We start from the raw sequence: 121,844 nt of genomic DNA, 5'->3' as shown, positions 1-121,844 counted from the left end.
GTGGTGGGAGGTGCCTGTAATCCCAGCTGCTTGGGAGGTTGAGGCAGGAGAATCGCTTGAACTTGGGAGGTGGAGGTTGCAGTGAGCTGAGATCACACTCATTTGCACTCCAGCCTGGGCAACAAGAGCAAGACTCCATCTCAAAATAAATAAATAAATACAATTCCAATTCCAATTGTTCATTTCATGGCTGGTGTAAGAGAAAGAAATTGACTTTTTAAAACTTTCCTTTTTCATTTTTTTGGTCTTTTTTCAAGCCCGAAGAGACACGAGTATGACTTTTGTTTATTAGCCTTGTACCCTGCAACCTTGCTATAATCACTTACTACTTTCAGGAGCTTTTTAGTTGACATTTTGGGATTTCCGTTACAGACATTCATGCATTTCCGTTACAGAAATAAAAAACAGTTTTATTTCTTCTTTCCCAATTTGCATATTTTTCATGTCATTTCTTTTCTCATTGCATTTACTGGGACTCTCCGATGGATATTTAATAGGAATGGTGAGAGTGGACCTCTTTGACTTATTTCTGATCTTAGTGGGAAAGCTTCTAGTTTGTCACCATTAAGTATGATGTTTGCTGTAGGTCTTTTAAAAAAATAGATGTTCCAGCCGGGCGCGGTGGCTCACGCCTGTAATCCCAGCACTTTGGGAGGCCGAGGTGGGCGGATCACGAGGTCAAGAGATCGAGGCCATCCTGGCCATGGTGAAACCCCATCTCTACTAAAAATACAAAAATTAGCCGGGCGTGGTGGCACGCGCCTGTGGTCCCAGCTACTCGGGAGGCTGAGGCGGAAGAATCGCTTGAACCCAGGCAGAGGTTGCAGTGAGCCAAGATTGCACCACTGCACTCCAGCCTGGCGACAGAGTAAGACTCCGTCTCAAAAAAAAAAAAAAAGAAAAAGAAAAAGAAAAGAAGATGTTCCTTATCAAATTGAGGACCTCTTCTGTTTCCAGCTTTATGAGAGATTTTTAAAATCATGAATGAATATTGGATTTTATCACATGACTTTCTTACATCTAGTGATACAATCATAAGATTTTTCTTCTTTAGCCTGTTGATATGATGGATTACATTAATTGATCTTCTAGACCTCGTGATCCACCCACCTTGGCCTCCCAAAGTGCTGGGATTACAGGTGTGAGCCACCGCACCTAGCCTCATTAATTGATTTTCTAATTTTCATTTCTGGGATAAATCCGACTTAGTCATGGTGTATAATCTTTGTCCTCATTATTATATCAGTTTTGCTAATATCTGTTGATTAGTTTTTGCATCTATGTTCATGAGAGATATTGGTCTGTAGTTTTCCTTTCTTATAATGTCTTGGATTTGGATATTAGGGTAATGCTGGCCTCATAGAATGAGTTAGGGAGTATTCCGCCTGTTCCATCTGTTTCTATTTTCTGGGAGAGATTACACCAATTACAGCTGGTATAATTTCTTTCTTAAATATTTGGTAAAATTTTCTTATTAACCCATCTGGGCCTGATGGTATTCTGGAAGTTTGTTACTTTAAAAAAATTTTATTTAATTGAGCTATGGTTAAAATATGATTTGTTCTCACCAAAACTCATGTTGAAGCTTGGTTGAAGCTGCCCAATGTGGCAGTTGGGAGGGTGCGCCACCATGTCTGGCTCCCCTAATTTGTTGGGAGGGTGCTTTTTCAAATCATGAAAAGATGTTCAATTTTGTCAAATACTTTTGCTGCATCTATTGAAATGATCATATAATTTTTATCCTTAATTCTGTTGATATGGTGGATCACATTTATTGTTTTACATATGTTAGACCATCTTTGTATCCTAGGACTAAATCTTACTTGATCATGGTAACTGATTCTTTTTAATGTGCTATAGAATTTGGCTTGCTGGTATTTTACAGAGGGTTTTTTGCAACTATGGTCAGCAAACATACTGACTTGTAATTTTTTTTTCTGTAGTGTCTTTATCTGGCTTTGGTCTGAGGTGATTCTGGCCTCATAAAATGAGTTTGAGAGTATTCCCTCCTCTCCAGGTTTTTTATTTTTTTCTGAGAGTTTGAGAAATATTGGCATTAACTCTTCTTTAAATACTTGGTAGAATTCACCTGTGAAGCTGGTCCTAGGCTGTTTCTTTTTGGAGAATTTTACTGATGGATTCTATTTCTCTACTCATTCTTAATCTGTTCAGATTTTCTTTCTTTTTTTTTTTTTTTTTTTTTTTGAGACGGAGTTTCGCTCTTGTTACCCAGGCTGGAGTGCAATGGCGCGATCTCGGCTCACCACAACCTCCGCCTCCTGGGTTCAGGCAATTCTCCTGGCTCAGCCTCCTGAGTAGCTGGGATTACAGGCACGCGCCACCGTGCCCAGCTAATTTTTTGTATTTTTAGTAGAGACGGGGTTTCACCATGTTGACCAGGATGGTCTCGATCTCTTGACCTCGTGATCCACTCGCCTCGGCCTTCCAAAGTGCTGGGATTACAGGCGTGAGCCACCGCGCCCGGCCTCAGATTTTCTATTTCTTCATAATTCAGTCTTGTTTGGTTGCATGTTTCTAGGAATTTATCCATCTTTTCTAGGTTACCCAATTTATTGGCATATAATTGTTCAATGTCTCTTACAGTCTTTAGTATTTCTGTGGTATCAGTTGTAGTGACTCTTATTTATAATATTATGTATTTGAGTCCTTTCAGTGTTTTCTTGGTTATTTTATTAATAGCTAAAGGTTGTCAGTTTTGTTTATCTTTACAAAGAATCAACTCTTAGTTTTGTTGATCTTTTTATTATCTTTCTAGTCTCTGTTTCATTCATTTCTCTGCTCCAGTCTTATTGTTTCCTTCTTTCTGCTGATTTGGGGCATAGTTTGTTCTTTTTCTACTTTTTTTAAACTGTAAAGTTAGATTGTTTATTTGAGTTTTTTCCCCCTAATGTAGACATTTATTGCTGCAAACTTTCCTCTTAGAACTACTTTTGCTGCACTCCACATGTTTTTGTATGTTGTGTTTCCATTTTTGTTTGTCTCACTTTTTGATTTCCCTTTTGATTTATTCTTTTATCTATTGGCTATGTTGAATCCACATATTTCTGAATTTTCTAAAATTTCTCTTGTTAATGATATTTATTTGTTTATTTTGAGATGGGGTCTCGCTCTGTCACCCCGGCTGGAGTGCAGTAGCCTGATCTTGGCTTAATGCAACCTCTGCTCCCCGGGTTCAAACAATTCTCCTGCCTCAGCCTCCCCAGTAGCTGGGATTGCAGGCATTTGCTGTCATGCCTGGCTAATTTTTATGTTTTTAGTAGAGATGGGGTTTCACCTTGATGTTGAACTTCTCAGCCTCTAGAACTGTGGGAAATAAATTTCTTTTCTTTATAAATTACCCAGTCTGTGGTATTCTGTTACAGCAACACAAATGGACTAAGATGCTTTGTGATCAATCTCTTTTCTCTTATGCTTTCATGATTTTTGTCTTAGACTTTTGATAATTTGACTATACAATCAAGCCTTCAAATTTGTGATTTCTGCATCCATGGATTCAACCAACCACAGATTGAAAATATTTAAAAAAATACAAAATATAACAACTATTTACATAGCATTTACATTGTATTAGTTATCATAAGTTATCATAAGTAATCTTGAGATAATTTAAGGTATATAGAAAGTTGTGCATAGGTTCATGTGACTACTATGCATTTTATATAAGGGACTTGAGCATCCATGGATTCTGGTATCTGTGGATGGTTTGTAACCAATCTTCCATGGAGACAGAGGGACCACTGTAATGTGTCTCAGGATACTCTTCTTTTGGTTGATCTGGCTTGGGATCCTTTAGGCATCAGGAATTATTAATTAAACTACATTTAATTAAACATTCTGCCCCTTTCTTCTTTTCTTCTTCTTTTAGAATTATAATTCATAAATACATTACCTTGATGGTGCCCCATAGCCTTTTTAAAATTATTTTATTTTTTGAGATAGAGTCTCACTCTGTAACCCAGGTTGGAGTACAGTGGTGCAATCTTGGCTCACTGCAACCTCTACCTCCTGGGTTCAAGTGATTCCCCGACCTCAGCCTCCTGAGCAGCTGGGACTACAGGTGTGTGCCACCATGCCCAGCTAATATTTATAATGTTAGTAGAGACTGGGTTTCACTATGTTGGTCAGGCTGGTCTTGAACTCCTGACCTCAAGTGATCCACCTGTTTCCACCTCCAAAAGTACTGGAATTACAGGCGTGAGCTTCTGCACCAAGCCCCTTCGTTCTTTTTTCTTCTCCTTTGTTTTTCTCTAGTGGCTAATTTCAAATGGCCTATCATTGAGTTCACTGATTCTTTCTTCTGCACAATCTCATCTGCTGTTGAAACTTTTATTGACTTTTCAGCTCTGTCATTGTGTTCTTCAGCTCCTGGACATTTTATTGTTTTAATTTCTCTATTAAATGTCTAATTTTGTTTATCCATTGTTTCCACGATTTTGTTTAGTTGTTCTCTTTTATTTTTTCCTTTCTGTACCTCAGACTCAATAATTTTTTTTTTTTCTTGAGACAGGGTCTGGCTCCATTACCCAGTCTGGAGTTCAGTGGCACAATCTCAGCTCACTGCAACCTCTACCTCTTGGGCTCAAGTCATCTTCCTACCTCAGTCTCCTAAGTAACTGGGACTACAGATGCATTCCACCACACCTGGCTAATTTTTGTAGAGTATGGGTTTCATCATGTTGCCCAGGCTGGTCTTAAACTCCTGGGCTCAAGTGATCCTCCTGCCTTGGCCTCCCAAAGTGCTGGGATTACAGGTGTGAACCACCATGCCAAGTCCATAGTTGCTTTAAAATGTCTGGATCCTTAAATGTCTGGCTCCCCAATTATGGGGAAAAAAGGGAAAAAGAAAATACAAACAAATAAACAGGTGCTGTTCCTTTGAAGACCCTAGAAGCTGTGTCAGCCAGTGGCAGTGGAATCAATGGTGGCTAGCCTGTGTGCCTACACCTCAGTGATCAAAAGCAACAAGCTACAGAAGACTGACTCCTGTTACTTGGAGGAGAAGGTTATTATTGCCCATTCTGGCTCTAGTAAGCTTTACCAGGAACATGGGCATAAGCTTTACCAGGAACTCCTGCTGTGAGGCTAGGAGTAAGTGGTGTTTAGCTGTTACCATATTTAAAGCTTAAATTGGTAGAAATTAACTAATTTACTAGCCAAGTTTTCTCCTGGCAGCTGTAAAGGTTCAAACAGACTCCGGACTCTAGTTACTTCAAACAGTTCCTGCCAATACAATTGTCATCTAGGTAAGGAACTATATTCTTGGAATTTCCTACTCTGCCGTCTTTCCTAACATAACTCCCACATTTTTTTATTTGTAAAGGATACTTGAGTTGCTTATGGAAGTCTTGGTTGACAGTCTTTTTCTTTCAGTACTTTAATTATGTCACCCAACTGCCTTCAGACTCCATATTTTTTGACGGGAAATCAGTTTATAATCTTATTGGGGATTCCTTGTATGTGATGAATTGCTTCCCTGTTGCTGCTTTAGAGAGTCTCTCTTTGTCATTGTCTTGCAACTCTTTGCTTATAAATTTCTAAATGTGTATATCATCAAGTTTATCTCATTTGAAACTCATTAATTTATAGATTAATGTTTTTCATCAAATTTGAGACATTTTTTAGGCGATTATTTCTTAAATATATTTTCTTCCCCTTTTCTCTTCTCTTCTTAAAGAACTTCCATTATATATATGTTGACATGCTTAATGGTGTCCCACAGGTTTCTGAGGCTCTGTTAATTTTTAAACATTTTTTTACTTTTCTGCTCTGCAGAGTAGATACTCTGAAGTGACCTATCTTTAAGTTGACTGATTCTTCTGCCAGTTCATGTTTGCTTTTGAGCTCCTGTTGTGAATTTTCATTTCATTGTTTGTAATTTCCAACTCTAGATTTTCTATTTAAAAAAAATCATTTGAACACATTTAAAATACCTTACTTAAATTGTTTGTCTAGTAAGTTCAACTTCTGGGCTTCCTAGTGGAAGTTCCTTTTGACTTCTTTCCCTATTCTTCTATCCTCAGTACAGGCCATATTTTTTATTTCTTTGCATGCCACATAATTTTTTTAACTGAACATTTTAGATATTACATGTTGTAACTATGGAAATGACATTCTCACCTTCCTCAGGTTTTGTTATTGTTGCTGCTGTTTGTTCAGTTAGTGACTTTTCTAAACTAACTCTGTAAGCCTTTTCTTTGTCATATGTGGCCATGAAATCTCTGCTTGTTAGCTTTAGTGCTTAGCTAATAATTAGAGAGAGATTTTCCTAAATGCCCTGAATCAACAAATTTTCCAGCCTGTGCTGCGGAGCTCTGTTTGCTGGGGCATGTCCACAACACTTCAGTTTGCCCTAGTATTCTTAGCTTTCATTTCTGACTTGCTAAGACTCTCAAGGCTTGCTGGAGGTGAGAGATTAGAGTTTTCTCAGGTCTTTCCTAGATATACACACGTTTCCAACATCTGTGTCATATCCGAGTCTAGTACTGATTATTGCTTTTTCTTATATTGGTTTTTTTTTTTGCCTTCTGACTTGTCTTGTAATTTTTGTTGAAAGTTAGACATTCTTCATTTCTATTACTATATCAGGAGATAACGAATATAAATATTTTCTATACTTGGAGAAGAACACAGACTTCCTTCTGCTTGGTGGTTATTATGGAGATTTGTGATACTCTAATCAGGAGTGGGCTGTGCTTTAATTTGTTGTTGTGGTTACCAGAGTTGAATTTTTTTGTGGCTATGGGCACCAGAGATTTACAATTCTGTCAGTGACACCTTGTTTTTGCCTTCTCCACTTGGCTTTTGGTCTTCTCTTTGTGCTATTATCCTGGAGAGCTTTGCCATTCTCGCGGCTGCATACGATATTATACCAATTCACATTTAGGATAAAAATCTTATAACAACATATATCCTTTTTCTTTATTTTTCTTCTTTTTTATTTTCTATTAGCTTTCTCAGGTTGAAAGCAACATATTTGTTGGGTGCAGTGGCTCACACCAGTAATCCCAGCACATTGGGAGACTGAGGCAGTGGATCACCTGAGGTCAGGAGTTTGAGACCAGCCTGGCCAACATGGTGAAACCCTGTCTCTACTAAAATATAAATATTAGCCGGGTGTAATGGTGGGCGCCTGTAATCCCAGCTACTCAGGAGCCTGAGGCAGGAGAATCGTTTGAACCTCGGAGGTGAAGGTTGCAGTGTGCCAAGATCACATTATTGCACTCCAGCCTGGGCAACAAGAGTGAAACTCCGTCTCAAAATAAAACAAAACAATGTATTTCTATTTCTCTCTCTCCTGATCTTTGTGCTACTGTCATACATCTTCTTGCATACATGTTGCAAACCTCACTGTGCATTGTTATTTTTTTTTAAATGGTCAAGTCAATTATCTTTTAAAGAGATTTACGTAAAAAAATATCTTACATATTTGTGCATGTAGTTATCTTTCCCAGCACATCTTCTTTGTGTAAATCCAGATTTGCATCTGGTATAGTGTTCCTTCTGTCTGAATGACTTTAACTTTTTACAGTGCAGGTCTGATGGTGATACAGTGTTTCATCTTATGCATACCTGAAAAAAAAATCTGTATTTTGTCTTCATTTTTGAAATAAAATTCTAGAAGTTCTTTTCTTCCAGCACTTAAACAATGGTGCTCAACTGTCTTAACGCTTGTATGGCTTCTGATGAAAACTTGACGGTCATCTTTATCTTTGTTCTTCTGTACTCTACTGGTTTTAAGCAAGTTGATTAAGTTGTGCATTGGTTTAGTTTTATATTTTATATATATAAAGTTTATATATACACAAATTTTTTTTTCTTCGTGATGGAGTCCCACTCTGTCATCCAAGCTGGGATGCAGTGGCATGATTTTGGCTCACTGCAACATCTGCCTCCTGGGCTTCAGAGATTCTCCTGCACCAGCCTCCCAAGTAGCTGGAACTGCAGGTGCTAACCACACCCAGCTAGTTTTCGTATTTTTAATAGAGACAGGCTTTCACTATGTAGACCAGGTTGGTCTCAAACTCCTGACCTCAGGTGATCTACGGCCTAGGCCTCCCAAAGTGCTGGGATTACAGGTGTGAGCCATGGTGCCCAGCCTGGTTTCGTTTTCTTCATGTTTCTTTCTTTGGTATTCATTGAGCTTACTAGATTTGTGGGGTTATAGTTTTTATCCAATTTTTAAAAGTTTGACCATTATTTCTTTAAATATTTTTGTCCTCCCACCCTGCAAGTCTCCTTTGAAGACTCCAGTTGCTCATACATTAGGACACAGCTCACTGATGGTCTCTGTTTTGTTTTTTTTTTCACACTCTCTTTACTTTCTGTTTCATTCTGAAATTTTTTTAACTGTTAGGTTTTCAAGTTTACTTATCTTTTCTTTCACAAAGTTTAATATGTTACTAATCCCATCAGTGTATTTCTAACATACAAGGCAGTTTTGGTTTTACAAGTTTGATTTGGGTCTTTTTTCATGTTAAATAGCTCTCCTGAACTTTCTGAATATGTATGTATGTGTATAACTTAAAGTTGTTTTAATGCCCTTGCCTGTTCATTGAACATCTGTGTCAGTTCTGAGAGGATAAGATTAATTGATTACCCCCTCATTGTCAGTTGTGCTTTCATGCTCTTTGCATGCTGGGTATTCTTTGATTGGATACTGGACATTGTGACTTTTACCTTGTTGGCTGTTTGATATTTTCACATTCTCATAAATATTCTTGAGCTTTGCTTTGGGGATGCATTTAAATTACTTAGAAACTGTTTGTTCTTTTCAGATCTTGCTTTTAAGACTTTTTAAGCAGGACAATTCTCAGTCTTGGCCTAATTGTTCTGCATTGCTGGGGCAAGACCTTCCTGCCTTCCTGGATACTCTACCTGGTGTTCTGTGAATCTTGAGGTTTTTTTTTTTTTTTTTTTTGTCTGACTAATGGAAGCAGGCTCTCTTCTTGGCCCTGTAGGAGCAGCAGGCATTTTTGTTTCTGATTCTTTGCGGCAGTTATTTCTCTAGCTTCAGGCAGTTTCCTCACAGACATGCACTGATAAATACTCAGTTTAATACTCAAGGGGGAGTATTTGCCTTGCTATAAAGGAATACCTGAGGCTGGGTAATTTATAAAGAAAAGAGGTTTATTTGGCTCATGGTTCTCTAGGCTATAAAGAAGCATGGTGCCAGCATCTGCTTCTGATGAGAGCCTCAGGCATCTTCCTCTCATGGCAGAAGGCAAGGTGGAGCTGGTATGTAGAGATCACATGGCAAGAGAGGAAGCAAGAGAGGAGACCTGGGTGTGCCAGGCTCTTTTAACAACAGGCTCTCTTGGCAACTAATATAGTAAGAACTCACTCCTCTTCTTCCAGGAATGGCATTAATTATTTATGAGTGATCCACCCCTATGACCCTACACATCCCATTAGGCCCTGCTTCCCCAACACTGGGGATCAAATTTCAATGTGAGCTGTGGAGGGGACAAACATCCGAACCACAGCAGGGAGCCTCTGCAGATTTTTACCTTCTTTCTTTGTGCAACTCTCTCCTCCACAGTATTCTATCAACATAAGCTGCCTCTGTGTTCCTGGCCTTGCAGCGAAACCTGCTCACCTCCTGGGGGCTTGCTGGGTTCTCCTTCTCTGTACCGTGGCCTGGAAATTCTCTCAAGTCATAAACCTGAGGCAATCATAGGGCTTACTCTATTTGTTCCCCATCTACAGGGATTCTATTTTTTTTTTTTTTTGGTTAGTGTTCAATATTTTAAAAATGATTGTTTTAGATTTTTGTCCATTTTTGGTTGTTTCCGGTGGGAAGGTCAATCTTTTTATATTCCATGGCCAGAAGGAGAGGTCAGCATTTAATAACATTTTTTCCTTATTATTATTTGAAACAAGGTCTTGCTCTGTCACCCATGCTAGAGGGCAGTGGTGCAGGCATAGCTTACTGTAACCTCAACTTCTTAGGCTCAAGTGACCCTCTTGCCTCAGCTTCTTGAGTAGCTAGGACTACAGGCATGCACTACCATGCTCAGCTAATTGATTTGATTTGATTCAGAGACAGGGTCTCACCATGTTGCCTAGGCTGGTTCTCAAACTCCTGGGCTCAAGCAATCCTCCTGCCTTAGCCTCTCAAAGTGTTGGGATTACAGGCATGAGCCATAGTGCCCAGCCAATATTTATAGTGAAAAATTTCTATCATAGATAATTTAAAAATATCTCTTTAAGTTGCTTTCCCTTTTTGATTTTGTATTTTGCTTTTTTTGTTTATCTTAGTCTTACTAGAGTGTTGTCTATTTTATTAGCCTTTTCAAAGAGCAAAATTCTGATTGTGCTAGTCCTCTCCATAATTTTTTCTCTATTTTATCGATTTCCTTTTTTTCCCTTTTTTTAGAGAGAGGGTGTCACTCTATCACCCAGGCTGAAGTGCAGCGGCCTGATCATGGCTCACTGTACCCTTGAATTCCTGGGCCCAAATGATTCTCCTGCCTCATCCTCTCAAATAGCTGGGACTATAGGTGCACACACCACACCTGCTAGTTTTTGTATTTTTAGTAGACACAGGGTATCACTATGTTGCCAGACTCGTCTTGAACTCCTGGGCTCAAGTGATTCTCCCACCTCAGCCTCCCAAATTGTTGGGATTACAGGCCTGAGACCTGTGCCTGGCTACTTTATTGATTTCTGTCTCCTTTTTCCATTGTTTTCTCCCTTGTCACAAATTCTTTTTTTGAGTTTACTCCACTGATACTTTTCAGTTTCTGAGTTGAATGTTTAGCTCATTTGGTATCAGTCTTTCTCTTCTGATCTGGTCAAAGCTGTAAATTACTTCCGGGGACTGGATGCTTTGATATGCAGTGTGTTCATTGGCAGTCACCTCTAAATGTTCATTGTTTCCTGCATGATTTTCTTTTTATAGGAGAACCACTTAGAAAGGTTTTGTTTTTGTTTCAGAAAGAGGGGATTTTTTTGATATGTTAAAAATTGATTTTAATATTACTGACTTGTGACTCAAGAACAGAGTCCGTATACCAGTGACTCCCTGGAGTTTATTGTTCTCTGTGGCATTGTTTCCGAATGTTCCCTCTGCGGTCATTGAGCAAGTGTTCTCTGTTGGGAGTTGTAAAATTTATATAGCTGAGGTGGAGATTATTACTTGTGATAGTTCAATCTTCTATGTCTTTGCCTAATTTTGTCTGTGTAATCCAGCAGTTTCTTAAGGGGAACATATCAAAAACTCCAGTCTCCCATTAATTGGTCACCTGTTTCTTTGTGTATTACAGGCTTTTCACTGCATCTTCTTGATCATTTCTTATTTTTACTTTATATAATAAGATTCCTCTTTGTCCCTTTATCATGATCTTGCCTTAAATACTATGATCTAAAAAGAAAATTTGCTATACCACTTACTTTGTGTTTCAGATTTGCTTGATATTTCTATCCCCCCCTTTTCAATCCCCTTTTTCCAACTTATGTGGATCTTTTTTTCTATCCCCCCTTTCCAATTTATCTGTATCTTTTTGTTTTAAATTTGTCTCTTCACATAGTATATTTCTGGATATCTTTTTTTCTCTAATTATAAATTCTTTCGCTGGGCATGGTGGCTCACGCCTGTAATCCTAGCACTTTGGGAGGCCAAGGTGGGTGGATCACCTGAGGTCAGGAGTTCAAGACCAGCCTGGCCAACATGGTGAAACCCCATCTTTATTAAAAAAGAAAAAAAAGATAAATTCTTTTGTTTGTTTTTTTCAACCCATTTGCTATTGTATTAGGACTGATTATAGCCATTTTTTTTCTATTATCACACTTTTTTGTTTTGTTTTAAAGAGATGGCATTTCAACATATTGTCCAGGCTGGAGGATCCATCCGCTGCAGCCTTCGGAGTAGCTGGGACTCCTGCAGGCCAGCAGGCTCTTTCTGTTTCCGCTGGGTAGACTGTATTTCCTGCTGCTTTGAAGAGTATGCAGTGATTAGATTTCACTCAACTTGGGCCAGGCGCAGTGGCTAACACCTAAACTCCCAGCACTTTGGGAGGCCGAGGTGGGAGGATCATGTGAGGTCAGGAGTTTGAGACCAGCCTGGCCAACATGGTGAAACCCCATCTCTACTAAAAATACAAAAATTAGCCGGGCGTGGTGATACATGCCTGTGATCCCAGCTACTCGGGAGGCTGAGGCAGGAAAATCGCCTGAACCCAGGAGGTGGAGGTTGCAGTGAGCAGAGATCGCGCCACCGCACTCCAGCCCGTGTGACAAGAGCGAGACTCCATCTCAAAAAAAAAAAAAAAAAAAAAGATTACACTCAATCAGATAATCCAGGAAAACCTCTATCTTAAGGTCCACAGGACGAATTACACATTGAAAGCCGCTTCCTTCACAGCACTACCCGGATTAGTTTTTGCTGAGTGACCAGTGCTCGCGAGAGCCGCCCGAGATCCGCGGGCACACCGGGCTCCCGCCAACACCAGGACCAGGGCGGGAGCAGCCGCGAGGGGGCGCCACGAGGCGTGCTGACTTTGCTCATGGCGTCCCAAGGCGGCCTCCGCAGGGGCCGTGGAGGCACCCGACTGAGCCTCCACCTCCTGGTCTGGCTTCAGCTCCTTCAGCACCTGCTCAGTGAGGCCGGGAGTGGGCACTGGGCTGCGCCCACGCTGGCTGTGGGGTGGCAGTGGGGGTGCTGTGGGAACAGGCAGATGAGGAGGAGGCACCGCCGGGCCAGCTCCTGTTGTCGTGGGTCCCCGTCTTCACCAGGTGAGCCATACCAACCCGAGGAGGCTTCCAGAGTGACCCCGGCAAGCCCAGAGGCCCGGACGCCTCCCATGCACCTGAAATTCCCGAAGATTCCGGAAACCTCTTTAGCTCCAGGGTCTCCAGAGGCCGCAGGGCCTCCAGGTTCCCGGGTGACTTCGGCATCTGCAGTGGGAGACGCCTCGGAATCCGACGGGATCTCTGACCTTGGAAGGCGGCTTCCTCAGAATATTGTTTCTGGTGCGGGATCTGCCCTGTCCTGCTGGGGAGGGCGGGGCCGGGGGGCCGGTGGTGTCAAACGGGACGCAGCCTGGCTCGGAGTGGGGGCGCGCGGTGAGGGTCAGACCCTGACCTAGAGGACTTGAGGGAGACGGATAACTCACCTCCGCCCTGGGCCGCGGAATGGGGTTGATGGGGAGGCAGTGGCTTCACTTCCAGTCCGGTCTCTTTACTGAGCCCACCAGCCTGCGGCCATCGGATTTCAAGAATAGTTGGAGGATTACCGGCCCCAGACAAGAAGTGGCCCTGGCAGGTGAGCCTACAGACCAGCGACGGACACGGACACGGACACGTCTGCGGAGGCTCCCTGATCGGCAGGCGCTGGGTGCTCACTGCCACCCACTGCATCCGTGGGTGAGTGTTTGGGGCTCAGAGTTTGGGCCCTGATAAGGCTGTGGGACCTGGAGCCAGTCTGCCCCCCCCGCCCCCCCCCCCCCCCCCCCCGCGAGCTTCTGTAAAAGAGGGTGAGACCTGAGGATTTGCATTTCTAACAAGTTTGCAGGTGCCACTGCAGCCGCTGGTCTGGGGGACCACAGGCTAAAGTGGTCAGGGGTCCCGGGGGGATGTGGTTTGAGGGAGGGAGGTGGCTGCTGGCTGTCATAGGAAGATGGGACCAGGCTGGGAAGCACCTGGAAGGCGCGGAAGGAGAGAGCACAGACCCCTTGGGATCTCTGTGAAGTCGGTCTTTTCTCTCAGCACCGGTGAGGAATACAAGGTGAAGCTGGGAGACGCTCACTTGCTTGCTGATTCCAAAACGGCACCGGTGATCCCGGTTCAAGACATCATTTTTCCCAGCAATTTTGATGCTACCACTTTGATAAACGACATTGCCCTCGTTCTGCTCGTCTACTCTGTGAATTATTCCTCACACATCCAGCCTGTGTGCCTCCCCAAAAAGCTTTTCAAAGTGGCAGCTGGGACAGAGTGCTGGGTGATCGGATGGGGGCGAACAGCAGAGAATGGTGAGATCCTCAAGCAGGATGTTGAGGCGGGGCTGGGGTTGGCCTGCAAGCTACTGGGAGAGGCAGGGAGGCTACTTTCTAGCAGGTGGATAAGAGAGGAGGGTGAAGATGCTGCCAGGAAGTAATTTAACAACTGTGTTATGAATTTCTGTTGGTATTTCGGGAGCTGGGGGCTTGGAGGCCAGGTGTAGTAGGTTCTCTTCAGGGTGAATTTCAGCTCAGGGTGATGAGCTGTCTGCCAATAGGAGCAGTCTGTCACTAGAAGTACCTGCCTTGATGGGTTGAACTTCTTCACCCTAGCAGTGTAGGCCAAGCCAGACAACCCTACCAGTGAGGCTGTGGGGGCTCCTATCCTTAGGGAGAGGCACTACCTGTCCAAGGTCTGCGATCCTGCTCTAGAAAGTAAAGATGCTTTACAGATGCACAGGACAGCTTGTCATTTCTGCTGATCCTCATGACAGATATTTGGTTGGCATTTTTCAGGCTGGCAAGGCCTTACCTCCTCCTCCCTTGATTTGTTTTTTCTTTTACTGTCTTGGTTTTGCTTCTTGTCCTTTTCTTTGTCCATGTCAACATTAGGCTCAAGGTTCCTTCTATGTCAAGTGGGGACAATATCCACTGTCCTGACTTCCTTTAACTTGGCAGTTGTGTTGGCACTGATCAGGACTCAGAGTGGGCACTGGGGGCTCCTGTCCTATCCCTTTGTGAAGATTTGCTCTCTTGTAAATTGTCTCTTTGCAACTTCAGGATCAGGGACACCTGTTCTTCAGGAGGCTGAGCTAAGCATCATTCGTCATGAAAAATGCAGAGAGGTGCTCAAGAAGATGGGACACGAGAGTGAAGCGGTCAAGGAGGGGACCGTCTGTGGCTACAGCGCCCAAGGGAAGGATGCCTGTCAGGTCAGTTCATGGGCTCAGCATTGCAGTTGTCTCCTCAAAACTTCCTCATCCGCAGCCAGTAGGGCCTGGGTTATCTCCTAGCCCCTCGGTTTAACCTTGTTCATGGTAATGGGACGTGAGGACAAGCCACCAAGGCAGCCTACCTGATCCTTCAGGAGAGAGCAGCTAACACAGCCTGGAGTGGGAGGAGGGGTGAATCAGGCAGGTCCCACCAACAAGGCGTGCTCCATGTTTTGGGCTCCTTCTGTCTGACAGGCAGTATTATTACTCAGGTAAGCACTAGACTCATTATTGGCTCAGAGTAGGCACGATTTCATCACGTGTATTAAGTTTTTTGGAACACGCCTTTTCAGTAGGTGCATGATTTCGCTTTATTGGAAACCGTCAATTCTCAGCTCTCATATTGACAGATACCTAAGGCTGGGAGTGTCGTGGGGGTTCCCGGGGAAGCCCCCGAGTGCCTAGCTCTACAGCGCATTGCAGTGCAGTCAGCCTGCTCTGACGTGGAGCCTATTTGTTCCCTGCAGTGATTGTCTTTCTTTTTCCAGGGAGATTCTGGGGGACCCCTGGTCTGTGAATTAAATGGCGTATGGGTCCAGGTGGGGATTGTGAGCTGGGGCATTGGCTGCGGTCGCAAAGGATATCCTGGAGTTTACACGGAAGTTAGTTTCTACAAGCAATGGATTGTTGATCACCTGAAACAAGCTTCCTGTCTGGATTCAGCAAACTTTCTCACTCTATTCCTGTGTCTGGTGATGCCCCTGGGCGTTCTGGTGACCCCATGATCAGACTCCATTCCACTCTCCTGCTGTTTCTGAGTCTCACACTTAGGTGTCTCCTCTGACCAACCTCCCACTCCTTCTCAGTGCCTTTTCCACAAATCCTAGTTGGAATTCATGGGCCCTCTGGAGAGCCACAAAATAGAGCATGGCGGGGAGACTGGGGCCTGGAAAGTGTCCCTGACTGGTGCTCTGGTTCCTTGCCTCCACCGTGCCTGCACCAGGGCTGTGCTCTGCCTGGTGGGAAGGAGGGATGAACCGATTCCAGCTAGAGGACCAGCCACCCTGCCAGGGGGCCACAGTGACTCATTGATATCTGCGGGAACATCTATCAAGGAAGAGACATCATCAACCGTGAAGCAAGCGTAGATGTGGTTCTGGTTTCAGGACTCCCACCTGAGACTTTGTGAAACCAGCCAGCTGGGCGATTGCTCAGAGAGTGAAGGGGGCGTTACCAGGTCCCTGCAGAGGTGTGAGGCCTGGGACTTCCACTCTGGCTCAGTTGTCTGGGACTGGGAGAAGTTCCCCTGTAGCCCAGTGTGGTTCCATCTGTGAGTGGACAGCCTCTGCCACACCAGCTCTTTTGGGGCAACCCATTCTTGGCACGCCCTTCCTCAGTGCCTAGTGGTCGCTTTCAGGGACACCACAAGTTGTGTTGAGGCAGTTATGGAGTGTGGAGTTTTCAGAAATCAACTGAATAAATGTTTGGAGAGTCTCCTGTTACTGAAGCTCTGCTCAATGGGGAGTTTGTTGGCATATAACATACTCTGTAGAGCACTGGTTTCCCATTTAACTAAGGAAGCTATTAAAACGTAGAAGGACAGGTGAGGCAGGCCCTGCTTCCTCAGACATGAGCTCTAGGGATGGTTTTAGCCAGTGGGTCTTGTTCCCTGTATACCTGTTATAGTCATCAGCATCACTGCAGGGAGCTCTGTAGTTGAGTTTAACAGCGTTTACAGCTAGGGATAGGGGATCAAGAGACCCTGGAACTGGGCCCAAGAGTGAAGCTGGGGTGTGAGAAATATTGCTCTTTCTCTACTGCTTCTCCTTGCGGTTCCCTCCCACTTGGTTACCAAAGACGTGCGTTCCTACCAGGAGAAGGGCAAGAGAGATTCACTGTACTGTACATAGGTTCTCTTCCCTCATTACAATGTCCGCTGTCCTGGAGTCTGTCTCGCTGCTGATCAACTCCCTCCCAACCTCTTGCCCTTTGACCTTCTAGGGTTGAATGTTTAACCCCCAGGTATGGGTGGGCTTCAGTCTGAATCAGTCCCTTCTATTGTCTGAGGAAGGCTGAGGCTGAGAGACTGAGAGCTTAAATCAAACCCAGTCTCTCAATGAATATAGTACTACTTGCTTTAAGAAAATGCTGATTTATTTATAAATAAACCAAATTTAACTTTTTTTCCTAGAACGTCCAATTCTGGTGTTCTTGATCAGCAGGTAGCTTTCTCCATCTCATGGCTTGCTCTTGGTCCTGTAGTTCATGCTTTACCTGCATCAGAATCTCCTAAGGCTTGTGAAAATACAGATTACTGGCCTGCACAGTGTGGCTCATGCCTATAATCCTGGCTACCTGGAAGACTGAGGCAGGAGGATTCCTTGAGGCCAGGAGCTTGAGCTCTTAAAAAAAAAATAGCTGGGTGTGGTGGCCTGTTGGCCTGTGCCTGTAATCCCAGCTACTCTGCAGGCTGAGGCAGGAGGATGTCTTGAGCCCAGGAGTTTGAGGCTGCAGTGATGTATGACCATTCCACTGCACTCCAGCCTGGGGGACAGGAGGAGACCTCACCTCTTAAACAAAACTTACAGACTACTGGTTCCTAGTTCCACCCCTGGAGTTTGCTTTATTTTTATTTTCATTCATTTGTTGAGACGGAGTCTCACTCTGTCGCCCAGGCTGGTGTGCAGTGGCACAATCTCAGCTCACTGCAGCCTCCACCTCCCAGGTTCAAGCAATTCTCCTGCCTCAGCCTCCTGAGTAGCTGGGACTACAGGCGTGTGCCACCATGCCCAGCTAATTCTTGTATTTTTATTAGAGACAGGGTTTCACCATGTTGGCCAGGATAGTCTTGATCTCTTGACATTGTGATCCGCCCACCTTGGCCTCCCAAAGTGCTAGGATTACAAGTGTGAGCCACTGTGCCCAGACACCCCTGGAGTTTTCAATTCTATAGGTCTGAGACGGGGCCTACATTCTCTGTCTTTCAGGTAGAAAGACCTAAAAGAATGTACATTTCTAACAAGAATGTACATTTACCTGAAGGACCTAAAGACCTTTAATTTCTAAGTTCCTAGCTTGTCTGAAGACCTCACTTTGAGAAGCAATGCTCTGGATTAACCTTCTGTTGACTGCCTTGGCATGGAAGTGGCACACATCACTCTATTCATGTGGACCCACTTAGATGCCAGGCTGGGGAGGGAATGTGGCTCCAAGTCCACCTGATTACCTCCCAATCTCTGCCATGCCTAGCAGATCCAAAGACAACATCCTTCTGCAAAAAACAAAACAAAACAAAAAAAACCCTATGGAAGTGCAAGGCCTGGCAGAAGCCACCATTCCCTTTAGCTGCCACGATCTTACTGGTTGTCTGTGGAAGAGGACACATGCCTTTCCTTTCTCTGGTCTCCTCCAAGAGTCCTTGTTTTATAGTAGTCGTGGGTCCAGCTCAAATATCACTTTCTCAAAGACGTCTTCTCTGATTGCCTAGCCTTACCGTTCTATTCCTTTTTTGTGCTTTCTCCAGCTTTCCAGATTCTCAAACTAAGTAATTGTGAAACTCTCCGATGCACCGGGCCCAGGGGACCAAGGGTGTAGTCAGAGGCTGGGCAACAAGGTGCCATCAGTAGCCCAGGGATTTGGTGCACCTTCACCCGGACACCAACTTAAAACCCTTGGAGTTGCTTTAATGGGGCCCGCCACCCTGGGAGCAATCCCAGACCCAGGACTCCCAGGTCGTCCTCAAGAACAGGCAGGAGGTGGAGGTGCGGGAATTGGGCCAGTCTTGCAGGGGAGCTGTCAGGAATTCCCGGAGTGTCACGTGCTAGAGTGCGGTCACGTGCGCGGACGCCAGACACGTGCTGGGCTCTCAGAAAACGGTCTCCTCAGTCGCCAGGTGACGCCTCCCCAGCCTCATGGCCGTCTCTTGGTCGAACCTCGGTGCGGGGCCGGGAGCCTCCAGGCCCTCGGTCCTGAGCCATCGCGTCCTACTGCCGCTGCTTCTCCTGCTGCCGCTGAGCTCGGGTGAGGTGGGCGCTCCTCCTAGCTCTACCTTCCCTCTTCCCGCCCCCAGCGCTGCTCTGCCTCAGGCTCCGTGCCTGGCCTTGGAGGCTCGGGACTGGCAAAGGGCTGTGGCTGCCTACTCCTCAGTCGAGGACTTTTGCGACCAACCCACCCCTCGGTCAGCTCTTCTCTACTACTCGCTCGCCAGGGCGATTCCAGGACCTTAAACTTCTGCCCGCTCTGGCCTCCTCCGTCAGGCCACGCCTGTCCTACAACCCTCTGGACTGGCGGTGTGGGGAACCCCTGCCTTCTCTCCTCCACTGGCAGCCGCTTCCTTCGCTGCCAGTCCGGACAGCGTGGCTAATGTCCCCACCATCCAAGCCGCCCTCTCCAGAGCATCCTCAGGCCTCTCACTCCCCCTTCACCCTCGGGTCTGATCTTCCCAGGGAGCTGAGTCCCCCTGGAGACACCACTTGGACATGCTCTTTGGCCCAGGAAAATTCTTGGTCCCCTTCCATTTACAGGAACATTCTAATATTCACCTTTTTCCCATATCCTCTGTTCCAACCCAGCTTTCCCTCCTTAGCAGCCCATCATTCCCTCAGACAACACAGGCTTCGGGTGCTTTCTTCCTGAACTGAATCCCCAACCCACAGGGGCCCCTCCAAACTGGACTGCTCAACACCACCTTCACCTACTTTTTTAGGAGTCAGAGAGACCTGCTCCAGTGCAGTGCGGGCTCCCTGTGCGACGCTGCGTCCATCATCCTCGCATAGGTATCCTCTCGTTTCTGCCTTGCTGATTTTCCTCCTTCATCTCTTGCCCCTTCAAGGCCAGACTCCCCAGATGTCTTCACTCCATGCTTCCTGCCAGTGCCTCCTTGCTCCCCACTTAACCCTTAGCTCCTCCCAGGGATGTCTCCACCCTGGTGGTCCCTGGCCTTGTTACCACTCCCTCCTCTTTCATTTTCTGTGGGTCCTGAGTCTCCTGTACCTCAAGGGTCACTCTCTCTCTCCTCTGTCTGCCCCAGGCCACCATGATGTATTGCTCATCCCTGATGCATTGGTGTCCCCTAAGCTGCTCTCTGTGTTTCCTGCTCCTTGTCTGTTAACTGCTCCCTGGGTGAACTCACTTGAGCTGCCGTTCATGTGATGGTGCCTCATAAAACATGTCTGGATGTGCAGCTGCCTCTTGAATATCTCTACCTGAAAGACCTAGAAACGTCTCAACCCCTTGGAGTCAAAGCTGAGGCCTTCATCTTCCTACCAACTGACTTATCTCATTGTTTCCTAACTCAGTGGATGGCAGCTACTCTTCTCCAAAGCCAGAAACTGGGGTGTGATTCTAAGTCCCACACACAGCTTGCCGTATCTGTTCTCACCGTCGCTGCCTCATTCAGACCTCCTCATTTCTTGTGTTGGTTCTGCAGAGCCTCTGGAGGGATCCCCGTGCCCTCCGTCTTGTCATCTTCCTGTCTAATATCTTTGCTGCCTTCACGATACACGCCTGGCTCAGTCTTACTTCTGTTGATCTCCCTTTACCCAGAAGGTCTCACCCCGGCTTCTTGGCTCAGCTTTCGAGGCCTTCGTGACTGATGCCTGACTCTCCTCCCCTGGCTGATCTCTTGCCCTCACAGGCCTTGCCCCTCATCCTCTGGAGTCTCTGGCATACACCACAATGATTCTTCTGCCAGGAATGTGATGATCACTTTTCATTTCTGTTTTACCCTCTCGTCTTTAACACCTGGCACAGTAAGCCCTCCTCCCACTGAGGTGGTTCTTTTCTGTCCACCACTTCTTCTGGGCTCCCCTGATGCCTGCGGCTCTGTCCCTGCACTGATCGCATGCAGGCAGTTGTGTATTTCCCTCTGTCTGCCCTGCTGGACACTGTATTCCTTGAGAGTAGGCTCTGTTTGACACACCTCTGTCTCCCCAGCCTCTGGCTCCAGGCTGGGAACAGAGTAAGAGATTAGGACCTATTTGGTGAATGAATGAGCGAACTAATTTAAAAATGCGGCTTTTTGCTGTCATCCTGTCATGAACACTTGCTTCATATCTGTCCCTCTTTTCTCCTCCAGGTTATAAAGAGGACACCACCAGTCCAGGTAGGTAGGGTGAGACCCTGCTGCAGGAAAAGCTGAAGCTCCCAGGAGGGTGTGTTCTGAAGGGATCACAGAGACCGTGGTTCTGGGTCTGTAGGAAGCAGGCTTTGGGTCTAAGGGGTCTGTTTTCTAAAGAACAGCCTGCAGCTACCAGAACATACAGACCTAACAGTCTAGAGGAAAGAGGATCCAGGCCTCCCATTGGAATGCTGAGTCTCTTTGAATTCAGCCCAGGCCTCATCTCAGACCGTTTTCCACACAGAATCTTATGAGCTCTAAGCCATTCAGTTGCGGAAGAGCTTCCTGGGCCCTGTGGCAGTGTCAGCAGAGCCCAGCTCTTCTGGGGTTTCCTGTCTTTTTCCTTACACCTTAGGCATGGAGCTTTGGATTGCTCCTGTGCTTCAGTTCTTGGACCTCCCTTCTCATAGGTCCTGCTAGAACTGATTCATTACAGATTAGATGAACGATTGATTAAGTCACCTATCCCTGCTTCTGTCCATTCCCCTTCTCTACCCACTTATCCTTTCTTGGGGATCTTTCTGTTTGTGTGTGCTCTTGTAAAAATACATATTGCTCTTCTGTGTGCATGCATTTTTAATTTACATAAATGGTATATTCTCTGTATCTCTTTCTGTTCTCTTCTCTTTTAATTCAGCCTCATTAAGACATTTTAAAAATATGGAAATAATTTAAAACTTACAAAATACTGCAAAAATACAAGTATTACAAGGAACACACACACATATATAATTTTTTTCAGAATCAGTTGGAGGGTAACTTTGGTATGTATTTTTTGAGAATATTCTCTTCTGTAACCACAGCACACTTAACAACTTCAAAGGTTTACATGAATACCGTACTTTTATCTACTATCTCTATTTTAATTTGGTTAGTTCTCCAAACTCCTACTTCAACAGTGCATGAAGGTGTATAGGTTGCCACGGACCTCGCTGCCAACCCTTGTTGTGATCCTGCTTTTATGTTTTTTGCCAGTCTAAAAGACTGAAACATGCTTCTTGATTTAATTTTCATCTTTCTCATTACTAATGAATTTGAGTATGTCTCAATAGGTTGTCGGCTCCTTGAGTTTCCTCTTCTAGTAAACTGCTTGTCTCTATCCTTTGCCTATTACCTTTCTTTCTCTTGTTGATTTCCTGGAGTTTCTTGCATATTTCTAATAAAAGCCTTGTATTCATTTTAGTTATTGCAAATATTTCCTCCCAATCCGTCCTCTGTCTGTTAGCTGTGCTCCCAGGCCAAAACTCCTCTATTTGGGCATAATCAGGTTAATCAGCTTATGCTTTATGGTTTGTGTTTTGAGGTTTTAAGGAGTCCTTTCCTCCCCCATGTCGCATGATTTATTAATTTTACAGTTTTGTCTTTATATCTTCAAGAGCTATTAGCAAGGAATCCAGTTTTGGTTTTCTTATTTCTTATAGTGAGCCAGCTTTCCCAACACCGTCTTCTCAACAGCCCTTTTTTTACCCACTGATTGTAGTGGCTTCTTTATTTACATCAAGTTTGTGCAACACATGGAATAATTTCAAGCTCTCTATTCTTTTCCAGTGTCACTTTCCACTGTCGGTCCTTGTGACAATACCACACTGTTTTTGGCTTTCACATGTGTCTTAATGTCTGCTAGGACAAGTGGTCCTTCTTTGCTCTACTTTTTCAAACACTGAACTATTCATAGACCTTTATTTTTGTATTTCAGTTTCAGAATTAAGTTTATCAAGTTTGTTAAAAATTCTAACTTGAAAATAAATTTATAGATTAATTTTGGGAAAAATTACATCTAAAATATTTAGGCGTTCTTTTTTTTTTTTTTTTTTTTTTTTGAGATGAAGTCTTGCACTGTCGCCCAGGCTGGAATGCAATGGTGCGATCTCAGCCCACCACAACCTCCACCTCCTGGGTTCAAACGATTCTCCTGCCTTAGCCTCCCAAGTAGCTGGGATTACAGGCACCTGCCACCATGCTAGGCTAACTTTTTGTATTTTTAGTAAAGACAGGGTTTCATTATGTTAGCCAGGATGGTCTGGAATTTCTGACCTCATGATCCACCCGTCTCGGCCTCCCAAAGTGCTGGGATTACAGGTGTGAGCCAATGTGCCCAGCCTTAGCTGTTCTTTTAGAACAGGGACTGTCTTGCCATTTATGCTGATCATTTTCAGTGTCTTTTATTATAGTTTTAAATTTATTACAACAGGAGTCTTATGTGGTGTTAGGTAAGTTAGTTGCTATGAACTTTAGCATTTTTTTGCTGTTGAAAATGTTTCTTACTTGAGTATATTTTCTAGTTGGTCGTGCCAGGATAGAAAGATGTTATTAACTTTAAAAGGACATTGTTTTATTGAAGTATTATATGCATTCCAAAAACGTGCACGAATTATGAAGGTCCAGCTGAAGGAATTGTCACACAGTGGGCACACCTATGTTATTACTACTCAGGTTAAAAGGTAGAATAAGTGCTTAGAGAGGCTGAGATGGGAGGATTGCCTGAGCCCGGGAGTTTGAGACCAGCCCTGGCAACATAGCAAGGCTGTCTTTATAAAAAATTAGAAAAAAAATTAGGTGTGGTGGCAAGCGCCTATAGTCCCAGTGACTTGGGAGGCTGAGGTGAGAGGATTGCTTGAGCCTGAGGTCAAGGCTGCAGTGAGCTGTGACACTGCACTGCAGCCTGGATGACAGAGCAAGACCCTGTCTCAACAACAACAACAAAAAAAGTAGGCTAGTACCAGCACCCAGCAGCCCTGTCTCGTTCTCTCAATGATTTCCTCTGCCCTCCTCCCACAAAGCATCCTTATTCCTGATGTCTGGTGGAATAGGTTCTTTTCTACCTGTTCTTTAGTGTTGTATGATGTTTGCTGTAGGTTTGGGATATATCCAACGTTTGTAAAGTTAAGGATTTTCCTCCTATTTCTAGTTTAAGTAAGAGGGTTTTTCTTGGTAAGTCATAAATATGTGTTACATTTTTCTAATGCCTTTTTCTGTGGCCATGGAGAAAAGCACATGGTCTTTTTCTCTTCAGATTGTTAGAACTTTTTGTGGGGAATCCACTGAGGGTTCTAACAATGTGGGACCACCCTTGCATTCCTGGGCCAATCCTTAATCATCACGGTGCATTGTTTTTTAAAAATACAGTGTTAGCTAATGTTTTATTTAGAATGCTTGGATCTGTGTTTCTTCATACATTCATACAAGCCTAAAACTTGACTGATGGAACTGCGTGCACACTGAGTGCATGGCCTGTGAGTGAGGGGCCACTGGGATCTCCCTGCTGGCACTTTGAATGTTCAATGTGAAAACTTCTGACACAGAAGTCAGGAGCTTTTCTTGACTCTGAGCAGTGCAGGGTACAGAGGCCTTCTGCATCTAAGAGGTATAGCAAGCATTATAGCTTTTCAGAAGTGGCCGAGGAACTTCCCCAAACACAAGAAAATGCATTTTTTGCCTTGGAGCTCCTTCTCTGCTTGCCTTTGTTTTGAGGTTGTGGGCTGAAGGCTCCCTGTGACTCGGAATCTCTCTCTCTCTCTCTCTCCATGTCTCTGCCTTGATGCTTTTTACCTCTGTCATTGTCACTTTCTGTCAAGCTCAGTGCCTTTGGGCAGGCCACTGCTCTTCTCTCACCCACACTCTCCCCATCTCTGAAATGGGAAGAGGCCCTGAGTTTACAGCTTTGTGCAAATTGGCCCTGTAGGGTGTCTCAGTCTCAGTCATTCTCATCCTCCTCTATGTGGTCCCTGTCTCTCCCTGGCACACTTCTTCCTGAAGTTTGTGGTGAGCCCTGGTGGTCGGAAGATTTGGAAATGACCCGCCATTGGCCCTGGGAGGTGAGCCTCCGGATGGAAAATCAGCACGTGTGTGGAGGGGCCCTCATTGACCCCAGCTGGGTGGTGACTGCGGCCCACTGCATCCAAGGGTGAGTGTGGCCAATGTGTCCAGTGCCTGGAGACCCCGAGCTACCATGGGCCCAGCCCAGCTCCCTCATTTCCCCAGTGAAACAGTGTGAGAGGGAGGGAGTGGAAAAGGCATCTGGGATAGGGGAGAGTTTTGCTTGGGGTCTCCTAGGGGGCCAGGGACTGAGCTGGGGCAGGAGCCCCAAGCAACAAAGACTGCACCCTAAGCTGAGCCACAGGAAAACCCAGAACACACTCCCTGCCTCATCACGCATGAGAACATATGTGAACACCCAACACTTCCACACCTGCACGCACAACACACAGACCAGGCCACCCGGAATCCACTTGAATGTTGAATGAGGAGGCAGTCAGCTCCTGACCTTTAGGGCCCTTAGGCTAGATTAGGCAGATGGAGTGGAGACAGGACTCCTGCTAAGGGGGAAGGGCCACAGGGAGGTAGGAGCATGTTCCTGCTTGGGAGCTGAAACCTACCAGCTGGGGCTTTCTGTCTCCCGCAGCACTGAAGAGTACTCAGTGGTGCTCGGTACCTCTAAGCTGCAGCCTATGAACTTCAGCAGGGCCCTCCGGGTCCCTGTGAGGGACATCATTATGCACCCCAAGTACCGGGGCCGGACCTTCATCGTGGGTGATGTTGCCCTTGTCCACCTTCAAACACCTGTCACCTTCAGTGAGTACGTGCAGCCCATCTGCCTCCCGGAGCCCAACTTCAACCTGAAGGTTGGGACGCAGTGTTGGGTGACTGGCTGGAGCCAGGTTAAGCAACGCTTTTCAGGTGAGCAGGATGGGATGAGGGGTGGGTACTGTGCCACCAAGAGCACACTCCTTTCATTCTGGAGCGCTTCCTGCTGGACCTGGTTCTCTGATTGTGTTAGGACCACTCCTGATGTGGTGACCATGGTCACTATGTGGACACCTCATTCAGGCCTGGTAGTGCCTGGGCTGGCCGTGATCATCTGTGTCTTACAGAAGCACAGAGCTGGGCATCCAGAAATTCACTCACTCACTCATTCATTCGCTTGACACACTTCAGGTGCCAGCACCCAGCCCTTGGCACTAGAAATGCCTGCCCTGCCTGGAGGAAGTCATGATTGGATGTGGGTATGGGCACAGGGGCTGAGGAGAATGAGGCAAAGGTCTTGTCAGACAGTCTTGAGATATGGCTGGGAGGGTCCAGAATGAGCTCTGGGCAGAGGGACTGCCTGGAGGCCCTGGAGGAAGAGCCAGTGTTAATGAAGGTGGAGGGAGCACCCAGCCAGCAGAGCTCAGAGTCTGCAGGGAAGCAGTGCCAGGCTGGGCCCCAGCTTGGAAGCAGCTGCACTGAGACTTGAATTACGGGTGGCTTGGTTCAGAAGTAGAAGCTTCCCAAGCTGGCTTGGACTCAGAGCCTTCAAGGGCAGGGGACCTTCTCAGACAAGGCCTGCACTGCAGGAGGAGGGGCCGCTGAAGGAGGGGAGGGCTTGGAGGTGTGGCGGGGTGGCTGGGCTGAGTCTCCAGGGTGGAGGGGACCAGACCCTGGACAGAGGTCAGGGTTGGGTAGAGTGAGAGGTCAGTGCTCACCCTGCTCGGCTCCATAGCCAACTCCACGCTGACCCCAGAGCTGCAGGAGGCTGAGGTGTTTATCATGGACAACAAGAGATGTGACCGGCATTACCACAAGAAGTCCCTCTTCCCCCGAGTCATCCCCCTTGTCCTGGGGGACATGATCTGTGCCACCAATTATGGAGAAAACTTATGCTATGTGAGTTTCTGGGAGGTTCTGGTAGCTCCACTTCTGTCGGGAGCCACTCCTGGGTGGGGGCAGTTCCCTGGGGTGGGGTTGGCTCTTGCCTTCCTTCCCCTGTGCTGCTGACTTTGGCCCTGATTCTGAGAGACGGGTCCCAGCTGAGGAGCCAAAAGAGGACCCCAAGTAGTGAGGTCCTGGAGGAGTGAAAGTCCTCCTAGCAGAGCTCAGAGGGTGGGCATGGGTCCTCAGGGCCCTGCAGGCCCAGATGGACCTGCAGCCTCCATCACTCCTCTCTTTTTGTCTAGGGGGATTCTGGGGGGCCATTGGCTTGTGAAGTCGAGGGTGGATGGATTCTGGCTGGGGTGTTGTCCTGGGAAAAGGCCTGTGCAAAGGCACAGAATCCAGGCGTGTACACCCGCGTCACCAAATACACCAAATGGATCAAGAAGCAAATGAGCAATGGAGCCTTCTCAGGTCCCTGTGCCTCTGCCTGCCTCCTGTTCCTTTGCTGGCTGCTGCAGCCCCGGATGGACTCCTGACCTCCCTACCCCTTCCTCCTCCTGCCTCACCTCTGCTGAATGGGGCCAGATGGAGGTTGGACCAAGGTCATGTGTCCATCTGCAACAAGAGTCAGGGTGGGGAAGATTAACCCCTGGGAGAATGGGTCTGGCTTTGGCATGCCAGCGAGGAGAACTGTGGTGGATGACTAGGCTTTGGGTAAGCAGGAGCAGAGAAGTGTGGCCTGGAAAGATTCTGGAATCTCGGACCAGGAGAGTAGGGATTAAACGTGTATAAACTTGAGCTGACTCTTTTCTCTTTTCTTGGGTGGTTCTGGGGGTTGGCCATGGGTGGGAGGGCAGAGCTTCCCGGAATTAAGTCTGCCAGGAGCTTCCCTGGAGTGGGGAGTGACGGTTTTTGCTGTATCATTAGTGCTGGGGCTTAGGGAAAGGGCCTGGGCTGTGGCCTCAGTTTCCTTGTCTGTAAAGTGGGCATGCTGTTAAGGGAACAGCTGAAACATGCAGGCTTTTAGGCTACAGGAGGAGTGACTCATGATGGTACTCCAAAAGCAGCATTCCTTTTTTGTTTTTTTTAAAGGGATTATAAAAGTGATGCATGTTTATTGTATAAAATTAGAAAACACAGCCAAGCCTAAAGAAAGGAAATTTCCCCTGGAGTCCCACTGCATGGAGACATCCACTTCTCATTCTGGTATACTTTCTTCTACATTTTTTTTTTCTTAAAAAAGATTTTTTAAAGAAAAATGTAGGATAAAATATACTAAAACAAGGAGTGGATATCTCCGTGTGATTATTTTATTGTTCTTTTTGTAACCTCTTGAGTAGTATGCTTAGTTCATTATTTTAGACTTCCTTGTGTTCCAATATTTTCAGTTAATTCCATAATTTTTTCTCTGAGTCCCACTTTGGCTATATTTCACAGGATTTGGTATGTACTGGCCTCATTGTCATTCATTTCTGTATTGTTTATAATTTCACTGTATTTATTATTTAACCCAAGAGTTATAATAGACGTGTGTTATTTAATTTCCCAGTGGGTGCTTTCGGGGAGGAGTGAGGGCTTCTTTTTCCCTGTAAAACTGCAGTCATGTGCCACATAATGACATTTCAGCCAATTACAGATTGCATATACAAGAGTGGTCCATAAGATTAGAAAGGAGCGAGAGATCGATTCAAGATGGCCGACCACTAACAGCTCAGAATTGTAGCTCCCAGTGAAAGCTCAGAGAACGAGACGACGCCACATCTTTAGACGAATTTTCGTCACTCACCGATTAGCCGATTCCCAGTGGAGGAGCCCCACGGGTCGCCAGCGCGACTCTTGTGGCCGCCGCAGCGGTTTTGCCGGCGTCTCAGCGCAGCAGCTCTTCACGCAGAGCCAACGGGACTGCTTCCCCTACTGACCAGAGTTTGGAGCTCCGGGAAGTCAGAGCCACTTATTGCGGACTCAAGAGGGAAGCCAGACCAGAGATTCCTGGGCAGAAGAGCACCATCAGTCTTATCGCTGCTATTTAGGCTGCCACAGTGGGTGGCTCGGATCCCAGCACTGGGAATCAGTAAGTCGGACGTCGACTCAGAAAACTAATTAGAAAGGCGGTTCATCTATAATGAAGGGAAAAAAACAGCCTAAGAAGGCCGAGTATACTCAAAATCAGAACCCATCAGCAACGGAACAAGCCCTGATGGAAAAGGACTCATCAGCAACGGAACAAGCCCTGATGGAAAAGGACTCATCAGTAACAGAACAAGCCCTGATGGAAAAGGACTGTGTTCCATTATCTGAAGTAGGCTTTAAAAGGTGGATGATAAGAAACTTCTGGGAGTTAAAGGAACTTGTTCTAACCCAATGTAAAGAAACTAAGAACTTGGAAAAAAGGTTAGATGAAATGTTGAAAAGAATAGACAATATAGAGAGGAATACAAATGAACTTATGGAGTTGAAAAATACAACACGAGAACTGAGTGAAATATGTACAAGCTTAAACAGCCAAATGGATCAAGCAGAAGAAAGGGTATTAGAGGTCGAAGACCAACTTAATGAAACAAAACGACAAGACAAGAATAGAGAAAAAAGGATAAAAAGGAATGAGCAAAGTCTCCAAGCAATATGGGACTATGTGAAAAGAACTAATATACGCTTGATTGGTGTACCTGAATGTGACAGAGAGAATGAAGTCAAGCTGGAAAATACTCTCCAGGACATTATCCAGGAAAATTTTCCTAATTTAGCAAAGCAGGACACTATTCAACCCCAGGCAATACAGAGAACACCACAAATATATTCCTCAAGAAGACCAACCCCAAGGCACATAATCGTTAGATTCACCAAGATTGAAACAAAGGAGAAAATATTAAGGGCAGCCAGAGAGAAAGATCAAGTTACCCATAAAGGTAAGCCTATTAGGCTTACAGCAGATCTCTCAACGGAAACCCTACAAGCTAGAAGAGAGTGGGGGCCAATATTCAATATACTTAAAGAACAAAACTTTCAGCCCAGAATTTCATATCCTGCCAATTTAAGCTTTACATTTGAAGGAAAAATAAAATCTTTTAGGAACAAGCAAGTACTCAGAGATTTTATTACCACCAGGCCTGCTTTACAAGAACTTCTAAAAGAAGCATTATACACAGAAAGGAACAACCAGTATGATCCTTTCTAAAAATATACCAAAAAGTAAAGAGCATTAACATAAAGAAGAATTTTTATCAACAAAAGGACAAAATAGCCAGTTAATATCAAATGGCAGCAACCCTAAAGTTAAATCAACCAAATCTCCCAATCAAAAGATACAGACAAAATCCAACGGTATATCCAAAGATATACATAGACTCAAAATAAAGGGTTGGAAAAAAAAAACGTACCAACCAAATGGAGAGCAAAAATAAATAAATAAAAAGCAGGAGTTGCAATTTTCACATTTGACAAAATAGATTTCAAAGCTATAAGGATACAAGGGTAAAAGGATTAATGTAACAATAAGAGATCTTAACACCCAGATACATAAGACACATAGTGAGATTTAGATTCAATGAGACAACAAATTGATAACGATATCCAGGATTTGAACTCAGAGCCAGAACAAATAAACACAATAGAGGTCTCCATTTTAAACACATAAAATATGCATTAACCACTTTAAACACTCAAAATATTGATCGGCCATTATTGAAACCCATTTTAGGAATGAAGTAATATTCCTTTTTCCCTCTTTTTCTTTTTTTCCCCTTCTTTTTCTCTTTTTCCCTAAAAAAAAAAAAAAAAGATTAGAAAGGAGCATATGTGGCACTGCAGACAAGTAAGGGAAATGACTGATGTTCAGTAATGGTGCGGGGACATTTGGTTTTCCTGATGAAAAAATACATATACATAAAAATATATATTTACCATCTAGGTGTGTGTAAGTACACTCTTATGTTCACATAGTGATGAAATTGCCTAACAATGCATTTCTCACACTGTTTCCCTGTCATTAAGTGAAGCATCACTGTATATGAATTTAATTATTTCTGCATTTTTTAATTTTTTTGAGGTTTTATATGTGGCTTAGTATTTGGTCAGTTTTAGTGAATGTTACATGTGTGTCTGAAATGAAAGTGTAAGTTTTCACGAATGTTCATTGCAGCACTATTCATAGTAGCCGAGACCTGGAATACTCCTAAAAGCCCATCAGTGACACAGGATAAAGAAAATGTGTTACATATACATCATGGAATACTATGCAGCCATAAAAAAGAATGAGATTATGTCTTTTTTGGGAAAATGGATGGAGCTGGAGGCCATTATCCTTAGCAAACTAATGCAGGAACAGAAAACCAGATACCACATGTTCTCACTTAAAAGTGGGAGCTAGATGATGAGAACACATGGACACATAGAGGGGAACAGCAGCACCGTTGTTCCTGGAGCCTTCTTGGTTTTAGCGATCCAAGGGAGGAGGGAGAGGAGCAGAAAAAATAACTATTGGATACTAGGCATAGTGCCTGCATGATGAAATAATCTGTACAACGAACCCCCACGACACGAGTTTACCTATACAACAAACCTGCACATGTACTCCTGAACCTAAAATAAAAGTTAAAAAAACAGAGAAAGTGTGTTTTAGAACAAAGTTTGAGCCGTAACCGATTGGATCAGGCTTATTGATTGTGTTATTCAAATCAACTCAACACTAGCCATATTTTACAGCTACATAATTGGTTGATTTCTAAGAAGTTTACCGCAAAAATTAAGAATTTGTCTATTTTTTCTTGCACAATTCTTGCTTTCTATGTTTCAAAGCTGTGTTGTTAGGAAAACAGGGTTCGTGTCTCCTGTATTATCTTAGTGCGTTATACACTATCAATATAAAACATGCCTTTTGTCCTACATCACATTGCTTGTTTTTTCCAAGATCCAGATCAGAGTTCATTCTTAATTTTGGCTGTTCTTCTAAGTGATTAAGGTACAATTTTATATTTTGTACTTCTTTTACTTCAGATTGTCTTCTGGTTTATTTTCTACCTTTTATAGTTTTTTGATTTGAGTATTTAGGTCACTTATTTTCATTCTCTCTTATTCAATAAACACCTTTAAGGTTATGGATTTGCCTTGGGCACACCCAATAAGGTTTTTAATAATGCATTGCTCTAATTATTAGTGTTCTCTTATTAGTGGTTGTATAGATATTTCATCTCTCAAAGACAGAGTGAGTTGGAGAAGACTCTCCCACTGTAAGTGAGATTTTTCATTTTCTCATATATTGCTGATTGATTTTGTTTCATATGTTTGACGTTATTTTATTGGTGGACAGAACTTTGTGATGTTACTTTTATAATTTGTGTCTTTTTTCAACACAAAATAGCTTTCTTTTTCTGCTTAAATCGTTTGTCTTGAATCATTTTAGGGATGTTAACATTACCATCACTACTTTTGCTTGTATATACTCAATATGTTTTTGCCCATCTTTTTTTTTTTTTTTGTGACACAGAGTCTTGCTGTGTCATCCAGGCTGAAGTGCAGTGGTGCAATCTCTTGCCTCAGCCTCTCGAGTAGCTGAGACTACAGGCATTCGCCACCACACCTGGCTATTTTTTGTATTTTTAATAGAGATGGGGTTTCACCATATTGGCCAGGCTGGTCTCAAACTCCTGACTTTGTGATCCACCTACCTTGGCCTCTTAAAGTGCTGGGATTACAGGCATGAGCCACCATGCCCTGCCATTTTTACCCTTTTAAAAATTTAATTTTTCTTTTAAAATTATTATTTTTTGAGACAGCATCTCACTATGTTGCCCAGTCAGGAGTGCAGTGGCATTATCTCAGCTCACCACAATCTCAGCCTGCTGGGTAGCTGGGACCATAGGTGCATGCCACACCTGGCTAATTTATTTTTATTTTTGGTTAGAGACGAGGTCTCACCATGTTGCCTAGGCTGGTCTTGAACTCCTGGGCTCAAGCCATTTGCCCGTCTCAGCCTCCCAAAGTTCTGGGATTGCAGGTGTGAGCCACCAAGCCCAGCCACATCTTTTTACTTTCACCTTATTTATGCCAATTTGTTATTGGTGCATGTCTAATTAGTAGTATGTGAATGGGTTTTGGTGTGTATCTAATTAGTAGTACATGAATGGGTTTTTGGTGTGGGTCTAACTGTAGTATGTGAATGGTTTTTTTTGCTATCCAACAAGAGGATCTTTTTCTTTTAAAAGTCGAATTACATGCATTCACGTTGGTTGTGATAACAGATATGCCTGATCTTTATTCAGTTATCCTATTTTGTTTTATTGATTGATTGGTTGTTTCCCCCAAATAATTATTTTCCACAAAGACAGAAGAGTAGATAGCGTTTCTCTTCTCTGAAATTTCTCTTTTCTTTCTCTCCCTTTCCCTCTGTCTTTCCTCCTAGAGTGAATCTGATTGAACAGATAATAATTTCCTTGATTTGCTACCATATATCTCTAAAATTAGTTTGTTTTGCCTGTTTTTGAATTTCATACAATCTGTGTACCCTTTTGTATCTGACTTCTTTCTCTTAGGATAGAGTGATGGGCGTCACCATCTAGCTAGGGGTAGCAGCAGCTTGTCCATTCTCTGCTGCTGAGGAGTCTGCATAGCTGCTGCACTTTGGATGGCAGTTGGGTAGTTTCCAGCTGGGGCTCTTCCCAACAGTGCAGCTAGTGAACAGTCTCCTGCACCTATACTGCTGCATCCGTGCAGTTTCTAGGGCACGAAGCCAGGAGTGGAACTGTGGGTGTGGGGCAGGCACACTTTCTGCTCTGCTAAATGATTCCAAAAATTGTTTCCAGTGGCCATGTCAGTTTAGCTCCCCAGCAGTGTGTGAACAAGCTTGGCAGCACTGGCAGCAGGGTGAAGCAGGAGCTTCCTGCAGGGGCAGTATGAGGAGCCTGGAATCCTTGGGAGGGGAGACCTCAGGGGAGTGGTGGCGAGGTGTCCCCAGATGTCATTCATTCTGCTGATTCATGAAGACCCAAGTCTGCAAGATGCTTCCTCTTAGGAAGCCACCTTCTTAGGCTAAACATACCTAGATTTCCTCAACCCAGGAGCTCTTCCCTTGAAAATACAGACCCTGGGCCAGGTGCAGTGGCTCATGCCTGTAATCCCAGCACTTTGGAAGGCCCATGGGGGAGAATTGCTTGAGGCCTGGTGCTTGAGACCAGCCTGGGCAACACAGCAAGACCTTGTCTCTAAAAAAAATAAATTAGCCAGGCATGGTGGTGCACACCTGTGGTCCCAGCTACTCGGAAGGTTGAGGTAGGAGAATTGCTTGAGCCTAGGAGGTGGAGGCTGCAGTGAGCTATGATCTCACCATCACACTCTAGCATGGTGACAGTGAGACCCTCTCTCTTAAAAAAAAGAAAAGAAAAAATGAAAAGAAGAAAAGTAAAGTAAATACAGACTGTGAGGGGAAAAAAGAAACCTTCAGGTCCACCTTAATCACATCATACACTACAAGAGCTAGTTATCCTCCCCACTCAGTGCCTCAGTTCCCACACCTCCAGGGGGCATCAGAGGGGCTTCATGAAGGGGCCTGGGCTGGGCACTAGGGTGCTTCATGGTCCAGGCACCAGGCACTGTCATGAGCTAGACACGTTGTACTGTCACAGGCTCAGAACTACACACTGGGACACCAACAAGGCCAAGGCTGGGCATCAGGTACACTACAGAGAGCCGGGCCCAGAAGGCAGTGTCATGGGCTGGGCACCAGGAATACCACTCCAGGGAGGTTCCCAATAGCACCATCACCTTGTAGCCCTGGCAGGGCCTTGCCATGACCACACTGCCTCCTTCCCAGAGTCCTGAAACTGCCACAGCCAGATAGACCCCTAACCTGGGGCAGACGCCTACTCCCACAATCCAGAACACATAAACCATGTGTTCTAGAATCTTGGCAGGTGCCCCACTCCCTCTGCCTCCACAACCGATTAGAAGGAGCAGTGAGGACTAGATACCTGCTTGCCGTGGCCTGTGGGCTGGGGGATCTTCAAGGCCTTCTTACATCTCCACTTCCTTCTGCCAGATTAGCTAATCAGCCGTATATTGATGGTAGGGCTTCAGGGTCATGGGGTGGAGGCTGGAGGGGTCTGTTTGCTAGGGTGTCTGTGTCGGGCTGTCCTCATACCTGAAGGGCCTCTATGTGTCCATGTCCTGATGGGTGGTACATCCTCAGCAGACTGGGGGCCCAAATGGTGCCAGGGCAGTTCCAATTTCCAGGGTGGCCATTGAACACAGGGGAGAAGAGCCTTATTAAAAATGGGGGAACACAGCAGGTGCGATCGCTCATGCCTGTAATCCCAGCACTGTGGGAGGCCAAGGAGAGCAGATCACTTGAGGCCAGCAGTTTGAGACTAGCCTGGCCAACATGGCAAAACCCTGTCTCTACTAAAAATACAAAAATTATCTGGGCATGGTGGTGCACATCTGTAATCTCAGCTACTTAGGAGGTTGAGGCATGAGAATAGCTTGAACCTGGGAAGTGGAGGTTGCAGTGAGCTGAGATTACACCACTGCACTTCAGCCTGGGTGACAAAGTGAGATTCCATCTCAGAAAAAAAAAAAGGAAGAGACTAACATCCATGGAACGAATGAGCTTGTTTGGGAGGCACGGTCATAGGAGACCCATCTTGCGATAATGAGGAAGTTAGGTGGAGTGCCCACTCTGTATCAGCATGGCTGAGACTGAGTGAGGTCGCAACAGCCTTCTGGCGAGCTTCACCAGCATTCCCATTTCACAGTGGGAAACTGAGGCTCACGGAGCTTCAGTGGTTTGCGAATGCTGGAGCCAGAATTCAGTACCTGTGTTCAGTAGACTCTTTGGGGGTGAAAGAAGATGACATAAATTTCGTGAAGGATTCCACATTTTAAAGAAAAGATTGATTTTTTTTTAGAGACAAGATCTTGCTCTGTCACCCAGGCTGGAATCCAGGGTGCAATCCTAGATCTCACCATGTGGCTCAGGCTGGCCTTGAACTCCTGGCTTTAAGCCATCCTCCCTCCTGGGCCTTCCAAAGCTCTGTGATTGCTGGTGTGACTTCCTTCCTTGGTTATCCTTTGTGCATTACCAGTCCAGACTGGGCCAATTTAAAATCTCCATCTCACATCTGGTTCAATGCAGCCTACTCTCCTGTCACCCCTGTTGCTGGGGCCAGTGAGAGTCAAGGAGGGAATGGACACTCATCTCTACTCACTTCCTCACAGGGTCACAAGAACCACACCTCCAGGGGCATGGTCTGTATCAGAGTGGCCCCTGGAGCAATGCAACACTACTGTTCTTTAGGGACAGGCAGCCCGGCCCACTTGTGCCCCATCGCCTATCCCCTGGCTGACAGCTCACCCCAGTGATTATTCTCTCTTCTGCCTCCCTCCCTCAACCATCTGTTTGTGTAAACTATAGGCAGGGATGAGTCCTGGGTGATGGCTTATAACAAGCCCAGGAGGAGTTGACTGGTCCTCATTGTTTGGGGACTGTAGAATGTGGGGCACCTGCTGCCCCTGGCCTTTGGTTGCCAGATTTTTGTTTTTGTTTTTGTTTTTGAGACGGAGTCTGGCTTTGTCACTCAGGCTGGAGTGCAGTGGCACGATCTCGGCTCACTGCAACCTCCGCCTCCCAGGTTCAAGCAATTCTCCTGCCTCAGCCTCTTGAGTAGCTGGGATTACAGGCACGTGCCACCATGCCTGGCTAATTTTTTGCATTTTTGGTAGAGACAGGGTTTCACCATGTTGGCCAGGCTGGTGTTGAATTCCTGACCTCAAGTGCTCCACCCACCTCTGCCTCCCAAAGTGCTGGGATTACAGGTGTGAGCCACCATGCCTGGCCATTTGCCAGTTTTAAGGCAGTAGGAAAAGCCCCTTCCCACTTGTGCATGTGTTAGTGGCTGCTAATGACGGGGCTGGGCTGGAAGGCGGCTCTCTCTGCCTCAAGTCTGCTGTGTCCAGGGGTGTGAGTGCTGCCCTTTGCTGCCTGAGAGCCTCTTTCCTCAGGGCCCTGGTTCTGGGGCTGTGGTCAGACCAACATATCCTGCAGGATGGTGAAGGCAGAGGTAGGCAAGTGGCTGTGGCAGGTGAGCATCCTGTTACTGGGCACGTACATCTGCAGCAGCTCCCTCATCCACCACTGGTGGGTCCTCACGGCTGCACACTGCTTTCAGAGGTCAGTCATTGGGGGCTGGGGACTTTGCTTTCTGGCCTTGGGGTCCCTGGTGAATCTAGGGATCTGGGAACAGGGGGCCTGGCTGGATGGTCCTGAGCTCAGGACCCATCTCCTCCCTTACCTATGGACTTACCACTGGTGACCTGCCTCCTACCCATGGTCCTGCAGATCCAAGGACCCCAGCCAGTACTCTGTGATGGTGGGAGTCCATCAACTCCCAGAAAATGGCACTCAGCTCCTGGTCACTCACATCGTGATTCATGAGGATTTCAACAATTTCATGTCTCAGGACATTGCCCTCCTGAAGCTCAAGATCTTCGTCTCCTGGACCCCCCTCATCCAGCCCGTCTGCCTCCTCAACGTCAAGTTCAGGCCATCCATTGGAACCGTGTGCTGGGTAATCGGCTGGGGAAATACAGGGCAAAAAGGTGAGTGAAGGCCAGCAGAGGTTACAAGACACTTTCCTCCTTGGAATACAACCCCATCACAGGCTCCTTCATTCATTCCTTTATTCACTCATTCACTCAGTCAACAAACATTTCCTGACCTCTTGATACAAAGATATACCCCAGTGCTCTAGTGTAAAAGACACATGTGGCCTGCAGAGACCTCAGTTCCCAAAGTGAAGTTAAGTGAAATGCCAAGTGCTTACCTTGCAGCATGGCAGGAAGTGAATTCTTTGTTATTAATGGGGTTCCCATGAATGGCATGAGGGCCATGATCTCAGGACATACTGAGGTACTGAGGCTTCTCTATCTAACTTGTGTGCTGGTTATCCTGAAGTGTCACCAACTTCCTGGAGGTCTGGCCCCTGTTGGTGCTCTCCTTGGGTTCTAGGATCTGGGAGGCTTTGTGGGGGCCTGCTTTCCGGGGGGTGACATCTTGGGGCTCTAGGGTCTTGCCACCTTGCTGGTGGCCAAGGGGCAGAGCTCAGCTCTTCACCCTCATAGAACCTGAATTACTGGAGAAATCTCTTGTCCTCCTTGTCCTTTGGTGCCTGGATATCACTCCAAGCCCCTTGGGACACTTTTGCATAGTCTTTTTTGATGAGCTGGAGCTTTTTCAAAAGTTAGGCTCTGGGCTGGGACCTTTATCAAATCACCATCCCAGGAAATGGCCCTCCCTCCTACCTTAGCAAATGTGGACAAACTCTGTGATGGGGATGTGTTGAAAAGCTGAGGGGATGACAGGCCGACTCTCTGTCTCCTCAGTGACCCCAAGTACCCCCTACAGTCTTCAGGAGGTGGCTGTCAGGATTGTGAACAATGACATCTGCCAACACCGGTACCAATTCCTCTTCTTGAAGGACGAGAGGAGCTTCATCGGGAATGATGTGCTGTGTGCCAGCTCCGAATGGGGCTTGGATGCTTGTCAGGTGCAGAGCGTGTGGACGGGGGCAGGAGAAGGCTTTCAGAATTCATGTGTTTCTTTTCACACGGCAGTGGGAGACCTTATGAAAATCCGGTTCTAGATCCTTGAGGAATTGCCACACTGTCTTCCATAATGGTTGAACTAATTTACATCCCCACCAACAGTGTAAAAGCGTTCTTGTTTCTCCACGGCCTCGCCAGTATCTATTGTTTCCTGACTTTTAAAATACCATTTGACCCAGCAATCCCATTACTGGGTATGTACCCAAAGGAATATAAATCATTCTACTATAAAGACACATGCACACGTATGTTTATTGCAACACTATTTACAATAGAAAAGACATAGAACCAACCTAATGCCAATCAATGATAGACTGGATAAAGAAAATGTAGCACATATACACCATGGAATACTATGCAACCGTAAAAAGAATGAGATTATGTCCTTTGCAGGGATGTGGATAAAGCTGGAAGTCATTGTCTTCAGCAAACTAACACAGGAACAGAAAACCTAACCACTGCATGTTCTCACTCATAAGTGGGGGTTGAAAAATGAGAACACATGGACACAGGGAGGGGAACATTGCACACCAGGGCCTGTTGAGGCGGGGGTTGGGGGTAAGGAGAGGGAGAGCATTAGGACAAATACCTAATGCATGCAGGCCTTAAAGCCTAGATGATGGGCTGATAGGTGCAGCAAACCACCATGGCACACTACACCTGTATAACAAACCTGCACGTTCTGCACATGTATCCCAGAACTTAAAAAGAAGAGAAAGTCTCCTCCTCCCGGGCTTCCATTCAGCCTATAAAATCAGGGCAAAATACTCTTGTCCCTGTCCACAATGAAGGTAGTGATGGCAGTCCTTTACCACTTTTTTTTTTTTTGAGACGAAGTCTCACTCTGTTGCCCAGGCTGGAGTGCAGTGGCGCAGCCTTGTCTCACTGCAACCTCTGCCTCCCAGGTTTAAGTGATTCCCCTGCCTCAGCCTCCTGAGTAGCTGGGACTACAGGCACATGCCACCACACCTTGGCTAATTTTCTGTATTTTAGTAGAGATGGGGTTTTACCATGTTGGCCAGGATGGTCTCGATCTCCTGACCTTGTGATCAGCTTGCCTCAGCTCCCCAAAGTGCTGAGATTACAGGCATGAGCCACCTCGCCTGGCCCGATTTACCACTTCTGAACATCAGCTACATGCCCAGATGTGGGCCACCTGCTTGCAGAACCCGTTTTGCATAAATGACTTTCATTCTGCAAGCATAGAATGAATACTTCTGCCACCTGCCACTTGCACCTTCTATTCAACGTTGGTTTTGAGATTTATTCACATTGATACATGCAGGTTTTAAGCATTAAGAGCTCTACAATATTCTCTTTTGTGAATATGCCACAATTTATCCAAGCTCTTCTTTATTAACATTAAGGGAGTTTCCAATATTTTCATATCGCAAACTCTGCTGCTGCTCTAAATATTCTCACACACATCTCCCTATTTACATGTTCCACAATTTCTCAGCAAGATGTGTCTGCATGGGAGTGGTGGGTCATCGGCTGTGTTACCTTCATCTTTAATAGTCATGATCAAATTGTTTTCCAACATGATCGTATGAATTTATATTCTAACAGCAGTATTTGAGAGTTCCATGGCTCCATTTCTTGCCAGCTTTTCGTATTGTCAGACTATCAAATGTCTTCCATTCCCATGGATGGGAAACAGTACCCGTTGCAGTTGTAATGTGCATGTCGCAGTTACTAATGTGGCTGTGCAGTTCATAGGTTCATTCACTATTTGTGATTCCTCTTCTATGAATCAGTTATTCATATACTTTGGACATTTTTCTATTATTTGCCTTTTTCATTTTTTTATTTTTTAATATTCTGGATACAAATTCTTTGTTCACTGTGTATGTTGCAAAATCTTCTCCCAGTTTTCCATCTATCTTTTTCTTTTGTTTGTACTGTCCTTTGCTGAACAGCAATTTAGGTTTTATTTTAGTCAAATATATCATATCTCTGGTTTATGCTTTTTGTGTCTTATTTAATCATTCCTTTTCCCCAGGTCATAAAGGCATTCTCCTATATTTTTTTCCTCAAAGTTTGGAAATTTTGGCTTTCACGCTTTGAAATCATGTGGCACTCATTTTGGGAATGGTGTAAGATAGGAACCTACTTTTATTCATCTTCTCATGTGGACTGCCAGTTTTCCCGATGCCATTCATTGAAAACGTCATTCCTGCACTGGCTGTCACTACCTGTCTCATATATCAAGGTTCTGTAAACACAGGGGTGAGTTTAATCAGTTTATTCACCTACACAATTTATTTTTGTTCTTTATTCCTTCTCAATACAAACTTTTGAGGCTATATATTTCCCTCTAAATATGGCTTTAGTTTCATGCCACAAATTTTATGTCATAATATTTTATAAAATTTCCATTTTGATTTTATTTTGACCTATTTTGCATTGTTTTTTATTGTTGTTATTGATTTCCAACTCAGTTTCCTTGTCAGAAATTGATAACACTTTCCAATTTATGGACTATACTGAGAACGTTCACTTTTTCAAGCTTTGTGTTTAAAGAATTTAAGATCATAACATCACTTTTGATTTGAACTTTGAATTCATCTCAAATGTTCCCTGTTGTGATTTCATTATCACTAACTTATTTTAAAATATGTTCTGTGATTTTGAAAGAAAATGCACATATTTTGTTTAAAAAACTATTACATAAGTGCAAAATTAGAAAACGAGACTTTCCTATCATCAAACTACCTATAAATTTTTACTCTAAATTGTTTGGTTTATATTCCTAACACTTCTTTCTATGCATATAAAGCTCTACGTTAGTTTTTTTTTTTTTTCTGGTTTTGATTTTTTTTTTTTTTTAAGATGGAGTTTTGCTCTTATTGCCCAGGCTGGAGTGCAATGGTGCCATCTTGGCTCACTGCAACTTCCGTCTCCCAGATTCAAGTAATTCTCCTGCCTCAGCCTCCCAGTAGCTGGGATTACAGGCATGTGCCACCACTCCCGGCTAATTTTGTATTTTTAGTAGAGATGGGGTTTCGCCATGTTGGTCAGGCTGGTCTCAAACTTCTACCCTCAGGTGATCTGCCCACCTTGGCCTCTCAAACTGCTGGTATTACAGGTGTGAGCCACCTTGCCTGGCCTCTGGCTTTGATTTTTAGTAAGGGACTGTTAGATACTTTTATTCTCCAACATTTAAATTTTTACTTAAAATATATCTTGGACTCCTTTCTATGTCTATACATATAAATATATTCCATCTTCCTTAACTGCTGAATAATAATTTTCTCATATGGCTATACCACAATCTACTTAACTGTTCTTCTATTGACAGTTATTTGAGCTCATTTTAATTTATTTTTTTACTATGTTAGAATAAAAAATTTTGAATACCTTTTCACATTTGTTCAAACATTTATCTAGAATAAATTTTAGAAGTGTAATTACAAAATCAGTTGTATATATATATTTTAAATTTCAATAGATATTTGCAAATTAGCCTCCCAAAGACTTAATCCATTTATATCAACACCAATAGTATATGAATGACTTCTCCTGCATCATCACCAGAATTAGGTATTATTTTTATTTTAACTTTTGTCCTTTTGGTAGACTAAAACTAATATTTTTGTTGTAATTTCATGACATTGAGAAATTCTGTAAATTCCTTGTGTAACAGGATATTAAATAGGAAGTTTCAACAGAGATAGCAAAATACAGTTAGTATGAGAATTCAAAGAGAGTTGTGTGACTGATATTCGGCTACACGTCTGTATCAAAGGGTCCAGAGGGTAAGGCTGGAGGTGATTTTGTGAAGATAATTTCTCTGGAGAGAACTGCATCTATGAGCTCACCTTTCTCCCTCCAAGGGGACAGGGATGAGCAGGCTGGGGGTACCTGTCCCACACTGCAAGTCTATTGGGAGTGGTACCAGCAGGATCACTCAGAAAGCCTGGTGTGTACCCCTCAAGGTAGGGGCAGAGTCAACTCTAAATCCCTCCAGGCTCAGAGAGTTCCCTGGAGGGGAGAGTGGCCTGGAGGGGCAGGGTGGGGACAGTTAAGACACTTCTTTTCCCCTCACTCTGCTGCTGTTACCTTGGCAGGTTAGGAAGATCAGGTTAGCAAGATGGGGTAGGAGGAGTGGAAGCTAGAGGGAAGGAAGCCTCCTGCTTGCCAAAGCCCCGATGGCAATGGGGAGAAGTTTTACTCTAAATCAAGTTTAACGTTGTGATTATTACATGGGAAGGAATGTTCTGATTTCTGAAGTGAGATGTTCATATGACACTTGGTGTAATCATGGCGATTACGACTACATTACCCACAGTGGGCAAATGTTCTGGTTCTGCCCGAGTTTTTATCCGGGGTCAAGGAAAATACTCACCTTCTAAATCAATTTTAAAAGGACAAAGGAGGTCCAAATAAAATGCTTGCTTTGTTTAAGGTACCATTTACATTTTTCCATGTCCTTTGCCCATGTTCTTCTATTAAACTACTTTTGTTTTTTGTTGATTTATAAAAACTCTGGATATTCTATTCTGTAGTAACTATCGGTAAAGGAGCATATGTCTTTCAGTTTAATTTGAGATGGTTCATAAGCATTTTTATATATGTATATGTGTATACACATGTGGATATATAATATAAAACATATGGTAAAACATTAAAATTGGTGAATCTGGGTAAAATATTATACTTGCAACTTTTCTGCAAGTCTCAAATTATTTCAAAATACAAATTTACCCCCAAACCTTGGGTACTGGAAGTTTTAAGCCGTTATAAAATGCTTATGCTATTTTACCCTATTTGGACCTCATTTACCCATTTTTTGGTGTAGGTTTTTCCCACAAGGTTATGTAAAATTTTTGTGTTTACATCTATCATTATTCCCTCCATGATTTTAGTTTTTTTGCTCTTCTTAGAAATATTTTTCCTATCTAAGACTATAAAATTATTTACTCATCATTTTCGAATTCTTTTCTTTAAATACTTTAAATTTTGATTCATTTGGATGATTGACAGAGGAAACCCAGTATTACTTTCTCCAAATGAGTAGCCTGTTATATAAAAATATTTTATCGAATACTTGTTTTTTTGGCTATGAATCAGAAATGCCCTTTTTATTGCATTCTGAATTCCCACCCTATTTTGATGTCTTCCTACCATTTACAACTCTATGCCACCACTACTCTGAAAATTATTGTAGCTTCATAATGCTTTTTGTAGGCAAGTCCCCCTTCCTTCTCCATCTTTTAAAGAATTTACCTGGCTGTTCCCATGTTCATTTTCGCAATCTTAGAATAAAGTTGTCAAAAAGAAAATCACATGGGGGTTTTGGTGAAATTAATAGATCCATTTAGGGAAATAAAGACTTTGTATTTTGCGCTATTTCTTTATGTCTATAGAGCAGGAGTTTGAGCTTTCTGCACGTAGTTACTGCATGCTGCTTCCTGAGTCTATTCCTAAATGTTATATATCACGTCCTTATTGTGAGTGGTATATATATATATTCTTTAAATTAACTAATTAATTAATTATTTTGAGACAGATTTTCCCTCTGTGGCCCCAGGCTAGAGTGTGGTGCCTGATCTCAGCTCACTGCAATCTCCGACTCCTGGATTCAAGCGACTCTCCTGCCTCAGTCTCCTGACTAGCTGGGATTACAGGCCTGCGCCACCATGCCCTGCTCATTTTGTATTTTCAGTTGAGACAGAGTTTCTCCATGTTGGTCAGGCTGTTCTCGAACTCCCAAGCTCAGGTGATCCACCAGCCTCAGCCTCCCAAAGTGTTGGGAACACTGGCGTGAACCACCGCGCCTGGACTGCATTTTCACATTCTTCATTTCCACCCCTCATACTCTTCCTCGTACTGAAAACATCTGAGAGTTCAGCTTGCTTTACTCTTATTATATCTAAGAGTTTTTAGTGGACTCTTGGGCTTTCTAGGCCTACACTCATATGAGCTGTAATCAGGAATGATTTCACCTCTTTTATTTGTGTTGTACTTTTTCCTTGTTTTGAGTTCCCCTCTCTCCCTAAAGCAAATCATATCTGTGTTTTCTCTTGCTGCCCACTTTCATGGAGTGCTTCCTACACTTCATCCTGAATCATGTCATGGTGCTAATGCAGCCTGTGACCTGTTGATGGGAGAGCTGTTCCTTTCTGTTTTACCAGGGCATTTGACTTTGGGAAAGAATGTTCTGCTTTATAAATGTGTTTTCTGACTCTCTGCTCTAACTCAGGGTGCAGACCTGTTCCCTGAACAGATTCCTCATGCCCACGTGCCCTGTATTCCAAGATCATTCCTCCCTGGGTATGGTGTACTTTTGTTTCATTCATCTGTTGGATTCAGATTCATAATATCTTTTTGTAGAGCATGTTTTTATTCATTTATTCATCCAACAGACACCTTATGCTGGGCTCTGGGCCAGGCATGGATAACACTGTGCCCATGAAAGGTCTGGGGTCCGGGGAACAAATAGTATCACATGGCACAGTCCACGCAGTGAATGCATACAACCTTTTTCCTTTTTCCTCTAGTGACGCTGGGCTCCACTTTAAGGTATGTAGAGAAAGGCACCCCTTTGTTAAGGATAGTATCAGGATGATGCTTCATTTGATAAATATTTGTTCATGTTCTGGAACATCTGTAATAACACACATGATCTCCTTCAACACTGGATCAAAGTTGCCTGTGAAACCACTAGGCCTGTTTTCCTTTAAGTGGTTGCTCTTGGGGAATATTTTAAGTTGTTTTGTCCATAATTATTGGACTTTTTTGGGTTCTCTGTCAGTCTTTAAATTAGCTTAAATGATTTCTCTTTCATAGAAAAAGCTCATTTCATCCAGAATTTAAATCCACAACGAGGAAAGTGTCAACACTCTCGAGATTCTGAAAAAGTACATTTTCCCTGGATGTGGTTCTAGTTTCTTTGCTACTCAAACCATGAAGTGTTTACATTTTTCCTTCTCTTTCTGTTTTTCTTGGTGAGACTCACAAGGTGCGTATGCGTTTTGTTGTTCTTGTTGTTGTTTTATATGAGACAGGGTCTCACTCGGTTGCCCAGGCTGGAGAGCAGGGGTGTGATCATAGCTCACTGTTACCTTGAACCCACGGCCTCAAGTCCTGAGAAGCTGGGACTACAGGGTGTGCCACTATGCCCAGATACTTTTTAAATTTTTTGTAGAGACAGCATTTCACTATGTTGCCCAGACTGGTCTCAAACTCCCGAGCTCAAGTAATCCTCCTGTGTCAGTCTCCCAAAGTGCTGGGATTACAGGCGTGAGCCACCATGCCCAGCCTTGTTTTTTAAGAACAAGCTATTGATTTTTATTTCTCAAATCTATGACTTTTCTGCTTCCTAACACATGAATTAGCCTTTTTTTGTCTTTATTAATTCCTTTGCAAGTGTCTTGAACTGAATGTGCAGTGATAATTGATGATAATACCAAATAATTTGTTTTTATTTTCTCTTGTTTGGTACTTTAGATCAGGACAGTTCCATGTGCAGTTTAGGGCCACATCCTGTGCAGTATGTGATGTTCTTCTTACTCAGTATTCTAATTATAGATTTTAGTTGTTTTGTGTTAACGTTTTGAAAGTTATTTTTTCCCATTGGTGGAGTGACTCACATTTTGTTACTGAACTCAGGTTTTATTTCACTGTGGTGAGAGAACGCTTACCTGCAGTAGATCTCTCTCTCTCCTCTTCTTCTCTCACGTTCTCACTTTCTCTGGGTCCCTAGAGTCCCATCAGTCCTATCTCAGGCAGGGGTCCTCACATATCATTGCTGGTGTGATTATCACTGGCTTGATTTTCTCCTTCATATTCCATTTGCCCTGCCCTCAAAAGAATACCAACTCACATCTGTCTAATATGTGTAATTAGGCTGGGCATGGTGGCTCACGCCTGTAATTCCAGCACTTTGGGAGGCCAAGGTGGGCAGATCACTTGAGGTCAGGAGTTCAAGACCAGCCTGGCCAACATGGTGAAACCATGTCTCTACTAAAAATACAAAAATTAGCTGGGCTTGGTGGTGCACACCTGTAGTCCCAGTTACTTAGGAGGCTGAGACAGGAGATTCACTTGAACCCGGGAGTCAGAAGTTGTAGTGAGCCAAGATTGCATCATTGCACTCCAGCCTGGGTGACAGAGCAAGACTCCATCTCAAAAAAAAAAAAAATAATAATAATACTATGTGTAATTAAAAGTATCTGTATCTTTTGAAAAATACATAGTGTTGCTGTGTGTGTTTTAGTTGGTATAAATTATATTGTGCTGTCTATTTCCTCCTGTAATTGTTTACCGAGGCATGTGAATTTGTTAAGATATTCACATTAAATGGTTTTATTCTTTCAAATAATTGCCCCATATATCCTATGTCAAATTTTCCTTCCTTCCCCAAATATCATTTTGGGTAGAGTTCATAATTTTTAGTCATTTTCAGTTATTAAATGCCTTGTCCCATAAAAGTTTCTATTTAAATTTAAACTTCACTTCAGGCCGCCCCCACCCCCCAATCTCTGGTGGTCCTAGGGATGAGGTGCCTTGCCCTGCCAGGAGGTCAGGAAGCTGGCCTGGTGTCATCTCCATGGTAAGAACATGGAGGCCTCACATCCCCCAACCCACTCTGCTTGTTATTTTCAAGAGCTCCTTAGGTATGTTAAAGATTGGCCTCTGGTTGGTTTTAGACAGAGACAATGCCCTGTCTTAATTCATCATCTGTCTTCAGTGAGATTTGATATCCTTTACTGAACAGATAACCTTAGTTTTGCTGTAATCAAGCCTAACACGTTTCTTCAGGTTTGCGAGTTTTGTTTTTGTTTTTTGAGACAGTCTTGCTCTCTGTTACCCAGGCTGGAGTGCAGTGGCACGGTATGGCTCACTGCCACCTCAACCTCCTGGGCTCAAGCGATCCTCCCACCTCAGCCTCCCAAAGTCCTGGGATTACCTGTGTGAGCCACTGCACCCAGTAGACTCTTATTTTTAAAAGTATACGTCATCCCAAGTCATAAAAGCATGGTCCTATATGCTTTTGGTTTTGGTTTTATTTTTCATTTTAGAAACAGGGTCTGGCTCTGTTGCCTAGGCTGGAGTGCAGTGACACGATGATCATGGCTCACTACAGCCTGGAAATCCTGTGCTCAAGTGATCCTCCCCGCTTAGCCTCCAGAGTGGCTGGGACTAAGGTGCGTGCCACTGTGCCTGGCTGATCTTATGTTTTGTGAAGGCAGGGCCTCACTATGTTGACCAGGCTGGTCTCGAACTCCTGGGCTCGAGTCATCCTCCCACTTTGACCTCCCAGAGTGTTGGGATTACAGTGTGAGCCACTGTGTGCTGGTCTTGTTTTAATTAGCTCTATCATTCTTACTTTTCACATTCAGAGTTTTCATTCCTCTGAAGATTTGTTATGATAGGGTACAACTTCCCTCTTCTCTGTCTGGTGAGCCAATGTAGCCATCTACTACAGACCCCTTATTTCCCGCAGACTTGATGCTTTGTGTAACGTGTGTCAAGTGTCCTCCCGGGTAGGCATCAGGTTACGGGCTTGGCATTGCCCCCACTGGACTGTTTTTTTGTTTCTATGCCATTACCCCACTATTTCTATAATTATAGCTTTCTTATCTTTAATTATATTTCTATAATTATAGTTTTAAAATACGTGTAACCATCTGGTAGGTCAAATCAGCCCCCAACCTGTCTTTCCTTTCTCAAAGCCATTCTAGAATTTAAGGATTATTATCCTTCAATATCAATTTTAGAATCAATTGGCAAGTTCCTGAGAAAATCCTGCTAGCGTTTTAACTGGAATTGCTTTGAGAGATTAATGTCTGAAGAATTGACATTGTTCTAATTTTTAATGCTTTTACTCTATGTTGAATAGACAAAATGTACTTATAAAACGTACATGGAGAATAAAGAATAACATTAGCAACATCCTTGAACCCACCACCAAACCTAAGAAAGAGTCCCTCACAGACCTGTGAGAGCTTCCCTCTGGTCATTCCTGCATCTCAAGCCTCAAAGGCTCTGACTCTGCCCCAGTTATTCTGCTGGCTGACATTTTCTCATGGTGCCTCCACTTCCTTGTGTGCTGCGCAGTGTTTTGAGGAGTGAGGACCTGTTCCTTAGAGTGTTAACCGTAGGACTACCCTGAGGTGTGGCTTGAAAGATTGGTTTCTCCAGACAGAATCTATGTTTGCTTCTGCCAGGTGCCTGCAGGTATGACCAACCCAGCATCATTTTATTTATTTACTTACTTTTAAGTTCCGGGGTACAAGGGTACAAGTGAAGGTTTGTTCCACAGGTAAATTCCTGTCATGGGGGTTTGTTGTACAGATTATTTCATCACCCAACTTTTAAGCCTCATACCTATTAGTTGTTTTTCTTGATCCTCTCCCACCTCTTACCTTCCCCCATCAAGTAGACTCCACTGTCTGTTCCCTTCTTCGTGTTCATGAGTTCTCATCATTTAGCTCCCACTTATAAGTGAGAACATGCAGTGTTTGGTTTTCTGTTCCTGTGTTAGTTTGCTAAGGATAATGGCCTTCAGTTCTATCCATGTCCCTGCAAGGGAAATGATCATGCTCTTTTTATGGCTGCATAATATTCCATGGTGTATATGTACCACATTTTCTTTATCCAGTCTGTCATTGACGGGCATTTAGGTTGATTCCATGCCTTTGCTGCTGTGAATATCGCAGCACCACTTGAAACCACATCCGGCCTTGGCTCAGATTTTTTGAACCACCCAGACAGTGTGAAGTCATGTTGTGAGTTCATACGAGGGTGAGTTTTGAGTTCACCCTCACTCTGAGGGTGTGGTCATTTTTTGAAGGTATAACTTTTAGCAGGAGGTCTGCTCTGAGGCTTCTCTCCTTAGTGAGACCCTGGGTTTTGTCTTTTTTCTCCCAAAGCCATGAAGAAGGCTATGAAGACTGAAGCTCAGATTTGCTGGGTTTGACAAAGGGCCTTGGTGGCAAAAGCTGTCGCCTGGGCTCCACTGACATCTCTATATTCTAGCCCTCGTTTAGGTTTTCGTCTTCAGTCTGAAGAGTCTATTTTTTTTGCTAATTTGACCATGCATTTAAAATAATATACTTTTTTAAATCTCACATTTGTAGTTATCTTTAGCAATAAGGTTGGTATCTTGTCTTCCATACTGCAGGAAGCCAAATGGTGAGAATTGACATTTTCCCATTGTTTTAAGTTGTCTCATCTTTGAAAAACAGTATATCTGCACACTGACGTAGGTCTTTCCTTACATTCTTAGGTACTGTTTATTACTTTTTTTTAAAGAGTCTTATGTATTCTTCCATTAGATTATGTCCTGTAAATCTTGGTGTGCATTATGTTTTAAAAATAAATATAATGAGTTGTTTTTCTGATTTATAAAATTTTCCAACATTACAGAAGAGTGTAAAGAAAATTTTTTAAAAATCCTAAGAAACCCACTATTGCCAAAATAACAGCTATGCCCTTTTCATGTATGCTATTCTTTTTTTTTGTTTTTCTTTTTTTGAGACAGAGTCTAGCTCTGTCACCCAGGCTGGAGTGCAGTGGCTCTATCTTTGCTCGCTACAACCTCCGCCTCCCAGATTCAAGTGATTCTCCTGCCTCAGCCTCCCGAGTAGCTGGGACAACAGGCGTGTGCCATCACACCTGGCTAACTTTTTTTTTTTTTTTGTATTTTTAGTCGAGATGGGGTTTCACTGTGTTAGCCAGGATAGTCTCAATCTCCTGACCTTGTGATCCGCCTACCTTGGCCTCTCAAAGTGCTGGGATTACAGGTGTGAGCCGCCGTGCCCAGCTGATGTATGTCATTTTAAACAATCTTCTTTTCTGTAAACCTCTGTTTGCACAAAAAAGGGAGAGCTGGTTTGCATTTCGAACAGCTCACTCTGCAAGCAGCATTTCAGGAAAGAAAAAGACCAAGGGTAACAGCCTTGGAGGTCCACCAGGATTTAAGGGGAAGGCAGAGGAGGGGATGGGGAGTTAGGGTCAGAGTTAGCAGGAAAAGGAAGACAGAGGCCAGTGTGGTCCAGTGCGGAGCTTGTGTGCCACAGAGCTCATCCTCAGGCACAGGCTTAGGCCAGGGAGGTCCTTCTGCTGCCATCCTTATGCCACCCTTCCTTTTCTCTACGGGTTGACTCTGGCAGCTCCCTTGTCTGCCAAATGAACAAGACCTGGATTCAGATGGGAGTGGTGAGCTGGAGCTTTAGCTGCAGGTGGCGCCACTTCCCGGGCATCTACACCAGCACTGCCCACTTCACCTCCTGCATCAGGGCTCAGGTTTTTGACCTGAGGTTCGTCAGTAGGGCTGACCCTGCCTTTCTGAGCCCAGTTATTCTCACTGGCTACCTTCTGCTGGCCTCCTTGGGCTCCCGTGGCTCCTGTGAGTGGTGTTAAGGACAGCTGCTCCCAGAGGCTGCTTCTCCCTCCCCTGTGTTCTGCCCTTTGAAGTGCAGACCAGAGGTTGTACAGGATGGCAGCAGGGCAGAGCAGCCCCTGGGGAGGGTCCAAGAGCCACTGTTATTTTCTGTTGTTCAATGAAGATGCTTTTGAACTTGAAGCCACTCAAGTGATTGTCTTTCTTCTTGACCTCGGCCAGAACCCTTCACAACCTCCCTAACCCCCAGGAAGTATTGGCTGTTCTCTTAAGCTGAGCCTCCCCTCATAGCGTTATGCCATGTCTGTCTTGTGCTTGTTGTGTGACCCTGGGAGACTGTTCCCCTCCCTCTTCCTCCAAATGTGGGACTGCAGCCCCGGCTTAGTCATCCCAGCACTCCAGCAATCCCCAGGTCCCCATAGCCCTACCCATGAGTATGTGACAGACACTTTCCCTCAGGCCTTCCTGCGAGGGCTGGCCTCTTCCCAAGAACCTCACCATGGTTAGATCACAGACCAGATCACACACTCATGGACCGTGTTCCAGAACCCACGGGCCTCTCCCAAGCCCTCATATCCCTCTGAGGATCTGCAGAGCCTGAACATTCCTCTTCCCTCTCTGGCAGAGGTAGGCGATGTGGGGACAGGGCAGAGTGCCTACCTGGGTGATGAATGTGTGAGGTGACTGTGCCCTGAACTCCTGCGCTGCCTTGATGACCTCTGTTAGACTCTGCAGCATGAGCAAGGCTGGCCCAAGCTAGCCAGGCTGAAGACAGAGCCCTGCCACTGTGTGAGGAATGAGGGGCCCCTCAGACCTAGTGGGCCTCAGGTGCAGAACAGCCAGCCACCCCTATTCCTCAGGGCAGCTGAAGGGTGTAATTTACTGCCTTTTCAATGGAGCATGGAGCGGCCAGCTCGTGTGTAGCCCAAGACCACAGGCCCTCACACATGTTAGAATATCCTGGCTTAATTTAACTTTCACCTTACCTTAAAATTATTTTCTTTTAGAGATGGGGTGCTATGTTGCCCAGGCTGGACTCAAACTACTGGGTTCAAGTGATCCTCCTGCCTCAGCCTCCTGAGTAGCTGAGAGTAGCTGGGATAGGCGCATGCCACAATGCTAGCTCATCTTATCTCTATTAGTCTAGAATTTTCCAACAGCTGTGAGTCCCCCACACAACTTTTTAAATGTATTATCCTCTGGCATCACTGAACCATCAATGTGCTTCCCAAATTGCAACATGCAAAGTGACCTCCTTATTCCACAGGGGCCCCATGGTAAGAACCAGTGATCCTCTGTGGAGAGCCCCTTCACCTGTGCTCTTTCCTAAGCAGATGGATTTTGGGGGGTCAAGGGCATCTGCTGGATGGGGTAGGGTGGGGTGTAGTTGCTTACAATGAAGCAGTCTTTGAAAATCATTATTTCAAATACATCTATCTGCTTAATTTCAGTTCCTTGGGCAAAGCCCCACTGGAAGGGCTGGAGGGAAAGCAAGGTCACTTGGAGATCCTGGATGCCAGCCCCTAGGGTTTGGTCTTCATCTCACTGCAGGAGGGGTGACAGCATGAGCCAGTCCCTGGCAATGGGCTGCAGGGGTGAGGAGGACTGAGAATCGGCCGTGGTTAGGTTGAGGGACTCTTGGAGACTGCCTGGACCAGCGGAGTGAGGAGAGGCCAAGGAGGGAGGTCAGCCGGTGCGTTCAGGCCAGACCCCAGCTCGCGAGGCGTAAGGGAGGGCTGTCGCTAGGGGCGCCCTTGCGGGTCAAACACCAGGAGCGCCTCGGCGCGTGGCCCCCGGGGGGCGCCACGCAGGCGGGGCATTAGGAGCGTCCCCACCCAGCTCACCAGAGGCCGCGGCATGCGACCAACGGGGGGCGCCATCGTGGGGGCGACACCCGGAGCGCCTTCCGGAGAGACGCAGTCGGCTGCTACCGCGGGATGGGTCCCTGGTGCCGGAGGCCGGTATGCAGGCAGTGCCCCCAGATGTCTACCCCCTCCCGCGCCGGTGCCCTGTTGCTGCTGCTGCTGCTGCTGCTGCTGAGGCCCTCGGGTGAGTCCCTCGCGATCTCTCCCCACCATCCCGACACGGCCCTCGCCTTCCACCTCTGATGCGCTTGGCTTCCTCCTCAGGTTGCTGGAGCTCAGGGGAAAACCGGGGGGCGCTGTCCACGGCTGAGCCCTCAGACCAGAGCATCCCCTGTGTCCCCAAGGCCACCTGTCCTTCTGGCAGGCCTCGCCTTCCCCGGCAGGCCGCGACCACCCAGCCACTGCCCTTGACCACCATGCAGACTCAGTCACCAGTTTCTGAAGGCAAAGTCTACCTACACCACTGTGAGTACCATAGACTCCGTGGGGCAAGGAGGGTGACAGAGGAGTCCTTAAGGGACTGGGGGATCGGCAGAAGGGACAGGGGGTGGGCAGGATAGAGGAGCACCTCCTACAGGTGTTCATTGAGCACTAAACACCTGTGGGCCAGGCCTGGTCCTGTCTGGAGGCCCAGAGCTCGGGGTGTCTTGTCCTCGCAGGCCTCCCTTCCTGCTGAGGTAAGGGGCAGGAAAGTCAGAGGGGCCTGGGGCCAGCTGGGTGTTCCCATCCTCCCCGCACCCCAGCTGGCTGTGGGGCAGGTGGCCTCTCACTGTGCTCCAGGTCCTGACCCATCATGCCTCTGACCCAGGCTCCCAGCCAGGGACCCGCAGGATGTCCACCATAGCTTGCAGGCCAGGCTGTGTGAGCCTTCTTGGGGCGTCTCCAGGGCGCACACGGAAGATGTTTCTCTTGATCAGTGGCTTTCAGGCATGTTTAACTGAGACACACATAAGAAAGGCTTATTATTCTGGGACTCAGCACATAGCATTTGACTGCCACAGAAAGTCGCCCAAACAGGACTCATGGCGCCCAATGCTTACATGCCGAAGATTCCGTTCCTGTGTTATCCTTTAAAAAGGCTACTTATGTTTACGATCCACGAATCCATTTGGGAAACACTGGGAATGGGACTGCTGGGATGTTGGAAATGTGATTCTTCAATCTAGAAAACTGCTTTCCAGAGCATCTGCAACAGTGAGCACTCCTGCCAGCTCTGGGGAGATGTTCTGGGTGACAATCCTCACCCACACTCGGTGTCACAGATGTGTTTTTGCCAGGCAGGTGGTACAGAGCAGAATTTCATTGTGATTTAAATCTGCATTTTCCAGGCTGGGGGTAGTGGCTCATGCCTGTAATCCCAGTGCTTTTGGAGGCTGAGGCAGGAAAATCACTTGAGGTCAGGAGTTTGAGACCAGCCTGGGCAACATAGTGGGGACTCCATCTCTCCAAAAACTACAAAAAGTAAAAAAAATTAGCTGGGCGTGGTGCTGTGTGCCTGTAGTCCCAGCTACTCAGGAGGCTGAGGTGGGACGATGCTTTGAGTTTGGAAGATCTTCCTGGGGGTCTGTAGCTACAGTGAGCAATGATCACACCACTGCAATCCAGCCTGGGTGACAGAGCAAGGCCTCATCAGAGCAGGAGGAAGAGGGAAGAAGAGAGAAGAAAGCAGAAGTTGTCCACATTTCCCTGCAGACTGATGTGGCAGAGCAGCTTCTGTGGTCATTTGCTGCTGGGATTTCCTTCCTGGGCTCTGCTCATTTTTCTATTGGGGCATCCACTTTCCTCTCACTGAATCACAGGAAGGGGTTCCCAGGGTGGGGAGAGAGGTCTGCCTTGGCTGAAGTAGGAGACATGGAAAGAGTGGAACCAGGTGGAAATGGGAGGAAGTTAGTGAAGGGTCTGGTTGGAGCCGAGGGTGTGTTGGGGAGGGCAGAGGGCCGGGGGTGCGCTGGGCTGGAAATGCTCCAGGGCCCGGGCTGTGGGAACAGGGAGAGAGATATCTAGGCAGTGCTGGGGCCCTTCTGAGGCATGAGACCCCAGTCCACCTGTGGACAGCATCATTCCATGGTGACGGGTGGAAAGGGAGCACCTCTGGGGGGTGCAGGCCAGTGGCTGGAGTGGGGGGAGGTCAGGCTTGGGGAGGGGAGGGGCAGGGAAAGACCCAACCCTCATCAAGCTCTCATCTTCCTTCTCAGCCTGCGGCTTTTCCAACGAGCCAGACCCCACCCTCAGGGACCCGGAAGCCATGGCTCGGCGGTGGCCCTGGATGGTCAGTGTGTGGGCCAATGGCACACACATCTGTGCGGGCACCATCATTGCCTCCCAATGGGTCCTGACTGTAGCCCACTGCCTGATCCAGTGAGTCGAGATGGAGGTGGGGTGGCTGGAGAGGCATTTGGAACTGCTGGGGCCCAGTCACCCCTCCCTGCCCAGCTGTTCCGGCGGCGGTGTGGCAGTGGCAGCTATGCGCGCTGCAGAGCCCTGTAGTCCCAGCCCCAGCCTTACCTGGCTCCAAGCAGGTGGAGGCTGAGTCCCGAAAATTCCTTCAGGGGTCCAGGCTTTCGAGTGTCCCACCCTTTACTCCCCTCGCATGGCCTCTTGGTCCCGCACAGCCATTCCACAGATGGGAAGTGGAAGTTCAGAAGCCATTTGTCTGGCCTCATGCCTCCTCTCCACAGGACGAAGCTCCTATTTCTTTCATTTCACTCCCTTTGCACCCACATCCTCGTTCCTCCCTTCCCTCGATCAACCATCTCTGACCCTTCTTTGAGCAAGGACCCGGTCTGGGCACTGGGGCAGAGGAGGGATAGATCATTCCACCCAGCTTGGTGGGGGAGACAGACAGGAAGATAGATGCTCACAGGGGCATCTATTTGGTGTGGAGACAAAAGAATGGGTGTTCTGATGTTTTGGGGCAGGGTGCTGGCTCTGAGAGCTTACCAGTGATGTGTGTTCCAGGCCTAAGGGCCAGCATAGAGACTCCAAGGGGTGCCCCAGGGGTGCACAGCTAGAGAGCTAGGCCATGGCCCATTCCATGGAGCTGGAAAGAGCAGAATTGCTCCCTCCAGGGCACAGCATGGGGTGAAAGAGTCCATGCTATGGACTGAGAGTAGTTTGGAACCAGAGAAAACAGGGTCCGCATCCCCTCCACTGCCTCCTCCCTGTGCAGCCCTGAGTGGTTCACTGGGCTTCTCTGAGCCTCAGTTTCCCCCTTCATAAAATGAAGGGTCATGAGGACTGGGCCACACAGTGAGTGTGCAGGGCCCTGTTCACATCTGTAGTGAGGAGTAGGCTCAGGGAGCTCGACGCGGGTGGATGGCCCGCCTGGATCTGCTGGGAGGGCAGCAGTGGGGAGGAGGGCCCAGGCTGGAGGCCGGGGCGGGGGCCTGGAGCTGATGGTGGCCTTCCCTCACGGCTCCCCTAGGCATGATGTTATCTACTCAGTGAGGGTGGGGAGCCCGTGGATTGACCAGATGACGCAGACTGCCTCCGACGTCCCCGTGCTCCAGGTCATCGTGCACAGCCGGTACCGGGCCCAGCGGTTCTGGTCCTGGGTGGGCAAGGCCAACGACATTGGCCTCCTCAAGCTCGGGCAGGAGCTCAAGTACAGCAAGTATGTCTGGCCCGTATGCCTGCCCGGCGGGGACTATGTGGTGAAGGACCATTCCGTCTGCACTGTGACAGGCTGGGGACTTTCCAAGGCAGATGGTGAGTCAAAGCCTCCCCAGGCCAGGGCGGGTGCTGTGAGAGACGACCCGAGTGCAGGCCAGGGTGCCGCCACAGATGGACGTTTCTCAGGGTGCCGCCACAGATGGACGTTTCTCAGGGTGCCGCCACAGATGGACGTTTCTCACAGATGGACGTTTCTCACAGATGGACGTTTCTCACAGATGGACGTTTCTCAGGGTGCCGCCACAGATGGACGTTTCTCACAGATGGACGTTTCTCACAGATGGACGTTTCTCAGGGTGCCGCCACAGATGGACGTTTCTCACAGATGGACGTTTCTCACAGATGGACGTTTCTCACAGATGGACGTTTCTCACAGATGGACGTTTCTCAGGGTGCCGCCACAGATGGACGTTTCTCACAGATGGACGTTTCTCACAGATGGACGTTTCTCACAGATGGACGTTTCTCAGGGTGCCGCCACAGATGGACGTTTCTCACAGATGGACGTTTCTCACAGATGGACGTTTCTCACAGATGGACGTTTCTCAGGGTGCCGCCACAGATGGACGTTTCTCAGGGTGCCGCCACAGATGGACGTTTCTCACAGATGGACGTTTCTCACAGATGGACGTTTCTCACAGATGGACGTTTCTCAGGGTGCCGCCACAGATGGACGTTTCTCACAGATGGACGTTTCTCACAGATGGACGTTTCTCACAGATGGACGTTTCTCAGGGTGCCGCCACAGATGGACGTTTCTCAGGGTGCCGCCACAGATGGACGTTTCTCAGGGTGCCGCCACAGATGGACGTTTCTCACAGATGGACGTTTCTCACAGATGGACGTTTCTCACAGATGGACGTTTCTCAGGGTGCCGCCACAGATGGATGTTTCTCACAGATGGACGTTTCTCACAGATGGACGTTTCTCACAGATGGACGTTTCTCAGGGTGCCGCCACAGATGGACGTTTCTCACAGATGGACGTTTCTCACAGATGGACGTTTCTCAGGGTGCCGCCACAGATGGACGTTTCTCAGGGTGCCGCCACAGATGGACGTTTCTCACAGATGGACGTTTCTCAGGGTGCCGCCACAGATGGACGTTTCTCAGGGTGCCGCCACAGATGGACGTTTCTCACAGATGGACGTTTCTCACAGATGGACGTTTCTCAGGGTGCCGCCACAGATGGACGTTTCTCAGGGTGCCGCCACAGATGGACGTTTCTCACAGATGGACGTTTCTCACAGATGGACGTTTCTCAGGGTGCCGCCACAGATGGACGTTTCTCACAGATGGACGTTTCTCACAGATGGACGTTTCTCACAGATGGACGTTTCTCAGGGTGCCGCCACAGATGGACGTTTCTCAGGGTGCCGCCACAGATGGACGTTTCTCAGGGTGCCGCCACAGATGGACGTTTCTCACAGATGGACGTTTCTCACAGATGGACGTTTCTCACAGATGGACGTTTCTCAGGGTGCCGCCACAGATGGATGTTTCTCACAGATGGACGTTTCTCACAGATGGACGTTTCTCACAGATGGACGTTTCTCAGGGTGCCGCCACAGATGGACGTTTCTCACAGATGGACGTTTCTCACAGATGGACGTTTCTCAGGGTGCCGCCACAGATGGACGTTTCTCACAGATGGACGTTTCTCACAGATGGACGTTTCTCACAGATGGACGTTTCTCAGGGTGCCGCCACAGATGGACGTTTCTCACAGATGGACGTTTCTCACAGATGGACGTTTCTCACAGATGGACGTTTCTCAGGGTGCCGCCACAGATGGACGTTTCTCACAGATGGACGTTTCTCACAGATGGACGTTTCTCAGGGTGCCGCCACAGATGGACGTTTCTCAGGGTGCCGCCACAGATGGACGTTTCTCACAGATGGACGTTTCTCAGGGTGCCGCCACAGATGGACGTTTCTCACAGATGGACGTTTCTCACAGATGGACGTTTCTCAGGGTGCCGCCACAGATGGACGTTTCTCAGGGTGCCGCCACAGATGGACGTTTCTCACAGATGGACGTTTCTCAGGGTGCCGCCACAGATGGACGTTTCTCACAGATGGACGTTTCTCACAGATGGACGTTTCTCAGGGTGCCGCCACAGATGGACGTTTCTCAGGGTGCCGCCACAGATGGACGTTTCTCACAGATGGACGTTTCTCAGGGTGCCGCCACAGATGGACGTTTCTCACAGATGGACGTTTCTCAGGGTGCCGCCACAGATGGACGTTTCTCACAGATGGACGTTTCTCACAGATGGACGTTTCTCAGGGTGCCGCCACAGATGGACGTTTCTCACAGATGGACGTTTCTCAGGGTGCCGCCACAGATGGACGTTTCTCAGGGTGCCGCCACAGATGGACGTTTCTCACAGATGGACGTTTCTCAGGGTGCCGCCACAGATGGACGTTTCTCACAGATGGACGTTTCTCAGGGTGCCGCCACAGATGGACGTTTCTCACAGATGGACGTTTCTCACAGATGGACGTTTCTCAGGGTGCCGCCACAGATGGACGTTTCTCAGGGTGCCGCCACAGATGGACGTTTCTCACAGATGGACGTTTCTCAGGGTGCCGCCACAGATGGACGTTTCTCACAGATGGACGTTTCTCACAGATGGACGTTTCTCAGGGTGCCGCCACAGATGGACGTTTCTCAGGGTGCCGCCACAGATGGACGTTTCTCACAGATGGACGTTTCTCAGGGTGCCGCCACAGATGGACGTTTCTCACAGATGGACGTTTCTCACAGATGGACGTTTCTCAGGGTGCCGCCACAGATGGACGTTTCTCACAGATGGACGTTTCTCAGGGTGCCGCCACAGATGGACGTTTCTCACAGATGGACGTTTCTCAGGGTGCCGCCACAGATGGACGTTTCTCACAGATGGACGTTTCTCACAGATGGACGTTTCTCAGGGTGCCGCCACAGATGGACGTTTCTCACAGATGGACGTTTCTCACAGATGGACGTTTCTCAGGGTGCCGCCACAGATGGACGTTTCTCAGGGTGCCGCCACAGATGGACGTTTCTCAGGGTGCCGCCACAGATGGACGTTTCTCAGGGTGCCGCCACAGATGGACGTTTCTCACAGATGGACGTTTCTCACAGATGGACGTTTCTCACAGATGGACGTTTCTCAGGGTGCCGCCACAGATGGACGTTTCTCAGGGTGCCGCCACAGATGGACGTTTCTCACAGATGGACGTTTCTCAGGGTGCCGCCACAGATGGACGTTTCTCACAGATGGACGTTTCTCACAGATGGACGTTTCTCAGGGTGCCGCCACAGATGGACGTTTCTCACAGATGGACGTTTCTCAGGGTGCCGCCACAGATGGACGTTTCTCACAGATGGACGTTTCTCAGGGTGCCGCCACAGATGGACGTTTCTCAGGGTGCCGCCACAGATGGACGTTTCTCACAGATGGACGTTTCTCAGGGTGCCGCCACAGATGGACGTTTCTCACAGATGGACGTTTCTCACAGATGGACGTTTCTCACAGATGGACGTTTCTCACAGATGGACGTTTCTCAGGGTGCCGCCACAGATGGACGTTTCTCAGGGTGCCGCCACAGATGGACGTTTCTCACAGATGGACGTTTCTCAGGGTGCCGCCACAGATGGACGTTTCTCACAGATGGACGTTTCTCACAGATGGACGTTTCTCAGGGTGCCGCCACAGATGGACGTTTCTCACAGATGGACGTTTCTCAGGGTGCCGCCACAGATGGACGTTTCTCACAGATGGACGTTTCTCAGGGTGCCGCCACAGATGGACGTTTCTCACAGATGGACGTTTCTCACAGATGGACGTTTCTCAGGGTGCCGCCACAGATGGACGTTTCTCACAGATGGACGTTTCTCACAGATGGACGTTTCTCAGGGTGCCGCCACAGATGGACGTTTCTCAGGGTGCCGCCACAGATGGACGTTTCTCACAGATGGACGTTTCTCACAGATGGACGTTTCTCACAGATGGACGTTTCTCAGGGTGCCGCCACAGATGGACGTTTCTCAGGGTGCCGCCACAGATGGACGTTTCTCAGGGTGCCGCCACAGATGGACGTTTCTCAGGGTGCCGCCACAGATGGACGTTTCTCACAGATGGACGTTTCTCACAGATGGACGTTTCTCAGGGTGCCGCCACAGATGGACGTTTCTCACAGATGGACGTTTCTCACAGATGGACGTTTCTCACAGATGGACGTTTCTCAGGGTGCCGCCACAGATGGACGTTTCTCACAGATGGACGTTTCTCACAGATGGACGTTTCTCAGGGTGCCGCCACAGATGGACGTTTCTCACAGATGGACGTTTCTCACAGATGGACGTTTCTCAGGGTGCCGCCACAGATGGACGTTTCTCACAGATGGACGTTTCTCACAGATGGACGTTTCTCAGGGTGCCGCCACAGATGGACGTTTCTCACAGATGGACGTTTCTCACAGATGGACGTTTCTCAGGGTGCCGCCACAGATGGACGTTTCTCAGGGTGCCGCCACAGATGGACGTTTCTCAGGGTGCCGCCACAGATGGACGTTTCTCAGGGTGCCGCCACAGATGGACGTTTCTCACAGATGGACGTTTCTCACAGATGGACGTTTCTCACAGATGGACGTTTCTCAGGGTGCCGCCACAGATGGACGTTTCTCAGGGTGCCGCCACAGATGGACGTTTCTCACAGATGGACGTTTCTCAGGGTGCCGCCACAGATGGACGTTTCTCACAGATGGACGTTTCTCACAGATGGACGTTTCTCAGGGTGCCGCCACAGATGGACGTTTCTCACAGATGGACGTTTCTCAGGGTGCCGCCACAGATGGACGTTTCTCACAGATGGACGTTTCTCAGGGTGCCGCCACAGATGGACGTTTCTCAGGGTGCCGCCACAGATGGACGTTTCTCACAGATGGACGTTTCTCAGGGTGCCGCCACAGATGGACGTTTCTCACAGATGGACGTTTCTCACAGATGGACGTTTCTCACAGATGGACGTTTCTCACAGATGGACGTTTCTCACAGATGGACGTTTCTCAGGGTGCCGCCACAGATGGACGTTTCTCAGGGTGCCGCCACAGATGGACGTTTCTCACAGATGGACGTTTCTCAGGGTGCCGCCACAGATGGACGTTTCTCAGGGTGCCGCCACAGATGGACGTTTCTCAGGGTGCCGCCACAGATGGACGTTTCTCAGGGTGCCGCCACAGATGGACGTTTCTCACAGATGGACGTTTCTCACAGATGGACGTTTCTCACAGATGGACGTTTCTCAGGGTGCCGCCACAGATGGACGTTTCTCAGGGTGCCGCCACAGATGGACGTTTCTCAGGGTGCCGCCACAGATGGACGTTTCTCAGGGTGCCGCCACAGATGGACGTTTCTCACAGATGGACGTTTCTCACAGATGGACGTTTCTCAGGGTGCCGCCACAGATGGACGTTTCTCACAGATGGACGTTTCTCACAGATGGACGTTTCTCACAGATGGACGTTTCTCAGGGTGCCGCCACAGATGGACGTTTCTCACAGATGGACGTTTCTCACAGATGGACGTTTCTCAGGGTCAGATGGCCGCTTCTCACAAGATGGACGTTTCTCACAGATGGACGTTTCTCACAGATGGACGTTTCTCAGGGTGCCGCCACAGATGGACGTTTCTCACAGATGGACGTTTCTCACAGATGGACGTTTCTCAGGGTGCCGCCACAGATGGACGTTTCTCACGATGACGCCACAGATGGACGTTTCTCAGGGTGCCGCCACAGATGGACGTTTCTCAAGGTGACGCCACAGATGGACGTTTCTCACAGATGGACGTTTCTCACAGATGGACGTTTCTCAGGGTGCCGCCACAGATGGACGTTTCTCAGGGTGCCGCCACAGATGGACGTTTCTCACAGATGGACGTTTCTCAGGGTGCCACAGATGGACGTTTCTCAGGGTGCCGCCACAGATGGACGTTTCTCAGGGTGCCGCCACAGATGGACGTTTCTCAGGGTGCCGCCACAGATGGACGTTTCTCACAGATGGACGTTTCTCACAGATGGACGTTTCTCACAGATGGACGTTTCTCAGGGTGCCGCCACAGATGGACGTTCTCAGGGTGCCGCCACAGATGGACGTTTCTCAGGGTGCCGCCACAGATGGACGTTTCTCACAGATGGACGTTTCTCACAGATGGACGTTTCTCAGGGTGCCGCCACAGATGGACGTTTCTCACAGATGGACGTTTCTCACAGATGGACGTTTCTCAGGGTGCCGCCACAGATGGACGTTTCTCACAGATGGACGTTTCTCACAGATGGACGTTTCTCAGGGTGCCGCCACAGATGGACGTTTCTCACAGATGGACGTTTCTCACAGATGGACGTTTCTCAGGGTGCCGCCACAGATGGACGTTTCTCACAGATGGACGTTTCTCACAGATGGACGTTTCTCAGGGTGCCGCCACAGATGGACGTTTCTCAGGGTGCCGCCACAGATGGACGTTTCTCAGGGTGCCGCCACAGATGGACGTTTCTCAGGGTGCCGCCACAGATGGACGTTTCTCACAGATGGACGTTTCTCAGGGTGCCGCCACAGATGGACGTTTCTCACAGATGGACGTTTCTCACAGATGGACGTTTCTCAGGGTGCCGCCACAGATGGACGTTTCTCACAGATGGACGTTTCTCACAGATGGACGTTTCTCACAGATGGACGTTTCTCACAGATGGACGTTTCTCAGGGTGCCGCCACAGATGGACGTTTCTCACAGATGGACGTTTCTCAGGGTGCCGCCACAGATGGACGTTTCTCACAGATGGACGTTTCTCAGGGTGCCGCCACAGATGGACGTTTCTCAGGGTGCCGCCACAGATGGACGTTTCTCACAGATGGACGTTTCTCAGGGTGCCGCCACAGATGGACGTTTCTCACAGATGGACGTTTCTCAGGGTGCCGCCACAGATGGACGTTTCTCAGGGTGCCGCCACAGATGGACGTTTCTCACAGATGGACGTTTCTCACAGATGGACGTTTCTCACAGATGGACGTTTCTCACAGATGGACGTTTCTCAGGGTGCCGCCACAGATGGACGTTTCTCACAGATGGACGTTTCTCACAGATGGACGTTTCTCAGGGTGCCGCCACAGATGGACGTTTCTCACAGATGGACGTTTCTCACAGATGGACGTTTCTCACAGATGGACGTTTCTCACAGATGGACGTTTCTCAGGGTGCCGCCACAGATGGACGTTTCTCAGGGTGCCGCCACAGATGGACGTTTCTCACAGATGGACGTTTCTCAGGGTGCCGCCACAGATGGACGTTTCTCACAGATGGACGTTTCTCACAGATGGACGTTTCTCAGGGTGCCGCCACAGATGGACGTTTCTCACAGATGGACGTTTCTCAGGGTGCCGCCACAGATGGACGTTTCTCACAGATGGACGTTTCTCAGGGTGCCGCCACAGATGGACGTTTCTCACAGATGGACGTTTCTCACAGATGGACGTTTCTCAGGGTGCCGCCACAGATGGACGTTTCTCAGGGTGCCGCCACAGATGGACGTTTCTCAGGGTGCCGCCACAGATGGACGTTTCTCACAGATGGACGTTTCTCACAGATGGACGTTTCTCACAGATGGACGTTTCTCAGGGTGCCGCCACAGATGGACGTTTCTCAGGGTGCCGCCACAGATGGACGTTTCTCAGGGTGCCGCCACAGATGGACGTTTCTCAGGGTGCCGCCACAGATGGACGTTTCTCACAGATGGACGTTTCTCACAGATGGACGTTTCTCAGGGTGCCGCCACAGATGGACGTTTCTCACAGATGGACGTTTCTCACAGATGGACGTTTCTCACAGATGGACGTTTCTCAGGGTGCCGCCACAGATGGACGTTTCTCACAGATGGACGTTTCTCACAGATGGACGTTTCTCAGGGTGCCGCCACAGATGGACGTTTCTCACAGATGGACGTTTCTCACAGATGGACGTTTCTCAGGGTGCCGCCACAGATGGACGTTTCTCACAGATGGACGTTTCTCACAGATGGACGTTTCTCAGGGTGCCGCCACAGATGGACGTTTCTCAGGGTGCCGCCACAGATGGACGTTTCTCACAGATGGACGTTTCTCAGGGTGCCGCCACAGATGGACGTTTCTCACAGATGGACGTTTCTCACAGATGGACGTTTCTCACAGATGGACGTTTCTCAGGGTGCCGCCACAGATGGACGTTTCTCAGGGTGCCGCCACAGATGGACGTTTCTCACAGATGGACGTTTCTCAGGGTGCCGCCACAGATGGACGTTTCTCACAGATGGACGTTTCTCAGGGTGCCGCCACAGATGGACGTTTCTCAGGGTGCCGCCACAGATGGACGTTTCTCACAGATGGACGTTTCTCACAGATGAACGTTTCTCACAGATGGACGTTTCTCACAGATGGACGTTTCTCAGGGTGCCGCCACAGATGGACGTTTCTCAGGGTGCCGCCACAGATGGACGTTTCTCACAGATGGACGTTTCTCACAGATGAACGTTTCTCACAGATGGACGTTTCTCACAGATGGACGTTTCTCAGGGTGCCGCCACAGATGGACGTTTCTCAGGGTGCCGCCACAGATGGACGTTTCTCACAGATGGACGTTTCTCAGGGTGCCGCCACAGATGGACGTTTCTCACAGATGGACGTTTCTCACAGATGGACGTTTCTCACAGATGGACGTTTCTCAGGGTGCCGCCACAGATGGACGTTTCTCAGGGTGCCGCCACAGATGGACGTTTCTCAGGGTGCCGCCACAGATGGACGTTTCTCACAGATGGACGTTTCTCACAGATGAACGTTTCTCACAGATGGACGTTTCTCACAGATGGACGTTTCTCAGGGTGCCGCCACAGATGGACGTTTCTCAGGGTGCCGCCACAGATGGACGTTTCTCACAGATGGACGTTTCTCAGGGTGCCGCCACAGATGGACGTTTCTCACAGATGGACGTTTCTCAGGGTGCCGCCACAGATGGACGTTTCTCACAGATGGACGTTTCTCACAGATGAACGTTTCTCACAGATGGACGTTTCTCACAGATGGACGTTTCTCAGGGTGCCGCCACAGATGGACGTTTCTCAGGGTGCCGCCACAGATGGACGTTTCTCACAGATGGACGTTTCTCAGGGTGCCGCCACAGATGGACGTTTCTCACAGATGGACGTTTCTCACAGATGGACGTTTCTCACAGATGGACGTTTCTCAGGGTGCCGCCACAGATGGACGTTTCTCAGGGTGCCGCCACAGATGGACGTTTCTCAGGGTGCCGCCACAGATGGACGTTTCTCACAGATGGACGTTTCTCACAGATGAACGTTTCTCACAGATGGACGTTTCTCACAGATGGACGTTTCTCAGGGTGCCGCCACAGATGGACGTTTCTCAGGGTGCCGCCACAGATGGACGTTTCTCACAGATGGACGTTTCTCAGGGTGCCGCCACAGATGGACGTTTCTCACAGATGGACGTTTCTCAGGGTGCCGCCACAGATGGACGTTTCTCACAGATGGACGTTTCTCACAGATGGACGTTTCTCACAGATGGACGTTTCTCAGGGTGCCGCCACAGATGGACGTTTCTCACAGATGGACGTTTCTCACAGATGGACGTTTCTCACAGATGGACGTTTCTCAGGGTGCCGCCACAGATGGACGTTTCTCACAGATGGACGTTTCTCACAGATGGACGTTTCTCAGGGTGCCGCCACAGATGGACGTTTCTCACAGATGGACGTTTCTCACAGATGGACGTTTCTCAGGGTGCCGCCACAGATGGACGTTTCTCAGGGTGCCGCCACAGATGGACGTTTCTCAGGGTGCCGCCACAGATGGACGTTTCTCAGGGTGCCGCCACAGATGGACGTTTCTCAGGGTGCCGCCACAGATGGACGTTTCTCACAGATGGACGTTTCTCACAGATGGACGTTTCTCACAGATGGACGTTTCTCAGGGTGCCGCCACAGATGGACGTTTCTCAGGGTGCCGCCACAGATGGACGTTTCTCAGGGTGCCGCCACAGATGGACGTTTCTCACAGATGGACGTTTCTCACAGATGGACGTTTCTCACAGATGGACGTTTCTCAGGGTGCCGCCACAGATGGACGTTTCTCAGGGTGCCGCCACAGATGGACGTTTCTCACAGATGGACGTTTCTCACAGATGGACGTTTCTCAGGGTGCCGCCACAGATGGACGTTTCTCAGGGTGCCGCCACAGATGGACGTTTCTCACAGATGGACGTTTCTCACAGATGGACGTTTCTCACAGATGGACGTTTCTCAGGGTGCCGCCACAGATGGACGTTTCTCAGGGTGCCGCCACAGATGGACGTTTCTCACAGATGGACGTTTCTCACAGATGGACGTTTCTCACAGATGGACGTTTCTCACAGATGGACGTTTCTCAGGGTGCCGCCACAGATGGACGTTTCTCAGGGTGCCGCCACAGATGGACGTTTCTCACAGATGGACGTTTCTCACAGATGGACGTTTCTCAGGGTGCCGCCACAGATGGACGTTTCTCAGGGTGCCGCCACAGATGGACGTTTCTCACAGATGGACGTTTCTCACAGATGGACGTTTCTCACAGATGGACGTTTCTCAGGGTGCCGCCACAGATGGACGTTTCTCAGGGTGCCGCCACAGATGGACGTTTCTCACAGATGGACGTTTCTCAGGGTGCCGCCACAGATGGACGTTTCTCACAGATGGACGTTTCTCACAGATGGACGTTTCTCAGGGTGCCGCCACAGATGGACGTTTCTCAGGGTGCCGCCACAGATGGACGTTTCTCACAGATGGACGTTTCTCACAGATGGACGTTTCTCACAGATGGACGTTTCTCAGGGTGCCGCCACAGATGGACGTTTCTCAGGGTGCCGCCACAGATGGACGTTTCTCACAGATGGACGTTTCTCAGGGTGCCGCCACAGATGGACGTTTCTCAGGGTGCCGCCACAGATGGACGTTTCTCACAGATGGACGTTTCTCACAGATGGACGTTTCTCACAGATGGACGTTTCTCAGGGTGCCGCCACAGATGGACGTTTCTCAGGGTGCCGCCACAGATGGACGTTTCTCACAGATGGACGTTTCTCAGGGTGCCGCCACAGATGGACGTTTCTCAGGGTGCCGCCACAGATGGACGTTTCTCAGGGTGCCGCCACAGATGGACGTTTCTCAGGGTGCCGCCACAGATGGACGTTTCTCACAGATGGACGTTTCTCAGGGTGCCGCCACAGATGGACGTTTCTCACAGATGGACGTTTCTCACAGATGGACGTTTCTCAGGGTGCCGCCACAGATGGACGTTTCTCAGGGTGCCGCCACAGATGGACGTTTCTCAGGGTGCCGCCACAGATGGACGTTTCTCACAGATGGACGTTTCTCACAGATGGACGTTTCTCACAGATGGACGTTTCTCAGGGTGCCGCCACAGATGGACGTTTCTCAGGGTGCCGCCACAGATGGACGTTTCTCACAGATGGACGTTTCTCAGGGTGCCGCCACAGATGGACGTTTCTCACAGATGGACGTTTCTCACAGATGGACGTTTCTCAGGGTGCCGCCACAGATGGACGTTTCTCAGGGTGCCGCCACAGATGGACGTTTCTCACAGATGGACGTTTCTCACAGATGGACGTTTCTCAGGGTGCCGCCACAGATGGACGTTTCTCAGGGTGCCGCCACAGATGGACGTTTCTCACAGATGGACGTTTCTCACAGATGGACGTTTCTCACAGATGGACGTTTCTCAGGGTGCCGCCACAGATGGACGTTTCTCAGGGTGCCGCCACAGATGGACGTTTCTCACAGATGGACGTTTCTCAGGGTGCCGCCACAGATGGACGTTTCTCACAGATGGACGTTTCTCACAGATGGACGTTTCTCAGGGTGCCGCCACAGATGGACGTTTCTCAGGGTGCCGCCACAGATGGACGTTTCTCAGGGTGCCGCCACAGATGGACGTTTCTCACAGATGGACGTTTCTCACAGATGGACGTTTCTCACAGATGGACGTTTCTCACAGATGGACGTTTCTCAGGGTGCCGCCACAGATGGACGTTTCTCAGGGTGCCGCCACAGATGGACGTTTCTCACAGATGGACGTTTCTCACAGATGGACGTTTCTCAGGGTGCCGCCACAGATGGACGTTTCTCAGGGTGCCGCCACAGATGGACGTTTCTCACAGATGGACGTTTCTCACAGATGGACGTTTCTCACAGATGGACGTTTCTCAGGGTGCCGCCACAGATGGACGTTTCTCAGGGTGCCGCCACAGATGGACGTTTCTCAGGGTGCCGCCACAGATGGACGTTTCTCACAGATGGACGTTTCTCACAGATGGACGTTTCTCACAGATGGACGTTTCTCAGGGTGCCGCCACAGATGGACGTTTCTCAGGGTGCCGCCACAGATGGACGTTTCTCAGGGTGCCGCCACAGATGGACGTTTCTCACAGATGGACGTTTCTCACAGATGGACGTTTCTCACAGATGGACGTTTCTCACAGATGGACGTTTCTCAGGGTGCCGCCACAGATGGACGTTTCTCAGGGTGCCGCCACAGATGGACGTTTCTCACAGATGGACGTTTCTCACAGATGGACGTTTCTCACAGATGGACGTTTCTCAGGGTGCTGCCACAGATGGACGTTTCTCAGGGTGCCGCCACAGATGGACGTTTCTCAGGGTGCCGCCACAGATGGACGTTTCTCAGGGTGCCGCCACAGATGGACTTTTCTCACAGATGGACGTTTCTCACAGATGGACGTTTCTCACAGATGGACGTTTCTCAGGGTGCCGCCACAGATGGACGTTTCTCATGGTGCCGCCACAGATGGACGTTTCTCACAGATGGACGTTTCTCACAGATGGACGTTTCTCACAGATGGACGTTTCTCAGGGTGCCGCCACAGATGGACGTTTCTCAGGGTGCCGCCACAGATGGACGTTTCTCACAGATGGACGTTTCTCACAGATGGACGTTTCTCAGGGTGCCGCCACAGATGGACGTTTCTCACAGATGGACGTTTCTCAGGGTGCCGCCACAGATGGACGTTTCTCAGGGTGCCGCCACAGATGGACGTTTCTCACAGATGGACGTTTCTCAGGGTGCCGCCACAGATGGACGTTTCTCACAGATGGACGTTTCTCAGGGTGCCGCCACAGATGGACGTTTCTCAGGGTGCCGCCACAGATGGACGTTTCTCAGGGTGCCGCCACAGATGGACGTTTCTCAGGGTGCCGCCACAGATGGACGTTTCTCACAGATGGACGTTTCTCAGGGTGCCGCCACAGATGGACGTTTCTCAGGGTGCCGCCACAGATGGACGTTTCTCACAGATGGACGTTTCTCACAGATGGACGTTTCTCAGGGTGCCGCCACAGATGGACGTTTCTCACAGATGGACGTTTCTCAGGGTGCCGCCACAGATGGACGTTTCTCAGGGTGCCGCCACAGATGGACGTTTCTCAGGGTGCCGCCACAGATGGACGTTTCTCAGGGTGCCGCCACAGATGGACGTTTCTCAGGGTGCCGCCACAGATGGACGTTTCTCAGGGTGCCGCCACAGATGGACGTTTCTCACAGATGGACGTTTCTCAGGGTGCCGCCACAGATGGACGTTTCTCACAGATGGACGTTTCTCAGGGTGCCGCCACAGATGGACGTTTCTCACAGATGGACGTTTCTCACAGATGGACGTTTCTCAGGGTGCCGCCACAGATGGACGTTTCTCAGGGTGCCGCCACAGATGGACGTTTCTCACAGATGGACGTTTCTCACAGATGGACGTTTCTCAGGGTGCCGCCACAGATGGACGTTTCTCAGGGTGCCGCCACAGATGGACGTTTCTCAGGGTGCCGCCACAGATGGACGTTTCTCACAGATGGACGTTTCTCAGGGTGCCGCCACAGATGGACGTTTCTCAGGGTGCCGCCACAGATGGACGTTTCTCAGGGTGCCGCCACAGATGGACGTTTCTCACAGATGGACGTTTCTCAGGGTGCCGCCACAGATGGACGTTTCTCAGGGTGCCGCCACAGATGGACGTTTCTCACAGATGGACGTTTCTCACAGATGGACGTTTCTCAGGGTGCCGCCACAGATGGACGTTTCTCACAGATGGACGTTTCTCAGGGTGCCGCCACAGATGGACGTTTCTCAGGGTGCCGCCACAGATGGACGTTTCTCACAGATGGACGTTTCTCAGGGTGCCGCCACAGATGGACGTTTCTCAGGGTGCCGCCACAGATGGACGTTTCTCACAGATGGACGTTTCTCAGGGTGCCGCCACAGATGGACGTTTCTCAGGGTGCCGCCACAGATGGACGTTTCTCAGGGTGCCGCCACAGATGGACGTTTCTCACAGATGGACGTTTCTCAGGGTGCCGCCACAGATGGACGTTTCTCAGGGTGCCGCCACAGATGGACGTTTCTCACAGATGGACGTTTCTCACAGATGGACGTTTCTCACGGTGCCGCCACAGATGGACGTTTCTCAGGGTGCCGCCACAGATGGACGTTTCTCAGGGTGCCGCCACAGATGGACGTTTCTCACAGATGGACGTTTCTCAGGGTGCCGCCACAGATGGACGTTTCTCAGGGTGCCGCCACAGATGGACGTTTCTCAGGGTGCCGCCACAGATGGACGTTTCTCACAGATGGACGTTTCTCAGGGTGCCGCCACAGATGGACGTTTCTCAGGGTGCCGCCACAGATGGACGTTTCTCACAGATGGACGTTTCTCACAGATGGACGTTTCTCAGGGTGCCGCCACAGATGGACGTTTCTCACAGATGGACGTTTCTCAGGGTGCCGCCACAGATGGACGTTTCTCAGGGTGCCGCCACAGATGGACGTTTCTCACAGATGGACGTTTCTCAGGGTGCCGCCACAGATGGACGTTTCTCAGGGTGCCGCCACAGATGGACGTTTCTCAGGGTGCCGCCACAGATGGACGTTTCTCAGGGTGCCGCCACAGATGGACGTTTCTCACAGATGGACGTTTCTCAGGGTGCCGCCACAGATGGACGTTTCTCAGGGTGCCGCCACAGATGGACGTTTCTCACAGATGGACGTTTCTCAGGGTGCCGCCACAGATGGACGTTTCTCAGGGTGCCGCCACAGATGGACGTTTCTCACAGATGGACGTTTCTCACAGATGGACGTTTCTCAGGGTGCCGCCACAGATGGACGTTTCTCACAGATGGACGTTTCTCAGGGTGCCGCCACAGATGGACGTTTCTCAGGGTGCCGCCACAGATGGACGTTTCTCAGGGTGCCGCCACAGATGGACGTTTCTCAGGGTGCCGCCACAGATGGACGTTTCTCACAGATGGACGTTTCTCACAGATGGACGTTTCTCAGGGTGCCGCCACAGATGGACGTTTCTCAGGGTGCCGCCACAGATGGACGTTTCTCACAGATGGACGTTTCTCACAGATGGACGTTTCTCAGGGTGCCGCCACAGATGGACGTTTCTCAGGGTGCCGCCACAGATGGACGTTTCTCAGGGTGCCGCCACAGATGGACGTTTCTCAGGGTGCCGCCACAGATGGACGTTTCTCACAGATGGACGTTTCTCAGGGTGCCGCCACAGATGGACGTTTCTCAGGGTGCCGCCACAGATGGACGTTTCTCACAGATGGACGTTTCTCAGGGTGCCGCCACAGATGGACGTTTCTCAGGGTGCCGCCACAGATGGACGTTTCTCACAGATGGACGTTTCTCACAGATGGACGTTTCTCAGGGTGCCGCCACAGATGGACGTTTCTCAGGGTGCCGCCACAGATGGACGTTTCTCAGGGTGCCGCCACAGATGGACGTTTCTCACAGATGGACGTTTCTCAGGGTGCCGCCACAGATGGACGTTTCTCAGGGTGCCGCCACAGATGGACGTTTCTCAGGGTGCCGCCACAGATGGACGTTTCTCACAGATGGACGTTTCTCAGGGTGCCGCCACAGATGGACGTTTCTCAGGGTGCCGCCACAGATGGACGTTTCTCAGGGTGCCGCCACAGATGGACGTTTCTCACAGATGGACGTTTCTCAGGGTGCCGCCACAGATGGACGTTTCTCAGGGTGCCGCCACAGATGGACGTTTCTCACAGATGGACGTTTCTCAGGGTGCCGCCACAGATGGACGTTTCTCAGGGTGCCGCCACAGATGGACGTTTCTCAGGGTGCCGCCACAGATGGACGTTTCTCACAGATGGACGTTTCTCACAGATGGACGTTTCTCAGGGTGCCGCCACAGATGGACGTTTCTCAGGGTGCCGCCACAGATGGACGTTTCTCACAGATGGACGTTTCTCAGGGTGCCGCCACAGATGGACGTTTCTCAGGGTGCCGCCACAGATGGACGTTTCTCACAGATGGACGTTTCTCACAGATGGACGTTTCTCACAGATGGACGTTTCTCAGGGTGCCGCCACAGATGGACGTTTCTCACAGATGGACGTTTCTCACAGATGGACGTTTCTCACAGATGGACGTTTCTCACAGATGGACGTTTCTCAGGGTGCCGCCACAGATGGACGTTTCTCACAGATGGACGTTTCTCAGGGTGCCGCCACAGATGGACGTTTCTCAGGGTGCCGCCACAGATGGACGTTTCTCAGGGTGCCGCCACAGATGGACGTTTCTCAGGGTGCCGCCACAGATGGACGTTTCTCAGGGTGCCGCCACAGATGGACGTTTCTCACAGATGGACGTTTCTCAGGGTGCCGCCACAGATGGACGTTTCTCACAGATGGACGTTTCTCAGGGTGCCGCCACAGATGGACGTTTCTCAGGGTGCCGCCACAGATGGACGTTTCTCACAGATGGACGTTTCTCAGGGTGCCGCCACAGATGGACGTTTCTCACAGATGGACGTTTCTCAGGGTGCCGCCACAGATGGACGTTTCTCACAGATGGACGTTTCTCAGGGTGCCGCCACAGATGGACGTTTCTCACAGATGGACGTTTCTCAGGGTGCCGCCACAGATGGACGTTTCTCAGGGTGCCGCCACAGATGGACGTTTCTCACAGATGGACGTTTCTCACAGATGGACGTTTCTCAGGGTGCCGCCACAGATGGACGTTTCTCACAGATGGACGTTTCTCACAGATGGACGTTTCTCACAGATGGACGTTTCTCAGGGTGCCGCCACAGATGGACGTTTCTCACAGATGGACGTTTCTCAGGGTGCCGCCACAGATGGACGTTTCTCAGGGTGCCGCCACAGATGGACGTTTCTCAGGGTGCCGCCACAGATGGACGTTTCTCAGGGTGCCGCCACAGATGGACGTTTCTCAGGGTGCCGCCACAGATGGACGTTTCTCACAGATGGACGTTTCTCAGGGTGCCGCCACAGATGGACGTTTCTCAGGGTGCCGCCACAGATGGACGTTTCTCAGGGTGCCGCCACAGATGGACGTTTCTCAGGGTGCCGCCACAGATGGACGTTTCTCACAGATGGACGTTTCTCAGGGTGCCGCCACAGATGGACGTTTCTCACAGATGGACGTTTCTCAGGGTGCCGCCACAGATGGACGTTTCTCAGGCACCTTCCTCAGGGAGCATGCTGCTCCCGGGACCTTCCTGCCGGGCTCTCACCTCTGAGTTCTCCTTCCCCTTGAGGGAACACCTCACTACCATTCCACCCTCAGAGGACCCTGATTGCCTCTGAATCCTGAGCCAGGCCAGGGCATGCCAACAGAACTTCCTTGAGGGCAGAGAGGCACAGAGTAATACCTCACAGTCCACACCCCCACCTAGGCATTGGCAGCTTGCAGCGGAGCATCTGCTGTGGGGGAGCAGACTTCTGTGTTGTCAAACGCTGCCCAGCAGGCCCTCATGGCCAGCTCAGGGCTGGCTGCAGCTGGGGTTAGGAGACACTCAGGGTCTGCTCATGGTTTCCCCTCCCCTCAGTGAACCTCAACCCCTTGTCATCCCCATCAAGAACAAGGCCCAGAGAGCAGGTGTGTTCTCTCAGGCACATCCAGCGGACCCTAGGACTGTCCACTTCCTTCAGGGGGTACCCAACCCATAAGAGAGATGCCCCTCCCTGTGGCCTCAAGGAGTCCACTTAGTCTCAAAACAGCCCACAGGGGCCTTGGTCCATGTGGGAGGAACTGGGGTGACTTTGTCATCCCTGCTGTATCCTCTCTGTCTCCTGTCTCCCAGGAGCTCAAGCCAGGGACAGGGACACACTTAGGTGGGGAGGTGGGAGGAAGAAGCCTGGACTCCATGGAGGGGTCTGGGAAGGCTCAGCAGGGAAGACACCTGTAGGGGAAGGGCTGCTTGGAGAGAAGAAAGGTCTGGGCCCTGAGAGGCTTGGCAGGCCCTTGGGAGGGAAGAAGTGGCAAAAGCCAAGAGGCTGAGTGGGGTGGAGGGCTGCCAAGGGCCCCGATGGCCTGGGCTGTGCAGGAAGCAAGGGCAGGCCCAGCAAGGCTGAACTGGGGACAGCCTGCTCCGGGGGCTCTGTGTCGAGGGTCCTAGACAGGTACTAGCTAGAACAAGGACAGGGCTGTGTGGCTAATGCAGAAAAGGTGGGGTGTGGGGAAAAGCGGAGAGGACGAGGCGAGGCTGGCGGCCGTGGGCAGTGGTGAGTGGCCGTGCATCAATGGGGCCCTGTCCCACAGGCATGTGGCCCCAGTTCCGGACCATTCAGGAGAAGGAAGTCATCATCCTGAACAATAAGGAGTGCGACAAGTTCTACCACAACTTCACCAAAATCCCTCCTGTGGTTCGGATCATCCAGTCTCAGATGATGTGTGCGGAGGACACCCGCAGGGAGCAGTTCTGCTATGTGAGCAGCCTCGCCTGGCTCAGTCGCCTTCCGGGGAGCCTGGGGAAGGGGGTCTGGGGAGGGAGAGGGGAGGAGTAGAAGTGGGGAGGGAGGGGAAGGGGGTGGACAGGCCTGGGGGAGATGGGGATGGAGGGTGTTGGGGGTAGGTTGGGAGGAAAGAGATGGGGGCTGGGAATGGGAATGGTAGGTTGGAGATGAGAGGGGTGGGGGTCCGTGGGAGATAGAGGGTGGGTGTTAAGAGGTGGGGGACGAAACCCTTTGAGGAAGGTCTCCTGGGTATGGAGCACTCTTCACCCATGTTGGCACTGGGGGGCTGTGGGGGACCTGGTGTGAGGACATCCTGTGTGTCCCTGAGCTGGGTCATGTCTCTGACCTCACCTGGCCTCCCTGACCCTTACTCCCCCCAACCCTTCCTGCAGGAGCTAACTGGAGAGCCCTTGGTCTGCTCCACGGCTGGCACGTGGCACCTGGTGGGATTGGTGAGTTGGGGCGCAGGCTGCCAGAAGAGTGAGGCCCCTCCCATCTACCTACAGGTCTCCTCCTACCAACACTGGATCTTAGACTGCCTCCATGGGCAGGCTCTGGCCCTGCCAGCCCCATCCAGGGCCCTGCTCCTGACACTCCCACTACCCCTCAGCCTCCTTGCCTCCCTCTGACTCTGCGTGCCCTCCCTCACTTGTCGGCCACCCTTGCCTCCGTGCCCAGGTCACTGCAGCTGCAGCTCTCACAGCCCTGAGAGTCAGGATGGAGACCAGGTGCTCAATTAAACATTTCTCTTTTCCATACCTCCTTCCCTGGCCTCAGATGCCACTCTTTTCCTGGGCCTGCACTAGTGGGAGTCTGCAAGGGAACCATGAGGGTGAGGTGGGGAATTCTGGGCAGTTTACACTGAAAATTGCGAGCCTCCAGGATCTGCCCCCATCCAAAGATTTTGGGTGACCCCCGCAGAAGGTGGAAGGGGTATGAAGGGGTGATATTAGGGTAAGATGATGGAGGGACCTGGAACATCCCAGGCTGAAGCTGGGGCTGCCAGGACCCAGCTTGAGGCTAGAGTGAGGGCACAGCTGTCTGGGCTGGGAAGTGCGTGCTCTTTCTGTGATTCTGTTGGAGTCCGGCTTTCCTTGATTTTGGTTGCCTTCTGGCCAGAGGCTAGAACACATCCTTTCATTGCCCCAAAGAGCCATAAAGAACTTTGACCCTCTATCTCTGTCCCCTGTCTGGAGACTGTGGCAGACACCCACTAGAGTCAGACATTATTCCAACCATCAGCAGCCAGGCCTGCCCATAAAAGGCTGGTGGTGGCCCCATGTCAGGGGAGGGCAGGGGGAGCCCAGGCCTGGACTTCCCTCAGGCTTCAGCAACTGCTGCTCTATGTGACCCTGAGTGGCCCCTACCCCTCTGGACTTCTGCTGCCTGGCCACACAGGAGGGTTCTGCATGAGTAGAATGGCCCTTGTCACTGCTATATAGGAGAAGCCCATGGGATGAAGGCAGAGGTCAGCCAACTGCCTCCTCCATCTGGTGGCAGAGTCGTCAGCTTCCATGATGGGGCCTTTTGCCATTTCTCTGTCCCTCACTGCTCCTAAGACCCCATGTCACCTTCCTCATCAGCCTGGATCACTCTCCTCCCTGTACAGGGACTATCCAGGTCCAGGTCAGGAGCCAGGCTTGACTCTTGTGTTCCCCAGCACTGGGCACAGACCATCAAAGGCCTATTGAAAGTCATGGGCACAGCCTTGTGAACTCAGCACCCAGAGAGCTGCAGGGTCCCTCCCGAATCCTGTGCCTGCCTCAGGGGTGGGCCCCGGTGGCTGCAGCTGCCCCTCAGCCCCTTGGTCCCCATTTCTCTCTCTATCTCATCCTAATTCAGGCTGGTAGGAGAGTCAGGGAGGGGACTTTAGCCTGGCCTGAGCCATCTGTCTCTCACTGCATCACTCTCCACATAAATGCTCTGGGAACAGCGCATCCCGAGGGGTCATCTCAGGAGGCCGTTTTCTAGGCCTGGCTCTGAGAAGGCACTCAGCTTTATTCACAAATCTCTACAGGCTGCTTTGCCAGCAGGCTCCCTGGGCTGGGCACCCTCTGGTGTCTCCGGAGTATTCAGGCCTAGGTTACGGAGCCTTAGTCTGTTCCATGCCATCTGGAAGCGCCTCTGTGCATCTTCCTTCCCCCAGGTACTGTTTGGGCCTTTGTCTTCTGGTCAGAGATGCTTCTTTTAGGCGCCCGCAGTGGGAAATGGTAGAAGAGGAAGCTGCAGAGAAGCTGGTGCTGTTATGGTTACAGGCGCAGGGTGAGCGTGCCCCTGCTGTGATCTCCTAGGGCCCTGAGACCTCCTAGCACTGCTGGGCAGAGAAGGGACCACCAGAACAGCCCAAGGTCCCCCTTGGCTTCTTAAATATGCTACGATTCCCAGAGGGGCCCAGGCCCCAGCTCTCTGTCCTGCACCGTCTAGCCCACTGTCCTTAGCTCCGTGTACCGCTGACCCAGCCCTGCAGCCCAGCCCTGAGCCTGAGCCTCAGAGCCTCATGCTGAGCTTGGCAGCAGCCTCAGCTCCATCACAACGTGTGAAATGAAGGTCACCCATTGCCTTGAGCTTGCTGTCTGCTGGGCTGGGGGTTCCATTTCTGGAGCCACCTCTGCTCACTTCCTTGAGCTGGATCTCCTGGTAGGCAGTCTCCTCACCAACAGGGCTCCTTCCTGGCCAGGCAGAGTCCCTCCTGCTGCCACAACTTCCCCCAGTGACCCTCTCTGCCTCCTCATGGCCTGTCTGGGTGTGGTCTCACACCCTGACCCACGCACTTCAGCCACTTCCTGCCAGAAAGGGTGGCTGAAGTAACCCCTCATCCCATTACTCCGTCACACGCACTGCGATCCATGGCAGAAAGGATGGGACAGAGGGAGGTCTGGGTGGGGACAGCAATGTATCTGCAGAGAGACAGTGGCCCCAGACCACCTCTGCCAACAGTACCCATGTGGATGGGATGAAAGGAGCCAAGCCTGGGCTGGGGGCAGGACACCTGCTAGAGTCTGGTTCCTGCTCCTGATGGGCCATGAGGATGTGGGCATGGGCCTCAGCTTCCCCCTCTGTGATCCACAGCCTCTGTGGTCCACGAATGAGCTCAGAGTCCAACATGCCTGGACGTGGCCACGGCTTGAGCTCGAGAGCCAGCTCCAGTGGCCGCCTCCAGGATGTGCTCATTTCTCTCCTTTCTTCTTCTTGGCCTCATTCTTCTCGTCCTCCTCTACCTTGATCGCCACTGTGTCCACACTGTCCTTCTTCTTCTTCTTCTTCTTATCCTCTGCAGGGCAGGGGAAAGAGACCACGTGATAGTGGTGAGACGAGGTCCTGGGGCCTGGCCATCCCAAGGGAAGAGCCCCAAAACCTCCCACCCCCTGCCTTTTCCTTTCTTCTTCCTGCTGGAGAATAGGCTCATTGTTCTATCTGCCTCTCGCTGACCGATTTCTGTGCTCTGGTGTCCAGGGGCAGGGCTGGGGCCCCTTCTGTGCTCTGGTGTCCAGGGGCAGGGCTGGGGCCCCTTCCTGAACCTGCTGCAGTTGGAGGGTAGGAACAGGGCAGCAGGACCGAGGAACTGGCTGGCACCGCAGGGCTGGAGCCAGGGCCGACTCACCTCCCGGGATTTCTGTGAGCTCATTGAGGGGCGGCACAGTCTCCAGCTTGTCTGTGTACATCTTGGCTGCCTTTCGCTGCAGGTATCGGGCTTCAATCTCCTTCCGGGTCCGTGGCACTCGACAGTTGAAGACACAGCACAGGGTGATAACTGTAGGGAGGACAGAGGAGGCTTGGGTGGGGCTGGGCTTCCGACACCCCAGGAATGGCACCGGCCTTCCTTCAGGCTGCCCCCATGTACCTGCGTGTGTCTCACCCACCAGACGCTGGCAGGAGGCTCAGCATCTTGACAAAACCCCTGTGGACCCTGCGATGACCATGGTGGCTCTCCTGAGCAGGGCTGACTTCACAGAGTTGCACAGGCCCTGGTGCTTGGAAGGGCCCCTGGCTAAATTATGTCACCAGTCTTGGTCCTGAGGGTCTTTCTGACCAGACTGAGAGTCACTGGGGGTTAAGGCAGAGGGCTGCACCATGACTTAAGCCATAGCTTCCTGGGGCCATGAAGTGCTTCTAGTGCAACTTAGCTCCTTCTCTCCACGCCACGGAGAGCTGGGCCAGCGCTGCCTCAGTCATGAGAGGACGTGGCTCTGCATGCCCTCCTCAGCCTCCTGGAGGACATCCCTGGGCTCTCTCTGGCTAGGGCAGGAGCCCATGAGAGGGCATAGACCCTGCCCTGGGGCGTTCACCTCAGACGGAGTTATTCCAGGAGTGGTTTTCCGGCTGAGGGCAGCTGCACCCACGCCAGTTGGGCCAGGGCATGGAGCTGGCCTGTCTAGTGATGGGCAGGGCAGGTCAGGGCTGCCAGGACCTGGCTGGACTAAGTTAATTTTTCTAAGGCCCCCACAGCCTGACCACCTTGGCCCCAGTCCTAGGGGAGGGGATGGAACTGGTTCCTATTATAAATTGGATTACCAGACATAACTTCCTGGCAGCCTCCTGGGGGCAGAAAGGCCCACAGAGGATGAGCCAGGTCTATTTTGGGGAAGAGGGATCAGATCTCTGTAGCCTGGACTGGAGGACCTGCTGGGGTCATATGATGCAACCAAGGCAGAACCCCTTCAGACAAATACTGTGGTCCCCACTAGCTCTCACCCAGGCTCAGAATAAAAGAAAAAAAAAATAAGTGAATGAATGAATGGGACTATCTCAAAGCCTTCACTGCTGGGAACAGGACCTGACTCCTGAAGGAATGAATTGGGGAGCCAGCATCATTCAGGCATATACTTGGAGGAGGGGGCTGCACAAGGGCCCTAGCTGTAGATCTGACCGTCCAGAGGTGGATCTAAGCAGACAGCAGGCCTGATCCAAAAAGCTGGGTCCTGGATTTCTCCAGAACTTGTGTCCATGCCTGAGACCCGAGGTTGGTCTCGACCCCAGGTCTCAGTGGAAGATAACCAGTGTAAGGTAAGATAAGGTGGGACTATCCCTTTCCCTTTCTAGAAAATGGGGTTAGAGGTGGTCTGTGTGGTTGATGTCCAAGTGCTGCTTGGGGTCTGACAGTGCGATTTTCTCACGTGGTCCCAGGCACCTTTGTTGTGTCTGAGACCCGCAGTGCTCTCCCTGCTGCTCCCTAGGCCTGCACCCTAGGCTGCGCCTGTGGCTCGTGCAGGGCAGATGACCCCGCAGCCCTGCAGTGGGCTGTTTCCCTCTGTGGACACGTGGTTGAGGCTGCAGGCACACCTGTCTATCTGCGGGGCCTCTACTAAGATGTCTGACTAGTTCTCAGCCTCAGCTGGGAGCAATCACAGCCTCTCGCTCAGATGGGAGGTGGGGTGTGCAGGGTGGATATTTTCTCTTGGGAAGGCACTTCTGGTGCCAGGAGAAGCACACGCACATCAGATGTCATGTCTTCCTCAGAGCCCCTCACGTCTGGGTGGGCTCTTTGTGTGCCAACCAGCTCTCTGGGGCACCTCATCCCTGGACAGCTTCAGCTGGGACTATAACCTCCCCACCAGGGGTGCACTCAGCAAATGTCCAGTTGGGGTCATCTGAGACCCTGTGTGAGGCTGCATTTCCTCCAGCCTCTGCTCACACTATCCCCTCTGCCTAGAATGCTTTTAGCCTCCCCTCCTGCTAAACCCCACCCACCCTCCCACTGGTCTGCAGCACAGAGGACCCTTCTCCGTGACAACTTTGCAGGGGAGTGGGCTGCTTCTCCCTTTACCGCCTGCATCCCCCTATACTCGGCTTTTGCCTTGTAGGAACCTCTGTCAGATGCTTTGTGCCATGGCAGCCTCCCCACTCAGCCTCTATCTCCTGTGCCTTTCTGTCCCCTTCCCCAACTCCAGATCCCTGTTCTGAGGGGAGGACTAAGGGGAGCAGGCCAAGCCCATTTCTGCTGTGACTTTGCATCAAGAAGCTCCCAGACCCCAGGAGAGGAATGGGTTTCCTGCTTTTAATTGAGGCGGGCGTGAGTCATTCCCGGAAAATGGTATTTGACAAGGCAGGGATCGAAGCCTGGGAGCCACATCTGCTAGGCGTCTGGGGAGCCTCTAGTGGAGGGTGGCCTTGCTGGGGCCCGTGGGTGTGGCCTTTAAGCTGGCCAAACTGCAGGAAAAGCATCAGGAGTCCAGCCATAGGGAAAAATGACACGTCCTCATCCCAGTCCTCTGTTCAGTGGAGTCCCTGTAATTACCATAATTGCCGTGTGGCTACCTCCCTGGGTCCGGCAGAATACTTCAGGTCACCACTGGCCTGTCAGCCCTCCACAGGGAGTTTGTGTGGATCAGGAGGTGCCAGAAACCACGGCGGGTCTCCTGCGGGCGCCTGGCCTACTTGTACTGCCCGGAATTGCTGCTCTGAGCCCTCTGCGGGGGGTGCTGGATTCCCATTGTAGTGTGGTGGAGAGGGCAGGAGCAGCTACTCACTGATGGACAACACGAAGAGCGAGAAGATGCCCACCACGTGCCACAGGCGCATGTCCCAGAACACCACCGTCTCCTTGGTCAGCGGGGGCGGCTTGGGCTTGGGCGGGGCCGTGCTGGGCTGTGGGTCAGGAGAGAGGGGAGTGAGCCAGGCAGAGGCTAGCCAGCTGGGACCGGCTGAGAAGGGCCCAGGCCTCAGCAAGGACTCAGCCCAAGCATTTCAGAATCTCCTAGAATCAACTCTTTTAAGCAAGCACTACCAACACCCTAGACCTTGGGAAGTTCCAGATTTAGAGCAAGAGAACTGAGCAGAGCCAGGGACTTGAAGTGGGATGATGCTTGGGGAAACAAAGGCCTGGAGGAGCAAACGTGGATGGCTTGTCCCGACCAGGTTCACACCCTCCTACTCCAGTCCTGGGCTCCACCCAGGCAGATGGGGTCTCAGGACCAAGGCCAGAGACAAGGCGAGGCCTCTATGGTGCTGGCTGACTGGCTGCTCTCACATCTCCCTAGTGAGGGTAGAGTGTGGAGCTAGGAGTCAGGGCCTCATAGTTCTGCCGGCTGGCCTGGACTCCTGCCAGGTGGCTTCCTATGGTCGCCTACCCTACTGGAAGTCACTCTCTGAATGGAAGATTCAGCCAGAGTGTCCACAGGACAGGCACCAGATAAATAAAAGGTCTGCAGTGCTGTGGCGACACCTGGAGGCCAAAAGGCAGAAGCGCGGCTGTAGCAAGCCTGAGTAGAGTATAGCCAGCCACTCCCACTTTCCAGGGGGACATTACCCTGCCCTGGGGGACTGGAGGGACAGGACACTGCCCCAGGGTCTAGAGGACACAGTCTTGCCCCAGTTATGAGAGAAAATGGCCTTGTCCTGGATGTCTAAGGGATATATCCCTGCCCCAAGTCTGAGAGGACATAGCCCTGCTCCTCGGTGTCTAGGGGACATGGCCCTGCCCCAGGACTGAGGAGACATGGCCCTAGCCTTAGGTGGTGAGGGGACATGATTCTGTCCTGGGTGTTGAGGGGACATGGTCCTGTCCTGGTTGTACAGGGGACATGGCCCTGCCCTGGGTGTCTAGGGGACACAGTCCTGGCCAGGTGTGAAGATACATGTACCCACACTGTGAAATTTGAGTAAGATCTGTCCCTGACCAGAGATGGACATGACCCTATGTCACTTAGTGTAGCTGAGGGGCAGGGAGAGGGCTCTGTCCTCAGAGAGAGAGAGAACCCTGGGGCATATGAGCAAGCTGTTGTCCCCTGATTTCCAAATAATGACAGACAAGAGGAGTCCCTTCTGGTTTTCTGAGAAGAAAGGCAACCTGTAGCTCGACCATTCAGCTCTTCCTCTCCCAGGCCCATAAACATGGATTGGGCATCTATCATGAGCCAGGCGCTTCTTCATCTAGTGAATGCCACCCTTCAGCATGGGCTGCAGAACTCAGAGAGGATCAGTGACCTGTTGCAGGTAACCCAGATGATCTGTGGGCTGGGATTGGTACCTGATTCCCAGGCTTTTTTCTCCTGGCCAGGGTGAGCTATTGATAAGAAGACGCCATTCCTCAGTACTGTCCCCTGGATGTATGTGTGGGGTCAGACCCATGTACATAAGGTTGGGGAACTTGTGTGAGGTCAGGCACATGTCTGTGGCATTAGGGTTAGGGGCTCGATGGTGGCAGCTGCCCTAATTCTAAGGCCCAATGTGTTGGCCCGGCTGGGTTGTACGACTGGAAGACTCAGAGGGCCATAGTAAAGTTCTCAGGTTCTGAGCCAAGGCAGTTGAGAGCTCACTTCCTACACATTTTTGCCCCAGCCCTGATGTGGGTGGAGCTGGGACTGATAGGGGTCTTGGGTGGATGGCAGCAGGTAACAGCTAGTCTTCTCCTCATGGTAGGCCCTGCTGGGGTCTGATTTCTGGAGCATGGAGGCCCCACCTCCTTCAGAGCCTCACAGGCTGATGGAGGGTGATGGTGAACCATGCAGGGCCAAGGTGGGTGGTGACACGGTCCCCAGCCCTGCCTATGTCTCTGTTGCTTCCATGAGGGAGGAGCTAGGGCCTTGCTCAGACCGCAGGCAGATGGCCTCCAAATGCAATTTCCCTTGATGAGCTAGGGGAAGATGAGTTCCTAGGGGTGGGGGAGAAGAGTCCTTGGCTCAGAACTGACTTAGCCCCCGCCTCCAGCTTTCTGTCTGCACCTAAACCAGCTCAGTTTCTGTACCCAGGCCTCAGGACAGTCTGTGAGGGGCCCAAGTGCACCCCACGGTGTTCAAGCCAGCCTAGCTCCCCTTACAGGGACACTGGAGCTGATACCTGACTCTAGTCCAGCCTCCTGGTCACGCCCTCTGGGCAACAGCAGGGACAGGCTACATCTAGGTTCAGGGCTCTGTCCCTATGTCCCCAGCAAACCCTCCAGTTCAGGGCTGTGTCCCCATATAACAACCTCCCCATGGCTCAGTACTCCCTATCCCACACTGTCCCCAAGCCCCCACCCCAAAGGGCTTCCCTGGGCACCCCTCACTGCCTCTTCTGTTTTCCCGTTCCCTTTGGTCAGCCCCCGCCTTCACAGCCTCCCTCCCCCGCTTCTCCCTGGCCCTGCTCCTGGGCCTTCTCCCTCTGGCCTCACCTCACAGTTCAGAATTCTAGGTCTGGTCTGCCAGCTCCCTCATTGGCTCCCATTTCAGGTTCAGCAGGAGTGGGGTACAAGGAGGCTAGGGAGGCGACAGATGGCCCCACCCTTCCCAGCTCCAGCCAGGCTCTGCCCAACCGCCCAACCACCCAGCCATCCTCTCCACCTGCCTCTGTGCTCTCAGCAGCTCCTCCCAGCTCTCCCACTGTGTGACCCCTTCCAGTTTACTCTCCTTCCAAACCAGAACTCATTGTGACTTGTCCCTGCGCAGAAACCTTCTAAAGCTCGCTGTTATCACCTGGACCGAGTCAGACTCCCCAGTCCCTGAGCCACACTGGCCCCTCTGGACCTAGTGCTCCACATGGCTGCTCTGCTAAGGGTCTGCTGATCCTGCTGCCCCACCCTCCAACTTGGAAGGCCCTCACCTCCATCTTAAGGCTGTGTCTCCCCCTCTCCACTAGACAGGGGTCCCTGGAGTATCTCTGGAGACAGAGGCTGTTACCTCCAGAAGACCCTAAATTCAGGGTCTAGATCTGCTTCATCAGACTAGAGGTCCAGGAAACCCGGCTGTGCACCTCCCTGCCAGTGAGACCAAAGGCTGGAGGATGGGGGCCCAGTATCCCCCATCAGTCTGGACAGGGCTGTGTCCCCAGTCAGGCTGGGAATCCCTAAAGTCAAGGTGAGTCTCCCTCATCAGTCTAATGTTCCTGAAATCGGGGGCTGTGCCCTTCCATCAGAAGAGGGACCCTAAGAATGGGGCTAGGGTCTCACAGCCTGGCAGCACTTGGGGCAGAGCTTCGTGGCCCAGGAGACTGGATCTCCTAGGGCAAGTGGAAGGGATAAAACCAGCTCCGGATCAGAAAGGCGCCCCCTCTCCCCCTGCCCCCTGCCTGGACGGCGACAGCCTCCCCAGTCCCTCCGCGCCGCGGCCTCACCTCCACCAGCTGCCCGGCAACCCCCGCGAGGCACACCCCGAGCGCGGCGCCCAGCGCCAGGAGGGGTCCCACGCCCGGCCGCCCCGCCATCTTCGCGCTGCCGCGCCGCTTGCGGAGCCCACGGACCAATGGGCCGGCCGGCGGTCGCTGCCCTTGCCAACCGGGCCCGGTAGCTGCGGGCTTCGGCCACGGATAGTCAGCGAGCATCATTTATTCATCCTGGGTGTCAGGTTCCCGCGCCGCCCTACCCCGCCATAGCTGCGGTGGAGAGCCCGCCTCCTCCCTCCAGGGAGACCGGCCGGCCGCAGGCTCCTCAGAGCTCCTTGCGCCCCCAGGGTCACTGAGGTGGGGTGGGAGGGAGAGAGGACAGGCTGAGGTCAGGTCCCTAATCAACAGGTCCCCCTCCCTTCTGCAAACGGGCCTCAGTTTCTCCTTCTGGGACAAGGGGAGGGGCTGGAATCTGCTGATCTAGGAGGCCCTTCCCATTCTGTCATGCTGGATTTGAAAAATATACTGGATTTGAGTTTGGGGTGGGGGGGGGGCAGAGCGGGCAGGTTGCCATGGTGACAGGCTCTCAGGGATGTCCTGGGCTTTCTGGCCTGGCTTTCTGCCTAGAGGCGGCTCTTGTCACCCTGGACGCCAGAGCTGGAGAGGAGGGGATGGGATTGTCAGAGCTGCCAGCTGGCAGTGTTATGGAAGGTTCTGGAAGAAGCCAGCATCTTCTGCCCCATAGGACAGAAGTGGGCTGCCCCTGGAAGGTCCGGAGAACCATTTTCTGACTCTGGGTACCCTCAACCTCTGTCCCAGCCTGAACGCTTGACTCTGACTTCAGTCTAAGCCAGGACCCCGACCTCACGCTGAAGTTGGCCCACACTGCACTCTGGCCCTGACCCCATGTTGAGCCTGACAACTGGGGGACAGAGGGAGGTTCTGAGGAGATGTAAAGACCTGGGGGAGAGGCTGAAGACTTAGGAAGAGGAGTGGGGAGGCCTGGAGTCAGCAGACACTCCCCTCCCTCCTTCCCTCCCTCCCTTCCTTGCTTCCTTCCTTCCATTCTATTTATCTCCTGCTGCTGAGTGTTAGGAGAAGCAGCACAGGTGTTGAGCCCCTTGCAACCCTTATCACCAGGGACACTGGTGGAGGCCTGCACAGGATGGGGATGGCCTGGTTCTCCCCAGCAAGGCCTGCCCTGAGAACGGGGGACCCTGTGGCTCCAGAGCCCTGTGAGGTTCTGGCCTGGATGTGCCATGAATGGTCAAGGACCACCTCCGGCTGCAGCAGGGAGTAGAGGGCCACCTGCAGACACCTGCCAGTGTCAGGGGCTGGAGATGACAGCCAGGCAGGAAAACGAGAGCTCTGGAGGAGGGCAGCCCAGGAGACCCATCGAGGAGACGCTCAGCAGTGGGCGGCAAAGTCTGGAGACTGAGTAGGCTGGGCCACCCCGTCCTCTCCTGGGATGCCCTGGTCAGGCAAACAGGAACTCTGCTCAAATCCAGATTACGTGCTGCAGCTCTCCAGCCCCCACTTCCTCATGCTGCTGTCACAGGCCAGGCTTGGGAAAGCCACACTGACCAGTCAGGGGGGTCACCCTCGGGACTTGGGGTCAGGGAGGCTGGACAGGTAAGGACAAAGTGAGCCTGGAAGTGCTGCACAGAGAGAAGCATTACTTCTCTGTTTCTGTTTCTTATCCATGGAACGGGGAGGGCGAGACTCCCTGATTGAAGTGAGGATGATATGAATCAATGAATATGGGAATGCTGGCTCTCCTTAATAGGGCAGGCGGCCCTCTGCTGCTTATAGGCTCCCATTCACAGCTCAGTCAGGGAAGAGCTGTTTCTGTTTTCTGTAAAGTTCATCCGTCCATCAAGAAGTGGTGTTGAGAACCAGCCCAACCCTGGGTGTGGGTGCCCGGTGTCCTGGTGGTAACGAGGGAGTGAGAAAAGAAATAAGACAAAGACAAGACTAGAAGTTCACAGTTTGGGTCCAGGGGTCCAGCACACACTGGTGTGGGGTGATCCGCGTCGGCATTGAGCTCTGGGCTCCACACGCTTTTTATTGTTAATCTTGCGGGCCGTGGGGAGGAGGGTTGAGAAGGAAGATGGTCAGGGGAAGAGCATGTATCTGCAGCATTCAATAGCAAATGTGGTTCTGCTAAGAAATGCTAACTAAGGACACACCGTTGTCTATCAGGTGCGTTTGCAAGAGGGACAGGGATAGGCAAGGGACCTCACACTATGCATCAAGGGGATTTTATCTCCCGAACATTGCGGACACAAAGCAGAATTACTCCGTATTCTGAGAACATAGGCAGAGTCTGTGGCTTTCTGGCTATCTCTTCCCTGCAAGAATTTCCTGTCCTGCAAACTCCCACCTGCAAAGACCCTCTTGTGAGCAGAGGGTGAATTCCTTCCCAGAGTCCTGGCACAAGCGAGCTCTCTTTACGAGACCCTCACGCAGACCCTATGTTGGGAAGAGACATGGGACCAAAGCAGCCGTTCCTGTCCTGCAACCACACCGCAGCCTCCTGCGGTTTACAGCGCTCTCAGACGGTGTTTACAGAGGCCTCCTGTTACCGCTTGTTATCTGCTTTCATTTTACTGCACCATAGTTTGGAGTTTTCTTCATTCAATATTTGATCTGTGGCACAAATCTCAGTGTATAAAAAGCAAAGCAAGCTTGTAATCATTTAACTATAAGTAACACAAGTCTGCCCCAGCCATCTTTTCCTACAAGCAGGACAAGCCCGGTGAAGAAATCTGAAATAAAATACAATCATGCGTGTCCCCAGGTGTCCCCTGAGATGGCCACTGCCCTGCGTAGGTTCCACTTCTCTAGACTCTGGAACACAGCTGAGATCTCACTGTATACTATTTCTAGCATACTTTTGGACCCAGACATTTTTTTAAACCAACTCGAGTACTCTAGATCCTCCTTGACCCCACCACAGCCAAATACTGTCACACAGGCTTCAAAGTCAAAATGACTGAACTTAAGTGGCAGGCTGTCCCAGAAGTCTCAGTGCAGTTTTCAGCTTTCATAACCTCAGAAGTATAAAGCTACGCATGTGGAAGAAACACCATTTGAAAGTTTCAGGTTCCTTTCTTGCCCTCTGAAGATGGTAAAAGTTGACTGAAAGAAATTTGAGTTGGCTGAGTATGGTGGCTCACGCCTGTGATTCTAACTTTGGGAAGTTGAGGTGGGAGGAATGCTTGAGACTAGGAGTTTGAGATCAGCCTGAGCAATATAGTGGGACCCCTGTCTCAGAAAGAAAGAAGGAAAGAAAGAGAGAGAGAGAGAAAGAAAGAAACTTAGGTCATTCAAAATTCACAAAACTTAAGTAGCATAAAGAGAATTTAAACAAACTTCCAAAAAAAATTTTTGGTAAATTTGTAGCTTTATACGTCCTAACTTCTGAAGTTATTAAAGCCTAAAGCTGCACTAAGGCAGGCCAGGTGTAGTGGCTCATGCCTGTAATCCAAGCACTTTGGAGGCTAAGGCGGGCAGATCACCTGAGGTTGGGAGTTCAAGACTAGCCTGACCAACATGGTGAAACCCCGTCTTTTTAAAAACAAAACAAAACAAAACAAAACAAAAAAACTGCACTAAGGCTTCTGGGACATGAGCACACTGACAGCTGTGCATCCTCAGATGGGCTACTTAACCTCTCTGAGCTTCACTCCCTCATCTGTAAAATAGATATAATTCAGGATCATGGGCTGGGTGTGGTGGCTGGTGCCTGTAATCCCAGAATTTTGCGAGGCCAAGGCAAGAGAATCATTTGAGCCCAGGAGTCTGAGACCAGCCTGGGCAACACAGTGAGGCCCCACCTCTATTTTTTTTAATTTGGTATCATGCACCAGCACATCATGAGCCTTTATTAAACACTAGTCATTGTGATTATTGTCATTCTTGTTAAAGGCTATGTAATGTTACACTGTATAAAAACTCGAGACCTTGTTCGGCACTTCCATTGCTTCCAGTTCTCCAGTATTAAACACCAGGTTGAGGGGAAGATCCTGTAAGCTGAAGCAGTTTTGAAAACGCTCTCAAACTGGATCTTTTCTGCTGGTCTTACACCAACACAACAGCAATCTCAACACAAATGACTTCTGTGACCAAACACGTGGGCTTTTTCCCTACACACCAAGCAACAGACACCAGCCTAGTGCCTTCCAATTCAATTCAGATAAGCTCTACCGGGAGACAGTGCAGATCCCACAGATTGAGGGCTCAGTTCCTGAGACTGCCCACCCAGCCCCGAGACAGCAGTCGCCAGTCTCGCCTCTGGAACTTCTGACCAATCGGCTTCAAATTGGATTCCTACAACGTCTTCTTTGGGTTTAATTTGCTGGAGTGGGTCACAGGACTCCGGGAAGTACTGACTTACTTGTATTGGTTTATTGTAAAGGGTATTACGAAGAGTTGCATAGGGCGAGGTGTGGAGGAAGGGGTGTGGGACTTCTGTGCCCTCCTGGACGGCCACCCTCCAGGAGCCTCCACGTGTTCAGCTCCTCGGAAGCCCTCTGAACTCCATCCTCTTGGGCTTTATGGAGGCTTCATGACATCTGCATTCCTTTCTCCCAGAGTATAGGGCAGGACCCTCTCTGGGGAGGGTCTTAAGATCCGCAATCAGAAAGGTGTGGGAAGATTAGGGTCCTGGCTTGGGGCAGGAGAAAGCAGGGCAGGTCAGAGAGATTCCGTTTCCTGGGGCCTGCCCTGAGGCCCAACACATTATAGCCAAAGACTGGAACAAGGGCAATGGGAGCTGTGAGCCCAGAGCCGAGGACGAAAATCAATACCTAGCACCATGTAGGTTTCCCCTATGTGGTGGGAAACCTACAGGGTTGAGGGACTTTACAGCTCTGAGGGCTTTTCAGAGGGGGTTTTGCCCTGCCTAAGGTCACACAGGAACTGTGGTCTCCAACTCAGCCTTCTGCCTCTAACCCAGGGCACTGCCCAGTGTCCAGTACTGTTTCTGTTTCTTAGGAGGGCCCCCATACCCACCTTGTACCCCAACCCCAGTTGGGGCCATCATGTCTGGGGTTGGGGAGCTCTGGACTCCAGGTCCCCCAGCCTTGTTTGCTGGAAGACGGTGTCCCCTCCATACATGGTGCTGTGAATGCTGGCCTGCAGAACTCTGCTTCTCCCTCCTGTACTATTTTTAGCTCCTGTGAGTTTCCTGTAGGGACCCAGTCCAGCCTCTAGGGCCTGTGGATTGGAAGCTGTGAGCAAGGCAGGGGGTACTGGCCAGGGCACCCTGTGGAAAGTTCTCTCCTAGACCCTGAAACCCCAGAGCTTAAGGGTTAGCTCTGGGGAAGCTGGGGGTAGGAATGAGGCCCCTCAATCACAAAGCTAGGCTAGGATCCAGGGACTGAGCCTGGGGTGGGGGTGGGAGCTAAGCAGCCTAGGTCTATGACGAAGAAGCTGGGTCCTGCTGGGAGTTGGCTGTCCCTGACCTTGTTGGCCCCAGGCTCAGCCCGGAATAGCTGTGGGGCTGGGCCAGGCCTGTGTCGGACCTGTGCGCTAAGGCACTGGTGCATACGGGAGTGCGTGTGGATTCTGCATGTAGCTTTGTATGCGGCTGAGTGTGAGTCTCAAGGTCGCCAGAATCACAGGTGCCATTCACCTACGTGTGTGTTCTCTGGAGCAGTGTGCCAGTCTGTGTCCCCGTGGTTGGGCACATGTGTACCAAGGACTGCCACTAGAGTTGTGCAACTTGGAGCCCTTACCAGTGGGTTCAGGGGTCCCTGTGCCACATGGACCCACCTGCTCCCCGACTGTAGAACTGTATCTGCGGGCAGCGGCTGTTGGAGTGCTGCAGGTGGGTGTATACACATTTGTGGTAGGCTTGGCCAGGCGCCCTTGGCTGTGTTGCGGGGAACTGAGGCAGGTGGGCTCAGCAGAGGCTGTCCTTTGGGCACTACCAGAGGGCTTATCTGACCCCAAGCCAAGAATGAGCTGGAAGAGAGGCTGGGCAGGTCTTGCCCCATTTAGCAGATAGGAAAACCAGGCTTGCAATGCCCATGAGGTCACCCAGGGAATGGGGAAGAACTGGCCTGCCGCCCAGAGCTCAGTCAGCCTTCCCATTTCCCTAGACTTGGCTGAACAGGAAGTCCGGGCTCTAGGGAGGAAGCCGTGGGAGCCCTTCCCTTCCTGCTGGAGCCCAGGCAGCACTGCCTTCCCTCGGCCACACATGCAGATGATGAAACTGAGGCTCAGAGACACCTAGCACAAGATCGGATCTGCCCTGCTCGGGGCCCTGCCCCACCTGCCCCTATTTGTCACAAATGGTGAGGCCACATGCTGCTCCTGAGGCCATGACCACTCTCTAGCCCTTGCCTCCCTCCTAAACCCCAGGGATGCCTGGCGCCCCACACCCATGTTCTCGGGGACCCATAGATCTGCTAAACCATGCTTATCCCTGAAGGAGCCACTTGAACCCACCATGCCCCTCCTCTCAGAGTCCCACATAACCCAGAGAAGGAGGTGCAGGTAAGACTATTTCACCAGCAGGGACACCAAGGCACAGAGAGGTCACACACTGCCTGCGATCACACAGCAAGAGGAAGCAGCATAAGACGGCATACCAATCTCTTTCCAGAATGTTCTGCTCCCTCCCAGTGCCCCACAGGCACACAGGATCCCCACAGGGAAGACCTTGGAGGCCTGTTTAGAACCTGAAGCCTCAGTTCATTCCACCTGCTGGGGCGGTGGCTCTGCCAGTCTGTGCTGTAGACTCAGGGAGACCATGTGCCCTGGCAGACAGTTCCCCAGGCCATCAGGGCTGTGAAGGCTGGTGGGGGCCAAGGTCCAGAGCCTGGGGGTGAAGGACATGGAAAGGGGAGGCTTTCCCAGAGGGCCAGAGGGACACTTCACCAGAGACCTCCTTTGAGGCAACCCCCACCCACCAACACAGCAACACCTCTGGCAGGTGGGGACCAGAGGAGCAGGGCCTTTGGGAATGGAGTCCCTCAGGCAGCAGGGGGTGCAAGAAAGCAAGGCTGAAAAAGGGGAGGCCAGAGCTAGGGCAGGCCTTGGCAGTGTGGGAAGGGATGGAGAAGCAGGGAGGTGTGGCTCTGCAGGATATCTCCAGGAGGAGAGCAATGTGGGGCAAGAGGGTGAGGTTGCTGGGGCCTGCAGTCACTCAGGCAAGGGTCCCAGGCTGGAAACCCTCCAAGCCTAAGGATGATGTGCAGCTTGGCAGACGGTAAGCTCCCACTGGCGACAACCCAAGGGAGACAGGGGGATGAGCTTGGGAGGCTGCAGGCCCCCATTTACCTCCACTGGAGGTCCCTTCAGCCCAGTAGGATGGGGGATGCCTCCCACCTCCTCAGGACTGAGTAGGGGCTGGTAGGTCGCCCTTTCTGCTCTTCCACAGCTGCCTTGGACCCTGAACCTCCTCCTCACTGGAACCTGGGTGCCACTGAGAGCAATGGGTGACTAGCCTGGTGGCCAGAGGGGGATCTGGTGGCTGGCAGGGGGCTTCTTTGTTACAGATTTGAACTAAGTTCCCTCCCGCTTCCTGGGGTCTGTCCCAGACCAGTCTTCAGCCACCCTTTTCAAGGTCTCAGGCCTTGGCACAAAGCACACTCGGCTTCATGCTCTACTGGGCCATGTTGAGATTCAGGAGTGATGGAGGGGAAGGAAACCTCCCCAGTGTCACACAGGAGGGGAGCCGGCCATGGACACCCAGCCCAGGGGGCCGCAGGGCACCTCAGTATACCCCTCTATCAGTTCCAAGTTCCACGAACCCACACAGCTCCGTGTGTGCCGGCTTCTGTGACTCAGGGCAGACTGGGGAGGTCACAGGGCTGCACCCCAGGCTCGCAGAGCAGTGGGGGGCTCCCGCCTCCGCACTGAGGGAGACTGAGGGATGAGGTGTGACAGTTCAGCGCCCCCTCCCTTGGGCAGCGAAGTGGGGAGGGGGCAGCAAGGCGGCCTCGGGCGCCGGGTCCCAGGGGCCTCGGTATCCCGGGGAACGCCAGAGGGAGACCTCAGGAGAGGCGTGGGGCGGCGGGACGGATCAGTGCCGCGCGCCACCTCCTCTGTGGTCCGCCGGTGGCCATCCTGTAACTCCAGAGCAATACCCGGAGGCGGGGCGGGGCGGAGAGGGCGGGGCGAGGCGGAGGGGGCGGGGCTGGCAGGGGGCAGGAGCAAGGGGTGCGAGCGAGGAGCCTCGCGGGCACTCCCGGCGCGGGGCAATCACAGCGCTCAGGTAAGGGCGCGACGGAGGGCGCGCGTCTGTGGCTGGGTCTCTGCGCTCCACGCTCAGCCCGTCCAGGTGGGGGCTCCCGCCTCCGCACGCCCTCGGCAGCCGCAGTCCCCGCCCCGCTCTTCGGTCCGGCGGCAGTCACCCCTCGCCGTCCGAGTCCCTCATAAGACCCCCCCCCCCGGCTCCCGCGGGGCTCACAGCGTAGTCCTCCCCGCCTGACTGCCCTCCGGCTCGAGTTCGGGGCAGCGCCCGGAGCCAAACCTGAGCCGTGGTGCCAGGGCCGCGGGGCCCCAGCCAGCAGGAGAGACTGCCAGGAGGAGGTGACGCCGGCTGGTTAGGGCGGAAGGGCAGGACACGGGAGTCCAGGAGGTGGCCTTTCGCATGGGAGCCGCATGGCAAATGCCTGGCGGCCGGAACAGTAGCTCGGGTCTGGGAAACTCCAGCGACTGAGTGTGTGCCTGGGGAGGGAGAGGAAGGGAAGCTGGGACAGAAGCGACAGCAGGGAGGGGTGCTCATTCCAGGACAAGAGGCTTGGAGCCACGGAGGGGAGGAGCCAAGGAAGGGTGGTGCGGGGAGAGGCGAGCATGAGACTGAGGGATCAGGTGTGACAGTTCAGCGGCCCCCTCCCTAGGGCAGTGCGTCTCTCTACTGTCCCCCACTGTGCACCAGACAACGAAGGGACTTCCAGGGCAGCCCAGGAAAAAGCCTCCACAGCAAGCAGAACTTCCCTGCCTCTGCAGACCAGGAAATACCAGAGTGAGTGTCATGACGAGGTGTGTCAGGGGCCTGAGGAGCCAGGCCTGGGAGAGGATAGGGGAGACCTCAGTGACCCTGCCGGGGAGGGACCTAGTGTGGACAGAGGCCAGGAATGCAGAGGAGAGACCAGGTCTTGCTACTGGTTAGAGCGCCACAGGGGCAGCCGCTGACGCACCTGGGCACGCTGTGACTGGCCAGTTCTGTTCTCACCCGGCCCCACCCCGTGTGAGCATCAGGACTGTCTGAGGAGACAGCCCTGCCAGGATCTTGCTGTGTGCCTCAGGTGAGGTGTGTTGCCCAACCTCTCTGAGCCACTTAGCTCAGGAGAGCCTGCTGGGCTGGAGCCAGAGGTCTGGGTCTGAACACTGCACAAGTTCTACAGATAGTGTCTCTGGGCCCTTCCATTGTTCCCGGGCCTCAGTTTCCCCATCTGTACCTTGGGCACAGCCTGCCACTAAGGAATCTTTGAACTGGAGGGAGGGAGAGGGTGAGGAAGCCATGCCATTGACTGGAGAGGGAAGGTTAGGGGTGGGACAGGGGTTGGGGAGGGGCCACTCCTGCAGGACCCTCATGCTAAGGTTCAGCCCCTCTTCCTCCTGCTCTGCAAACATGCACACTCATGCACACTCAAGCACACTCATGCACATTCATGCTCCCTCACCCCTGTACTTACACTCTCCTCATCACTTCGAGGATGAAGCCTCAAACTCCCTAGCCTGGGAGCTGGGCCCCTCAGGGACACCCAACCCAAATCCCAGCTTCCACCACAGCCTTACCCCAACCCAATGCCTCCCAGCCATGCTTAACTTCTGCCCTTTCCTCTGGGCAGTGGGACTCAGTTTCCCAGGGTTAGAGATCCCTTTGGGGCCACAGATGTGGAAGATCCCCCAGATTAACAGTTGCCAACTTGAGTCTGGACACCAACAATCAGAGGCTACTTTGTGGGATGGGGAGTCTAAGGACCAGCTCCCTACACCCAGAGAAGTCCCATTCCACCTGTTTTTCCTTTTGAGTGGAGACTTAATTCATTTGAAAAGCTGTGATCTGCTTTGGCTGAATGCAGAGGCTCATGCCTGTAATCCCAGCACTTTGGGAGGCCAAGATGGGAGGATCACTGAGGTCAGGAGTTCGAGACCAGCCTGGTCAACATAGTGAGACCCCATCTCTAATTTAAAAAAAAGAAAAAGAAAGAAAATGCTGTGATCTGGTTGAACCCCCATTTTGTCTAGGGATGGCTGAGGTACAGAGAAAAGTAGGGCTGTGGATAAGCTGAGGCCTGGCCAGGGCTGAGCAGCCAGGTGAGGAGTAGGGGATGGTCAGAAGCTGCTCCTGGGGCAGGCACTGAGACTGGGCAGTGGGGACGAGGGACAGGAAACCTGAGGAGGAGAGGCGTCTCCAGGGCCAGAGAGCTCCTTGCCAAGGTATGGTGTTGGCTGGGGTCGGGGTGCTGGTCCCCAGAAGAGTGTAGGGATGGTGGTATTCAAGTCTCCCTAGCGGCGAGTTGTTCACTGCAGTGCCTTTCAACTTGCACTGAACTGGTTCCCAGTCTGCATCTCCCATCCTAGCCCTACCCTTTCTCCCACCTCCCCAACCAACCTTGAATATCCTCACCTCTTAGCTTAGACCTAGCTGATGGCCAGCTGAGAGTGGAAAGGTCATCCCCAAAGGGCCTTTCCATTCCAGCAGTTTCGGGAGACATGGGTGCTTGTTAGGTGGCCCTGGCTGGACTCCTATTCCCTTGGCTGGGTTCTCCTGGTCTGCCTGAGCCGACCTGGAGTCCCCTGTGTCCTGGGGGCCTGGGGCTGCCTCAGGGGCCCACAGAGGGAGAAGATGGCTGCAGCTGGGCGTCAGGCGGCTTCTGCTTCCTGCCTCTCCCTCTGCAGCCTCACCCTCCTGAAGCTGTAGTAGCAGGAAAGGTGGGGCAGGAATGCCTGGCCCGGGCCCTTGGCCAGAGCTCTGAGGGGCCCGCCCCACTCCATTCCAGAGCCAATTCCCTGGGAATTGAAGGCTCTGCCAGCGGCCTGGGATGCCCCCTCGTACCCTCGGGGCAGGGTGGGGAGGGGAGGGCTGAGACCCCCTCCCATGCACTCTTTTGGGTCTGTCTATGTCACCTGCTTATCATTGGCTGCCCTGATTATGTCCCCTGCCCCACCCAGGCTGGCTAACTCCAAGTCTCAGAGTGTCAGAGACAAGGAGAGAGACAGTCTGCGGGTCTTGGGCTAAAAGACCCTCTAACTCTCTGTCCCAGATATCTGATCAGGCCATTTGGGCAGATTAACTCTGCCAAGTGAGGGTACCAGGGTCTGGTGGGGGAGGGCTTTGTCGAAGTAGAGACTGTAGCCTGGCTGTGGGGGTGGGTTTGAGCCCAGGGCTCTCATTGCCCCTCCCTCCAGGCAGGGCACGGCATTCCCAGGTGATTCCTGCTGATTGGAACATCCCTCACTCCAGGACACGAAATCTCAAGGCTCAAGCCCACCTGCCCACCCCAAGGGCCTCCATCCATCCAGCAGGCCCCCCTTCAGGGTGGATGGTTGTGATCAGCTCTCCCTCCATCCAGTTGTGGGGCCATGCTCCCATCCACATTGAACTCTTTCTCACTGCCTGGCATCAGGTCTTCTGCAGCTGTCATACGTTCATCTCCCCAAATGTGACTTTGGATCCCATCGTTACCTTGCTCTGAAGTCCTCCATGGCTGTCCATGGCCGGCTGAGGCACCAAGAAGCTGTGGCCCTTTGGGGTGCTGCTGGGTGGGCTGCCCCCGGAGTCTGGGCCCTCGCGCCCAGGAGCCGTTACTCTCAAGGTTCTCTCTCTTGCATGCTGCACCCTCTCTTCCTCTTCACATCCTTTGTGGCTCCAGCAGGAGGCCTCCAGACTCCCCCATGCCCTCAGACCTCTCCTTGCTTACACAGCCCTGTGGGTGACAGGGAGTCCCGAGCCATGGCCTTGAGGACAAGAAGGCTGGGCTCCTCTGACGGCATGTCCCTGTTTACAGAGACAGCAGAGTCCCTGAAGGGAGACTCAATGGAAAGGGGGCTAAGACCAGGGCACCACTAACATTACCCTGGGCACTTGGGATCCATGGTGGGTGTTTGAGCAAAGGAATGAGCAGATCAAACTGGGCTTAAAGAATATCTACCCTTTGGGGAAGAAAGGGTTGCTTCCCTTGGCACCTCTGAGCCCTCTCTCTCCTTCAAGGACCCTTCAGCTGGACCCAGGCAGGGAGCAGGGCAGGGGTCAGTGCCAGTCCAGGAACTCCCCTTTGAGGCGATCTGGGCTCACTGCTCAGTTCTGATATGGCTGGTCACGGACCTTGCTTCTGGGCACTGGCCTTGCTCCCGCCCATGCTATTGAGCTATAACCTGTGCCCTATCTAGGAGGCCGAGTCCGGCACCCTGGCCATGTGTGGCCCTGAGGAGGCATCCCTGCTGCGGCTGGAGGAGGTCTTCTCAGCCACCCTCACCAATGTCAACAGCCTTGTCCTCAAGCCCCTGCTTCTAGCCGGTGAGTCTATGCTCTCTAGCAGGGAGGGAAGGGCAGCTAGGAATGATCCCAGGAACAGGAGTCCTACCTTGTTGGACTCGCTGAGCCATAGCTTTCTCAACCTCAAATAGAAGTGGTGACACTTGGTATCAGCATCTTCTGATGGAGGTGGTGTGATCTTGGCTCACTGCAACCTCTGCCTCCCAGGTTCAAGTGATTCCTGTGCCTCAGCCTTCCAAGTAGCTGGGATTACAGGCACCTGCCACCATGCCTGGCTAATTTTCATACATTTAGTAGACACTGGGTTTTACCATGTTAGTCATACTGGTCTTGAACTCCTGAATCCAAGTGATCCGCCCACTTCTGCCTCTCAAAGTGCTGGGATTATAGGCATGAGCCACCATGCCCAGCCCGACTACTCCCTTCTGAAAGGAACCCTGAGGGGCCAGCCCATGAACCTACCTGTAGCCCAGACCAGTCTATGCACAGATATGGAAATCCTCCTCTCCCAGGGTGAAAGACTGGAGACTGCCCTCTGCTTGAATTTTCATCTGGCACCAGGTGGTACCAGGAAAAGCCCTGACTGGAACACAGGATGTGTAGGTTTCACTTCCAGCTTAAGTCTCACCTGTGAGACCTTGGACAGGTGGCTCTGTGCATCTGTGAAATGGCAGAGGACTGTGTGACCCTGTGGACTCCATATTCTGGATCTGAGTCCAGGACGAGGAAGCCCAGAGCCGGGGGGAATTTGTGTATGCACTTAGTTCCCTAAGGTTCTCAGGGTCACCCCTGTTAAGTGAGGAGGTGGATGTATACCTCTATTTCCTCCTTGAGGGTGCTGCCCCTGCTCCAGCCTGCCCTCCCCCTGCTCAGCTCTTGGGTGCACCAGTTCTGTCCTGTGGATCCCAGGGATGCAGGACTCTGCCACAGATCCAGGGCTGGCCGGTGCTGGTGGCCCTCATGTGAACACCCAGGGCCTCTGCATGTTCCCTGGGAGATGATGCCCACGTCCCCCACTCACAGTGTGGCTGTACTCCCTCCCCAGCCCCAGAGCCCTCAGATCCCTGGGGCAGAGAGTGCCTGCAGCTCCTGCAACAGCTGCACAAGAGTTCCCAGCAGCTCTGGGAAGTGACGGAGGAAAGTCTGCACTCACTGCAGGAGAGGCTGCGTCACCCGGACTCCACCGGTCTGGAGTCCCTGCTGCTGCTGCGAGATGCTGACCGTGTCCTGCAGGCCCATGTGGAGTAAGACCACTGGAGGGGGCGCTGGGGCTCAGTCCTGCGGTCAGAGTGCCACCTGGCATTTAGGTTCAGCTGGGGTTGGAGTTCGCAGGGGTCAGGGTTCAGGCAAAGGTTTGGGTTCAGTCCAGGGTTGGTGCTCACCTGGGGTCAGCCTCACCTGGGCTTGAGTGTTCATCTGACAGCAGGCTCAGACTCTCCAGACTGAGGCTTGGGGCCTCCCAGGGAAGAGAGACTGTGTTAGAATTGTCTTGTTGGCTCAGGAGTTGAGGTCTCCAATGCCCAGAACCAGGCCACTGTCTGGACCCTCAGGGCTGCAGCTGCTTAGTGGCTGGGATCTGGGGACCCTAGAAATCAGCTGTCAGGCGTGAGCTCAGAGGGCTCGGTGGGTGCATCGCTGGGCCAGGCCCTCCACCAACTGCTCGCCCGTCACGTGCAACAGTATGTGCTCCTCCTGCTGAGCCTCGGGTTTGCAGTGTGTCCTCTGTGGGGCTTGCAGGTATATCAAGGCTTACACAAGCTGCATGGTGGTACAGGCCTTCCAGAAGGCAGCAAGGAGGAGAAGGTGAGCACAGGGCTGCTGCAGGCCCCTGAAGGGGTAGGAGTGCCTGAGTGAGGGTGGGGTCGGGGAAGCCCCATCCCCAGAGCAGCGGGTGTCACAGCCCACGACTCATACTGGAGGACTCCTGGCTCTACAAGTCTGCACTGATCCACACCGGAAGAGAAGGAGGGAAGGCCTCGTGAGGCCAAGAACAGAATCCAGACCCCGTTTAGCTGGGCTGGCCTTGGGCCAGGAAAGGAGGGGCACCTTCAGGGTGGATGGCTGTGATCAGTGATCCCTTCACACTCTGAGACATTGCTCCTAAACCTGTGAGGGTAACTCAGGCACTGTGTTGACCTGATAGGCTCGAGATTTTGGGCCTGGGGCTGGGCCTGGGATTAGCCAGGGCAGGGAGGCCGCAGTGTGGGTGCAGGAATGGATGAGGTGGTGAATGTGGTGTGTGGCCCTCTCTATGTACAGCGAATATTGGCGGGGCCAGCGGAAGGCGCTGCGCCAGCTGCTGTCAGGCGTGAGCTCAGAGGGCTCGGTGGGTGCATCGCTGGGCCAGGCCCTCCACCAGCTGCTCGCCCGTCACGTGCAACAGTATGTGCTCCTCCTGCTGAGCCTCGGGGACACCATTGGGGAGGTGGGTACAAGGGGCAGCAGCTGTGGGGAAGCAAGGGAAGGGAGGGACAGGGTTTAGACTCTGAGGGCTCAGCCTGTACTCAGGAACCCGAGTACAAGAAAGACCAAGTGAGTCATAGCCCTGTTGTGGGGTTTCCAGGGGACGTGGGGGACATGGTCCAGCCCTGAGGAGGGGTTCTGAAGACATGGTTCTGCCCTAGGGAATCTTAGTGGGTGACAGCACTGCCCTTCCCTTAGGTGTCTGAGGCATGTGGCCCTGTCCTGGTAGAGCCAGCAGAGACCCAGAGAGCAGGGGTGGGATCGTGTCCTGGGAGTGAGCGCATGTGTCCCCAAGCTGAGCTGGGGAAGCACCTTCATATTCTGCCCACTGCCCCACCAGCAGAAGAGGAGCATCAGGGAGAAAAGGGCAAAGTTTGTCCTAGATTCAGGCCTCCTGACCAGCCGGGGTCAGGACTGGGCTACGGAGCTACCACCAGGCAGGGGAAGATTCCAACAAGCTCCCCACTCACTGGCTGCCCTGTCCCTCTTCAGCGTCACCCAACCCAGGAGCTGGTGGTGAATGCAATCACCCTCTTTGGGAACCTGCAGTCCTTCATGAAGCAGGCATTGGACCAGGCTACGGCCACACAGGCTCTCTGGCATACCCTGAGAGGCCGGCCGAGGGTAAGCTGGGGGCCTGAGGGGCAGTTAGGGAGGGGGTTCCACATTGAGCATGGAGCTGTTGGGGCGCTTGAGCTGCTGGCTGTATTCTCTGGGCCTCAGTTTTCCCATATGGAAGGGGAAGTGGTGGCTGGATAGGTGGCTGTCAGGTCCCTCTGTCCAGTCATTCTTATCCGTCTGCTGAGCATGTCCTGGGCCAGGCCCTGACCTGACCTCAAGAAGAGGCAATCAGCAGAACCCGCCCCTCTCCTGAGGATGTCACTGATCACACCCTCCATCACTGCCTAACATGGTGTGGACTATCTCTGCAGGGAGGAGAGTCCCGTGTGCCCTGAGGGCGTGACAGGCTTGGACCCGGTGTGGAGAATTAGGAGTGTAGAGGAATGAGGACTGCGGAACAAGGAAGGGAGGCGGGGTTGCTGAATCCCAGGAGAGGACTGACAGGGCATGACTGGGTGGAGTGGAGGCACAGGTGTGGGAGAGGACACTGAAGCTTCAAGTGAGAGACTTGCTGCCCTGCTGGGAGAGGCCAGAGATGAATCACCTGTGCATTTCTGTCCATCACTGACCCCGGGTGCACACCTGGTCCACTGGACAAGGCCCCTGGGAGGTGTCTGGGGTACAGAGGGAGGTGGCAGAGTGGCTGGCAGCTTGCAGGACAGAGGTTCCTAAGCCTTGTACTGTCCCCTTTGCCCTATCAGGATGTCCTCTGCACCTCTGCTCACAGACTCCTGCAGGACAGCCAGGACATGCCCGTGACGGTTTCACCCCTGCGGGCTGAGCGCGTGCTGCTTTTCGATGATGTCCTCGTCTTGCTGCAGGTTGGGGTGGGGCTGACCCGAGGTCTGGGGCCACAGTAGGGTTCTGGGGTCTGGTTGGATAAGGAGCAGGAAAGGGACATGCTGCTGGGACTGAGCACATGGACTTGGAGGGATGGTCACGGACAGAAAGGCAGAGTGCTGGGGAGGGGTGGTCAGCTGGAGCTGTCCCCAGAGGAGCATGGGCTGAGGGAAAAGGCTGTCCAAGGTTTGTTCCCACTTCAGCCCCTCCCAGCTAGTGTCCTTGGTTAAATGTCTTGACTTTAGTTTTCCCATCTGGAAAGTGGGGGTCATTGTGAGTAAGTTTGTTCTATAGCAGACACCTGACAACTCTTAGTTCCCTTTGTACTCAAATGAGAGAGGAACCCCAGACAGGAAGTCATGAGTGACTGAGGGGTGACCGAGGAGGGCTGGATGAGAAGGCCTCTAGAGAAAAGTACCCCACAGGAGCAGTGCCTGGGCTCTCAGCATTGTGGAAGTCGGAGGGAGCCAGGCCTGGGATTGGGAATCGTTGCGTGGCCAGTCACCAGTTGTGGTTCGTCTCCCTGGAATCATGTTGCCCTGGTGAGGTCTGCAGCACTGTCTTCTCTGCCCCTTAGAAGGTTGGCCTGGAACTCCCTTGCAGACAGGGTGGATGGGGCCCGAGGCATGCTGCTGCCCAGCCTACACCGGTATCCCCTGAAGCCTGATTTTGGGGTTGGTTCTGATTTAGTTCGAGTTCCCCTCCACTCCCGACCTCACACTCCCCTCCGGGGACACTGATGAGCCACTGTCCCTTACTGTGCTAGCCTTTTCCTGCCGCTGGATCTTTGCTGTCATGTCTGCTGGGCTGTCTCTCGTCCATGGCCTATGGTTGGCAAGCTCCTTCTCACCCCTGAGCAGGAATGGTGTGGAGCAGTGATCAGCCTGCCTGGGCCAGGCAGGAAGGTGCTACACAAAATCTTCCAGAGGAAGGGGCTTTTTTCTGGCCCTCAGAGCAGGAAGGCATTCCAGGTAGAAGGAACAGCATGAGCAAAGGTTCACAGTGAGCAGAGGTTGGGGCAAGCTCAGGAAGGTGCGATGGTGGAGCGGGTGAGAGCTAGGGACACAGGAGCCCGAGTGGGCTGTGAGGTTGTGAATGTTAGGCTCAGCAGTGTCTCAACCCCCAGGCTGCAGGAGACATGGAGGTTTCCAGCAGAGGCTGACTGCGTCCCAGCTTCATTTTCAGACCGCTCTCGTGGCCACAGGGCACTGGAGGCTGGTTGAGTTCCTGGCCAGGCCCAGGGCTGGAAAGGACATGGAGGAGCTGCCCTGAGGCAGGGGCAGGCCAGAGGGGAGAGGGGCTCGGTGCTGGACAAGCTGGGCAGAGTAGCCTCGGTGGCCATGTGGGGTTGAGCTTGGCACAAGCCTGGGTGAGAGGGTGGGTGAGCACCTCGCCTGGGCTCTGATGATGCCTGTGTCCGTCCTCTTCCAGGGCCACAACGTCCACACCTTTGATCTGAGGCTGGTGTGGGTGGATCCTGGGCAGGACGGGTGAGCGACGCCCTTGGCTGAAGCCCCAGGCCTTCTTCCCTTTACCCCATGATACATGCCCACACCCAGGGCTCTGGCTTGGGCCCCTCCACCCTCCTGGACAGAACTGGGGCCTACTCGTCGCCTCCGTCTGTCTAGGTGCACATTTCACCTCCTCACGCCAGAAGAAGAGTTCTCCTTCTGTGCCAAGGACTCCCAGGCCCAGGTGTGTGTGGGTGAGCTGCGAATTGCGGGAGTGGGGTCCCAGGACCGGGTAGGAAGAGGGCAGAAGTGTGCAATGCTGCAGGGCGCCACAGGAGCGGCAGCGAGCGGCTGGCAGTCCTCTGGGGTCCGGGTCAGAGTAAATCCGGGTCGGGCATTAGAATGCCAGAAAGAACAGGGTACTTTTCTTTGCAAAGACAGAATTGGGTCCTGTGTTGAGCCCTGCCCTGGGGTCTTGTTTGACCAACTCTGGGCAGGCCCTCTGCGGAGGAGGATCTCAGGTTGGGTGGAGGGCCCCAGAGAGCAGCAAGAAGCAGTTGAAGGGTCCCCCAGGTGACAGAATGGAGTAGGGGGTGGTGGGTGGATAGGTGGGACCTAGAGCTGTGCCAGAAGGCTTCTTGGAGGGAAAGCCTCCAGCGGCAGTGACCCACTTCCCCGGGTTCCCCTCCTACCAGGCGGTCTGGCAGTGGAAGGTGACCCAGGCAGTTCGCCAAGCCCTGCGAGGGAAGAAGGACTTCCCCGTGCTGGGGGCTGGCCCGGAGCCCCCCGAGCCTCCTGCCCATCGCTGTGCAGCATACACCTTCTACGCGGAGGGCCGGCTCTGCCAGGCCACCTATGAGGGCGAGTGGTACAGGGGCCGGCCCCACGGCAAGTGAGTGGCGGGAGCTCTGGGTGGCAGGGTGGTGCTCCTCAGGGGTCTGGGGGCAGACAGCAGCACACAAACCTAATTGTCTCAGCACCTGCAGCAGAAGAGGTTACACCCTGCGGACAGTCAATTCTCAGAGTCCCTCTTAAGTCCTCTTGGACTGGGCCTGGCCCAGAGGTGGTCTGTGCCAAATGAAGTCTTGATGGTGACACTAGAGAACAAGGGGCAGCCACTGGGTGCCGGCCTTAGAGCCTGCAGGTGCCATTCCATTCTTAGGAGGAGGAGGAGAATTCTCGTATCTGTACACATTGTCTGCTGGCGGTGAAATGGTTTGCACACATTCTGTCTCCGTGGGTCCTCATAAAGGCCCTCTGTAAGTGCTTTTACCCATTTTGTAGGTACAGAAACTGAGGCCTAGTGATGGGCATGGCCTGCCCAAGGTCTCAGGGCAAGTGACAGGGTGAGCTGGCCTCAATTCCAGGCCTGTGTGACTCCATAGGCAGGCAAGCCTTTACAGACCATGTGGCCCCACCCCATGCCGCAGCTAGGAAAACAGACCCGGAGAGCAGAAGGGACTCCCAAGGCCACACTCTCAAGCACCTCCGCTGGTTTCTAATACGCTGCCTCCTTCTAGAAAGGAGGAGACTTATGAACAAAAGAACAGAAAAAACACAGAAGTGGGGAGGAGGATGGTAGAAACCCCTCTGACTAGCATTAAACTTGAGCTTGATGCTTAGCTCCGAGCTTCCCGTTGGTCAAGGGAAAAAGAGAACCTAGATGTCTGTAGGGCTTTCCTTCTGGGATGTGGTGAGTGCGCCCCATGAGGCTGCTGGTACAGGTGGGCCAGGAGTACAAAAGGGCTAAAGGGGCTTTCTGAGGGGGTGCTTGGAGCTCAGACGAGAGGACCGGGTGGGTGCAGAGAGTCCAGTTCAAGGGAAGAGGAAGGACGGGCATCTGAGAAAGTCTGCGGCTGAGGTTGCTGAGGCCTGGGAACCTCCACTGTGTCCCAGGGGAACCCTGAAATGGCCAGATGGGCGGAATCACGCGGGGAATTTCTGCCAGGGCCTGGAGCACGGGTGAGGCTGGCTGGGGCTGCTGCTGGGAGGCATGTGGTGGGCGGGAGTGCTTTCCTCCTCTGCTGTGGTCACCAGCGGGTCCCTTCCTGAATTCCCAAACCTCAGGCAGGAACTTAGAGACAATCTGGTCCAGTCCCCTCACTGTACAAAAGGGGAACCAAGGCCCCGAATAGGGGGCCCGTCTCAGCTCGAGGTCACGGAGGGAGTGGTACAGGCCAAAAGGTGCTCCAGGGTGCATGGGGACAGCCTAGAGGGAGGGGGTCCGGAGAGGGGCCCTTTGAAGAATAGGAAGGCTGAGGGCCTCTGAGATTCTCCCTGTCGTCTGGAAGGCTCCTTGGGGGCAGGGATACTCCTGGGTGGCCTGGAGCCGATGTCTGGCGTCTCAGGTCAGGGCTGATCCCCACCCCTACAACCACGCTGTCAGCTTCGGCATCCGCCTGCTGCCCCAGGCCTCGGAGGACAGGTTCGACTGTTACAAGTGCCACTGGCGAGACGGAATGATGTGTGGCTACGGCATCTGTGAGTAAGTGGCCCGGGCTGAGGGGCTCACGGGGGAGCCCACCCTCTGGGAGTAAGTGGCCCGGGCTGAGGGGCTCACGGGGGAGCCCACCCTCTGGGAGTAAGTGGCCCGGGCTGAGGGGCTCACGGGGGAGCCCACCCTCTGGGAGTAAGTGGCCCGGGCTGAGGGGCTCACGGGGGAGCCCACCCTCTGGGAGTAAGTGGCCCGGGCTGAGGGGCTCACGGGGGAGCCCACCCTCTGGGAGTAAGTGGCCTGGGCTGAGGGGCTCACGGGGGAGCCCACCCTCTGGGAGTAAGTGGCCCTGGCTGAAGGGCTCACGGGGGAGCCCACCCTCGGGGAGTAAGTGGCCCTGGCTGAGGGGCTCATGGGGGAGCCCACCCTCTGGGAGTAAGTGGCCCTGGCTGAGGGGCTCACGGGGGAGCCCACCCTCTGGGAGTAAGTGGCCCGGGCTGAGGGGCTCACGGGGGAGCCCACCCTCTGGGAGTAAGTGGCCCGGGCTGAGGGGCTCACAGGGGAGCCCACCCTCTGGGAGTAAGTGGCCCGGGCTGAGGGGCTCACGGGGGAGCCCACCCTCTGGGAGTAAGTGGCCTGGGCTGAGGGGCTCACGGGGGAGCCCACCCTCTGGGAGTAAGTGGCCCTGGCTGAAGGGCTCACGGGGGAGCCCACCCTCGGGGAGTAAGTGGCCCTGGCTGAGGGGCTCATGGGGGAGCCCACCCTCTGGGAGTAAGTGGCCCTGGCTGAGGGGCTCACGGGGGAGCCCACCCTCTGGGAGTAAGTGGCCCTGGCTGAGGGGCTCACGGGGTGAGCCCACCCTCTGGGCTGAGCTCCATGAGGCAGGGCTGGCTGTTTCTGATCCTCCCCAGGTATAGCACCGACGAGGTGTACAAGGGCTACTTCCAGGAGGGCCTGCGGCACGGCTTTGGGGTCCTTGAGAGTGGCCCGCAGGCCCCCCAGCCCTTCAGATACACGGGCCACTGGGAGAGGGGCCAGAAGAGCGGCTATGGCGTTGAGGAGGACGGTGACAGGTGAGTGCTTCGCAGCCACACTCCCAGGATGGAGGGGTGGACAGGAGCCTCAAACCAGATTGCCGCAGGACGCAGGCTCCTGTTTGTCCCCCACTGTGTCTCTCTTAAGCCCCTCACTTTCCCTCCAGTACCTCAGCTGCCACAGAGGCTCAGGCTGAGGGAGTCCTGGTCACCTTGACTGCAAGGTCACTCCCCGCCACCCCTCCTCATGGTGTTGGAGAGATGTTTCTGAACCTGCTCCATTGCATCTAAAAAGACCCTGCAGTGCTTGCCGAGTCTCTGGGCCATGTGATAAAGCCCTGGGTCCTTGGCCAGGCAATCATGGCTTCACCTGCTTCTCTGACCTCACCCCAGCTGCCTCCTGTGCACTCCTACAGCCTTTCGGGACCACTGAAGTCCCCACGTATCTATCGCATGCTCCTACCTCCGTGGCTTTGCACATGCCCCTATTCCACCTGTCTTTCCTGCCACCTCCATGGAGAAACCTCCCAGATCCCCTTCCTAGGCTGCTTCCCTCCTTCCTCCACCCTCTGTTCTCCTTGGGGGTCTGATCTCTCTGGCCCTGTGTCTGTTGAGTGGATTCAGGTGATGTCACTGTCCCTTATCTGCACTCCCTGACGCCCCGTGCCAGCAGAGCACCCAGGAGGTGCCTAGGAATTAGTCTGATCCAACTCCGGCCACATCCCTCTCCCTCCAGGGGTGAGCGCTACATCGGCATGTGGCAGACTGGTCAGCGCCACGGCCCGGGGGTCTTGGTCACCCAGGCAGGTGTCTGCTACCAGGGCACCTTCCAGGCGGACAATACTGTGGTGAGTGGAGTGTGTCCTGGGCTACCCTCTCTTGCACCCCACTCCCGCTGGGGGCCCTGAAGCTGAGCTGAGGCCTTTCAGGGAGGGATGGGAAGGGGGCTGTGTTCCTGGGTGCTGGAGGGAGCCAGGCCTGGGCAGGAACGCAGCTCTACCACCCACCACCGCTGGCCCTGGCCAGTCCCTGCTCTGCCTGACCTTGGTTTCCCCATCAGCAACTCAGGTTAGGAATACTTACCGTAGACTCAGTGAACCAGTGAGAACGGGGCGTGCACTCAGGATGATGCGTTAGCTGACATTTGTAGAGCCCTAACTTGGACCCGGCTCTGGGCTAAGCTCCCACCCTGATCTTTCGGGATCCTCCCAGAGCCCTGCAGGTTGATGTCACTGTTATCCCCAGTGTGTCCCTAGTGAATGACAAACGAGAGGCTCAGAGGGATCAGAAGACCTGCTCTGTGTCACCTTCACTGAGTGGCAGAGCTGACATTCACACCCTGGTTTGCTGAGCCCGGGACTCCCACGTTTGCCTCACCCATACCCTGCCAGGTGCTTGGGGAGTGTGGGGCTCTGGCCTGATGGCTGTCCTTGCTGTTGTGGTTGTCGATTTGTTTATGTCCTGCATCATCCTGGAAAGGACTGAAGGAGGCCTTCGAGGAAAGAGGAAGAAAAGGCAGGAATAAGTACACAAAACAGATTCGGAACTAAGCTGAACATTAATAGTATCCCTTTTGGCTCTGAGCTTCCTGGCAGCCCATGGGGCAAGGGAGTCTGGTTAGCTCTGCGGTCCCCAGGGCCAGTGACAAGCAGGGAAGCAGGGATGGTTCAGAGAAAGCCACACATTCCTTGAGCTCTTAAGAGCTTCCTGGAGATGCTGCGGAGGTGAAGAGCAGTGTAGAGAGTGTCATTTGGGAAACCCAGCGATGGGGTCCCTGGGGCTGGTGCTCAGCAGGCCAAAGGCTAGAGTCCCACTTGGGTGCAGTCCTGCAGGGAGTGACGAAGCCTAGGGCTCCTCTCCCCATGTGTCAGGGCACACCTCCTTTTTTTTTTTTTTGCCATCTCTCCCCACCCCGAGTTTCTGGGCCCTTCCTAACCCACCACTCTACCCTCCCTGGCTTCCTCTCCCCAAGGGCACAGGCATCCTCCTCACTGAAGACGACTCCCTGTATGAGGGCACCTTCAGCAGGGACCTGACCCTCATGGGGAAGGTGAGGACTACCGAGGCTCCACTCCACACCCCGCGAGGCCTTGGCTGGGGTCTGTAATCTCCCGGCTTGGACTCAGGGCTGGGGATACAGACAGATGCGGGAGCAGCTAGGGGAGGGCCTGTCCCACCTCCATGGCAGCCAAGGGGTGGGCACAGCAACTTCTCCCTGCCACAGGGTTACGATTGATTCTGGAGTGAAGTGAGAGGGGACTGGTGGTCTTGCTGTCCAGAGTGTGCGAGTGTTCTCCTGGCTGTGTCCCCGTACCCTTCTAGTTCAGAATACGTGTCCTCCACCAGCACCAGTGCCTTGAGCAGCTGTCCCTGGAGGCACTGGCCTTTAGCACGTGCCTTCCTGAGAGGACCCAGCAAAAGGCACTGTGTCCGGAGCCTTTAGAAACGTAGGGACTGAGTAAAGGGGTGGAGATTGGGTTGCTATGAATGGGACAGCCCCAGGCAGCAAGGCCCCTGCATTGCCTGTCCCTGAGCTTACCCCACCCCAGCCCCTCAGTGGTGATCTCCCCACTCCTGCCTGTGTCCCTTCTCCATCTCCTTCCTCTTCCCACCTCAGAGGCCAGCTGGCCCCTGGGACACAGCACAGCTGTTGGTGGGGGCTCGGCAGGCACAGAGGGTTGAACCCCTCAGGGAGGGGTAGCTTGAATGGATGGTGGGAAGCCCATTTGTCAGTCCTTAGCTTCTGTGACACTGATGAACAAGCATGCGACCTGTCATGATTGGCTGGAAGGGCAGCGGGGCAGACAGACATCCCCGCTCCCTCTGCTGGCTCCCAGGGCAAGGTCACCTTCCCCAATGGCTTCACCCTGGAGGGCTCGTTTGGCAGTGGGGCAGGGAGAGGACTGCACACACAGGGTGTGCTGGACACAGCCGCCCTCCCACCAGACCCGAACAGCACCCGCAAGAGGTGAGTGCCTGGTCCCCTGGCTCTGGGCCTATCTGAGAATGTGTCTGTGTTTCCACTCCAAGGACTCAGGTCTCATCAGAGGGGATTTTTTGCACCCCCCATTGGCACTCTAGAGAGTTCAGAGAGCTCAGGGTGCACAACTCCAGTCGGAGACTCTTGCAATCAGGGGCTACGTGGATATGATGCTGGGCACTACAAAACTGGAGAAAAATACTATTTGTAGGCTTTGCTTAGATCCTGCTTTTTTTTGGTCTCAAAAATATACAATACGGTTTACAAACTAAATGCACAGGAAAAAAATAAAAAATAAGAGGATGTGCTAACCTTAAAAGGAAGGGATAGGCAGATGGGCCCTACAACATTTACGACTGATCATTTAGCCTGGCTGAGTTTCCTGGCAGCCAAGGTAAAGAAGGAAACTTGCTAAGTTGAATCAGAGTCATTATCAATGATTATTTGAGAGGGGGATAGACTTCTTTTCCCGTGGGGACAGCGTTTCTCCTTGGAAAACTGTTGCTCTTGCCACCTCTATTGAGGAAGACTTAGTATTGCACAGAGAAAGGAATCTGTGTCGGTGGCAGTTCTAATGGGAAGTGGTCCCCGGCAGCATTTCAGATGTAGGGAGGGAGTACAGTTGACTATTTGGCCCGCCTTCCCTGCATGCTGCTTCTCCCTGACAGCAGGAGTGGACAGGGAATGGACAGCAGTCCCCAGGGGTAGGCTCCAGCCTGGATGTGGGTGTAAGCTGCAGGCATGGGGTAGCCTATGAGCAGGAGACTGGAGTGCAGGGCTCCATTAGACATGTGTAGCCAGGCCCTGGCCTGTTGGCCAAGGTGGAATCAACCGTAGGAAGGAACCGGCTATCAGGGAGGGCAGAGCGGGATGTCCTGGAGGGGAATCCCAGACTTTGGACACTGGTTTCTCTTGGGCCACGACCCTCTCTCTGGGTTGGCCTCCAGATCTGCCCACTTTTCTGTCTCCATCTTTCCAGGATTCCGTGTGCTTCTGTCTCTCTTCTCATCGCAGGATAGATTCTATCTGTCCCTTTCTCTGCTGCTCTTTCTCCTGGAGCCATGGAGGTCAGCCACCTCTGCATGGTTCGATCCATCCACCCTTCTTGGGGCTTGATCCTGGGCCGGGCTGGTACCCCCAAGGGCCTGGGCAGAGTCCTGCCTGCCACAGCTCCATCTCTCCCTGCCCCATCACCCACCCTCCACCCCCATCGCAGGCAGCTGGGCGTGGGTGCCTTCCCGGTGGAAAGCCGCTGGCAGGGAGTCTACAGCCCCTTCCGGGACTTTGTGTGTGCTGGCTGCCCTGGGGACCTGCAGGAGGCCCTGCTGGGCTTCCACGTGCAGAGCTCCAGGAAGCTGCGCACGTCTCAGGATTACCTGTGCTGCGAGAGGTGAGGCCCAGCTGTGTGCACACGCACAGGTCAGGGTGGGCCAGGGAGGAAGGCTTCCTGGGGGCAGGGGCTTGTGCCCAGGCATGGGTGAGGGACGCTCTTTGTGGTGCCCAGGGCCCACCCCGAGGACAGTGCGGGCAGTATGGAAGACATCCTGGAGGAGCTGCAGCAGCACTGGGAGTCCAAGGCCCTGCAGCTGTACCTCAGGAAGGTGAGAGCCCTGCCAGCGTGGCCAAGGGGGTGACATTCTCACTGCCCATGGTGAGGAATGGCTCCCAGTTTTCATAGCAGGGTGCTGACTGTAAGGGGACAGGTTTGTGGGCCCCTTGTCCTCAGAGGGCCTCTGTTCCCGTGTATGGGATGGGAGAAGTGCTGGGAGGTGGTGTGGGTATGCTGTGCTCCAGACCCCAGTGCTGAGTCTCTCTTGGTTCCCTACACACTGGCCCAGGCTCTGAGCAACTCGCTGCACCCCCTGGGAAAGCTGCTCCGGACACTGATGCTGACCTTCCAGGCCACCTACACAGGTGTCGGGGCCAACAAGCACCTACAGGAGCTGGCCCAGGAGGAGGTGAAGCAGCACGCGCAGGAACTCTGGGCTGCCTACAGGTGAGCTCGGTGGTACCTGGCACAGCCACTGCTCTGTGACACCAGGGGAGTGGCGTTGCCCTTTCCAGGCATCCGTTCTGCCTTGCACCTGGAAGGAATGCCAGTGTCTCTAGCCCAGGTCTGATTCAACAACGAACCAGAGGTTTGGTCAGTGAGCAGCTGCTGAGCAAAGGGGCTGCTGGGTGGAGAGGTGAGAGCAAGGGCCAGCTGCAGCCCTCAGCTAGAGTCCACGTCCCAGCCAGGCCCTGGGCTGACTCTGACCCAGGGGCACTCTCACCCCACTGTAGGCTGAGCTTGACCCTGGACTCGGAACACATCTGCAGTCCCAGGCTGAGCTGTGACCCCATCAAACATTGCAAATAGAAGCCTTAGATGCTGTAGTTCCTTCTGCTGCTGGGGTTCCAGGATTCTGAGGCTGACATCCTGGAGCTTCAGCCTTCTAACTGCTGTGGTTTGAGAGGAGGAAGACTGCAGGCCATGCCCACAGTTCTGAGAGGCTGCCTGTTCTTGTCTTTGCTGACTGGCGGTAGAGCTCCAGTTCTGTGGGAGGTGGCAGCCACACCATTTCTCTCTCACTTGCTCACAGGGGTCTCCTGCGAGTTGCCTTACAGCGCAAGGGCCAGACTCTGGAGGTGGATGAAGACACAGAGGCAAGGTGACTGGCCCAGGCTTCCCTGGGGCCCGCCGAGTCCAGGGAGGCCTCATGCACCTGCCCCTGAGCCCTCCTTCGGGGAAAGAGGTGCTTCTGGGGAAGTGTGGGCATTCATGCTATTGACCGAACACTGCACATCATTTGTGGATTAGAATGACCCGTGACCTTTGTTCTGTGAGGACCCAGGGAGGGGCCACTGCTACAGTGCATTAAATGCATCTTTGTTCTAAATGTGTGATCTCAATCTCATCTTTCCCGTGCAGAGGGTGAGTAGCTCCCAGAGGCACCCTCCTTTCTCTACACACAGATAGGCAAACTGAGGGCTGGTAGGGATGAGCCTGAGGTCAGACAGGAGTCAGGTGGGTCATTAAATCTGTCTCCCCCAGTCCCTGGAGCAAACCTTACAATTTGTCTTTAGATTCCAGACCTGGAGATGCCTTCCTGTCACTGCATTGCAGGAGGCAAGGAAAATGGGGTCAGACATTAGGGAGAACTTCCCCTGGAGTCCTAGGAAGCACAGCAAGCTAGGAGGTAGAGCTGAATCGGCCTGGAGTGGCTGCTGAGAGCTTGGATGCAAGCTGCTGGTCCGTCTGGGGCCCTGGCTTTGTTTCCAGTCAAATGGGGATCACACTCCCACCCTGCCCTGCCATCTTGGTTGTCCGAGTCAAAGGAGGGAATGAGGTTATGAATTGAATTGGGAAAAAGATGTCTGAGAACAGGCTTGGAAAAGGTTTTCTGTGGAGGAGGAGGCTGGAGGCCGGGACGCCGTTGTGGGACTGGGAGCTCTTTGAGAGATGATGCCAAGTAGTGACCCCAGACCCCACCTTGCTCATCCCAACCTGCTCTGGTCTCCCCTTCAGGGACCTCCAGGTGCGTGGATTGGTGCTGCCCCTCATGCTGCCCAGCTTCTACTCAGAGCTCTTCACACTCTACCTGCTGCTTCACGAGCAGGAGGACAGCTTCTACAGCCAGGGCATCGCCAGCCTGAGCCTCTTCCCCGACACCCAACTGCTCGAGTTCTTGGATGTGCAGAAGTAAGCCTTCCCTTCCCCGGTGCTGTGTGAGCCAGGACTCTAGTGTAGCAGATGACCCTAACTCGGCTCAGACTGTCTTCAGCCAAAATGTGGGGCTGGGGTTGATTGGCTCGTGCACACACCAAGTTCTAAGCTTGTGCATTCAGGTGTGGCTGGATCTAGGTGCTCAATGGAATGACAGAGGGAAGCACCTTCTATTTCTCTCTGTTGGTCCTTCTCAGGTTCCCCCTCGTGGTGACAAACACCATAAGCACCAAGGGCTCCAGGTTCATGCCCTGTCAGCTCCACTCCTGGAGTCCTCAGGAGCTGGCCTTGCCTTCCCACAGCTCCCACAGAGCCCCTGAAGTCCCTTACTGGCTCTGCTTGGGTCTTGAGCCCACCCCTGAATGCTGGCCGTGATTGATCAGGCCTGCCTGAATATCCACGGCTGAGGTTGGGGCAAGGTCACCTCTCTGGGCACTTGGGCTGAGAGGAGAGGAGAGGAGAGGCGGTCCCTCAGGGGAAACCAAAGACTGTGCCGGGTACAAGTCAGGTGTTGACCACACCCCAGGACCCCCTTCCACCCTCAGTCTCCAAAATGTCCTGTCTTCTCAGTGTCCCATCTATCCATTGATGCCACAAGTGACCCCACTGTCCCCAGTGGAGGGCACGGGCACCCTCTCTGCTCCCACATCCTGGTCTCCCTTGTTGCACAGGGATGGTGCTTCCCACCCACCCTGCAAATCCCTGTTTCTTCCTCTGTCTTGGTGAATGTGTCCTGCATCTGACCAGCCACCAGCCTGGAGGCTTGGCTGCCAATGCTTCCCAAGTGTGCCCTGCCTCCCCCGCCAGCTCAGTGCTGCGTCCCCACCACAGCCTCCAGCTCTGCTGCGTGAGAGCTGCACCCCCGGCTCACAGCCCTGTGCCGGCTCACCAGAGCCTCCAGGACGGACTGCCGTCTTTCAGCCCTCCTTCTCTGGCGGCCACAATGACCTGGCTGGTACAAGCCCTCGCCTCCCTGGAGCTTCTGGAGTGCTGCTTTCTCCAGGAATCCCTCCATCCCCCCTATGCCCTGGGCCCATCTCCTTCCCCTCTCCAGGACCCAGCTCTCCCAGGGGACACAGTGGCACAGGGAATTTGCCCTCTGACCTCAGACCCTGCCCCTTGTTCAGGCAAAGCCTCCTGTCTCACTTTTTCCATTTCAGGCACTTGTGGCCCCTCAAGGACCTCAGGCTGACGAGCAATCAGGTGAGAGGGAGGCCTGAGCCCGGAGCCAGGACCCCCAGAGGTCCTGCTAGCTTGGAGGAGCACTTTGCCTCACGATTGCTGGGTGGAGGCTGCAGGGGAGCTGGGGAGGGGCAGGGGGGGCTGGGAGGAGGCACCGTCATTCTGACCTCCGGTGTGGTCGAGGTAACCTGTTGGCCTCTAAGCACCAGGCTCTTAAACACAGGCTCTTATCTGGCTGTGTGACCGTGTGCAAGAGGCTCGAGCACAATGCCCAAGCTGCCTCATCAGTTGAAGGGAGCCAACGCTAGAAGCACCTCAACATTCTGATTTTATTTATTTATTTATTTTTAGAGACAAAGTCTCACTTTTTGCCCAGGTTAGAGTGCAGTGGCACAATCTGGGCTCACTGCAACCTCTGCCTCCCAGGTTCAGGCAATTCTCCTGCCTCAGCCTCCTGAGTAGCTGGGATTACAGGTGCCTGCCACCACACTTGGCTAATTTTTGTATTTTTGGTAGAGATGGGGTTTCTCCATGTTGGCCAGGCTGGTCTCGAACTCCTGATTTGAGATGATCCGCCCACCTTGGCCTCCCAAAGTGCTGGGATGACAGGCGTGAGCCACCATGCTTGGCTGGAACCCCCTCAAAGTTGTTGTGAGGGTGAAGCGGGCACATGAGGCAGCTGTTCTCAAAATGTGCCTGCCAGATTGGCAGCATCAGGATCATCTGGGAACCTGTTAGAAAAGCAGATTCGTGGATCCACCCCAGACCTATGGAGTCAGAAACCCAGGGAGTGGCCCAGGAACCTGTGTGTCAACGAACCCCTGGGTTGCAGAGCCAGTGATGTAGGCACTGAGAATGGGGCGGCACCCAGTGGCCAGCGCCTGTTATGATTATTAGCTTCTTATCCATCCAGCTCTCCCAACCTCCTGGAGACCATTCACCCCATTTTATGGTTGCACAGACTGAGGCCCACAGTGGAGCTGTGTTTGCCCTGGCTCACTCAGCCCGCAGGGTGGGGCTGCACCGAAGCTGGCAGTGGAAATGGGGAGGGTGGCAAGGGACTGAGGCCTGGCCCTGGGAAGGAGGGGATGTCAGAGCTGGGGGGCCATGGCCTTATCCAGCCCACTCCCTCCACCATGCAGAGGTGCTCCCTGGTCAGGGACAGGTGCTTCCTGTCAGCCACCGAGTGCCTGCAGAAGATCATGTGAGTATGTGCTGTAGTTGGGTGGGGGTCTGGAGGCAGAGTGTGGGGGACTCCTGGTTGGGACAGAACCAAGGGTCTTGACCTGGAGCCAGCTACCCTGTTGCAGGACCACGGTGGATCCACGGGAGAAGCTGGAGGTGCTGGAGAGGACGTACGGGGAAATCGAGGGCACCGTGTCACGGATGCTGGGCCGGGAGTACAAGCTGCCCATGGACGACCTGCTGCCGCTGCTCATCTACGTGGTGTCACGGGCCCGGTGAGGTGGACAGGTGGGAGCTGGGGATGCAGGGCAGGGGCAGAGTCCCAGCCGAACCCGCCACGCTATCTTCTGACACTTCTGAATCCCAGCATTTATGAATGCAGCTTTTCTCAGTACAGATGGGGAAGCCAAGGCTCAGGAAAGGGAGGGTCCCAGCCGGGGTACTGGGGTGCTAGAGGCAGAGTGAGGACCACACCCCAGGTGTCCAGCCATCCAGGCCAGGGGTCCTTCCCCAGCTGCCTGTCCATGACAGCCCTCTTCTCTCTGTCTCCCTTGCTCTCTTGGTGGCGCGGTGTTCTCCAGAATTCAGCACCTGGGAGCTGAGATCCACCTGATCCGTGACATGATGGACCCCATCCACACAGGAGGCCTGTATGACTTCCTGCTCACGGCTCTGGAGGTGAGGGACAGGCTGTGGGTGGAGGTGGGAGTGCCCTCGCTCCTGGGCAGACCCTCTCCCCTCCCCAGGCGCTATCTCATCATTGTGGGAGTGAGCTCAAATTCACAGCGCCTGTGTGACTCTGTGGGAAGGGTCCTCAAAGCGTCCCTGATCCTGCTCTTGTTAAAGGAGCCAAGAAGGGGTCCTGCAGTGCATCCCAGCCCTGGGAACCTTGGGGGCCCTGGGGGCATGACTGCTCCAGGCTGCATCCCCAAACACAGTGGAAGAGGGAGGGCCCCATTTTGCTTACAGACTGTGGCTGCGGGCTGAGTTGGAGACACATCTCCTCTGGGTTGGGAGGTGGGTGCACACAGCTGTCGGGCCCTAGGTCCTGTGCCTGTGGTTGGGATAAGGCAGGCCAGCTGGCCCCAGCCTTGCCTCTCTCCTGCCAGTCCTGTTACGAGCACATCCAGAAAGAAGACATGAGGCTGCACCGCTTACCCGGCCACTGGCACTCCAGGGAGCTCTGGTAGCGTGGCCTCTCCTGGACAGACTGCAGAGCTGAGCAGGGCACTGCCGGCCTGTCCCTCATCACCCAAGGCAAAGGGCAGGACAGGCCCTTGGAGGCAGCTCTTGGAGGAGACGAGCATTTGTTTTGCACAGGAAGATGCTGCTGCCCTGCCTGGCATGAGAGTGAGGGGTGATAGACGTGGCCCTGGATCTGGTGGATTTCCCTTGGCCACTCGCCAATCTCCAATGACCCCTTAATCTGCAGCAGCTCACAGGCTGGGCATGAGGAGCTCCTGGCTTCTCATAGTCTGAGCCTTTCTCCCAAGTTACGGAGCCTCAGTGCTGCCATCTGTACAATGGGAGTGAGTAGGCTGAATTCATCCATCCTTCTTGCTGAATTCCAGCGTCCTTTCAGAAGGCTGACTTTAGTTGTTGGGCTGTACTTAAATGCTCATGTCACTGTTGGTCTCTTACCTGTTTCTCCACTCCTGGTCGGAAGGCTGTGAGCTCTTCTACTTACTGCTCTGTTTATCCGGCCCTTTTCCCTCAGGTGGTCTCCTGGGGGTCTTGCCTCCTTCCCAGCTCTGTCCCTGGGCCAAAAGCTCCTACTCCACCTCAACCTGCTGGGTGACCTCTGGCAGGCCCTAAGTCTCACTGGGTATGCAGTCAACAGGGTGGGCCTGTGGGTCCGTAAACTGCAGGCCATGTACCCATGACGTAAACGGTGGCGCTGGAGCAAGCTGGGGTGGGGAGGGGATGAAGTCTCACTGCCAGTAGGCTCCAAGTGGCCCATGAATCACACACCTGTGGCGTCTGTGGGCCTGCCTGACAGGGGACAGCAGGGGAACATGACACCTGCCTGGGCCCTGACCAGTAAGCCCCTTGGATGTGCGACCCTGCTGGGGTTGGGGAGCAGGGGTAGCTTTGGGAGGGGAGGACTTTATTTAAACAGTGGTTCTAGTGTGGAACCAAGAGAGGCAGGAGCTGGGTCTTGGGGCAGCTTCATTCCTGGGCCTCAGTTTCTTTTCCCCACACTGAGGGGCTTGGGCCGGGTGACCTGCAGGGTCTCCTTCTGCCCTAACAGGAGATGGGTGAGGACAGGCAGTGTGATGTGTTCTCAAAGGGTGCAAGGCAAAGCGTAGGGAGAGGGTGGGTTTGTGCAGGGTGCAGCCCTGCAGAAGAGGTGGATCGCTCCTGGGCCCACTTCTGCTGAGCAAGTCAGGCTGCTGGCTCTGGGCGTGGCTCCCCCAAATGAAGTACTGCTCTCAGCCTATGAGGGATGGGCTGAGGGAGGCTCTGGAAAGCCCAGTCACACCTGAATCCCCAGCAGTAGCCTTGGGGCAGAGGGCACCTGCAGAGCCCCAGAGATGATGTGGGCAACGAGCAGAGAGAGCCTGGTGCCTCTGTTTACTGCCACCTCCTTAGGAAGGAAGAGAGCCTTTCTCTGGCTGGTTCCACTAAATGTGCCAGCCCAAATGTAGGGTACCGACTCTGGTTCTGCCAGGAGCCTGTGACACTCCCAAGAAGGGGATGGAACTGAGGAAGAGCGAGGATGTGAAGGACGCACAGGCACTCATGGTCACTCAGGACTCGCAGCTCACTAGGATTATAATCCCTTCTAACCGGCATCGGCCAGCTCTTGTCCCCAGACAGGTGAGGACAGCCTGACCCTGCCCTCACATGCAGCCAGCCCCGAGTCCAGGCGATGCTGCCGGGACCCCCTCACACTTCCCTGCCTCCTTTGGGATTTGCGAATCCTTGCTGCAGTTCAGATTCCACAAGACCCTCTGCCCACCCTCTCACTGGGCCTCACCCAACCAGTGAAACTGGAGCCTCTGGCTGTGCACAGTGGCTCACTTTGGGAGGCTGAGGCAGGAAGATTGCTGGAACCTGAGAGTTCAAGACCAGCCTGGGCAGCATAGTGAGACCCTGTCTGTACAAAAATAAAATAAAGTGATTAGCTGGGTGTGGTGGTGTGTGTCTGTAGTCACAGCTACTCAGGAGGCTGAGGTGCAAAATTCACTGAGCCTGGAAGGTCAAGGATGCAGTGAGCCAAGATCGCACCACTGCACTCAATCCTTGGTGACAAAATGAGACTCTCTCCCAAAAAAAAGAAAGAAATAATAAATAAATAAATAAGAGCCCCTGGACAGAGCCTTAGGGGCTGCAGTGTTTTAAAAGAGTCCTGGAAGAGTCCAAGGGCAGCCAGGGCTGTATCAGACCCTTACAACAAAACCCACAGAGCAGGCAGGCAGGAGTCTCCTGTAATGAGCCTGAGTACTGCAGTGAGTGCTTTGTGTACGAAGACCCACCCAGTCCACACTCCCAGCTGCCGCAGGAGCTCCTGGCTGCCCAGAGAGCATGCTGGTGCCCAGTCTCTGCATGGCAGGTTGGCCAGGAGGGACCTCAGTGCCTCAGTGATCCCACTGATGTTCAGAGCGGCCTGGCAGGGCCCAGCTCAGGGCCCTCCACTATTCCAGTTCCCACCGCCTTCCCCGGAATGAGGATTCTCTCTTCAGCCATGATCTTGAGGAAGTGGTAAGATTCTTCCTAATCAATTCCAATGGCACTTCACACCTGCCAACCACACCTGCTGCTTTGTCCCGCCCTGCCCTCCAGCTCCTGCCCATCTCACTCATTGCTCTTCTGGCAGAAATGCCCTCCTCCAGTCCCACTAGGTCCCAGGCTGAGCCATCCTTCAGGTCTAGCTCATATGAGGACCCTGTTACCCTAGGAAGACGCCTCGTCTCTTCACAGCCCCTTTCCAGACCCGGGCCCCTCTTTTTACTAGTAGATGAACAGTGGGTGTCTGCTCTCCATCCATCCCCCAAGCGCAGTGCATGCTGTCTCGCCCGGCGTCTGTGCTCCACAGCAGTCAGGGATGAGGACAGAACACAGGTTGACATAGGAGGGACTGGACTCTGAAGGGTCTGACCCCCAGAGTAGGTCAGCATCTCAGACTGGTTGGGGAAGCGTCTGTGCAAACAACGTCCCAGTGTGTCCAGGATTTATGGGCCCCAGGGAAATGGAGCCCTGGCCAAACTCAGGCCGGGAGTAGACAGCAAATTGAAGCTGAAGCCTCAGGAGAAGGGGAAGAAAAGACAGACACCCTCTGTGCCTCGCTCCATAGTCACACTGGACACCAGAGGCTCAGGCCTGGCCTTCCTGGGGCCACATGCCCACACCTGGCAGTGATGAGGCCAGTCTGGCAGGACACCGCCAGGCACTGCCCTGCTGCTTGGTGTGGAGCTCCAGCTGCAGGAATGCCACACGGTGGCCAGGCCACAGCTGGTGACCCAGATGTGGTGGTTGATGGAGAGGGTGTCCTGAAAGGGACCAGGGCACAGTGTGGCCCCATGAAGTCCCCTGGAGGGACCGCCAACTCCTCTATGAGCGAACCTCCCGAGGGGCCTCGTGCACGGCAGCCCTGTTCCCTGTCTGGAGTATGGTCTGGAATGGCTACCCCACAGTGGGAGCTGGCAGGCTTCAGAGGGACCTGAGTGCTGAACAAGCCTCTGTTTATTCACACAACCCCCGAGGGTGCTGGAGCCAGTGCATGGTCGGGTGCTCCCCGTGGGTACCCCTTGCCTGCTGCAGTGCCAGAGAAGGCTAGAGGGATGCTGAGGCCAGAGGGGTGACCAGGGGCTGCCAGAGAGGCGCTCAGTGTCACTATGTGAGTGAAGCAGATGCTGACTGAGTAGGGCCCCAAGGAGGGCCCCAGGACCTCAGCTGTCACTCCCCCAGAGGGATGGTTGACCACTGGGGCCCAACAGCGGACAGGGGCTGCCCTCTTATGGGCACCAGGGAAAGTATATGGTGAGGGTCTGGGTTAAAGTCAGTGTGAGGGATAGAGTTAGGGATTAGGGTTGAAGTCAGGGTCAGGGGCAAGGTAGACTGAGGGACTGGAGTGAGACTGAGGGTCAAGGTCAAGCTCAGTTCGGGTCAGGGCTTTTCTGACTGGCTTTGTCCAGGGTTGTACAGACATGCACTCTGCCATTTACTCTTGCTGCGGGCGAGAACCTGGGATGGGATCCAGGCTGCCAGGATCTTGGTCTCTCTAGGACCTTGGCCAAGTCCTTTCCCTACCTGGGTCCTGTCTGTAAGCAAAGGAGCTGCCCAGATACCCCTGTTCTGCCATCAGTAGGACCCTCTGCTGCGAAGGGCAGGAAGAGACATAGCTTGGGCTCTGGGCGTGTTGAAGAGGGCAGCAGGTGCGGCTAAAGGCACTTTATGGCCTTTATCTCAACTTCCTCGCAACCAAAGCCCCGGAATCACAACCCAGCAAACCAAGGTGCTCAACGGCAAGCAGAAGCACATGCTCTGCCCCTGATAAACAGGGGGTGAGGAGCTATGGGGGACCGGACCCACACGGTCTCACACCAGAGCCCAGGTGCCAGCTGGGTGACTGCACGGCTCCATCTGTCCCTATTCTCTTCCCTGGCAGAAACTGCCTCAAGACAGGTAAGTCTCTCCCAAGGTGATCTTCACATATGCCCCCTGGCTGAGTATTTGGGAAGAGGTGGGAATGAGGTGGGTGTGGTCTAGTGGTCAGGGTCAGGTAGGGGATGAGAGGTCCAGCGCCCCATTAAATTCAGAGCAGTAGCTACGATCTGTGAGGAGTGCACAAGAGAGTGTTTGTTTTGTTCGTTTATTTGTTTTGCCAGTAGTGTACTAGCAATAATAAGAAGAGGCTAAGGGAAGGCTCATCAGTGTCTGGGAAATCGATCATGTTTCATTGCTTTGTCAGAGGCTGTCTTGCCTTTAAAGTCAACAGTCCTCAGTTGAGGCTCTCTTGAGAGAACAGGTGTCTAGGAGTTAGACTGAGGGCAGTGGTGATGGTCTGGGACAAGGTGACCACAGCATTCTGAGAGGACAGGTGGGCCAGATGTCCTGCACGCGAGAGCCAAAAGACACTAATGGTCTGGCCTATCTCTGCCTCCAGGAGCCTAAGGCATTCCTTCCCCTCCAGTGGAGCTGCTCCCCTTATAGAAATCCTCACCACTCCTAACCCACCCTGTCCAGCTGGATTCTTCTGGAGGTGATTACTATGTACCACCATCCCAGATGTGGGATAATGATCGTGATCATTATCATTAATCTCCACGACTGCCCAGTGCCCGCACGCAGAGCCAGGATGTAAGAGTGAGTGGGTAAGCTTCTCCCATCCCAACCCCTGCCTTGCAGCCCACGGGCTCCAGCAGCGGGTTTCCCCCATGCAGGAACCGAGGTGGGCAGGGGAGAGTGAGAAGGGTTAATTATGTGGCAGCATCTCTCACAGCTAGTGTGGGTCTTTTCTCATTCCCCTTCCTTA

At 51.9% G+C, this 121,844-nt stretch overlaps 6 protein-coding genes across 12 annotated transcripts; 5 read left to right on the top strand and 1 right to left on the bottom strand.

Moving 5' to 3' along the window:
• Positions 1 to 9,183: 9,183 nt before the first annotated feature.
• Positions 9,184 to 16,393, top strand: LOC100410519 (serine protease 44-like). The gene is made up of 7 exons (XM_078352401.1): positions 9,184 to 9,255; positions 12,471 to 12,618; positions 12,754 to 12,990; positions 13,215 to 13,383; positions 13,726 to 13,991; positions 14,739 to 14,890; positions 15,439 to 16,393. The coding sequence occupies exons 1-7, from the start codon at positions 9,184 to 9,186 to the stop codon at positions 15,673 to 15,675; spliced, it is 1,281 nt and encodes a 426-aa protein (XP_078208527.1). The 3' UTR covers positions 15,676 to 16,393.
• A 2,379-nt stretch (positions 16,394 to 18,772) lies between these two features.
• On the top strand, positions 18,773 to 27,325 carry PRSS45P (serine protease 45). Of its 4 annotated transcripts, XM_035275162.3 has the most exons (7): positions 18,773 to 18,915; positions 19,596 to 19,665; positions 20,967 to 20,993; positions 24,765 to 24,912; positions 25,411 to 25,685; positions 26,488 to 26,651; positions 26,942 to 27,325. In XM_035275162.3, exons 1-7 carry the CDS (start codon positions 18,802 to 18,804, stop codon positions 27,173 to 27,175), a joined length of 1,032 nt encoding a protein of 343 aa, XP_035131053.2. In that variant the 5' UTR covers positions 18,773 to 18,801; the 3' UTR covers positions 27,176 to 27,325. The 4 variants fall into 4 exon arrangements, with proteins under 4 accessions (XP_035131053.2, XP_035131055.2, XP_035131054.2 ...); XM_035275164.3 differs by lacking the exon at positions 19,596 to 19,665 and having other exon boundaries at positions 18,773 to 18,910; XM_035275163.3 differs by lacking the exon at positions 20,967 to 20,993.
• A 7,234-nt stretch (positions 27,326 to 34,559) lies between these two features.
• PRSS46P (serine protease 46) lies at positions 34,560 to 38,416 on the top strand. The gene is made up of 4 exons (XM_008981545.5): positions 34,560 to 34,694; positions 36,630 to 36,798; positions 36,967 to 37,226; positions 38,010 to 38,416. The coding sequence occupies exons 2-4, from the start codon at positions 36,674 to 36,676 to the stop codon at positions 38,267 to 38,269; spliced, it is 645 nt and encodes a 214-aa protein (XP_008979793.4). The 5' UTR covers positions 34,560 to 34,694; positions 36,630 to 36,673; the 3' UTR covers positions 38,270 to 38,416.
• Positions 38,417 to 52,475: 14,059 nt separating this feature from the next.
• PRSS50 (serine protease 50) lies at positions 52,476 to 75,752 on the top strand. The gene is made up of 6 exons (XM_002758287.6): positions 52,476 to 52,632; positions 52,713 to 52,913; positions 54,644 to 54,806; positions 55,873 to 56,156; positions 74,803 to 74,969; positions 75,389 to 75,752. Exons 1-6 carry the CDS (start codon positions 52,521 to 52,523, stop codon positions 75,623 to 75,625), a joined length of 1,164 nt encoding a protein of 387 aa, XP_002758333.3. The 5' UTR covers positions 52,476 to 52,520; the 3' UTR covers positions 75,626 to 75,752.
• Positions 75,753 to 76,933: 1,181 nt separating this feature from the next.
• On the bottom strand, positions 76,934 to 85,464 carry TMIE (transmembrane inner ear). The gene is made up of 4 exons (XM_002758286.6): positions 85,023 to 85,464; positions 81,464 to 81,581; positions 78,598 to 78,747; positions 76,934 to 78,267 (listed from the first exon to the last, which is right to left on the bottom strand). Exons 1-4 carry the CDS (start codon positions 85,230 to 85,232, stop codon positions 78,164 to 78,166), a joined length of 582 nt encoding a protein of 193 aa, XP_002758332.3. The 5' UTR covers positions 85,233 to 85,464; the 3' UTR covers positions 76,934 to 78,163.
• A 7,700-nt stretch (positions 85,465 to 93,164) lies between these two features.
• ALS2CL (ALS2 C-terminal like) lies at positions 93,165 to 118,499 on the top strand. Of its 4 annotated transcripts, XM_035275157.3 has the most exons (27): positions 93,165 to 93,237; positions 93,866 to 93,990; positions 97,365 to 97,491; positions 98,516 to 98,714; positions 99,208 to 99,273; positions 99,730 to 99,895; positions 100,426 to 100,557; positions 101,256 to 101,375; positions 102,826 to 102,884; positions 103,023 to 103,089; positions 103,541 to 103,737; positions 104,742 to 104,807; positions 105,232 to 105,330; positions 106,191 to 106,352; positions 107,050 to 107,161; positions 108,286 to 108,363; positions 109,151 to 109,281; positions 110,510 to 110,683; positions 110,798 to 110,894; positions 111,132 to 111,289; positions 111,876 to 111,944; positions 112,802 to 112,975; positions 114,160 to 114,202; positions 115,324 to 115,385; positions 115,492 to 115,641; positions 115,948 to 116,044; positions 116,476 to 118,499. In XM_035275157.3, the coding sequence occupies exons 3-27, from the start codon at positions 97,389 to 97,391 to the stop codon at positions 116,554 to 116,556; spliced, it is 2,862 nt and encodes a 953-aa protein (XP_035131048.3). In that variant the 5' UTR covers positions 93,165 to 93,237; positions 93,866 to 93,990; positions 97,365 to 97,388; the 3' UTR covers positions 116,557 to 118,499. The 4 variants fall into 4 exon arrangements, with proteins under 4 accessions (XP_035131048.3, XP_035131050.3, XP_078206261.1 ...); XM_035275159.3 differs by lacking the exon at positions 93,866 to 93,990; XM_078350135.1 differs by lacking the exon at positions 99,208 to 99,273.
• Positions 118,500 to 121,844: the final 3,345 nt, after the last annotated feature.

The sequence above is a fragment of the Callithrix jacchus genome, chromosome 15 (assembly GCF_049354715.1).
Source record: "Callithrix jacchus isolate 240 chromosome 15, calJac240_pri, whole genome shotgun sequence".
NCBI lineage: Eukaryota > Metazoa > Chordata > Mammalia > Primates > Cebidae > Callithrix > Callithrix jacchus.
Note: the sequence above shows the minus strand (reverse complement) of the source record. Positions and strands in the feature narration are given on the sequence as shown.

Excerpts from the sequence above, each read along its gene's own strand:
- LOC100410519 (XM_078352401.1), top strand. The coding sequence starts at position 9,184 with ATGGTGCCAGCATCTGCTTCTGATGAGAGCCTCAGGCATCTTCCTCTC. Across the intron at positions 12,619-12,753 it reads GCTCCTTCAGCACCTGCTCA|GTGAGCCATACCAACCCGAG; the intron begins GTGAGGCCGGGA and ends CGTCTTCACCAG. Across the intron at positions 13,992-14,738 it reads GGGGCGAACAGCAGAGAATG|GATCAGGGACACCTGTTCTT; the intron begins GTGAGATCCTCA and ends TTGCAACTTCAG.
- PRSS45P (XM_035275162.3), top strand. The coding sequence starts at position 18,802 with ATGGCCGTCTCTTGGTCGAACCTCGGTGCGGGGCCGGGAGCCTCCAGG. Across the intron at positions 18,916-19,595 it reads TGCCGCTGAGCTCGGGTGAG|GAGTCAGAGAGACCTGCTCC; the intron begins GTGGGCGCTCCT and ends CTACTTTTTTAG. Across the intron at positions 19,666-20,966 it reads CGTCCATCATCCTCGCATAG|GTTATAAAGAGGACACCACC; the intron begins GTATCCTCTCGT and ends TTTCTCCTCCAG.
- PRSS46P (XM_008981545.5), top strand. The coding sequence starts at position 36,674 with ATGGTGAAGGCAGAGGTAGGCAAGTGGCTGTGGCAGGTGAGCATCCTG. Across the intron at positions 36,799-36,966 it reads GCTGCACACTGCTTTCAGAG|ATCCAAGGACCCCAGCCAGT; the intron begins GTCAGTCATTGG and ends ATGGTCCTGCAG. Across the intron at positions 37,227-38,009 it reads GGGAAATACAGGGCAAAAAG|TGACCCCAAGTACCCCCTAC; the intron begins GTGAGTGAAGGC and ends CTGTCTCCTCAG.
- PRSS50 (XM_002758287.6), top strand. The coding sequence starts at position 52,521 with ATGGGTCCCTGGTGCCGGAGGCCGGTATGCAGGCAGTGCCCCCAGATG. Across the intron at positions 54,807-55,872 it reads GTAGCCCACTGCCTGATCCA|GCATGATGTTATCTACTCAG; the intron begins GTGAGTCGAGAT and ends CGGCTCCCCTAG. Across the intron at positions 56,157-74,802 it reads GGGACTTTCCAAGGCAGATG|GCATGTGGCCCCAGTTCCGG; the intron begins GTGAGTCAAAGC and ends CCTGTCCCACAG.
- TMIE (XM_002758286.6), bottom strand. The coding sequence starts at position 85,232 with ATGATGCTCGCTGACTATCCGTGGCCGAAGCCCGCAGCTACCGGGCCC. Across the intron at positions 81,582-85,022 it reads TTGCCGGGCAGCTGGTGGAG|CCCAGCACGGCCCCGCCCAA; the intron begins GTGAGGCCGCGG and ends CCTGACCCACAG. Across the intron at positions 78,268-78,597 it reads GCTCACAGAAATCCCGGGAG|AGGATAAGAAGAAGAAGAAG; the intron begins GTGAGTCGGCCC and ends CCTGCCCTGCAG.
- ALS2CL (XM_035275159.3), top strand. The coding sequence starts at position 97,389 with ATGTGTGGCCCTGAGGAGGCATCCCTGCTGCGGCTGGAGGAGGTCTTC. Across the intron at positions 109,282-110,509 it reads CCGAACAGCACCCGCAAGAG|GCAGCTGGGCGTGGGTGCCT; the intron begins GTGAGTGCCTGG and ends CCCCCATCGCAG. Across the intron at positions 114,203-115,323 it reads TCAGGCTGACGAGCAATCAG|AGGTGCTCCCTGGTCAGGGA; the intron begins GTGAGAGGGAGG and ends TCCACCATGCAG.